This window comes from Vigna umbellata, chromosome 1 (assembly GCF_029865625.1).
Source record: "Vigna umbellata cultivar VRB3 chromosome 1, Vumbellata_1.0, whole genome shotgun sequence".
Lineage (NCBI taxonomy): Eukaryota > Viridiplantae > Streptophyta > Magnoliopsida > Fabales > Fabaceae > Vigna > Vigna umbellata.
Window position 1 is genome coordinate 29,834,198 of NC_142165.1, and position 144,179 is coordinate 29,978,376.

A 144,179-nucleotide genomic window follows, 5' to 3' on the forward strand; every position below is an offset into this window, starting at 1 on the left:
AATAGAGTCGATTATAGTCTGACAGTTATAACAATTAGTAGCACTCAAATGAACTTAATTGATTTCGCATTTAATACAATTGACTCACAATCAATGCTTAGTCAAAGATATAAAATATAGCCGTTAGACATCACAAACATTAACATAATTTCAAAACATAACTAACTAAGTCGAGTAGCTTGCGTATACAGTCGACTTTGTAACACTTCAATGCAGTTTTGAAAAACTTTCATTCCAAAAATACTCACAGCACACTTTGAAAAAGTTTGTGCAAAGCCACGAGTTTTAATTGACTTACTTCATAATGAAGTCGACTTAAAACTGTTGTTTTGCCACATTATAAGTTCAACAAAAGTGCATGTGGTTTTCCTTTTCTAAAACATATGTCATGCATTCACAGATAAAATCCCATGTAAAACACAATGAATTGCAGCAATGACAGAATCAGCACAAACATGTTCTCAAATAATCATAAACATGAAAGCTATGAACATGTAACACATTTAACAACACATAACAACACATGTTGTTATTAATTATGTTGTCATCATAAAAAACCAGAAGTTCTTTGAGATTGTAAGGTTTGGCTAAACTATTGCGCCCCTTATCAACAATCTCAACAAATATAACCAATAAAAGTATGAGCCGAACAGTCTTCACGATACCACTCATCTGCCTTGTCGGACGGTCTTGATGAACACGTCCAGCAAAAAGGCACACCACACAAGTCGAACGGTGATGACAATATCTGCCATCTACCTTGTCAGACTGACACAAGTCGAACGTTCAAGACGATATCTGTCATCTGCCTTGTCGGACGTCTTGGCGAACGTCCACCAAAAGAGCGTACCACAGAAGTCAAACGACAATGACGATACTAGTCATATGCCTCTTCGGACGGTCTTGATGAACGTCCAGCGAAAGGGCTCACCACAAAAGTCGACTGGTCAGGACGATATCCGTCATTTTCCTTGTCGGACATCTTGATGAACGTCCAACGAAAAAGCGTACCACAGAAGCCGAATGACAGTGACAATATCCGTCATCTACTTTGTCGGACGGTCTTGAAGAACGTCCAGCGAAAGGGCGTACCACATAAGTCGAATGGCCATGAAGTCATCCCGTCCTCAATTCTGGTCGGACGGACTTCACGAAGGATCGACGAAATTCTAATTAGATATCCCAATAAAGATTAAGTTAACTAACGATTAGAGACGTTGGGCTAGGATTGGGCCGTAATTAAGACTTCACTAATCCATAGCCTATAATGAAAACTATAAATACAGGTCAAAGGTAAGAGGTTGGGGGTTGGCATTTATTGCACATTCGTTACTGTTTGATTGAACTCACGAACGAATAATCGACTAACTTAAGTATCGGAGCACCTTTGGGAGGTACACCTCTGGGCAACGTGATGAGAAAGGAGAAGAGAGGCCGTGACCGAACGGTGTTCGGGAGGATTGGAGTGTGAGACCAGCAACGACGCCGAATGGTGTCGAGCATTCTCCCTATCGCTCGAGGGAGAGGGTTTAGAGTGGTTCAATTCACTGCCCCCCAATTCCATCGAGAATTTTGAAGGCATAAGCCAAATGTTCAACCGCCAGTTTACAAGCAACAGTACTCAAGACTTGACCATCTTCGAATTAGTGAACCTCAAGCAAGGAATAGAGGAACCACTGAAGGTGTTCATGGACTGCTATCAGAAGATCGTTCGATGGGTAAAAGGCCTTAATGTCGATCTCGCCCTTCAGTATGTCCTACCTGCCCTCAGACCAGGGCCCTTTAAGGAAAGTGTATGCTAGCGTGCCCCTAAGACCATGGAAGAGTTGCGTGAACTGGCAGCCGATGAAATACAGGTAGAAGAGATGACACAAAGCTACAAAAGGGAGAACCATGAGGCAAAGAGGGAGAAGTCGGACAGTAAAAGGCACGAAGGTCAATCCGGAAAATCTGGGGGGTTTAAGCTCAGAGACCCGCTCTGAGTGTTACCAATGAGGAGCATTGGTGTTTTGAAGTTAATAATTTTGATGATGCTACAAAGTGAAAAATATGAAGACTCTTAGTGCATCAAGTTTAAAAGCATATCTGCATAATGATCAGCAAAGAAAAAGAACAAGAGTAAGATTCAGAGCGAACGACAGATAAGTAGACGAAGACCGAACGGTCGCTATCAGTCAATGGGCGAACGCAGATGAAGACCGAACGACTACAATCAAATGAAGGGAAAAGACAGATAAAGGCAAAACATTGTTCATGGCCAAACACAACTAATAAGACCGAGCGGTAAGCACCGAACGGTAGACTTCATGACCAAGACCAAGCAGTCAGGACACAAGCGTTCTTGACCAAGAACATAGGACACGAGCGTTCCCAAGCAGTCAGGACACGAGCGTTCTTAACCATGAACATAGGACCGAGCAGTAAAATTATGACCAAGATCGAGAGTAGGTAAGACATGTCGAGAACAAACAGTTCGGACTGAGCAATGAAAAGCAGTGTAGAATCAAGTCGAACGTTGAAAAGCTGTAAGAAACCTAGACGAACGACAAAAGGTGATAAGGACTTGAGCCGAACGTATTTGAAGCCCGAACACAACTTGAAACACAGACCGAACGGTAAAAGGCCATGAGGGCTCAAACTGAACGCTGGAAAGTTGTGAGGAACCGAGTCAAACGACAGAGGGTCATAAGGGGTTGAACCGAATGGCATAAGGATGTGTCCAATCAAACCGAGCGACAGAGGGAGAAGAACTGGTGCCGAACGGTTGAAGAGTTAAATATCATAATTGTTCCAAGTCTTGTAGATAATCGATTATCACTTACAATAATCAATTATCACTGGCAGTTGTAATGCGTCTTTTCAGTTTCGGACCAGTAGGCTTTATATACCTTTGTCAAACACTTTAGAAGGAACTTTGCGTAACTGAGAATACAGTGCTATCTGAGAAAGTTCTCAAGTGCCAGTTCATTGCTTTGTCAAGTCTTGTGAACAAGAGAAGCTCGCGCTTTGTGTGTCAAAGGTCAGAGCGGTTCTCTTCAAGTTGGCAGAGTTGTTTCCTTCTGGTTCGTTCGTCGAAGGAAGGTGTTTTTGTTACTGTTATTTTCAATCACTATATTGTAATTGTAAAACTGTTTTTAGTGAAAAGGTTAATCACTATTCATAGTGATTAATGACTGGACGTAGAATCTTTTGATTTGAACCAGGATAAAAATCATTTGTGTGATTTTTCTACTTCCTACACTCTTTATATTTTCTGCTCATCAATTGTTCGATAAAAAGCTTTTAAGAAAATTAAAGGAACCATTTTTAAATTGACTAAATAAGCTCTTCGCTTTTAAACAATCTGTATCGTACTCTGTTTTGATATTTCCGCTGCGCAAAATCGGTACCGGTTGCTCCAACAATTGGTATCAGAGTTTTCTTTGATATTCTTTCAAATTTTTCGAAAATGGTCGGTCATCAAAATCAAGTATATGCCGAGGGTGCTTCCATCAACAGACCACCACTTTTTACTGGTGATAACTATGCCTTCTGGAAAGTCATAATGGAAATTTTTATGGGGTCTATTGACAGAGGCATCTGGGAAGCTGTACTAAATGGTCCTTATATTCCTAAAAGAACGGTTGACAGTGTAGAAGTAGAAAAACCATACTTTAACTGGACTCCTGAGGAAAATAGAAGAGCCCAATTTTATATTAAGGCTCGCAATATTATTTCATATGTTGTTGTACTTGTGAGTTTTATAGAATTTCAGTTTGTAAGACAACATAGGAGATGTGGGAGGTCCTCAAAGTCACACATGAGGGTACTGATGATGTGAAACGCGCAAGGAAGAACACGCTCATCTAGGAGTACAAGATGTTCAGAATATAACCTGGAGAATCTATTTCTGATGTCCAAAAGCGCTTCACTCATATTGTGAATCACTTAACTCGGTTATGCGACAAAGGTCTCAAGGTAACATTTGAAAGTGATAAATGTACTGTTTATTTTAAGAATTCTTCAGATGTTCCTCTGCAAGGTGTTAGGCATAATAATATTTATTTGATTGATATTGAAAGTGCATCTAGTCATAGTATAACATGTTTAGTCGCTAAAGAGGAAAATTCTTGGTTATGGCATAAAAGAGCTGCACACATTCATATGCAACATCTAAATAAATTGATTTCAAAACATCTTGCAATGGGATTGCCTAAGTTAAGTTTTGGAAAAGATAAATTATGTGCTGCATGTCAAAAGGGAAAACAAACAAAATCTTCTTTTTCATCCAAAAGCATGACCTCTACATTAAAACCTTTAGAACTTTTGCATATGGACTTGTTTGGTCCATCTAGAATTAAAAGTTTTGGTGCGAACTATTATGCACTTGTATATGTTGATGCTATACTAGATTTACTTGAAACATGTTCTTAACTTTGAAAAGTGGAGCTTTTAAAGCATTCAAAACTTTTGCAAAACGTGTTCAAAATGAAAAGGATTTGAAAATCAAAACTTTGAGAATTGATCACGGTGGTGAGTTTCAAAATGAATCCTTTGAAAACTTTTGTGATAATTATGGAATTACTCATAATTTTTCTGCTCCTAGAACTCCTCAACAGAATGGGGTTGTTGAAAGGGAAAATAGGTCATTAGAAGAATTGACTAGAACTCTTTTAAATGAATCTGATGTACTTAAATATTTATGGGCTGATGAAGTTAGTACTGCTTGTTATGTGCTAAACAGGATGCTTATTTGACCCATTCTTAAGTTAAATCCCTATGAATTGTTTAAAGGTAGAAAACCGAATGTGTCTCATTTAAGAATCTTTATATGCAAATGCTTTGTATTGAATAACAATAAAGATAATCTAGGAAAATTTGATGCTAAATCTGATGAAGCTATCTTCTTAGGTTATTCATTAACTAGCAAAGCATACAGAGTATTTAATAGAAGAACTTTAACAATTGAGGAGTCAATACATGTTGTCTTTGATGAAATTGTGGACCTTCAGGTAAACCCTCTTGAGTCGAACAAACCTATTGCAGGAGATGAAGACCGAACGGCTACAATCAGATGAAGGCCAAACACAGCTAAAGGCAGAACACTGTTCATGGCCGAACGCAACTAATAAGACCGAGCGGTAAGAACCGAACGGTAGAATTCATGACCAAGACCAAGTAGTCAAGACACTAGCGTTCCCAAGCAGTTAGGACACGAGTGTTCCCAAGTAGTCAGGACATTAGTGTTCCTGACCAAGAACATAGGACACGAGGTTCCCAATCAGTCAGGACACGAGCATTCTTAACCAAGAACACAGGATTGAGCGGTAAAATTATGATCAAGACCGAGCGGTGGAGGGCATGAACGAGAGCACGTAAGACATGTCGAGACCAAACAGTTCGGACCGAGCAATGAAAGGCAGTGAAGAATCAAGCCGAACGTTGAAAAGCTATAGGAACCTAGACAAACAGCAAAAGGTGATAAAGACTTGAGCATGACACATTTGAAGCCCGAACACAAGTTGAAACACAGACTGAACGGCAGAAGCCCATGAGGGCTCAAACCGAACGCTTTAAAGTTGTGAGGAACCGAGCGGAACGGCAGAGGGTGATAAGGGGTTGAATCGAACGACATGAGGATGTGTTGAATTAAACCGAGCGGCAGAGGAAGAAGAACTGGTGTCAAACGATCGAAGAGTTAAATATCTTAACTGTTCAAGTGTTGCAGATAATCGATTATCACTTACAATAATCGATTATCATTGGCAGTTCTAATGTGTCTTTTCAGTTTTGGACCAGTAGGCTTTATATACCTTTGCGAAACACTTTAGAAGGAACTTTGCATAACTGAGAATACAGTGCTATCTAAGGAATTCTCAAGTGCCAGTTCATATCTTTGTCAAGTCTTATGAACAGGAGAAGCTCGCGCTTTGTGTGTCAAAGGTCGGAGCGATGTGTGTGAGGACATGGGACACACGACTGAGGAGTGTGTGACCCTTAAAGACAAAATTGAAGAGTTGATCCAAGCAGGTCAACTTAAGAAGTACATAATGATCGCCCGCAGTCGGAACGCTGCAGAAGCCGAACACGCAGCACAAGCAATGACTGACCTTTGCGCGGTCACATTAACATGATCTCAGGCGGCTCCGATGGGGAGGATCCTCTACCTCCGCTAGGAAACGACACGTTAGAGCTCTTAGCTCGGTTTACACCGTTGACAGGCTGGGAGGGACCATGCCCCCCATCACATTCACTGACAAGGATTTTCACATACTCGATCCATAACAGGACGACCCTATGGTCATCACGACGGAAATAGTCAGGTACAGGGTTAGCAAAGTGCTCGTCGACCAAGGCAGTTCTATAAATATCCTATACTGGAAGACATTCCAGAAGATGGACATCTTAGAAGACTTGATTGTCCCATACAACGAGCAAATCCTCGGCTTAGCCGGGGAGCAAGTGGACACAAGAGGTTATGTGGACCTCCGCACATACCTAGGCACTGGTCGGGAGGGAGAGGAGAAGAGGGTGCGCTGTTTGCTGGTGGAGGCGAACACGTCATACAATGTGCTGCTTGGTCGGCCGTGTCTCAACACCTTCAGCGCCATTGTGTCAACCCCTCATCTCGCCATGAAGTTCACAAGGGATAAGGGGGTAGTATGCACCGTCCGAACGGATCAAAGAACGACGCGAGAATGCTACGCCGCAGCGATAAAGTTATACCCCCAATCGACCAGGAGGAAGACGTCTAGGTCAAAGGTGGCCATGGCTGATTTAGACCCCCGTTTGAACCTAGACGATCGGATGGAACCTCTTGGGGATTTGCAGTCGGTCAAGCTTGGAAGGGACGACTCCCAAGTCACCATGATGGCTAAGGGCTTGGAGAAATCGACCGAACGGGACTTAGAGGCGATCCTGTGGCAGAATCATGACCATTTTGCGTGGACGATCGCGGACTTGTCCGGGATCAACCCTTCTGTCATGTCTCATAAGTTATCACTCTTCAAGGAGGAGCGACTAGGCGCTCAAAAGAAGAGGCGGATGGGAGTGAGAAGAGCAAGGTCGCCGAGGAGGAAATAGCCAAACTGAAGGAGGTGGGTTTCGTTAGCGAAGTAACCTATACCACCTGGCTCGCCAACGTAGTAATGGTGAAAAAAACTAGTGGGAAATGGTGAATGTGTACTGATTACACGGACTTGAGCAAGGCATGTCCAAAAGACGCCCACCCTCTACCAAGCATTGACGGCTTGGTCGATGGAGCGTTCGGCCATAAAATGCTGAGCTTTCTGGATTCATACTCCGGCTATAATCAAATACCTATGTACACCCCTAACCGTACGAAAACCGCTTTAATTACAAATAAAGCCAACTACTGCTACGAGTTCATGTCGTTCGGCCTCAAGAACGTCGGGGCTACCTATCAGAGGCTAATGGACAAGATATTCGCGGATCAGATTGGAAGGTGCATGGATGTATATGTCGACGATATGGTAGTACGGTCCGAGTCTACCGCCCAACACATCACAGACCTTCAAGAAGTGTTTGATCGTGTCCGACGATTCGGAATGAGGTTAAACCCAACAAAGTGTACCTTCGGGGTGGGCGTTGGAAAGTTGTTAGGCTTCATGCTGACCTCTTGGGTTATCGAAGCCAACCCGGACAAATGTTCGTCCATATTAGAAATGAAGAGCCCGACATCTTTAAAGGAAATCCAGCGACTAGTAGGCAGGTTGAGCGTATCCGAACGGTCTTGAAAAGGATGAAGAAGGTGTCAATGGTTAAGTGGGATCCATATTGTGAGGAAGCACTACAGAGGATGAAGGAAGTGCAAACTAGTCCTCCGGTCATGAATCAGCCGATCGGAGGGGAGGATTTGCATATTTACTTGGGGGTATCGGACGAAGCTGTCAATGTCATCCTACTCCAAGAGAAACCAGCACCCAGGCTCATCTACTTCGTGAGCCGAACCCTCCATGATGTTGAAACCCGCTATGCCCAGGTGGAAAAGGTGGCGTTAGCACTGCTGCATGCAGCTAGAAGGTTACGGCCGTACTTCCAGGGCCACTAGATTGTGGTTCGGACAGACCACTCAATCTCAAAAATTTTGAGAAAACTCGACCTTGTCGGCCGAATGGTAAGCTGGGCAGTTGAGTTATCGGAGTTCGGTCTTCGATACGAACCAAGAGGGTCGGTGAAGGGCCAAAACTTAGCAGATTTCACGACAGAGTTACATTCAACAACCCCCAATTTTGAGTGGGCACTCTATGTTGACGGTGCATCCGGACGGTCCTGTAGTGGAGCTGGGGTAGTCTTGGAAGGACCGAACGAATTTCTAGTGGAACATTCGGTCACGCTCCAGTCAAGACGTTTAACAACCAGGAGGAATATGAAGCTCTAGTAGCGGGGCTTGAGTTGGCTAAAGATTTGGGGGCGCGTAGGCTCACGTGCCGAACGGACTCACAACTGGTAGTGGGACAAATGAACGGCGATTTCCAGGTAAAAGACGATCATTTGATGCGGTACTTCCACAAAGCATCCTCCCTAGCCAAGCACTTTGAAAAAATAGACATACTACACATCCCCCGTAAAGATAATGCACAGGCGGACAAGGTATCCAAATTGGTCAGCAAAAAAGAGAAGCGACAACTAACCACAATCATCAGGCTAGTGTTATCATAACCGTCCGTAGAATGCCTTACAGCAGCCACGGTCGAACTGGACGACTGGAGAATTGAGATTCGAAAACTCATTGATCGACAAGACAACGGGAGAATCGTTCGTCCGACGGACGCCAAGAAAATCGTTTGTTACCTTACAATAGGGGGAGATCTCTACCATAGGCAATTCACAAATCCCCTCCTCAAATGCTTGTCTGGACCCAAAGCCTAGTATGTGTTGGATGAGCTCCACAACGGGATATGCGGCTTCCACACCAATCGACGAACTCTTAAGAACTGAGCGGTAATGGTTGGCTATTACTGGCCTACCATGGAAGAGGACGCCAAGCGATTCGTCCAGAAGTGCCCAGCATTCTAAGCACAGGCCAACGACACCCATGCCCCACCAACCGCGTTGCATGTCATGGTTTCCCCTTGGTCATTCGCGCAATGGGGAATGGATATCGTTGGGCCGTTTCCCCGAACAAGCTTAGAAGAAATTCCTCTTGGTCGTGATTGACTACTTCACCAAGTGGGTAGAGGCGGAAGCGCTAGCGACAATAACCGCACAACAAGTGCAGAAGTTTGTCTAGAAGCTAGTCTGTCAATTCGGACTCCCCCGAACGATCGTCACTGATAATGGCAGGCAATTCATAGAAAGGAAACTAAGTGAATTTTATCAAGGACTGGGAATAAAACACATGACCAGCTCAGTGGAACATCCCTAGACAAACGGCCAAGTGGAAGCGGTGAACAACACGATCGTCGCAGAACTAAAAAGACGGTTAGGAGAGAAGAAGGGAGCTTGGGTTGACGAACTCTTAGAAGTCATGTGGGCATACAGATGCACTCCGCACGGAATGACTGGTGAAACGCCTTTCAACCTGACGTACGGTACTGATGCCATGTTGTCGGTTGAGTTGGGCGAACCTTCTTTGAGACAGCTCGAAGACATCCATCTGAACGAGGAGGAGCTAAGGGTGGAGCTGGACACCATAGACGAGAGAAGAGACCGGGCGGCTTTGAGGGCGGAAACGTGTAAGAGGATGGTGGAAAGAAGGTATAATACAATGGTACGGCCTCGAAGCTTCCAAGAAGGAGACCTGGTTTAGAGGAAAACAGGCGAGGCACGACGAACGCATTCACATGGCAAACTAGCAACCAAATGGGAAGGACCTTTGAAAATCGTAGAAGTGCTCGGCAATGGGGAATACCGCCTCAGTCATCAAGGCGAATGACCTATTCCAAACACATGGAACGCATCGCATTTGAAATTTTACTTCAGTTAAACACTTATCTGTTGTAACTCCCCTCTTTTGATTAATGTAACAAACAAAAAGTTCCATGCAATTTTCTAGCAAGATTTATAAATGGACCGCTAATGCGCTTTAAACAGCTAAAAGCCATAACCGAACTGACCGAACGGTGAACGGGGCGTTCCGATATGGAACCACTACCGTTCAGTTCAATTAAAAACCAAGTTGATGAACAGAGTGTTCCGTGAAGGAACCACTGTCAACTTGACCAAAAGGTGAATGGGGCATTCCGATAAGGAACCACTACCGTTCGGTTCAATTAAAAACCAAGTTGATGAACGGAGTGTTCCGTGAAGGAACCACTGTCAACTTGGCCGAACGGTGAACGGGGCGTTCCAATACGGAACCACTACCTTTCGGTTCAATTAAAAACCAAGTTGATGAACGAATTGTTCCGTGAAGGAACCACTGTCAACTAGGCCGAACGGTGAACAGGGCGTTCCGATTAGGAACCACTATCGTTCGGTTCAATTAAAAACCAAGTTGATGAACGGAGTGTTCCATGAAGGAACCACTGTCAACTTGGCCGAACGGTGAACGGGGCGTTCCAATACGAAACCACTACCTTTCGGTTCAATTGAAAACCAAGTTGATGAATGAATTGTTCCGTGAAGGAACCACTGTCAACTTGGCTGAACGGTGAACGGGACGTTCCGATACGAAACCACTATCGTTCGGTTCAATTAAAAACCAAGTTTATGAACGAAGTGTTCCGTGAAGGAACCACTATCAACTTGGCCGAACGGTGAACAGGGCGTTCCGATACGGAACCACTACCGTTCGGTTTGATTAAGAACCAAGTTGATGAACGAAGAGTTTCGGAAAGGAACCACTGTCAACTTGACCGAACGGTGAACAGGGCATTCCGATACGGAACCACTACCGTTCGGTTTATGTGAAGTAAAATTTACCTTGCGATAAAAACGATAAGCAAAAATGAGACAGCGTCATACATGAAAGTCAACACGATGGTATTCAAAAAACAAGTTCGGAGGTGTACAAAAGAATGTATCAATGGGCCGCCGAAGCACACACTGACGAACCTAAAGTGTTTGATGCCCAACCACACTAAGCAAAATATTAAAACAAAAGATCCCCCAACCTAACTAGCAAATCACCTAATCGGCACCATCACAGCCAAATTGGACTACTCGAGTGGGACTAACTCGCCCTCAATCACCTCATTCTCTACGCTAAAACCTCGGTTGTACGAGTCGTCCATCCCCAGCAAAAAGCATGCCTTGTTAAAGCCTTCTTCGTGCTCATACACAACTGAGGCGTTCAATTGACCGATCTTCTTGTCGGACTGTTCAAGCCTGCTCTGTAGGGCCTTGGTCTCCGCAATCAATTCTTTTTCCCGCGCGGTTTGCTCGGTTGCCGACACCTTCAACAGCCCACATTCTTCGATCAGGCGTGCCCCTTAATAACTCAGCAGCTTGATTCAGTTGCCGACATGCTTCATCAATCTCGAGTTGGAGGTCGGTCAACCTCCCCTTGTGCTCTTCTTGGACAACCCTTAGTGCTTCGACCTCAGCACGAAGGTCGGTAGAGATTTCCTTCTCAGCCACTAAATCTTCTGACACTTGCTTAGAGCCACGCTGGTCGGCTTGACCACGAAGATACCAAGAGAGCATGGACGCCCTCGTTGATAACTCTAGTATGGCGTCAATAACTTGGGCCTCGGAGAGCGATTCCACCACCGACCGATGAAGGGAGCTCATGTGAAAGTTAATCTTATGACTAGCATTGAACTCTAGGCTGAAGAGGCCCCCAAGAAGAGGACGACTGACACCCGCCTCCTTTCGGTTCCTCTTCGAAGACTTGTCCCCCTCTCTCTATGCCTTCCTTTTTCTTTCTAGAGGAACGGCCGAGGTAGTGACCCCCTCAGATGATTGCCCTAAAGCCATCGAAGCGAGAGGTTGAACTTGGGATCCAGTCCGATCCCCCTCGACGGCCTTCGTCCCATCAGTAACGGGCGATCGAATTCTTGAAGCCGCGGCCACCTTAATGAGGGGAACCGGGCTGGGAGCCTTGCTAGACGAAGGGGACCCGCCCACCTCCTTCCGCGAAGACATAAAGCTGGATTTGCGAGGAGCCGGGATCAACATAATTCCTGCAAAGACGACGAAAACTTAGCTAAGTTAACACAAAGGTACCAACTTAAACAACCAAACACAAATACCATACTAAACGCCAATTGGTCAAATCCTCATGGCTAAGTTATTCAACAAGGTCGGGCAGAGATGCGACGAGGCAAGTTATTAATAATCCTCACAGCCTCTAAGTCCGTCTGACTCAAAAGACCAACCGAGTAAGCTTTTATCTTTCGTGGCCTCCTCGTCCAATAAAAGGGGAAAAGAGGTTGGCCGAACTTGTCATGCAACTCAAATCGGCCTGCCTCCCTTATTATGACCTTAAAAAATTGGTCTTTAAAATTCCTGAACGAATCGCAAAAAGGCCTTAATAGACATCTACCCTTTACGGGCGTCAAAGACACCCAACCTCGCTTCGCAAAGGGGTAGACGTCAAAATAGTGTAGAAGGATAGGAACGGTAGGAGTTATCCCCAAGGCCGAACACATCGCTGCGAACGCTTGAACCAAGGCCCACGAGTTCGGATGCAATTGCGAAGGAGCAACATTTAGTTGACGGAGGACGTCCAACTGAAAAGGCGTGAAAGGCTCCCGAACGAAAAGCTGGTTAAACAAGTAAGTATACACATAAAAGAAGTCATCAGTACTTGACTCTTTTTCGTGGTAGACCCGCTCGTGCCTTTGACTAACACCAACACGCACCAAACGAGCATCCTCAACGTCCCTGGTGATCCACAAACGATACGCCCGCCATTTCAACTGTTTTTTCGTGCCATATTCAGATACATAGAGGGCTACATCTCCGGATGTCCAATCATACCCCTGAATGGGTGACAAACTATCGCCCGGCATTGGACCTACGTTGTCAATATCTACGCCCCCCCTTTTAACAGATGGATGGCCATCCCACTGATAACCCTTTCCACAGTAAATATGGGAGACTGAGGTTCCACTCCCTTTGCCCCAGTTTTCACAGGGGATAGAGGTCGTGAGCTCCCGTCCTTATCAGACCTCTCGAGATAAGAAGACGACACCGAGTCGGGGGAAGAAGACCAATCGCCACTACCCGATGCACCCCCACCGCCTCTGCCCGACGACTCCACCGGTGACTCAACATCAACGATTGCCATTTATTACCTTGAAGGAAAAAGAATGCTCTAAACCACAAACCAAAGAAACGAAAAAGGGGGTAAAGGTGACGACATCCCCACCCACCCTTTTTATAGCAAATCTATTTCTTGAAAAACGCTAACGCATCAAAGCCGTTAAAAACTAATAATTCAATGACTCAAATGCGAATGCGCTCCATCTGTCCGAAATTAAAATCACAGCACACGTGTTTTCTCGCTAAAATGCCACCCGCGACACCACTTCCCAAACTTGCTAAAGACCATTTCGACTTAAACCCTACATCAACTGCGTTGCCTAGGGCTTGAGGGGCTTTTGTATCGTATGAGCCGAACGGTCTTCACGATATTCGTCATCTGCCTTGTCAAACGGACACAAGTCAAACGGTCAGGACGATATCCGTCATGTGCCTTGTCGGACATCTTGGCGAACGTCCAACGAAAGGGCATACCATAGAAGTCGAACGGCAGTGACAATACCAGTCATCTGCCTTGTCGGACGGTCTTGATGAACGTCCAGCGAAAGAGCGTACCATAGAAGCCGAATGGCAGTGACGATATCCGTCATCTGGTTTGTCGGATGGTCTTGACGAACGTCTAGCGAAAGGGCGTACCACACAAGCCAAACGACTATGAAGTCATCATGTCCTCAATCTGGTCGGACGGACTTCACAAACGATTGGCGAAAGTCTAATTAGATATCCCAATAAAGATTAAGGTAAGTAACGATTAGAGACGTTGGGTTAGGATTGGGCCGTGATTAAGACTTCACTAATCCCAAGTCCATATTGAAAATTATAAATACAGGTCAAAGGTAAGAGGTTGGGGGTTGGCATTTATTGCACACTCATTACTGTTTCATTGAACTCATCAACGAACAATCGACTAACTTAAGCATCGGAGCACCTTTAGCGGGTACAACTCCAGGTGACGTGACGAGAAAGGAGAGGAGAGATCGTGATCGAACGGTGTTCAGGAGGTTAGGAGTGTGAGACCGAACGGTGTTCAGAAGGACCGACCAGTGTTTAAGAGGACCGAAGGAGAAAGCGTGAAGGGGTTAGGGTGACTCGACCTAGCAACCGAAACAAATGATTTTGTCATTTGAATCATAAATTCAGTTTCCATCATTATAACCTTCAATAACAATAGGAAATTTTGTATAATGAATTCCATAACTAATTTTCTTTTAAACATGTAAACACCTTCTCTATTGCAATCTAATGAGAATGAGAAAGATTATATTAAACAAAAAAAAAAGTCAAAAACAAAAACCTGCATTACAAATAATATTAGCACTAGAAGGTAAAATGAAAATAAAGATATTATAATCTGTTTAAGTCTGTATATCCCTTAAAAGAAAGATACTTTTCATAGTATTGTTAGAAATTTCACTTACGTCAAAATTAATAACAAAATAGTATCATGCAAAGAACAACCAATAAAAGCATAATTAATTGTTTTAATTCTTATTATTTTTTTATTAAGAGGTATATTAATTTTTACAAAACATCCCACGCTTTAAAATATTGGATTTACAAATTGAAGAAAGTAAACAATGATATATAATACTAAATATGAGTAAAATAAAATAATAAATATAATTAAAATAAAGTGAATGTAATAAAGTTAAAAAAAATAATCTTTATCATAAAAACCTGTCTCTAAAATCTGATGGCTGGTCTCGTCAATTGGTTACCATTATGATTAATATCATTGCCATTTAAAACACTCCACGCACACTTAGTAGCTCAATAATGTTTGGAAAAATAATTACTTTTGTTGAAAGTTGTTTAATTAACTGACTTAATTAAGGGGATTAGTCTTTTTGTTTATATATATATATATATATATATATATATATATATATATATAATATAATATGAAGTGTGAAGAACAAACAGTAAGTCCTGGAAGCTGATTGGGAGTTTCTGAATGCAAATTGCTATAATGTCCAAAGACTGAATTGGAAGTCGACTTTGATTCTGTCTGAAGCTCAACTAGTTGAATACCACTTTGAAAAGCGAAAGATCCTTTCACTTTCAAGCACATCATATATCAAAATGTTTACATCTAAAAGAATCCAAAAAATGCCTTCAACTTTGGGCCATTTAGAGGAATGTTAAGGGTCCCATTACTAAAACAAGTCCAATGACAATTCTTATACAATGCGACAAACCATAATTTGATGAGACTCTCCCTTCCAGCTGTTTCTTTTACGGCCTTTCTCTTACTTTCTACCTTTCTTATTTCAACTTATTCATAGATTAAATTCGATAAGACTTTTAACAACATCATATTCTAAATTATCATATGTTATTGGATCATTATACCAAATGCACATCATTCCATTTCTACCATAATTATTTACCTGTCCTAATTTTCTATTGGTCACATTAGATTTCAAAAATTATGACATTTTAAATTGACTAAATTTATGATTTGATTAAAATATATACTAATCATCTTGTATTATAAATAATCTAATATAAATAAATTTGTTTTACTTTTATTTGATCTGAAATCTCTGTCACATTTTCTTTACACTAAAACATCTAACTCTTAAATCTAAATTATATATAAAATAATATTTTCATCCGTTTTTATCTATTTATATACTATAAATTTATTTTATTTTTACGTCATGTGAAATCTCTTAGATAAAAGTAAAGTTTAGTTTTCATAATTATTTATTGATCCTTTTTATTATGATATCTTGTCTTTTACATAAGTGAATATTTAAAAAATCTTACATTATTTATTAACATAAACAAATTAAAATAGATATAGAAGATAATATGTACTCCGTAAATATCTAGATTAATTTGTGAGAATAGATTAGACTCCAATCTAAATTCAAATGGCCTCAATAACAAGACATTTGTTTGTATTAGTTTCCATAATACAAAACTCTTGTTTTCTTATACGGTGTGTGAAAAAAAAGGTAGGTCAGGAAAGATGAAAATAAAAAAAGATATTTGATCTTCGATAGTTAGAATGAAAATTTTTAAAAAGATGAAACCCACTTCTTTCTTTTTTTTTCTTCTCTCAGGCCTAGCTTCTTTTTTTTTTTTTTTTTTGTTAAACACTTCAAATTTTAACTTGGTAAAAAGGTAAGATATAGTCATGGTAATGAGTCGGGTTAAACATGGATATCAATCTAGAACAGACAAATTTCACTTGTTACTTGTTATATACTCGTTTAAAAGATATTATCGAGTATTTTAAAGCTTGAGATATCTGTGAATTTCCGCATATATTTAAATTACGTGTGTCGATATATGAAGAAAATTATCACATATTGTGAATGAAAGACAATTCCAACTAATGTAAGTTATCTTCATTGTCATAATTAATTTGTAGTTAAAATTTAATTAACTAATTTTATATTATTTTTTTTCTTACAATGTTTTTCTAATTGCATATGTCAACAATAACGTAAGAGTCAAATCATTGAAATAGAAAAAATTGGTGTTTACATGTAATTAGTACATGTTTGTAAGTTATGTGATGGTGATGTATATGCTTACAGGTACTAATATGTTATGGTTGTTATATTATCTTATAAAACAAACTTAACTATTATGTTTTGAAATATTATTGTACCAATAGTTTTTATTCATATTAGTGAACATTCTTTTTGAGACCTTTTTTTTTATCATATTTTTCTTAATATTTTATATTTTTTTTATATAATAAAACTAATAGATAACACAGATTTGTAATAATAGAATCAATATTCTATATTTTCTTTTGAAAAAATATTTTATATTTTTCAAAATATTTTATTAAAAATTATTTTTTTAAAATCATTTTTAAAAACAAAATCTACATCAATAGATAGCACTTTTTAAAATAAGCGTTATCTATTGTCAACCACCAATAGATAAAGCTTTTTTTAGAAACGTTATCTATTTTATGATAAAAAAACGTTATCTACACGCTTTTTTTTTTTGTAGTAGTGAAAAATATTTTATAAATTTTAAAACAAAATCTAAATAAAATAACAATATATATAGATATATAATATAAACTAAATTACATATAAATTAAAATTTAATTTTAATGAAATTTATCTAATTAATTTAAATTTTAAGTAAATTTAAAATATAATTTTAATTCTTGATACGTAATGGACACCTACAAATACAGATAGTATCCGATTTGTTTATCCACAATCTATATTGAATTTTATTTGTAATATATGTGCACATGAATAATTTTGTTATCCCTAACAAAAACACATTGTATTTATAGTAGTAAAAAATTCATGTCCAATCTTTTATCATTGGTGTTACTATGGGCTCATAGCCGACCGAACGGTAAAAGTACAGAAGAGTCAGCCCGATCGATGATACCTCTCAGGTCAATGAACCATCGGTAAAATCAGCCCGACTGATGATACCTCTCAAGTCAGTGAACCGATCGGTAAGCTCATTATAATTTATAAATATTTGTCTGACAAAGGGTACAGGTAACTTGAACTTGAATTGAAACTTAGAGCTCTGATAACTAAATCTTGATTACACGATTATTACGCAAAGTCACTGATTTGAGCGTCAGAGTGTCTTTTGTAGGCACCCTCCCCCGTGGCTTGGACAAGGAGAAGAGAGAAGACATCACAACTGGACATTGAAGCAGACAACTTTGAATGTTTTGGATTAGGGTTCTAAATCCTGCCGAAACAATTGGTAACTTGAAATATGTTTTGATAAATTTTTAACATTTATAGTAAAAAGAATGAAGAAAACAAAATTTAAATGAGTTTTCTTTTTCACAAACTAATATTACCGTAAATTATTATTTTTAATTTATATATAAGTTAATTTAAATTTATGAAAAAAATCATTTTTTTTTTCATTTTTGTCTTCTAATAAAATTATTACTTATTGAGAAGTTTCTGGGAAATAGACTTATAGGATAATCATGTTACTAAAACAAAATTAAAGACATTAGATTACTCTTTAGTTTTTACCATTCTACATGTACTCGTCTTTTTTGTTTGCATCTTCATTTTTCTCCAATACACCAAACTAAACATCAGTGGATTGATTCAGACATTATTTATCGGGTTATCTAATTCAACACACAGTGATTTGATTGGCAATTGGCGTGTGCTTCAGTTATTCACTAAGTAAATAAATGGAACAGTGACATTATTGAAGATGCTAATTTAGCAGTAGAAATTACATATAATGAAGACCGAATTCATATAATGTATTCTCATAAAGTCAACAAGGTCCAATAATTTTGCTGCAAAAGTTGAGTTGGAGGCCAATAGCCGACTTGATTCTTCACAAAATCAAAATTCATGTTATTTCCCTGTTTATACCTATAATTTGGGTGCAAAATTCACGAACCATAATTAAGAAAAAAAAACACGTTTCCGACCCAAGCAGGTGGTGAGAGCAAATTGCAGTAATAATTCCCACCAACAGTATTAAGTTTTTGTCTGATTCTTAAAGGCCACAAATATCACCTAATGTAATGCCATGTGGTGTGCTGAGAAGCATCCACTTAGCAAAACCACTAAATCAAATGTCATGGTCAATGGACATGTAAAACGAGTTTTGTTTCACACTTGTTGTACCTAGGACACGTTGCATTAGTACAGTTGTACACTGCTACTCCCTATACCATTTAGTTGAAAGGCTTTTTGTTTTAGGTAGGTTCGTAGAGAGTGCCTTTTTTTTTCCCAATGTGGGAATTTAAGGTTCTACTTCAAGGATCCTTCTATTTGAACCTTCCTAACCTCAAACTTCTTGCTTCCCCTCATTGCTCAAAAGGAAGGAAAAAGAGGAATATTGAAGGAATTCTATCTCTGCTTTTAAAATTCTGGATGAAATTCCCTGCAGCCTTCTTCCCGCGTTTACTTTACAACCCAACTTCATATTCCCCATCACTCCTTATCGAATTGCTTTGTGAGTGGAGAACGAAATTATATCTAATGTTAACTTCGATTAATAGGTCTTCCGAGTTCAACCATGTGTTAAAATTCAACTCTTATATCCAGTAAAAATGTGAAAATTGAATGATTTATGAAAAGGAAGATCAACAAACTCTAAAGTTTTAGGTTAGAGTTGTGTCAATCTTTTTGTATAATTTTTTTATAAAATTTTTATATAATGACAATATATCTAATATGAACTTATTTAAAGAAGTTGGCAATCTAAGTAGAATTTAAATCTGAATAAAGTTAGCACATAAAAAAATTCATAAATTTATTATTTGGATTAGATGTTATCCCTTATTGAATTGCTTTGAGTGGATAATAAAATTATGTTTAATATTAATCTTAATAAATACTATATCTAAGTTTTATATTAAATAAAAATTACAAAATTGAACACTTTATAAAAAAATCGATAAATTCATAAGACTTTAGATTAAAAATAATATTTTTTTTTGTAGATTGAGTTATTTTTTTATTAATGTTATCTGTTCTTGCTTACTTCTCTCTTAAAATATTCGTCAACTTCGAAAGTTTGTCATTATGATTAATTCAAATGATATAATATAAGACTTGGTAACAACTATACCTTTGATTAATTGGTTCATTTTGTCCCATAAGAAAATATAATATATAAGACTCCACTGGTATTTCTATGGTGAATGAGATTTAAATAGAGAAAAATATATTCGGGGGTTTGACATTCTGTAATTTGTTGTCACAAATTTTCGATTATTCCATTTCCATTACCAACTAAACACCCTTAAAAAGGTTTAATGGGAAGTCATCTAAGATTAAGTACTAGAACTTTAAGGTTTGACCCACGATAGTGAAGAAAAATACGATTTTCTTTTGGGACTTTTTTATTATTTTTCATTGACGTAACTAACATTTATTCTTTACCTTATGCTTTGAGCTTCAGAAAAGCATAGAAATTTAGGTTGTCACTTTATAAATTAATGTTTTGTAAACCCATTTAGCAAATGTGGAGAAATACGGCTCACCACATTGAATGGGAATTTGATTATCTCATCGCAATGGAACATAGAATCTCTCTCTCTCTTCATCTCATTTTACAGCTAATAATACCAAATTAATTGTCGTATGCTCTTATTACATTTTAGAAGAAAAGTTTGACTAGTGACCTAAATTACAAAATTCAACTATCCATGCTTTTATTTATTGGGAAGGTTTAGAATTCTATTTAAAAAACCAAGTCGATCTTCATTTAGCGTGATCTCTTTACATATAATATAATCAAGAGGATATTTTCAATGTAAAATTTAAGTAGAAACCATTACGCAAAATATAACATTATCGTCTTAAGGTGGTTGCTGTCCGAGATGGAAATACATGCTCTCTAGGTTCGGTTTTGTCTATGAAACCTATTGTGAAGCCTATTGTAGATTTTGTTATGTTGCTTATGGTGGAGTTTCCATTTTCTATGGTGGATCCTGTAGGGGAGGTGGAATCTATTGTGGTACCGTCTATTGCTCAATCACAGCCTACGTTAAATAATGATAATGTTTGTGCTGTGAATATATCTTCTATTGTTAAGAATCTAGATATTTCTACTAGTGGTGGTGTGCTAGTGGATTATGATTCCTTAGTTGATATGCCTTCTTTAGAGGAAGTCACTCCAATTGTCAATAATTTACAATGTTTACAACACTTAGATTCACCTCATTATAGTTTTGAGGCATTTCCTAATTTTTTGGTATCTAAGGAAGCTCATTTCGTGAAGGTATTAAAAATAACATCTAAATTGGACAATATGTTTGATAAAAGGGAAAATTCTATTTCTGAGGAGGAGGATGACTCAGTTCAAACTACAAGAAAGATTCAGTTTATTCCTTTTTCAAGGAAGATTCCTTAAAGAAGAACCTTAGAGAAGATGACTTATTTTTGTGACTTTTGAAAGAATAAGAGAGCTCTTAATAAAAATTCAAATTTCAGTTAATTTCAAAAGTGATTTGTACATGAAGCAAGAGGTTCTATATATAAACGACATAGCTCTCCTTAGAAGCTTAGCCGAAGGGGTGTGAGACTTAAATGACTTTGGCATAAATACAAGAGGAAAGGTAGTGTCTTATTTAGCCATAAAGATTAATTGTTTCAAGTGATGAGGGAATCCTTCTATGAGCCTTCTCTTCATGTGTTGGATGTCTTCCTTAAGTCTTCTTTTCGTGTGTTGAACACCTCATTCATGTTCCAAACGAAGGCCCAAAGTTAGTCCATATAGAAGCTCAATCATAGCTCCATAAAATCTTTAAAATTATAAATAAATATGTATACCATTACATCTTTTACAAGATTAAGAAGCGGAAGAAGAAGAAGAAAAAGAAGAAAAAGAAGAAAAAGAAGAAAAAGAAGAAAAAGAAGAAAAAGAAGAAAAAGAAGAAAGTTATAATATTCAGTTCTCCAAAGTAGTAAAGTATTCTTCTTTAAAGCTTCATCTTCTTTTGTCCATTTAGCCATGGATCTTGTGGCTAGATGGCTTTCATCATATCCTCCCTTTTGAGAAAGATCTATTCTCATATATGAATTATGCTTAGTGACAACAACCTCTATTGGTTAATGCTAAAGAAAAGTCCAACACCTATTACTCTATTTTAGTGATAGAAACAATAAAGCTTGCTTTGTTTGTAAGACATAAGTTTTGGTTCAATAATAGATCTTGTAAGATGCACATGTTTTGTTTTTCAGTTCATATAACACTATACAGTTTTGATTTTGCGTTTGATTAGCTATATGATGCTCAAACGATACACACACATATTCTTATGTTAACATTCATGAATATCTATATGTTTACTTTATACTTATTACCTAAGAAAAAACAACAAATAATATAATACTATATGAATTACAAATGATTATATAATAACATTCACACTCCAACTATAAACTTACTTTAAATACTATATGAATGATGCTTAGTGACAACACATTATTGCTTAAATTGCCTATTCTGCTCAATATTTTGCCCAATCTGCTCAACCAATTGCTTTTACAAATGTGCTAAAGATTTTCAATTATTGGTAAGTGCATCAACACATATAGGGAAAATTGTTGATCTTGAGAATTCTGCAAAGGTTAGTTCACGTATAATTAACTTATATCAAGTGTAATAGTAGGTGTGACTATTTGTTTCTAATAACCATTGAGTAGAAGCATCCCCAAAACAACCTTCATCATTTGGTATCAAGAGCTACGGTCACTATCTTGGATGTCTTCAATAGATAAATGTCTAAAAGTTCTTATCCATTTTTTTTACTCATTTTTGTTCTTATGATTTCCTTGTTGTTTCATCTTTTCCAACTTGTCTAATATGTTGTTTGAGCATGAGTATGTGTTGTATGTCTTGAAATATTGATTCAAGTTAATTGTTCTTCTTGAATCATCCATGTTGTGTGCCTAAGATTTCCAAGTTTTCTATTTGTATATGTGCAGATTTTATGGGTTTATGTCATGGGTTTGGGTCATCTTTTGAGTCATTTTATTTTATTTTATGATCCCAGTTTTTTAAATCTAGTACAAAGAGTTGTCTAAACGTCATTTTTTGAAAATTAACTACAACTAGACTAGAGGTCCAAATGCTACGTTCTTATAGTTAATGGAAAACTCTTTGAGTCTATTTTCCAACAAAAAAAATCATCTCATTTGGAGCTATGTGGAAAAGGTTATGGGTAAAACATTTAGTAAAGGTTAGTAGTTTTCTAGTTCCAGTTCCAGTTATGCAAGAATTATGATGTTTGTTGTGTTCTGGAAAATACGTTGATAAAATAGAAGACCCCTCAAAATCAAAAGAAAAGAATAAAAGAAGAAAAGAAAAAGGGCAAAAGAAGTGAAAAAAAGTTTCCAAAAGAAAAGGACACAACAACAACAAGAAACTCAATTTTGTTGAATTTTAAGTGTTGTTTGCATTTTTCCACCAAGGGTTTTTCCTTGGCTAATCTGATTGGACTTGTAATCTTAGTTTTATTTTGGTTTTAATAATCTATTCAAGCACCTCTCTTTAGGAATTCCATTTGAGTGCCTTACTATTTGACTTGCCTTAATTATTTTGCTTGTCATTCTTGGCTTTCCTTGAAGTATTGTCTCTTTTTACTCCCTTTGAGTTTAGCTTCCCAAATCATGATTTTATTGCTTTTATTTTTGGCCTCTTTGGTGCTGGAAAAGCATATTTGGTTGGTGGTTCCTTTTGGATATAGACTAACCTTGAAGGTAACATTTTTGAAGGTTAAAAAGAAGGGTAAAAGAAGCATTTTGCCTTGGACTTTGTAGGGAGATAACTACATGGTTTTGGGTGAATCAAGAGAGAACAAACACTTTAAGGAAGCATGGAATTAGGGGTTGATTTTATCATCTTTTATTGGCTATTTTTGTATCACAGAACCTTTGTGTTTTTGTAATTTTTTGTAGTTGGTTTCATTTGTTATTTGCTTGGTGCCTTAGGAAATGTCTTTACTACAATCCCATCTCCATTGCTAATAGTCTAATTTCCACCTTTATAAGTTAAGTGTGTGTCAAGTGGCTCTTAAGTGTCATTTGCACCTTCACATAGGGTTGTTAGCATTACCTATCTTACATAGCATTCAATTCCTTCTACTTTCCTCTATACATTGTCTTGTCTTTCTCTTAAGTCGTTGTGGTACTGAGGATGTTTGAAATGATTTTAGATACATCTTTCTTTGGTATTAGGAGGATTCTTTGCATTTGCACTTAAAAAGGTTTTGGAAGATTTTTTTAGGAATTGGTATCGTGCAGCAAAATGTTTAAAAGCGTGAAATCAAACACAAAACTAAGAAGGGAGGGGTGAATTGGTTCTATTAATATTTTTCGTTTTCCCTTTTAAAATTTTCTTCAAACAAATTAAAGTAAGGAGATTAAGGGATAGAGAAAATCACACAGATGATTTTTATAATGATTCGAATCAAAAGATTTTACGTCAAGTTATTAATCACTTTAAAATAAGTGATTAAATTTTTACTAGAAATAATTTGATGTTACAAGATGTATAAAGAACTAAACATAATAGAAAACACCTTCCTTTGACACACGATGGAATGAAGAACAACATGAACAACTTGGTAGAGAACCACTTTCAATTTAGACACACTACAACAAGCTTCTCCTTCTTCAAGAACTTGATCAAGCAATCACTTAAATACTAGAGCTTCCTCAAAGGAGTAAGTTACATGATATTTAAATGCTTACAATTGAAAGACAAGTCCTAATACAAATGATTCTACAACAAATGCTTTAACAATGTATGTAGATGTTCCTTCAAGTCTTCAAGTGAATCATCATCAAAATCTCTTCAAAGCATCAATGCTTCTTATTGGTAACAAGTTTTACTTTGAAGCTTAGGTAAGGGTAATCTAAGAGAACTTTGACTAGGAATGACTTGGATTTTAAGCTTGCCTGTTGTGACTCACCCTCCTTCCTAGGATCTACTTGGAACATTCTTACTCTTTTGTTTCTCTTTACAAATCATCCACCCAAAAAGAAAATTTTACTTGTGAAAATCTTTTCATTCATAGTTGTGAAGTTTGTTGAAAACCTTTGTGAACTCTTTTGAACTTCACAACATGAGTAAACAATATCATCATTCAAGTGTTCATGATAGTATAAGAGATAGCCAAGAGGACTTACATCTTAGGAATGAAATTTCACAAAAAATAAGTAAGCTAGAGAGTATGTTTTCTCAATTTGTAATGGACCAAAAAGAGGAAAAACAAAAATAAGAAACCTTACATAAGAGAAGAAGGTACACTAAAGAAATATCCACCTCTCCTAGTAAAAATGAGCTTCATAATAGTCACAACAATGAAAACTTCTACCATTCTAATTTGGGATCATGATCGTTTATATTATAGGTATAGTGAGAATGAGTTACATTTAAGAGTTGAGAATGACATTCCACATTTTGGTAGAGAAGTTGATCTGATGCCATACTTAGCTTGGGAAGAAAAGGTTGAAAAATTTATCCATTCATTATTAAGTGTAGTAAGTTTCACATAGTTTAGTTGTGTTCTTCTAGATTTGTAAGGCATACATATGATTGTGAGGGAAAATGATGTTAAAAGTGGTATCAAATCACCAATTAGAGATCGATATGATGTAAGAGCATGCATGAGAAGAAAATGTGTTCCACCTTCTTTCAAGAAAAATCAAGAGCTAAGAAAATGTGTTCCACCTCCCAAAAGAACATTGCTTTTAAAAGATCAACACATTAGAAGCTTGTAGATTTTCCTAAAGAGAATTTTTTCAAAAATAAAAGTTTTAGATTTTGTAGAAAAAACAAATTTTCCTAAAGAAAATATTTAAAAAAATAAAAGGCCTTATTTCTTTCTTCTTTTGCATATGCTTTTATCACTACAACAACTTTTTGAAATATAGGCCAACAATCTTCTTCATAAAACCTTTTCCAAAAACAAAAGGCCTTCTTTCTTTGTTCTTTTATTTAGGTCTATTCGTTTAATAATACTCCTATTTGCTATTTGTTGTACGTATATTTTTTATCACGGAGGAGATCATTAAGCCAAAGTGGTGCTTCCTCAAATATCTTTCCGATCTGGGGACAAATCAATTTTAAGAGGGACGGTATGATGAAATTCGTTTTGGGAGCTAAATGGAGATCCATGAAGGGAGCATCAACTTAAGCTAAGGCTAAGAGATTAGAAGAAGAAGAAGAAGAAGAATGACTTTCAAGTTTGTTCTTACTTTTCCTTAAGCCTTATAAAACATTGGATCTCTCAAAAAGAGCCATGGTCAAAGAAGATGGAGCTTCGAGGATTCTACTCTTGTGGAAGATCACAATTTAGTCTTCTTCTTTATCTTAAACACTTTTGTAAATATGTAATATATTCATTTTTAGGCCTTGCATTTGGCTAAGACAGTTTGTTTAGCTTTGTTTAGAAGGCTTGATGGCCTTAAGAGAGAGCTAACACACCATTGGGTCCTTAATTAGAAGGTAGCACCTAAAAATGAGTTTCAAAATGGTTTTGGAAGGAGTTAGTTGCAAGGAGCCTTTGCGTTTAATGCTTTGACTAAGTTAGTTACAAAGCATAAGGCTCCTCACATTTAATGTTTAGGTTCCTCATTCAATGCTTGGGCTCATCATTTAATGATGAGGCTCCTCATTATATGATGGAAAGCCTCTTAAATATTCAATGTACTCTAGCCTTCTCCTTTACCAATAAAAAGACAAACACCCTTTTGTAATCCTTAGAACTTGATGGAATGTAAAATTACTTTGCTAAAATTGCAAGACTTCTCTTCTTAAGTTCTCACCTTAAGACATGTCTTCTTTTAGACCTCTTCATGTTTTCTCCTTCGTGGTTGGCCTAACTAAAGTACCTGAAAAACACTAGAAGGGGCGGGTGGTTGAATAGTGTTAATGGAAAACGTTTTTACAACCCTTCTAATATAGCATGCTATCGAGCTCTTGAAATATTCTTTTGAAAGCTTAAACACTCGACTTGAGATGTATGTATAAACGTTGATGTGTTATTCATAATATATCTACTATAGCGTTTTGTAAGAACTTCCCTAAGGAAAATAATCATTTAACTTGGAAGTTCCTGTATTTGAAATATAAAGCTCAATTGTAGGTTTTACAAGAGGATCGTTTAGTTAAGAGAAGAGAAAATAACATAAGAGATTTTATACTGGTTCGCTCCAACTGACCTACGTCAAGCTCCTCCGCAGAGGGTTCCACTATAATCTTCACATGATAACAAATGAGTATTATCACCACTCCTGGTACTCAGAAACCTCACCGAGATTTCCTCTAAGTATTAGTATCACTCCTATAACTCATCACCCTACCGAGATTTCCTTTGAATATTCGCACCACTTGTGGTACTCAACAACCTATCGAGATTTCCTTTGAGTATTTGAACCACTCCTGGTACTAGACTACAACGCCTAGATTTCTCAACTCAAACAAAGTTCAGTTGTAAGTGTTTTAATTCTCTTTTGCAATCAATGATTGCTTACAAGTACTTCATACTATATCTCTCAACTAGAGGATTTGATTACAATAAAATGCAGTTTAAATAGTCGCATGTGTTTCTCTCTTCTTTCTTACAGTAGTAAGCAATTTGACAATGAAGCTCGAGAGTATATTTTTCTCTTTTTCTCTTCTCTTCTCTTTTCTTCAGCTTAGATGTATTCTTTTTCTTGAGCTCTTTCTCTTTTTCTCTTTAGAATGGATATGTCACTGTAAGATCTTCTCTCTTAAGATTTTCTCTTAAGCTATTTGTTGACAGGGGGAGCCATATCTACCCTAAATACCTATGTTTTTTTATGATGAACAAGAAAATGCTTTATGGTTTATTACACAACAAAAGACATAACAATTACTTTATCATTACTATGTTTGTGCTTGAGATGCTTGACATACGTATTCACTGTGTGTAAATGAATCATAAGTTTAAAAAAATTGCACATTACATTTCTGGTGGAAACAATTGATTAGACAATGTATATAATCTGTTAGAGTTCTTCAGATATCATGATTTGCTTAAGAGAGGCAAACAATTATGTAGTAAGAAATTACATAAGTTGTATAATCGATTAAAACACGTTGCTATGCCAATATGTGTTTCATAAGTGCATTGATCTGTTTGGAATCGAATTTGATTTGAAAATTTGCTTAAGTGTTTGAACGTAACCGATTACATAAGTTTCCTAATCAGTTAAATATGTTTCATATGTGAAAATCATTTTCATTTAAAAACAGTTATGTGAATTTATTGTTGGCTTGTATGAACTTCATAATCGATTGTGTGTGTTGTATAATCTGTGAAATTTTCAACAGATGTAAAACTTCTAAAGCAGAAAGAAAAGCTTAACAGATTACATTACTTGCGTAATCGATTAAAGTGTGTCAGGATTCAAAAATCCTATAAATAACTATCTTGCGCACTGTTTTAAAACAATCTTTTGAACATTCAATTTTATAACTAACATTTTTATTGAGTATTGATTGCAGGAGCGTCTAAGAACAGTCTTGAAGAATCAAAGATGAAATTTGGGTTTATTCATCATGATTCTTTCAAGAAATCTAAGCTGAAGCATTCTGATCAATTCTACACTACTGGTGTACTGTTATGAAAATCAATTTCAACATTTTCAATTTGAGGATTGTGTTCTTGTGCACGTTTGCCAAGGGAAGGGAACCGTGGTGTTCTTCTTCAGAGTTGGGATTGCTCTCAAGGTGTTTGGAGAGTTGGTATTGTTCTCTATTTTTGTTCTCTATTTTTGTTATCTATTTTTGTAAGATTGTGAGGGTGTTCACATGTTGTTACTATAAGTGATTTTGAGTGGGGTGAGAAATACATTGAGAGGGTATATCTCAATATTCTTGTAACTCAGTCATTATAGTGGAATCCCTTCAACTAAGGTTATTGAAGGAAGACTGGTTGTAGGCTTGGTCGAACCAATATATATTGTTGTGTTGATCTTTCTCTCCTCTCTCTTTTATTGTTGATTCATCATACTTGTTTTATTGATTTCAAGAAACAAAAAGAACTCATCAAGTTTTTGAAATGATCATTTTTATAAAGGACTAATCAATTCACCTCCCCCCCCCCCCCCTCTTGGTTGAGATATAAGGCATCACTTTTCTAACAATTGGCACCAGAGCTAGGAATTCGAGAATTACTCAAATTTTAATCGGTTAAGTTTTTTGTGAAATTGATTAAAAAGTTCCTCATGGCCAGTATATCTCAGACTATGAGTAAAGGTGTAAGTGATGAGGAGAAGAATGGTTTCTTGAATTTAATAGGCATTGATGTATGAGATTTTGTGATTAACAGTTCTCATGACCCTATCAAGACAAGAATATCAAAGATATCAAATCAAATGGAGAAAAGATTCATCAACATCCTGAAACATGTAAAAAGTCCAAAGAATGTAGAAATAGATCTGATGGCAGAAAGGTTATCAAAGTTCTTTGCATGCAAAAGGTAAACTGACTTGAATCTTGTAGAATATCAAGAGCACTCTAGAGAGCAAGATTTGCAACAAGAAAATGAAGGCAGGGAAGATGTAAGCAAGCACCCTTAACAACAAACAGACTTAAGCATGATGGCTAGATCTGCACAGACTGGAAACAGTGAAGAAAAATATGAAAAAGAGGCTATATGGTATCTTAACAGCGGATGTTCCAAACACATGACTAAAGATCCTACAAGGTTCAACAACCTATCTTACAAAACAAGTGGTCATGTCACATATGGAGACAACAATAAGGGTGAAATTATTGGTATTGGTAAAATACAAACACCCTCCTCATATATATTGAAAATGTCTTACTTGTTGATATAGACTGAAACATAACCTGCTTAGTATTAGCCAATTATGTGATAAGAGATTAAAAGTTACTTTTGAACCAAATCACTATTTAATTTGTCATGCTTCTTGAAATGAACTTGTGTTAATTGGTAAGAGATACAATAATATATATATATATATATATATATATATATATATATATATATGGTTTATTTTAAGAAGACTTCTTTTAAATTTGTGATATGCTTGTTGTCTAAGGAAGATGAACCTTGATTGTGGCACAAAAGACTTGCACACATTCACATGCCTCATTTAAATAAACTTGCATTTAGAGGTCTTGTACTAGGGCTACCAAACATAAAGTTTGAATCTGATAGACTTTGTGATGCTTTGTCAAAAAGGGAAACAAACTAGATCATCTTTTAAATCCAAAAGAATGATATCTACTTCTAGACCACTTGAATGTTTACACATGGATCTGTTTGGCCCTTCAAGAATCAAAAGTCTAGGAGGAAATCTTTATGATCTAGTCATAGTATATGATTATTCTAGGTTCACTTGGACTTTCTTTCTTGCATCTAAGAGTGATACCTTTAGAACTTTTAAGAGATTTGCCTTTATCATTCAAAATGAAAAAGATCTTAGGATAAAGGCTATTAGAAGTGATCATGGGAAAGAATTTCAGAATGAAAACTTTGAGAACTTTTGTGATGAACAAGGCATATCACACAATTTCTCAGCACCTAGAACACCACAACAAAATGGTATAGTTGAAAGAAAAAATAGAGCTTTAGAAGAACTTGCTAGGACTATGATAAATGAGAGATCTTTGCTAAAACATTTCTCGGCTGATGTTGTCAGCACAACTTGCTATGTGCTAAATAGGACCATCATTAGACCCATGCTTACCCAGAGTTGTTCAAAGGTAGAAAACGCAACATCACTCACCTAAGGGTCTTTGGTTGCAAATGGTAAAAGCAACCTTGGTAAGTTTAATTCTAAAGCTGATGAGGCAATCTTTATAGAATACTCATTAACTAGCAAGGCATATAGAGTGTACAACAAGAGAACTTTAGTTGTTGAAGAGTTTGTACATGTTGCATTTGATGAAACTTTCGATTATATTACTAACACAATGCAGCCGAGAGAGAGCATAAATGTAGGTGAATCTGATGCAGGTGAAGAATTAGATGTTGAAGAGACTCAAGAAGCTTCAAACCCTACAGTCATAGAAACAGAACCCAATATTGATTACCTCAAAGAACGGAAAGCTCCTAAGAATGTATCAAAGAGCAACATCATAGGTGATATTACAACAGGGGAGAAGTAACTAGAAAAACAATTTCTGGTTGTGCATCATAACAAAAGGGGGAGATTGTTGATAGGGGGAGCTATGTGAAAGCTAAACCCAAACCCTTGTGTGTTTTTGATCATGACAACAACGAAAATTTTTTAATAGTTTCTCGCACACATAATGCAAAGTTGTGTTTATATGTTTGTTTGTGCTTGAACTATTTGTTTTGCATACTTACTGTGGTTATACTTGAGTTTATATTTGTGGTATGCATATTTGGTTTTGAATGATAAAACTCTTTGCACAATGCGTATCTGTATAAATTAATCGATTATAGTGTTTATGTAATCAGTTGGATTCATCATATATTAGTAAATGTTTAATTGTGGCAAACTACAAGTTTTAATCGATTACATTATATATATAATCGATTAAAACTCGTGCCTTTGCTAATACTTGTTTGCTGAGTGTAGTTATGAGTTTTCAAGTCAAAAAGTTTTCAAATTTGCTTAAGTGTTATACTTAACCGATTACATTGTTTTCTTAATCGGTTTAATCCGCGTACTTTGAAAACTTGTTTTCCTGATAAGTCTTAACAACCATAACGGTCATATTTTCAATTGTTTTAACTTACATTAATTGTGCAATCAATTACATTAAATGTGTAATTTGTTAAATATGTTTTAATGTAATTATGTTATAGCAGTGTTAATTGCTTAACCGATTACATTAATAGTGTAATTGATTAAGATGCGTCAAACTGGAGAAAACGATATATTGACGCATAACTCTCTACATTAAGAAGAACTTTTGGAATATTATCTTTTATATCTAAAAAAGTTAGTTGAGATCTTAAATTGAAGGAGTGTTCATTCTCCAAGAATCAAGAAGCATTTCGTTTGGAAGACTCAAAGGATTCTTGAAGGAATTGTTGTGCGTTTACATTTGTTGATCACCATCTGTACTCTTAGCTGTTCTAAACCAGATCAGTGTTGATTTTGAAATCTGTGGATTTGTGGTTTCCCTGTTGCTGGTGGCTAAGAAGAGAATGTGGAGTTCTGGTTTCTTTGAGAGGTGTCTCAAAGGGTTTCTACAGAAAGAGGATTGTTCTTTCAGTATTGTTTTGTCTATATTAGATTTGGAGTTGGAGAGGAGATTTCATTGAGAGAGTGTCTATGTAATTCTTGTTGTATAACTCAATCTATATAGTGAAGTGGCTTTCAATCTCAGGTTGATTGAAAGTGGACTGGATGAAGGCATTGAGGCCGAACCAGTATAAAAACTTGGTGTTTGTCTTTCTATCCCTTATCTCTTTCATTTCATTACATTCTTTATTTGCTTTTATTTCAAGAAAGTGTTAAATATTTTTAAAGGTTTTAAAAAGAATAAATTTTTTAATACTGAACCAATTCTCCCCCTCTTGGTTGGAAAATAAGGCCTATCTTTTTCAACAGGATTCATCATTGGTTATCTAAAGATTATTGTTCAATTAATTATTATCTTAGATTTTTAAATTAATCAATGTAAATTCTCAATTAATTTGTGGCGTTCACACTTTTAACCAATGTACATTCTCAATTAAAAGCAAGAACTTTGTAGATTAATCATAGTAAATTTAACCAAAGTACATTCTCAATTAAATATTATTATTCCTAATCATGTATAGTCTTTTACTTGTTATATAAATTTGAAAGCTAATTAACTAAAGTACATTCTTGATTAATTCTTGTTAAAGTTTTTACTACTAATGAAAGTACATTCTCAATTATTGGCAAAAAACTCATTCAATCACATGAAAGTTTCTAAATTTAATTAAAGTAAATTCTCAATTAAAACTAAAAACTCTTATACTCATATAATTAATATGTTATCTAGATTTAACACCATGCTTACTTGCTATAATGTAAAAATCATTACTTTTACTTGATCAAGAGGAAGAAAACATAAATAAAAATAAATCACTAGAAGAATCAAAAGAATAAACAAATGTATTCATCTAACATCAGAATCCAATTAAGAAATTACAACAAAATCAACCCTAGAGATTAGCAACCTTGGAATGTGGAAGTAAGATGAAACTATAATAAGAGAGGGTGGAGAACATGAGTGAAGAGAGAGGACGAAATTTGAATCCCCAAAGGGTTTCTAATGCTCCCTTAATGTGTTTCCCTAAGTCTCTTTATATAGAAATTGGACTGGGCTTTGTTTCATGCTTATCGGTTGTTGTAATCTTCTTTATGATAATGTAATCTCCTCCAATTATCTTCTAAATAATCCAATATTTTTAAGATATATTTGATTATTGTGGAGATGTAAAAATATTTTCCAAATTATCTTTAAGCATAAACATTTATCAATTATCAAAGCCTTTTAGTAGAAAAAATAGAGAAAACCGTAAGATTTAATTTTTGTTGCATGTTCCATCTTCTTGGCTTAGCCAAATTTCACTTTTTTCATGCTATGCTTGGATTGACTTTTTGTGATTTTGATTATTTGGTATTCTTGGATTTATCTTTAAGGTGTCATGAAACTTTAACCAATTTATTTTCATATCTCAACGAGCTCAACTTAGCTGCAACTGCATTAACACACATCAAAATATCCAAAGAATATTTATGCAACTAAAAACCTATTTTTAATATGTTTTTGTATTTTATGCTAAATAAACCTAATTGTAATAAGTCTTAATTATAATATTATATTAAAGTACAAAAACTAATTAAAAATTTAATATTAAAGACTAAATAAGGGTATAAATATGCACTCATCAATGTCTGTATCTTCTTCCACCATCAACACTCTTATCTTCTTCAACATCGAGGTTTCCTTTTTTGTCTACCTCCATCAAAGTCATTTCCTCCACCTTCTTCGAAGCTCTCACTCATCTTTTTCTTCCTCTATGGCCTTCTTCTCCATTGTTCAAGTTCTTCTCCTTTATTTTGTATTTTGAACAAATGAATGTCTTATTTTGCATTTCATGTTACACAATCCAAAATATATTTTTTATTTATAGTTTAATATGAAATATAAATTTGTTTTATGGATTTTGGAATTCATATTTTATTTATTATTTCACACTTTTATAATTCAGAATATAAATTTTATATTTTAGATTATATATTCTGAAATCGAAAATAATAAAAAAAAGGTAAAATTAAAATTTTAAAGTTAATGGAGGTGCAGACAGAAATTATGAATGTGCAGGAAGAAACGCGGTTGCACTAGCTACCATGCTAGAAGCGATCAATGTAGAGTGGTGACTAGTGAGTAAGTGATGGTCACTGTTCATTTCTAAGTCCCAACCCCACCAACAAATTGTCTACTGTCCACGCCTCCTCCTATTGGCTCGGTGCAATTCACCTGTGTCCTGTGCTACAATTTGCAAATATAATATTACAAAATATTTTATCCTTTATTAAAATACTATATTTGTTTTTTCTTTAATGAGCATGACAAGCGACATGGGGTCACTGCATTATAAAAATGATGTTGTCCTTTTCCCACTTTTGTCTTTATTTTAGTATTTTCTTACGTCACCTTTCCCAAGTTTTATATAATATAAATTCTCCTTCTTGCTACTCTTAAAATCATTCAAGACGAACCCCTCCTTGACAAATCTTTCTCTCTAGCATTTTTCTTCTCCTTGTTCCACTGCATTTTCTGCTTGTCTTCTTCTGCTCTAACTGTGTTTCCTTTGGTGAAGTGTTCTCTGTTTCTCATTGAAGTTTGGTTTTTCAACAAAGTGTCTTTCTTCTGGGCTGGAAAAATGTTCGCTGAGACAGAACTTCTCTTCCCATATTTTCGAAATTTCTCTCAAGAGTTTCAACAACTTGAGGAGTACTGCATGACCCAAAAGTCCTGTTCTTCAATGGTACTCTTTTCTCTCCTTTTATTATTTCCACTTTTTCATATTACCCTGTTTAAGTTTTTCTTATGTGTGTTCAGCTTCCTTCCCTCTCTGCTTAGTTGATCTGCATTTTCTTGATGGGTTTTTCCTTATGCTGAGTAAATTTGAAGTTTTCTTTTCTTTCCTGTGTTGTGCTCCTTCTTCTATGCATCCAGAATAATGAACACTTTGGAGCAAATGAGGCTGAACAAAATTGAAAGTTTCGCTTCCTTGAATTGTGTCCATATTTCCATTTATTTGGAAAGAATGTTATTTTAGTATGTGCGTATATGTTTGATTAATTACATGATAAATAATATCAAAGTGGAAAAGGAAAACTAATGACCAAATTATGTTGTCATTTAATATGTATTTATCTATTCTTCATTTTTGCTACCATCCATTCAGAATGTTTTCTCATAGTGATCCTCATAGCACAAGTGGAAACAGCTCGACATGGCTTTATGTGCTGGATCTGCAAAAGTGTTACAAAAGGAAATAAAAGTTGTATAGATGGAAAGTCTTTTTGTTGTGATACTTCCGTGTTCTGTAATATTTCTTCCCTTTCTTTATTAATTTCTGGCGTGAAGTGTGAACTCTCAGTGGGGCTTGTCTTTTTGTGCCGCACTGAGGGAGGTTGATTGGAGAGGAAAAAGTCATTTTATTCTCTTTTTCTTTGTAGTAAGGAAAAGGTTAGAGGAAAAGGACTGGTTAATGCTTAACTTAATAGTTTCTTCAAGGTTTTTGCGTGGCACTAAAATATAGTTGGAAAGTCGTGCGCTTTTGACTCTATTTCTGTTCTCTAACAAAACAAATGATGTATTGATGAGTTAATTTCTTATGGTTTTGCTGGTCTTATGTTCATTGGAAGTTTAAACAATTCCGGGGTTTGAGCCCGAGATTTTGATACTTGGTCACTTTTATCATTGAGAATGGCTTTAACTGGGGCTCAATGTTGTACAAAAGTTTAATTATTTTTGTTTTATACATGAACGAAAATCGTGATCCATGTTCTTCAGCTGGGTGATTAAATTCATTATGGACTAAATGAGGCCAATTTCAATGTTTCAGCCATCTACTCGTGGACTCTTTCAAAGTCAGCTTTTGGATGAAGCATGGGCTTTGAATTTGCAACCATGAACCTAATACAATATCAAATAACTTGACACTTGGCAGTTCTTCCTTTCAATATGCAGTTCAGCTGAATATGTATCGCCACCTTTCATTTATGCAAAGCTTATGCTTTGTTGTACCAATATGGTGTTGTGCTATTGTATATGGTATTTGCTTTCTTGCTGAACAGAAAGCTTGTCTTGTCTATCTTATCATTGGACAAATAATTTATGTCTCACGATAATAACAACTGATTCCATCTACCAACTGGAGATTTTGTGTTCTTCATTAGTTGTACTTGAAACTTCGAAGCCTAAAGTCTTTTCTGACAAATAGCTTTTGCATCACCCCAGTACTAACTCGGTTTGTTTTCTGTATCTTCATTCTAAAAGCGGTTGAGAAACAATCGCTATTGGTCTAAATCTATTCCATAAACCATTGTTTGGTAGGATGATGATGAGTTGTATAACTATTACCTCATTCTAATAAATAAATGGCGTTAAGGAATCTTGCAAATTTTATCTTGAAAACTTTTGGCTTCTTTTGACTCAAGTATCGTGTGCTAGAGCAACTTCTTAGCATTAGTAAATAAACAGGTGTTGAATCCTCATTTGGTTATTCGATAATATATAACTGAACATTAAAGGTATTCTTTTTAATGTAATTAAACATCTGTTTTACTTTGCAAGACTAACTCATGTTAAGTCACACTGAATCTGGAACTAACCGTGGCTGTTGTTACCACTATTGTTGTGTACAGAATACTAGTGTTTTACTCGTGTTATCATTGTCTATTATCTTAAACTATTCAACGTCTAATGTATGTTTATTGTTCTAAAGCTAAAATGCTGTTTTTACTGATTAATTTGTTGTTCTTTGCATGTCTTCTTTCAGAATGACCTCGTTCAAACTTCTGCAATCTCAGAATATGATTTGTTAATAGAGGGAGATCTGTTCAAAGCACCTGAACCTATTCTTGAAGAACCAGCAATAGACCTCGATCCTGTGCAAGCAGCCATCTCAATGATATCTTGCGGGGAGGATGTCCCCTCACAGGGTCTAAAATCATCAGATATTAATATACTTCAAAATGAACAGCTTCTGAGTGAGGTATTCTACGAGTGCAAAAAAGATCTCTTAGAAAAGACAGTGATAGAGTCACCACTCAATGATATTATGGAAATCAAGGTTCCACCACTGAACATTGAGGATAATTCAATTGAAGTAAACAAATCACTTCTTCACACTACTCTACCAAAGAGCATCAGTTCAGGAAGTCTGAGTTCAATGGACTGGATGCATGGAGCTGCAATGAAGCCAACTTTTCTGGATTTTCCAGGATTAGATTTCAATGCAGTTTATGGCATGCGGAGAGCATTTAGCGAAGGAGATATAAAGGTCAAAATCAAACCTATTCATATATTATGTGTTTGCTTATAAGTTAAATCGCTTATGTTTTGCCAAAGAAGAAAACTTCATCTGTATCAATTGATCTTAATTGATCTGCTCTTTACGCATGATTCATGCAGTAACACAGATAAGGAAAATGGCAAAGACATGACTAAATGTGATTGCTTTCTTTTCTATATGGTCTGTAAATTCTAACAGTTTCTTCTATATACAAAAGATAGGCTAATGATTATCTCTGCTTTTATGACAGACTCTTAATACTGACAACACGAGCTTATGCCAATCTCCACAGGAGAGACCTTTGTTTCTTGGCAACTGCACTAGTGAAGAACGTCAAGAAAAGCTCTCCAGATACAGAAACAAGAAGACAAAGAGAAATTTTGGGAGGAAAATTAAGGTAACTACAGGTTTTCTATCCTTGGATGCTAATTGGGATTTTAACAATAGAATAGCCTTAAAAAAGTTCTACGGAATACACATCTGCTGGGATTTACCATGTTCACTTCTTGGTTAATGTATCTAACTTGGTTTTCTCATGTTACAACATTTCGAGTATGAAATTTTCAGTCTTTCACCGGAACCTGAACTCAACTAATGACATGCTTTGGTTTCTAGTATGCTTGCAGGAAGGCACTTGCTGACAGTCAACCAAGAATCCGTGGAAGATTTGCAAAGACAGAAGAGTTAGATGTGAAGAGGTAATGAGTGCTAACTGACCCAGTTGGAATTGAAAGAAAGCAGGGAATGAAGTGTTGTATTGTATCTTATGAAGATGTTTGGAAGGGCTATCCGCGTGAAAACTATAGACTTGGTGGAGTTTCTATAGCTTGAACAAACAAGTTTTGCTCAATGAATGAATAAATGAGGGAGAGACCTCAAACTCCTTAGGGTAGTTTGGGCCTTATCAGCTGTAGTAGCCTTCTTTGTAGAATGACCTTCCACGTATGTAAATATGGTTTGTTGAATAAAAGAATGGAAGAGAAGTTAAGGTTGTATAATGTTCATATTATATATACTCCAATATGCAATGTTTATTTTTGTTAGTTACATATTTTCAAATCTTCTCATTTTTCTGTCTCCTCTCCCCATTCAGTACATTTTCAGTTTAGAGGTTTAGATTATATAGATGATTAACGAGTTGTAACATAATTTGTGGTATTGACTGACTTTTTATAATGTTATGACTTCGAAACCTTCTTGATATGAGTATTCATCTCCTTTGTATCCAACGTGAGAAGTTCTAGATGAAGGGTGACAAAATTTCCAACAGTGCGTACATGTGTTGTATTGTATTTGGATTAGTTTATATCTATTTAATGAAATGAACTTAAAAAGTAGATTGAGTATTATACACAGAAGTTGGTTTTTTTGGACTCTCTTGACAACTTTGACTCTGATGTGTTCGATGGGATCATTTTAGTTATGTACTAAAGGAATTAGCTGTTTTCAGAAAGTGTAGTAATACAAAGACTCCATTTTTCCTTGACATTCAATACCAATAAAATAATACTTTTGTTTTTATCGAGATCTGGAGTGTGGATCTTCAAACATGTGGCAAGATTTGAGTGAACTAAAGAATCTTGATGAATGCTTACGAGGACAAGAATCCAGAGAAAGATCCATCTATTAAAAACTCACTGACGCTCAAGTTAGTAACACAATTTACGTCTTTTGAGTAAAGAGAGTAAGTATGAGAGACTGTGTATTTACTAGTGAAATACTATGTGTATTTATAGGGTTTCTAGACCCTACGACTCGTGATAAAAATAGATAATATCAAGGTGATATAAAATATTATTGATAAAATAAGTTACCGTATAAATGATAATTAACATAATAGTGACAATAATATGATATCTTACCTGATATACTAAATATTTTGTAAATATATGATATTAAACAATATTTAACGTAATCAAACTATCGATATTTGGTCATTTATAATATTAATATATGAATATTTGCATTAACAAATATATCTCGAAATATCTTCCAACAACTTTTGGTCACTAAAGATTAATATGCCTTGTTGGGTCACATCACTCAGCATAAAATCATATATAAAAACGTGTGTCATGCATTCATGTATAAAATCACATATATAACACAGTGAAATGCAATGAACAACACAACAAAAACACAATCATGTTCTCATATACGCATATAACATGCAAGCATAGAACATGTAACACATATTACACATGTGTTATTAATTATGCGTTGTCATCATCAAAAACTCAGATATTACTGAGATTGTGGGTTTAGCTAAACTAGTGCTCCCCCTATCAACAATCTTTCCCTTTTTTGATGATGCATAACCACGATTAATAATAAACCATGTTGCACAACTCAATACAGATTATCAATCATTTACCAATCAACATAATTCTCCCCCTTTGGGCATTAGCAAAAAAGGTAAGCACAATGGTATTGATATACAGATAATCAAGCATGCAGAGATGCATCAGATAATCATCAAGAAACAAATAATGATACTCCCCCTATAAAGATATTCACATGAAATTAAGATTTTCTCCCCTTTAAATGAAGACATATGTGAAATATATCAATGATATGCAATGCTCCTGCTATCATTTTGCATATTTCAATCTCAAAACACAGTGTAAAAATGCAGTAATCAGAATATGTTAGAGCATTTATCAGCATGTATTAACATTGTATCATATCATATATATCACAACAATAACATAGCAATACTGATTCAATCAAGCAACACATTTTAATCTCTTATTATCTCAGATATTTTATTCAGCAGATAAGCATAGAGATATAAGAAAAAATAAACAATCAACAACAGATAAAACAAGATGTAAAGATATCAGATATTCCACTTTTGGAATCTTTAAACCCCTGTTGATGTTTAATCGATTTGATCTCAGTCAGAGTCGATTTCTTGTTGTAGCATGTTTCAGATTATCAAATTCCATCCAGTCAACAAATGATATTCCTGCAAAACCTTTCAAAGTCGTTCCAGATCAAGCATTTTATAATCAATGTTATACAAGAATTAATGTGTGAGTATGCAAATGTATGAAAGTAACATTAATCAATAATTCATTCGCATACAAGCACAATGTAATCAATTTAATGAAATCAGTTTTGTTCAATTCATTGATATACTCTTTGAATCACATATTTGATTAACACTGATTTCATTAATATCAAACTTGAAGTACAATCAGATAAAGTCAAAACACAGTGGCCTATAAAGCCAACAATACAACCAAAACAAAAAAACAGCCAAACAAACCAACTAAATCAGAAACTACAGATTCATTAATTTTTTCTTTTCAAATCTTTTTCTTATTTTACTTTAGATATGTCTTGAGAAGCATGTCATTGTTACTCTCTTCCCCAACATTGTCATTCTTATTTTACTTCAGATGTGTCTTGAGATATGTCTTGAGAAGCATGTCATTGTTTCTTCTTCCATATTCTCTCTTGCACTCCCTGCAGGTGTACTACCTTCCTCACCAGAACTTTCTTCAGATTCAAGCTCCTCATTATGATCATCCAAGTTCAAATGTTCTTTTATAACCAGTACATCTTGCCTTATTCCTTGGCAAACAATCTTTAAGGATCTTATTTCCTTTAGTAGAACTTTTTCAAATTCAGACCGAGGTCTATAGGAAATGGAAGATGATTCTGCAGCATCATTATCTTCTTCAGCAAATTCATTTTTAAATTGCCAACCATCAGGAGTATGTTGTAGCATCATGTGGTGTATAATGACAGTCAGCCTATCATCCTTCTTCATTCCTCTAGTTTTATAATGATAATAATCTCTTATTTCATCTGGACTCCTTAGACTTTCCTGATACATTGAGAACTTGTGAAATCCTTCAATGCCTAGATGGCATTTCTCTCCTCCCAACTTGAAACCAGCAATATCCGTCCACACTGCATCAGTCAGTTTGATATCTACACCCTTAACTCTGGAACAGAGTGTTCCATCACTTATTTTGAGATTAGAGTAAAAGACCCTTACAAGTTCAGGGTACCACGGGTTAACCATCTCAACGAACTTCTTTAGGCCCTAACGGCTCAACCAACTTTCCTCTTTCGTAAATAAACTCAATTTCAGATATTTGTGAGTTATCAGCCTCCTCACTTTCCAACAGTCTAAAAACTTTAACTACGCACTATCATCATTGATCCATCCATCCAAAGTTGATCCTCTACTCATATTCTTGCGACCTAGTGTCTTCACTCTCTTTCTTTGAGATGAAGAAGATGCCATTTGATATAGGATGTGAAAGATAAATTTCGGAATACCAAAGAGGAAAGGATTTCAATGTTTGCGGAGAAAGTGTGAGTGAAAAACTTCTTCATTGGAGTTAATAAACCAGTAAAACCAATTTGGAGGGAACCCTAAAATTCATTTTCGCACCAAAAATAGAACTTAATCGAATTTTTCAAATTTCAAATTTTCAAATCATAAGAAAGCTCAAAACGGAGATTATTAATTGGTTTCATTAAAAACAAAGTCGACTTAATGTTTAATAGAGTGTTTTCAAAAATAGAGAAACACATTCACAGATTATAATCGACTCAGTTCATAACATAATCGATTAAAATTCGAACAAATATATCTTCACAGAAAACAATCAATCAAACAGCACACAACAAACATGCATATAATAGTCAATTATATAAATGCTTATGATGCATGAAAGAGTTTTGTTACAGTTACCATAATCAGTGACTCAAGAATTTTTTATTTCATCATGATAGTTCATCCTTGAGTTGAATACTGCTTCAGCACCTACTACTCCTTTCCTACACAACAATTAAAAGGTTTTGACGCTGGTACCCATTTGAACTTGGGTCCTGTCTTATTAGTACTAGGAGGTTGTTCCTTGGGAACCAATTTGTATTTTCCTTTTGGAACACCAACATTTATGAAATAGCGGTTTCTAACATTTTGACCAAGTGTGTTGCAGTAAAAGCATGCATTAGTAGTAGGTTTACTTATATCAATAAATTTCCTTGAGTTTATCCTATTACTTTTAGCCTTATAACCAATACCTTGTCTATAGATAGCTCTTCCAAATGATCTTAACACAGCATCAAGATTTTCTTTGCCTTGTGTAAATTTAGCCAATGTGCTGGTTAAGTAATCAATTTTCTCAAGGTGTACTGGACAATTATCACATCTTTCTCAACAATTTGTATCTTGGTCTTGATTGTCTTTGCAGATTTCAAAGCATTTTCAAGATCTTTTTAAAGCTTTTCATTATCCTCTACTAGATTATCAATTTTGTATTCATAGTCTCTTCTCTTAGAGGATAATCGATTCACTTTATACTGGAGTAGCATGGCTTCTGCATGTATCTCCTGAAATGCATCCAACAGCATGTAGTACTTGACCTTTATTGGTTCATTCTCAAATTCACTATCATTATCATCATCAAAGTGTGTAGAGCCTGCCATGAAACACAAATTTGACTCTTCAACGCTACAATCATCATCACTTGAAGAGTCTTCATCACTGTTTTCCCAGGCAATATATGCTTTCCTTTGCTTCCTGTTCTTGTCTTGAGGATACTTGGTGAATTCTTTTTGTTTTTTCTTCAAGTCTGGACAGTCAGGCTTGATATGACCATCATTTCCACATTCATAACATTGTACAATGTTGCTTATTGAGCTCTTCTTTCCTTCTCTTGAAAAGCTAGCATTGTTAGCTGTAGAATTTTTATTTTTCATGAATCTGCTAAATTTTCTCACCATCATATTCATGATTTCTTTTTCTGGTACTTCTGCATCTGATTCAGCTTCAAGTTCAAGATTCTTTGTAGCTTTCTTGCTCATGGCCTTTAGAGCAATTGATTTCTTTTCTTCAATTTCTTCTTCCTCCTTTAGCCTTCCAAACTCCAATTCATGTTCTCTTAGTTTTCCAAATAAGGTGGCCATGTTCATGCTGGTCAAATCTCTTGATTCAGATATTGTAGTGACTTTTGGCTGTCAGCTTCTGTTGAGGATTTTCAGGATCTTTATGTTGATTTCTTCTTTATCAAACACTTTCCCGAGAGTCATGAGGTGATTGACTATGTGTGTGAATCGTTTCTGTACTTCATAGATAGTCTCCTCCGCTTTCATTCTGAACAACTCATACTCCTATATGAGAGAATTCTTTCTGGCCCTTTTCACTTCATTCGTTCCTTTATGTGTGACTTCAAGAACCTCCCACATTTCCTTAGCAGTTTTACATTGGGGAATCCTGAAAAATTCATCCATGGTTAATGCAGAAGCAATAACATTTATAGCCTTAATATCATACTAAGCTCTACGGTTTTCATCTTGAGTCCACTCTGAAAAAATCTTCAAAACAACTTTTCCATTTAAAACATGAGTGGGCTCATATGGACCGTTTAGAGTTGCATCCCAAACTCCTTTATCCATCAATTCAAGAAAGATTTGCATCCTTATTTTCCAAAAAGCATAATTTTCTCCAGCAAATAGTGGTGGTTTATTTGTCGAAGCACCTTCACCAAAGGTTTGAGAATTGAAAGCCATTTTCTAGGATCAGTCGATTTAACTAAAATAGTAATCGACTAGTTTTTCAAATATTTTATGAAAATCAGCTCTGGTGCAAATTGTTAAAATATAATGACTCAATTTCTCACACCAAGAGGGGGGGAGGGGTGAATTGGTGAAGTATAAAAAATAAAACTTTCAAAAACTTTTTCACCAAAAGAGATGTCTTTAACCTTTTCTTGAAACACAATTTAAAAGATTTTCAATGCAGCGGAAATTTAGTCGAATGTGTATAAAGTATAATCGATTGAATGTAAAAGAGTAGGGATTAGAAAGATCAAATGCTGAGTTTTTATACTGGTTTGGCCAAGCCTACATCCAGTGTCCTTCCAACCACAGGAAGTCAATGCACTATAATGATCAAGGTTTTTACAACAAGGTTTTTATAGAGACCTCACGTCAAAATATAAAACACCTCTCTAACCCTCTAATCAAAATATAGGCAGTATATAAACAGACTAACAACAAGAATCCCCTCTCCTGCAATCCAACCCCTTTGAGGCACCCTTAAAGTCAAGAACGCAACACGTCATTCTTCCTGTAATCACAACAAGGAACTCAACCCAATCTTCAACAGATTGTAGAACCTGATCTTGCAATAGACACCCAAATTAGCAGATAGATTAGACTTTGAAACTCAACAATCTTACTCTTCAAGAAATTCCAAGTAGTTGATCACCACGGTCAAACTTTTTTCTTGGACTTTTTCCTCTTTCTGTAAGAATCAAACTTTCTGCAAAAGAATATGAAAATGTTAGAATCACAAAAGTTCTTTACAGAAATCAAATTTGCGTCAATTTATAGTATAACACATCTCTGACGCATTTTAATCAACTTTGCTACTAATGTAGTCTAATACACCAATTTAGTTATAACAGTTAGTAGTAGTCAAAGCAATTAATTGAATTCACAATTAATGCAGTCGAATAACATTTAATGATTGGTCAACACATTTAAAAATATAGTCGTTGTGATAGTTATATCAAGTATTAACAAATTTCAAAATAGTAACAATCTTAATCGAATACATATCGCATGCAATCGATTATGCAACAATGTTAAGCAAAGTTTTGAAAACTTTTGTCTTTGAAAAATCTCACAGCACACTTTGAAAAAGGTTTGTGCAAAGACATGAGTTTTAATCGATTCAACCAATAATGTAATCGACTTAAAACTGTTGTTTTGCCACACAATTAAAATTCAACATTAGTGCTTGTGGTTTTTCTCATCCAAAAACATGTGTCATGCATTCATGTATAAAATCATATATATAACACAATGAAATGCAATGAACAACACAACAACAACACAATCATGTTCTCGTATACACATAACAACACGTATACACATATAATATGTAAGCATAAAACATGTAACACATAATACATATGTGTTATTAATTATGCATTGTCATTATCAAAAACTCAGATATTACTGACATTGTGGGTTCAGTTAAACTAATGTTGCCCTTATCAACAATCTCAACAAACCCATTAGATGTCGGCTAGGTGAGGGCCCGACTTCTAAAGTCATTTAGACGTCGGCTAGGAGAGGGCCCGACTTCTAAACGTCTACTATTACCAAAATCGTGAACGCGAGACTGTAGTTACGCGCACTTAGTGTTCATCATCTTCCTCGCGTTTTCTCTCCACGGCCAAAGCTTTTGAAGTTCGTTTTCTCTCGTTTACACCATTTAAAATTAGTTTTACTCTGATTACATTACTATTTGATGAATTATCTTCCATTTGAACCAATTATAATGCATTTTCATTGCGTTTTGGTGCAGTTTTGCACATGTCCTTAGCCGGTGATTTTGAGCGTTTTTGGCTAGCGATTCTTGCGTTTTTGAACGGTGCACTCCTCCATTTCCCTCCACTGTGTTTTTGAACGGTGAACATGCAGATGTCTAATTGATTATAGAGCCAAGATTCATCCAGGACATTACACGTCGGCCTCCCACAATCAAATGTCTATATAGACGTCTGACCTGTACTATCCGACGTCTATATAGACGTCTGACCTTTACTATCCGACATCTACATTGACGTCTCCCAATAAGACGTTGGTGCGGGATCAGACGTTAAAAGCCCTAAATAATAGACGTCAAAAGCCTTTTCTGCACTAGTGGTTCTAACCTTCAACTTGTTTATTTTCTTTGTGATTGTAACAGTTTGTTGGTTTGTGCTAGTGAAGCGTTAATTCTCGGTTGAGATTAAAAACTAGATGTAAGATCTTTGTGATTTAAACCAGTATAAAAATTACCTGTGCAATTTTCTCTCTTTTTTACTCTTTTAATTTGTTTAAATTGTTTTAAGGAATTTATATTTACGTGAGAAAATTATTAAAAGACAGATTTGCGATAAGAAACCAATTCACCACCCTCTTGGTTTGTTGAACACGTTAACCATTCCGCTGCACCGCTCTAACAATTGGTATCAGAGCTTGCTTTGATAGTAATTCAAAATGACGGGGCAATAACGAACCTTTGCTGAGGGTGCCTCTGTCAATAGACCTCCACTGTTTATTGGAGAAAACTATGCTTTCTGAAAAGTGAGAATGCAAATTTTCATGGAAGGGGGTAGAAAGAGATGGATGTCTCAGCCATAGGGTTTCGACTCATGTTGAGTTTCGAGTTGGTGTAAGTATCTTGCGGAGTAGGGGAGATAGGGCCAAAGCTACGGCGGAGGACCACTTGAATTGTCATGTTTAGGTAAATAGGAAAGGTGAAGTGAAGTTAGGAAGTTGACATACATTTATAATGGTGGTTTTATAGGCACGAGTTGCCTTAAATTGATAGATGGTGTAGAGCTAATGGGTCGAACATGATTTTGTTTAAGGGAATGTATGTGTGGTTATCGCATTGGTTGTTATAGTCTTATTATGAATTAATGATGTTGGTGTGATGGAATTGAAATAAGGACTTAACTACTATAATATAAATGTTAAATTGGTGAGTTGGTGTTTATTCTGATATTATTTGAATGCCAGATCAATTTTGGATGATGTTGTAAGGGGAGCTAAATCTCTATGGTTGTGATTGTAGATGTTGTGTATTTCCTAAATCATGTTATTTGGTTTAGACGGTCGAGTTTTTGATGGCGTAACTCATGCATGAGGGGTAGAGTTCTCTACCGATGTAGGTGTGGTTCTTAGGGTGCGCTGCTTTATACTCATGGATGGTTTAGGTAGTAACGATTTAGAACTGTAGCTAGGGTTGCATAAGGAGAACACCTATGAATATAGGGTTTGCAAGGGGTGTTTTCTTTCAGGTTCATTATTCTTATAGAGTAACTTCATTCAGTTTAGTTGGGTAGGCACCCGAGGGATATTCATGTGAAGCTAGTAGTATATGATGTATGGTTTTGATCATTAATGTGTGTGGGTGCATTAGTTTGGGTACTAGTATGAAGCTTTCATATTATAAATCGTGTTTGTTGTGATGTGAGGACAATAATTGGTGTTTTACAAAATGTTAGGATTTATGTTTGGTTGTTGTGTTATTTTACAAAAAATACATATGGATATGCGTCATTGATGGTGTGTTCCAAGATTCTGGGTTATTGTATGGTTTTTTGTGATGTTCCGAGGTAGTGAAAATGGCTTTAACCAAATGATGTGGTGGTAATTGTATGTTTTTTCTCTGATGCACTTTATGTTGTAAATAATTTTAATTGGATTAGTTTCTTTGCTACATATTAATAAATGACTACAAGGTATTTGAATAGTGTGCTCTCAGTGAAATTAGAATAATTTGGATGAAGGATTGTGTTAATGTGTTCGAGTATGATCAGTTGATATTAATTGTTGTACTAGATTCACTATGCATTATAGGTGATTCATGCTAGTATGAGTTATGGTAGTTGAGAATGATGTATTTTTCCTGTTAAATATGATTGTAACATATTGAAGTATATGAGTGTAGGCTTTGATTGTACAATGTTTAAGTCAAAGATTGTTTTAATCAAATTGGAGGATGATGGTGTGCCTTGGATTACAAATGGTTGTTTGAAATATTGTTTGGATGAATAATGTAAGCATGATCAATTTGTAATTGGGTGCTAAAACTTGTACATGATGCCACGTCAATGAATGTTTTTTATGAATTATAGGTGGTTGTTAAGTGGGCATGTTTATGGTTTGGGGATCTATGTGTAAATTGTTCTAGAATTAATTTAGTTTATTGTGAATTTTTGTAGCTTGTTGTTTGCATGATGAAAATATATATAGTCTTTCTTGCTATCTATAGTTGTGAATAGATTGTGGTTTTTGTTTTGTATGATACATTGAGCAGTTTGTTGTGATGTTCTTTTGATGTGTATAGAAATTGTTGTTGTTATGGTATCATGAAAATTCATGTGTTTAAAGTTTAAGTAAATTTGTGAAAAGTTACAAAGTTTTGCATGGTGTTTGTTTCTTGGTGACTGCAATTTTTGGGGACGAAATTTTTTTTGAGAAAAGGTGAATGTAAGACCTGGAAAAATAGGGGTCTTAGAAATAAAGTAGTTGAAAATAGGAGATATAATTTTGGTGGGTTTAGATATTTAAAAAAAGATATTATTATTATTATTATTAGATATCATAGATATTTTAAATGATATATTTAGATATTGTTATATATAATTAGATATTATGACTAGATAATAATATTATATATTATTGTTAGACTCATTATAATAAATTAGAATAAAAAGTATTATTATAAGTAAGAAAATATTAGAGATAGAATTGGGTGGATTCATAAATATTAAGATATAAAGAAAATGGTTCCAGACATATGGTTCTTCATTCCGACCGTTCGGATCGTCAATCGGAGGTTAAGTTTTGGAGAAAATAGCCTTGCATCACAAGCTTTGTTTTGGAGCATTTCATAAAACCTACATTAGTGTTTTTTTTTTGCTGTGAAGTCATTCATCATTGGATCGGGCCGCGATTTGGACAGTATATTCCAGAAGTATGGTTTTTTTTTTCTGACCGTTCAGATCGTCAATCGGAGGTCTGATATGGGAGATCGCATCAACAACTTTGTTTTGGACAATTTTCATCTTCTTGGTTCTCATTTGTAAGCATTGTGCTTAGTTAGTTTAGATGATTGAAAACCCTATTTGGTATTTTTATCGAAGACTATTTTTGCATCGTATTATTGGGAGTATAACATGTCAATGATTGGATCTGGAGGATTCAAGTGATGTATTATATGTGTTTGTGTTTGTTTCCATGGGTGTGGGATGCTTGAATGCATGTATAATGTGTTAACTATGTTTCAACGTGATTTAGAGTTGATGTATGTATGTTTGAATGCTTGAATCATGTACAGAATGTGTTTCGCTTTGACAATAATAGATTATCATTAGTTACAATTGATTATATGCGCATTGGTTTTGAGTGTAGTTTCGAAAATAATCGATTATCTAGGATGATAATCGATTATCTGAGATGATAATCGATTATCTGGGATGATAATCGATTATCTGGGATGATAATCGATTATCTAGGATGATAATCAATTATCTGGGATGATAATCGATTATCCCTTCCTATGTGATGTTTCTAGGTAAATTGCTCTAAGATAATCAATTGTCTTAAGTGATAATCGATTATCACAGTGCATTTTGGTGAAAAATGACAAAGTTGATGAAAAATGGACGCGAACCAAGCCTAAGGATCTGTGGAACATGATGATAATCATAGATTGAGGTTAGTGGTTATGTTTAGGGTCAATTTCATTTGAGGTTGAGAGTGAAACATGAGTGAGTGTCTGAATGTACCTGAGTATGTGATTGATGAGCATTAGAGTGGAGGATAAGTCTACTTGTTGTACCTCGTAAATCCTAGTTCTATCTGCGGATAAATATTTCCTTTTACTTTGTGTTCATTATAAGGAGATGATTTATAGGGGAGGCTACAGATGTCCTATAGGTGAGGCTATAGGTGGGTTGTAGGAGCGGTTACAGACGGTGAGGTAAGGTACAAGAAAGGGATGGACTCTTTTCACTATGGTATTATGGTACGGTGATGATCATGGTGTTATTCATGACTAGGATAGTTATGATGGTGGTTGAGATGTTCTATGTTATGTTATGTTGATAGTGGTGTTACTATAATGGTTATAATAAGTAGTTAACATGGGTGTTAATTAGTGGATAGACCAAAGGTTCTATGTGTGAGATGTTAGTGATGATATTAATGGTTAGAGATCAAATATCAATGATCAAAGTTCAAGGATTGGGGATCGAGAATCGAGTAATTTAGTATGATTGAATTGTTTATGTTAGAGTATTAGGAATCTTATTGTTATTACTACAATGTATGGGGTGTTTGATTATGATTAATATAATCAAAAGGTATGTATCTTGTTATGTGTTTGATTATGATTGGTATAATAAAAACGGTATGTATCTTGTTATATGTTTGATTATGGTTGATATAATTAGTATGTATGAATCTTGTTGTTATGATTGTTTTATCGGTAGCTTACCCCATACATGTTTGTGTTTGTGTTTTTGTGAATGAAATTGTTGGCGATGATCGTATAATGTCTTATACGTGAGCCGATAATGTTACAAAAGTTTCAGAGGCTTGATTGACTTGAGAGAGGATGGGGAATAACCTTGGGATTCATTTAAAGTTATTTTGTTTTACAAGTTAAGACAATATAATTTGAGTATTTCCTTCGTTATTTTATTAATCAAAAAAATGTAATTGGATAAAGTTTTCTTTAAGTACGTTTCCGCGCTATGATAAATTTGAATTTTATCGATTTTTATTAACCTGTGACATCTTATAAATCCGAGTGTTACACTACACCCCCCTATTTCTCCTAGATCTTACATTCACCCCTCCTCAAAAGAATTTTCATCCCCGGAAGTTGCACTCATAAGGAAGCATACACCATGCAGAACTTCAAATGTTTTCCCAAAACTTACATAAATTTTCAAAATGCAATAATAATAACATTTTTTTAACCGATCAAAAGAACACCATAACAAACTCAATGTATTATAAATCATAAAAAAACAAAAACCACAATCTATTCACAACTATAAATAACAAGAAAGACTCTACAGATATTCTCATGATGCAAACAAACTATAAAGATTTAAACTGATAACTAAATCAAATCTAAAATATTTTACTCATTGATTACCAAACCATATAGAAATGGAAAATTGGGACTCTTTCATAAGAGTCTCAATAACAACAACACACCATCATCATCACAAACCAATTATCTATCCCACATACCCTACCATACCCCCTGTTCATCAGAACCACCAAATTTGAGTCATCTTGTCATTCATCACCGAACCTATCCTTTTTCCGCATCCATGGCCAAAGACAATCTCTTTCCCGCATCACACGACTAAAACAGACATCAGTAATCGAAGCATCCTATTCCCGTATCACACAACCAAAGAGAACCTCTTTCCCGCATCGCACGGTAAAAAAGGATTTACTAGGTACGGCGAGATGACCCCATACCAACCTATCATATCTGCACACGCATACATCCAAACGACAACACACATATACACAATTCACACATGAAAACACATCGAGAATGTAAAACCAAGAATAACAAAAGTCAATAATGTAAGCTCTCCCTACCTGGTTTTCCCGCTAAGACTTTTTCCTAGAATAAACAATGCCATTCAATAACACCCTTAAGCTCTCATAGATCTTCACTCGATCAAACTCTATTTATAATAAAAGCCCATAAGGAGTAATAGTAACCAACTAAAATAAAAGATATAAAATAAGATTAAATAAATTTCTCTTTAACTTAATTAATTCTGATAAGTCTATCAATAATATATATATTATTATTATCTAACCATAATATCAAATTATAAATAATAATATCTCAATATATATTTTAAATAACCATATAACTGTTAGAATATTTAACCTTTTTATAAAGTATTCTTCTATCAGTTTATTCTTATAAACAGTTTTATGGGGTTGAGTTAGACTTAAAGTCTATTTCTTAACAATAATAATATTCAGGAATATCTTTTGGAATATCTAACAATATCTAATAATATTATTTTCTAATAGTAATATCTCTTTTAATCTCAAGATTATATCTCATATTTTCTTTCAACAACGTTTTAAAATAACAACAATTAAATCTTCAAAAAGATTTATATAATACCTTTTTATTAAATTTCCACATTATTTAATTTGCATATTTTTCCTTTCTACACCCCAATTTTTCCCGGATCTTACATTCACCCCTCTTCAAAAGAATTTTTGTCTCCGAAAATCGCACTTATAAGGAAGCATACCATGGAGAACTTCAAATGCTTTCCAAAAAATTTCATAATACAATAATAATAACATTTTTTTAACAAATCAAAAGAACACCATAACAAACTCAATGTATTCTAAATCATGAAAAAGAAACAAAAACCTCAATCTTACACGTTAGATGACTCTATTATTATCTTATTAAATGAGTTATACACTATATAAACAAGTTTATCCATATATTGATTAAACAAGTTTAATAATACATATTAGAATAATATGTTGATATATAGATTAGACGAGTCTAAGAACACATTAAACAAGTTTGTCCATGCACTAAGTCTATTGTTACACATTAAACCAATTTCTTCATATACTAATTTGTAGTTTTAAAGAGTCTATTTTACATGTTTCTACGTATCATTTATATTTTTATAAAATCTACTCTTGCACCTTTTATTTTTACAAAACCTACTATTTATACTTTTATAATATATTGACTTTTCAAACCTAAAAATATTTTTCAGCTTCCCAATATTTAAAACTTAAATATAAACTTTAAAAAATTATTATTTCCTTCATCAACCTCTAAATCTATTTTAATAGATATAAAAACAAAACACCCAGAACGAGTTTACAACTAATTTTATATTAAAACATTACTTAATTATTAAAATCATTTTAAAAAATAATTTTAAACCCAATAGTTAATTTTTTTCATTAGATTTCACCGTTATTACAAAATTAAATTCAGATGATGAATTCATAGAGATTATTTTTATTCAAAGCAACACGTTTTACAGAATCTATTTTGCAGTTTGCATTTGACTTTGACACCTCTCTATCCGCGTCCAGGCAAGTCAAACCGTCTATCTGACGTGGCATTGACGGCTTCTTATCCGCCACGTGTTCCCGCCAAAGTCCTATAATAACTCCCAATAAAACAACATTCATTTTCTAATCCCCATCCTCTCCTCCACATAACGATGCCGTATTGCGACGTCGGAACGCTGCCATCCTCCCCCGTCGCCGACTCGCAGCTCAACAATGACATCAAAATATTCTACAGAACTTACGGTGGCGGTCCGACCAAAGTGCTCCTCATCATAGGTCCTTCATCATCGCTCCGTTTTGATTTTTTGATTTTTATATTTCAACTGCTTTATAAATTTGTTCTGATTTTATGGACATTGAACGAACGGTCAGGGTTGGCTGCGACGCACGACGCGTGGGGCCCACAGATCAAAGCACTGACAGGAACCACCGTCCCGAACGACGACGACGACGTCGTTTGGAACGGTGAAGAAGGCAATGGCGGCATCCATGTATGCGCGTTTGACAATCGCGGGGTGGGTCGCAGCTCCGTGCCTGTGGAAAAATCTGAATACTCGTGAGTTGTTATATTGAAGCAACGCTGCGGTTTGCGATATTCTGCTTCTTCTTTCGGAAATTTTAATAAGATTGTTATCGGTGAGTTTTATTAACTCGTGGTGTGGTGGTTGTTGGGTGCAGAACCAAGATCATGGCGAAGGATGCAATTGCTTTGTTAGATCATCTGGGTTGGAAAAAAGCCCATATTTTTGGGCACTCCATGGGTGCGTGCCTAGTCTTTTCTTTTATACCTGACTTCTTAAACAAGAGCTTGAAGGGAAAATAAACAAGAAAATAAAATGAATTGAGGTGTTTTAAGTTATGCATATTTGTCAGATTAAACTTTTAGAGAATTTGGACTGCAGAGCTTTTATAAAAGTTAAAACTTCGCAAGTTAGATTTTAATGTATGAGAAAAACTTAGTTCATTTTATCTTTTTCTTTTCTCCTTTAAGGACTTATCCAGAAGTTATTCAAACTTGGCCTCTAGGTAGGTTTGTGTAATTTAACTACCTTTCATTTCATAATCAGGAGCTATGATAGCTAATAAAGTAGCAGCTATGTTTCCTGATAGAGTAGTTTCCTTGGCGTTGCTCAATGTGACAGGAGGAGGTTTTCAATGCTTTCCAAAGGTATTTAATTTTTCTTATGATCTTTCCGAAACCTCCAATTAGTGGCGGAAGAAACTCTTCCTTTACTGTTTCCATAGATGGGATTGAATTTCAGAGAACATTGAACTGTTATATCAGAAAATTAAGTTGGTTGGTTGGTAAACATCCCCTGATCTCTCATCGTCATCTTGCATTGATTGATGACTGTATCTTCAATATCTGGTATTTATCTTTTGTCTTCTTTAACAATTGAAACGAAAGAGATGTTGAAATAGATAATAAATTTCCATGGGGTTGACTCTGGTTAAAGGAAAAAGGGAAAAGGAAACAATATATACTTTGACTATAAGAAAAGGAAATGGTAATTCTCATACTTCAGATGCAGCTATTTGAAATTGACCATCAAGATATTTCACATACCTTAAATACAGGAAAGATATATGTATGTGCAGTGACACATACCATTGTTTTGGCCGGTTTAGATTTTAGGCACCATACCTCAATCCCTACGAGGTGGCTTACTCATTTAATGTTTTGCAGTTGGACCGACAAACGTTCTCTGTTGCTTATCGTTTCGTGAAAGCTAAGACTCCTGAACAAAGGGCTGCTGTTGACTTGGACACCCATTATTCACAAGTAAGAACCTTTTCTTGCTTTTGTTCATTATTTTTGTTAATGAATAACAAGTTGTCTTCCTAACCTTTGTGCCCACTTTTTAATTCCTTTGATTCCACAAAGTGCATTGAGCCATAACTATAACAGAACTAAGTGTGGATAAAAAAGTTGAACCCCTAAATATGTAATCATATCAAAGAGTCTTGCTGTTATCATGAATATTAACATTGAGACGAAGGTTGTGTATTTGTTGTCTTGAAACAACTCTGATCTACAGTTACTGATATCTTAAGAGAGTTTATTAATTTTTTTTCCTTGGGGTCTTAAAGAATAATTTATGTTTGTCTCGCAGGAGTATCTTGAGGAATATGTTGGAACAGATAAGAGGAGAGCCATCTTATATCAGGTACAGTATACCAAGTAAGCTTATCTTAATTAAGTAGACGTTAAGTCTACTTGAAGTTTATTACTTTGTGTTGTAGCTGTGTGTTAGTTAAACAGAAGCACACAATACACATTTACTAAGATGAGTGAAAGATACAGAGGTGGTGATAGGTTTAGTGGCAAGGTTTATGTTAGAAGAAATATAGGAGGTAGGTAGTTATAACTTCCTGGCAGGTTATAACTTCCCGCAATTGTGTTGTGTAATTATCTATTATATTTTGTTTATGTTGGGTTGATTTTAGGAGGTTTTTCTTTTTGGCTAGGAAGGGGTGGACAAAAAAGGAAATCTGGAGAGTAGGGTCCTTTAGAAAGACCTGGTGGATTGTATGTTGATGTTTTTCTATTTTTAACATTTCGGTAGAACATTATGTTCATTTCTAATTAAGTCATCTGTGTTAATCTATCTATCAATAATCTAGTGATTTCTGAATACCTATCAATTTGGTATTCAGAGCCACTTTCTTGGTCTTGCCGGGGTGTGGAGTATGGTGAATACACGAATGGAATCCAGACTGGATGTAGTGGAAATGATGTTGCAGGAATTTTTGCAAGATAAGGCCCACCAGGAAAATCAGACTCATGAGTGCTTCAAGCGATTGGAGGACATGATTCGAGGCTTAACCGGGGTGGTCGAAACATGGTCTTGTAGCCCTACCAAGGGTGAACCTCCTTCAGTGTCACATATTGGTCATGGGTCACGTTGGGAGCAAGAGACAAGTCTCAATTTGTCTTCTTCCAAATGGAGGAATTGGACATTCTAGTATTTGTAGGGGCAGAGGCATATGGATGGACTCATCATCTTGAACGTTATTTTCGGTTGAAGGAAGTAAGTGCGGAGGAGTGAATGCAGGCTGTCATTGTTGCTTTGGAAAGAAAGGCCTTAAATTGGTTTCAGTGGTGGGAATCCTATAATCCAAATCCCACACGGGAAGCCTTCAAGGTGGTCGTTGTCCACCGGTTTCAACCAACGATGCTTCAAAATCCTTTTGAAATTCTGATTGGTTTGTGTCAATCGGGTTTAGTGGAAGATTATATTGAGCAATTTGAACAATATGTTGGGTTTCTAAAGGGGATTCATTATAATTATTTGGTTGACATTTTTTTGAATGGGTTGAAGGAGGAAATCAAGGTTGAGGTTAAGTTGTATGAACCTATCACTCTTCTTGAGTTAATGATGAAGCCCCAAATGGTGGAAGAAAATAGTAGAGTAATCTCCAAAGATGGTTTTTTCCATGTTCAATGCACTACTCCTGCCTCCAAACCTATTTTCGTGACTTTGCAGTTTTTCAAAGGATGGGGGAAACTTGGCTGGCTTTATTATTCCAGCACTGGTCGAGGGGAAAGCAGTGCTTCTGCAAGCACTTTTCGTAGTGTTCCTACAGTGCATCAGCCAGGCCACACGCCTTTTAGAAAATTGTCACAAGAGGAATTACAAGATAAAATTAAGAAGGGCCTCTATTACAGGTGTGATGAGACGTTTGGTCCTAATCATGTTTCTAGAAATAAACAATTACATATGCTGCTTTTGTTGGAGGAAGAATTGTTAGGTTCCTTTATGCAGGGAACCGTAACAGGTGACTCCCCTCTCTCACAACACTCAAACAGTAGAAAAGAGATGAATGTATACGTATTTCATTAATTTTGTAAAGTATGGAAAAACAGAATTACAGTAAGTGTCCCAAGGAAGCCTCCCTTCCTCCACTGGAAAATGTCCAGTCTATTCCAAAAGTAAAATATCTGATTCCCCTCAACCCTATTTTGTTTGTTATTTATACTCCCTCTCTCTCTTCTAACAACTAACCACCTTTCCCACTACTTATTTCCTCCCTTTTTATTCTTTCGCCGCATGTACACCTTTAATGACCTAACACGAGTTCTCTTGGCTAGATACCTTTCCCACTCCTAATGATGCTCACAGGGAAGGGGTACAAAGCTAAGTACGACATTAGAACTATCTCAATATACTATGGCAGGACTTACAACTAGGAAGTCTTGGAAACTTTGGGGTGCAATTGGTCAGGAGCAAGTCGATGTTTTGTTGGACTGTGGAGCGTCCCAAAATTTTATTTCCTAGAATCTGATTGCCAAATGTGGTTTACATCTAGAACCCACTCTTCCATATGTCATAGAGGTGGGGGATGGACATAAGGTGCAGTGTCAAGGTTTTATTCTGGATGTGCAGGGTTTGAAAATTCAACAATTTTTTGTTTTCACATTGGAAGATGTGGATGTTATTTTGGGATTGGATTGGTTGGCTTCACTTGGGAGGTAAGGGCTGATTTTGGTAGTTTAGATTAACAATTGGTAAGGGGCCTAAGGAGCATATCCTTTTGGTTGATCCCACTTTGTCCAAATCCGAATCTTCTATAAAATGGTTTGTGCTTGAATTCAAGTTAGAAGGCTCCTGTTATGTGATTAAATGTGAACAACGACGAACGCTAGGTTCTTGTTCAGCTTTTGCCAATTTTGGAGATGCTTGATGAAAATTTTAGGATCCAATTAGCCTCCCACCCAGCTATACATCGTGAGGAAGGCACTTCTATTCCTAATCTTCGGCCCTACTAATACTCTCATCATCAAAAGAATGAGATTGAATGCTTAATCAAAGAAATGTTGCATGCGAGAATTATCATACCTAGCATAATTCCTTATTCTAGTCTTATTCTAGTCCAATCGTATTGGTCAAGAGGAAAGATGGCGGGTGGCGGGTGGCGGTTTGGTGTGGATTATCGGGCTCTCAACAAAATAATTGTCCCAAACAAATTTCCTATTCCAGTTATAAAGGAATTGTTGGATTAATTGACCGGGGCAACCACATTTTCCAAGTTAGATTTAAAATTTGTTTATCATCAAATTCTTATGAGGGAGGGGGAGGTTGAGAAGACTAGCTTTTCGAACTCATGAAGGCCATCATGAACTCATCTTCTTAAGTAAATAGTCCAAAGACATATACCACCAATTTTGGTAGAACATTATGTTCATTTATAATTAAGTCAGCCGTGTTAATCTATGTATCAATAACGTAGTGCTTTCTGAATACCTATCAGGTGGTTTCTCATCTTCGTAAGTAAATAATCCAAAGACATGTACCACGAAGACTAAAAAAGGCATATACCAGTATCAAAGCTTTACATTTCAAACCAGTTATTTATTGTTTTCTAAATTTCATTGAGAATCCCTAACTTGAACTGTAGGACTAGACATGTCTCAGGATTCTTGTTGCAAAGTGTAATATAAGGGTATACGTGCTGGGATTGAGAATAAGATAAGGGAGGTTTTGATACAATTACCAAAAATTAAAAGAATTTGCACCACAATGCATAGAGGTAGAGGTAAAAGAGAGAGAATAGAAAGACAAAGTGAGCTGTGAATTTGTATTGATTATTGAGAATTTGAGAGTGTCAACATTCCCCAAAATGAGTTTCCAAACACCTCCTGCCACAAATATTCCTAGAAACAAATAGAGTTCGATAAGCCTAAGGATGATCTTCACAATGAGTTTGATAAGCCTAAGGATGATCTTCACAATGAGTTTGATAAGCCTAAGGATGACCGCCACAAGAAAAAGTGAATTTTTAATAAGATCAAAGACATAAGGAAAAACTAGTAGATAAATACTCTCACTTTTGTCAAATATCTTGCTTTTTTTCTGATTTCAAAATGTTTTAGTACAACTTTAGTTTCAGAGTTTTGCCTCATTTATAAGTAATAAAAGAAAAGGAAAAATGAAATCCTTAATCACAAATAAAGTTAATTTTGCCAACTTAACTAAATACATTTTAAACTTGTGGTTCCAAGTTCAAATCCTAACTTTAATCAATATTTTGAACAATTTGATATTATCCCTCCAAGCATGTTATACATGTAATCAATCTAGTGTCCTAAAATTGTTGGGCCTTCCACAATTTAGCCTACATTAGATGAGCTACCTTATGCTGTAATGCCTTGTCTTTTCTGTGCCTTCTATAGTCATGGATCCACCTAAATCTTGAACTTGGTCTTGGTCTTAATCATTCTAATCATGTCCGTTAGCTTCGATGTCCATGTCATTCCCTTGTTACCTCTTGAGAAAGATTTGTTGTCAAACCCAAATCTTTATCCTCTGCAATAAAAGGAGATAAATCAAAAACATTAAAAGTGCTACTCACATTATACTCACATGGAAAATCAATCTTATAGGCATTGTGATTGATCATTTTTAGCATTGAGAATGACTATTTCCTCTAGGTTGGATCTTGGATTTTCTTTATTAAGGGAATCATCTTCCTCATGTATATTGATATGGAACAACATGCCTAGATAGAAAAGAAAACTAAGAACTAAACAAGAATAATTAGAAATAGAATTAAAAGACTAAAAATGAAAGAGAGAAAGGAAAGGAAACTTAGGAGAATGAAGTCACGCCACTTGGAAGGATCCAAGATAAGTGCCAAGGAGGATCGCCACTAGTCCTTTCCTATCTTGGACTGAGGCAAACCTAGAACAAAATTCATAGAAATCTCAATCTAAAGATGTTCAGGAACTGGTAATGCATCTCAAACTTAGAAGGAATATTATTTCTTTCTTATTCTCATTATGAGGTTATTAACCTCTATAAATATACATGGGTTAGCTGCATATTTTAGGAAATGCAGACGGTTAATTCTAAGAAACAGATCCCTATGATTACGGGATCAATCATACATAAATAAACCTAATAAATGCAGCACATAACTGTTGCGTAAATACAGCCCATCAAATATAAAAACATCCTAAAATATATCACGACAATTACTACCACGTCAATCATGGTTTTTGACACTCCTCCTCAAGCTGGTGAATAGGTGTTTTCCATTCCCAGCTTGGATATAATCCCTTCAAATTTACTGCAGTTCAGGCCCTTGGTGAGGATGTTCGCAAGTTGGTTCTGAGTGGACACATATGGTGTGCAAATCATGCCACTGTCAAGTTTTTCCTTGATAAAGTGTCTATCGACTTCAATATGTTTAGTCCTATCATGTTGAACCGGATTGTGAGCTATGCTAATTGCAGATTTATTGTCACAATATAACCTCATAGGTTCGTCCCACTTTATCTTCAAGTCTTCCAATATAATCTTCAGCCATAGAAGTTCACATATTCCGTGGGCCATTGCACGAAATTCTGCTTCAGCACTTGATCTAGCCACTACACTCTGTTTTTTACTCTTCCAAGTGACTAAGTTTCCACCGAGGAAGGTGCAGTATCCCGTGGTTGACCTTCTATCTACAACTGACCTTGCATAGTCCGCATCTGTATATGCTTCAAGACTTACACTCTTGTTCCGCGTGAACAAAATTCCTCTTCCGAAGGTTCTTTTTAAGTACTGAACAATCCTAAGGGCAGCTTGTAGATGAGCTTCCTTTGGTTGGTACATAAATTGGCTGACTAGACTTACAGCAAAAGCAATGTCTGGTCTAGTATGAGATAAGTAAATAAGTCTGCCCACAAGTCTTTGATACATTTCCTTGTCCACCGCAATATCCTCCTCCATACTTCCCAATTTTATATTTGGATCAACTGGAGTACTTGCTGGTCTGCAGCCTGTTTTCCCTGTTTCTTTGAGCAGATCAGTAATATACTTTTGTTGAGATATGAAGATCCCTTTCTTGAAATGAGCCACTTCAATTCCCAAAAAATATTTAAGCCTCCCTAGCGTCTTGATCTCAAATTCAGTGGCAAGACACTCACTTAACACTTGTTGTTCCTGCTTGTCTTCCCCACTTACTATAATATCATCTACATACACTAATAAAAGTGTTACTCCCCCTGAAACTGAATGTTTGATAAATAATGTGTGATCTCCTTGGCTCTGTTTGTAGCCCAGACCTGTCATGACCTTGGTAAATCTTCCAAACCATGCTCTTGGAGATTGTTTTAGCCCATATAGAGCCTTTCTTAGTTTGCAAACAGTTCCAGCAACAACCCGATCATTGTAACCAGGGGGCAATTCCATGTATATTTCTTCTTCAAGATCTCCATGCAATAAAGCATTCTTCACATCAAATTGCTGCAGATCCCAATCATTATTAGCTGCCAATGACAATATTACTCTGACCGTGTTCATCTTAGCAACTGGGGCAAATGTCTCCAAGTAATCAACTCCATAGGTTTGAGTGAAGCCTTTAGCTACCAACCTTGCCTTGTGACGTTCAATGGTTCCATCGGCCCTATACTTTATTGTATATACCCACTTACATCCAACTGGTTTTTTTCCAGGAGGTAGAGTGACAAGTTCCCAGGTTATATTTTTGTTTAACGCATCCATTTCCACATCCATGGCATGTTTCCATTTCCTGTCAGACAATGCTTCAGATACAGAGGAAGGTGTGTGTGCGTAGTTGAGGTTAGTGAGAAAAGTTTTATGGGTAGGAGAGAATTTTTCAAAGGATAAAAAATTTGACAATGGGTAAAGTGGTTGTTGGGTGCATGTTCTAGTTCCCTTTCTAAGGGCAGTGGGCAGGTCCAGAGTTTGGTCCACCTGTGCTTCTAGATTTTCAGACAAATGCTCATTAGAATCACTTAAATTTATAGGATTTGAAGGTGTTACCTCATGTAGTGACGGTGGGTTGGATTCTTGGACATTGCCGGATCCTGGAATGGCCTTTTCTTTCCTTGAATATACCAGATTTTTCCCAAACTTTCCGCCTCCATCAGGTGCAGGTGCAGGCTGTTTTGCTGGTTCAGGTGCAGGAGTTGCAGGTGCAAGCTGTTTTGCTGGTTCAGGTGCAGGAGTTGCAGGTGCAGGCTGTTTTGCTGGTTTAGGTGCAGGAGTTGCAGGTGCAAGCTGTTTTGCTGGTTCAGGTGCAGAGTAGTTTCAGGGTCAATTTCTGGGCCAATTTTAGGTCCAAACGTCATATTTGGGGACATGAGAGTCTCATCTTCCTGTCTTACATTCTCCACCTGAAGATGAGGCTGTTTAAAGTAGCTTTCTTGTTCGTTGAAGGTGACATCTCTTGACACATAGAATCTTTTTGAGAGGGGTTGAAAACATTTGTACCCTTTTTGTGTGGTAGAGTACCCTAAGAAGACACACTTGACAGCCCTAGGATCCAACTTTCCCCTTTCATTACTATGAATATGCACAAAGGATACACACCCAAATATTCTAGGTTGAAGGTTATTTGTAGGATCTAAGTGTGGGTAGAACGAGGATAGAACTTCCATGGGACTTTTAGAGTTTAAAACCTTAGTGGGTAACCTATTAATTAGATAGGTGGCAGTAAGAAGGGCTTCCCCCCAAAATCTCTTAGGAACATGGTTTTGAAAAAGTAGAGCTCTAGTTTGATCTAATAGGTGCCCATTTTTCCTTTCTGCAATCCCATTTTGTTGAGGTGTGTTTACACATGAGGACTCATGGATTATCCCTTCCCTTTGGCAAAAAGAGTTTAGTACAAGGTTAAAGTAGTCCTTGGCATTGTCAGACCTAATTCTTTTGATACTGACCCTAAATTGATTTTTAATCATTGAGACAAATTGGATAAACATAGAGCTAACTTCAGATTTTTGTTTCAATAAAAGCACCCAAGTAACCCGAGTACAATCATCAATGAATGTTAAAAACCATTTAGCACCTGAGATATTAGGAACATGGGCAGGACCCCATACATCAGTGTGAACAAGAGAAAACGGGAGAGAACTCATCTTATTGCTAATGGGAAAAGGTACACGCTTGTGTTTTGCAAACTCACACACCTCACAATGGAGACTCTCCACATTTAAATTTTTAAACAGGGAAGGAAACAACACTTTTATAACACGGAATGATGGATGTCCTAGCCGGTAATGATGAAGTTGAGCTTTCTCTTTATTGGTCATGATGGATGTAGATATAAGACTCTTGGTAGGCAGATTAGGGTTCTCCATGTAGTATAGGCCATTCCATTCTCTAGCATGTCCAATCGTCCTCCCCGAGTTCTTGTCCTGCAAGATACAAGCGTTGTTGTAAAAGACAACATTACATGAAAGATCTTTGGTAAGTTTTTGTATGGAAATCAAGTTGGTGGATAGTTTATGGACATGAAGGACATTTTTTAAGGTCATGGATGGGCTTAGTTGGACCTCTCCTTGTCCGGCTGCGGTTATAAGGGTTCCATCTGCGGTAGAAATTTTCTTGTTGCTAGGACATGGGGAATACGTGGAAAAGTATTTGGGTAAGGGGGTCATATGGTCAGTGGCTCCAGAGTCTAATATCCAGTAATGTGTAAATGGTGTATCTGAAACATTAAGCCCAAACAGAAATGGAAACTTACCAGAGTATGTCAATGTACACGTACCTGTACTGGTGGGCTTCTCCAATTTACTAAGAAAGGCTCTTACCCGTTCTATCTCTTCATGATTCAACTGTACAGATTCTTCACTTTGACCATTAGCAATGTATGGTTGCCCTTGCCCTCCTTTTTTGTATACGCCTCCTTTTTGCCCCCACTCTCGGCTTGGGTTTTTGGCCCCCATTCTCGGCTTGAGATCTTTCCATCTTTCAGCCCCATTCTCGGCTTGGGGGTTTTCCGTGTAATTTCCAACACTTTTCCCTTGTGTGGCGTGGCTTATTACAATGAGTACACCAAACCTCCTCATGTTTTTTCTCCATATTGGGAACCCAGTTTTTTTTCTGGTTGGCAATCATGATTGTTCCTCCTTCAGCTATCATTGCAAAATTTTCGGTGGTTAAGGTTTCCAGCATCAGCCCTCTCCTGCTTTCTTCACTCCGGATAATGGCCACCACTTCATTAAGCCTTGGAACCTTTTCTTTTCCCAGGATTTGGATTCGAACTTGGTCATATTCAGGGTTTAGGCCTACCAAAAAATCATAGACCCTATCTTGTTCAATATACTCCTTTAGAATTGCTGAGTCTTCTGAGCATTTTGCTTTTATAACTCGATAGTGATCCAGTTCCATCCATAGAGACTTGAGTTGATTGGCATATTCTGTGACTGATTTATTTCCCTATTTGGCAGCCACAATCTTCACTCTTACATCATAAATTTAAGCAGCATCCTTGGCCTTAGAGTAAGTTTGTTCAGTTGCCTCCCAAATTTCTTTTGCTGATTTCAGAAACATACAGGTATCACTGATTTCTGGGACCATTGAATTCCATAGTCATGCCATGATCATGGAGTCTTCTTCATCCCATGATTTGAATTTGGGATCAGTCTCATCTGGTGCATTACCAGTCAGGTGACTGATCTTCCCTTTACCTTTCAAGATGGTCTTAATGATTTGAGACCATTTGAGATAGTTCTTCCCATTTAACCTATAAGTGGGATGAATATTCTGCATTTCTCCAGTGGTTTGGGGACTGTCCCCCGTTTCCAGATTCACTTATTTCAGCCATAACAAGGAGTAATCAAGGTGGAAGGAGTTACGCTGCAATGAAGGCTAGCTCCGAGGCACAACAATAAAGGCTGCAATTTTAGGTTACAGATCGTGCAACAATGAAGGCTGCGGCTGCAGTTTGGTGGCACGGTCAGAGACTCCCAGGGATCGGGAGCTCTGATACCATCTCAAATTTAGAAGGAATATTATTTCTTTCTTATTCTCATTATGAGGTTATTAACCTCTATAAATATACATGGGTTAGCTGCATATTTTAGGAAATGTAGACGGTTAATTCTAAGAAACAGATCCCTATGATTACGGGATCAATCATACATAAATAAACCTAATAACTGCAGCACATAACTGTTGCATAAATACAGCCCATCAAATATAAAAACATCCTAAAATATATCACGACAATTACTACCACGTCAATCATGGTTTTTGACATGGCATAACTCTCAATATAGCCTTCTTGCATACAAGACATTTATCAGTACACTTATGCATGTTATGCTTCATGTGTGCCTCTCTAATAAGCAAGTCCCTAACTGAACCATTAGGTACACAAAGTCTCTTACCCCATAACAACTACCTACCATGGTATAAACTGCCCATAAGATGGAGTATTAGAACATGTTTGATATTCATAAGAAAAGTCAGTATCATGCTCGCACAATTCATTAGTGCACTCAAAACCAAGAAACTTAGTTTCAAGGTTAGACAATAATGCATGGCTGCAAGAGACTACATAAAAAATTACATTATTCTTACCTTTCTTATGTCTAATAACATATGGAAATTCTTCAAGAAATTCCACCCACTTGCCTCTGGTTCAAGTGTCCTTTTCCTTTCAAATATTTCAAAAATCACCATGAATAACAAGTTCTTTGGACAAGAGATAATAATGTGAAGTTCGCAAAACTCTACTTAAAGCATACAATTCCTTATTGTATACAAAATAGTTAATAAGACCTCCATTCAATTTATCACAAAAATAATCAATGAAATGCCCCTCTTGAATCAACACAACCTTGTGCCTACTTGAGATGGATCACATTCAAACTCAAAGGATTTAACAAAATTAGTTAAAGCAAGAACAAGAGCATTAGTAAACTTTTCTTTCAAAGCAGTTAAAGCCTTCTCTTGTTGATCACTCAAAAACACCATTTTTCTTTATAATTTCATTGATGGGCTAATGCATCAATAACAAATTTAGGCATGGTCACAGAAGAAATAGACAAAAGGAAGGTATAAACAGGTGAAGACAGTCCATGATAACTGTGTTGGAAGTCCAACATCGACTAAAGATAAAGTCAATTCACAGTATATAAGTGGGTGCAAACCTTATTTATAAGTCGGTTTTGTGGGGTTGAGTAAGGCTTAAAGTCCACTTCTTAGCATGGTATCAGAGTTAGGTTAGAGCCTATCCTAGCAATATTTGTTGTTTGTTGGACATATTGTTCCACCCGCTATCGGACCACCCATTAATGTCTAGTCCCACGCTCGAGATGTATATACCTCGGCGTGAGGGGGGGTGTTGGAAGTCCCACATCGACTAGAGCTAAGTGAGGTGCAAACCTCACCTTACAAGCCGGTTTTGTGGGGTTGAGTTAGGCTTAAAGTTCACTTCTTAACAATAACTTAAAGTAATATAATGTGGAGAGAGATTACTTGTAGAACATATACCTTTTTGGAGGGAAATTGAGAGGGTAGACTCAGTTATCAGAGCCAAAGGAGACAAGGTAGTTGACACTTGAATTTAGTTGGAAGGATAGACCCATGTGCTTGGTACTTATCACAACCCCTCTTGCAAGGTCTATCTCACCCTTCAATGTTCTTGACACAATTTAAAAATGCAGAAAAGAGTAAATGAAGACTCAAGTGGAATATATTTGATTCTTTAATATTGCTAAACAAGAAATCAGAAGGATACAACTATCCCACTCCCCAGAGCAAAGCTCCTAAGAGAAACTGAAAATGGCTCCCTCTCCAACTAAGCATCAAAATAAATGCCTCCCAAATGATTCTTTTAAACAACCAATACCCCTTTCTCTCTCTTCTAACCAACCTATTCCTCCCTAGTGTGCCACGTCACCCTTCCTAGTCTTTTTCCTCTAATATACTCTGCCCCACCTATTCTTACCCTTCTCTTCTTGGATCAAGAGCTCAGCCCAATAGTTTTAGGGTTTGTATCAATATCCCCTTCTTCAAATAGAGCCTTGTCCTCAAGGCTAAATTCTGGAAACTGGCTTCGAGTTATCACTTCACCCTCCCAAGTAGCTTCATCAACATTTTGCCCCATCCAATGCACCAGCACTTGCTTCTTTATTTCCCCCTCTTTGTGTTGTTCTGAGTAGCCAAGATCCCCTTAGGAATTAGTAATTCCAACTTGTCATCCTCCAACCCAGTAGGAAGATCCTCCTCAACCTTGTATTTTCCCATGACTCTCTCTTTAATAATGACACATGAAAAACAGAATGAATCTTTGAATTTGGTTGCAATTTCAGCCACTATGTCACTTCCCCAATTTTCTCCACAATCTCAAAAGGGCCATAATATCTAGCACTCAATTTCGGACTGACCCTGTTCATGACAGATTGTTGCCTATTCAGTTTCAATTTTAAAAACACAAGATCACCCACAGCAACATGTCTTTCCTTTCGATGCTTATTGGCTTGAGTCCTCATCCTGTCCTAAGCTCGAAGCAAATGGTATTTTAGCTGTCTTAACACCTCATTTCTCTCCAAAAGATCCTTCTAGACAGCTTCAACTCTCACTTCTCCTTGTACCACTTGCACAATCTGTCCACACGCACATTTTTTATTAGGCTCGTGATTTTGTTCTTGTTCATGATTCACATTCGCATTGTGTTCTTGTGGGTGCTACTGTTGCTAGAGTTGCAGTTGTTGTTCTCACTTGCGATTTCTATGTGCACTTGCAGTTCTGATTTGTGCTCTTTCAAAACTGCTCAACAAATGAGATTATTTGCAGTGGATTAACAACCAGGAGCATATAATCAAGTGTTTTCAGTTGGAGTAGATCATCACCCTATGTGTGAAGCTTATGAAGACTGTTATATCAATCCCTCACATCAATACTCAAATTCAGGTTGCAGATATTCCTACCAAGGCTTTCCTTGCCTACACCATTTGTTTCCTGTTAGCAAATGAATGCTCCTTGACCAGTCACATCAATTGAGCATCAACTTGAGGGGAGGTGGGAATCAGGAATGATTTGTCTCCTTAACTATATTAATTCTTTTTCCTAAGAATAGCCTAGACAAATCATGAATTGATTTTGTTCTCCCAAATTATATATAATAATATTCCTAAAATAGGCTAGACAAATCAAGCAATAGGATATTTGTATTTATGAATAGTAATTATCTGTAAATTCTCCTATCATTATTTATAGAACAAATAAAAATGTACAAAGGCATCAAGCCATTTTCACTGACACCTCTAGTACGTGTCTTGTCACTAATCCTTTCAGCACCCAAAAATCAAACTCTTTTAATAATTAATGTGAAATAAAGTTTTGCAGTTCTCCACAATCTATTAGCATTATTACCCTTGTTGCAGTCACTACTCCCCATAGTTTAAGCGACCTTCTTGATGTGAATCAACCAATACTATGTAATGATAGTTGAAATTCCTTGTCTTCTCATGGACCATCACAATCTTCCGCACCCACTTCTTCTTTTTCCTCATGTAATACCATGACTCTAACTGCTTGTTTTTGCACATATGATCTTGACTAAACTTCACGTTGCATCTAAAACATTCTCCTTTATTCATCTTCACTAGCAGTTATGCATTTGACCACCTTATATATTCTCCTTGTTGCGAACATTGCTCCAAACCCTTCATTATTTACAGCTATGGCTCCGTATGCAATACATGCACTTCCTTCATATGTGTCCCCTTGCCTGGTAAAACATTTGTTCGTGTTGCCAACACTATTTCTTTGTGTCCCTCCAAAGCTCCTATAAGAATTGGCTACCCTTGTCCCACTATTTCCCATCACTTTTATCACTGCCCTGTTCTTTTCTTCTATAATAATTGCTTTAGTTATTGATCGAGCTAATCTTGGCTCATATAATTGAACTTCTGCACTAACATCTTCCTTGAGGACAATAATCTTGTTCAATACCATGTATAATCCCAGCACACTTTACAAACTAGTCTACGAAATCAGCTGTCGTATCATCCTGTTTCAGCCCCAACAGCACTGCAAGAGGGGACTTTGCAACAGCTGGTTGAAACTTGTCTACAGTGGCATTATTGAAAACCTCCTAAATTGATCTTTTGGTTTTGTTAGGATATTTATCCTATTTTATCATCATTATAGTGTGTCAAGGGTTACCCTATTTATCATCATTATATTGTGTCTAGGATTACCCTATTTATCATGATTATATTGTGTCTAGGGTTACCCTATTTATCATGTATTTGTGTATCAATTTATTCATATAAATAGAAGATTGTGAGAGGGGTCAATTAAGCCCTCAAGAATTATTTCTTTTCTGTCCGGCGCCATAGTTCTTCGTCGCCCGCCGCTGCCCGCCGCTGCCCGCCGCCGGCCACCGTCAACCGCCGGCCACCGTCGCCGCCGCCGGCCACCGTCCGGCCACCGTCAACCGCCGGTCACCGTCGCCGCCGCCGGCCACCGTCGCCGCCGGCCACCGTCGTCCGTCGCCGGCCGCCGTTCACCGCCCGCCGTTGCCGGCCACCGTCGTCCATCACTGTCACAGTTTCCTTCGTCTAAACCTTTAGGGTTGTCTTGTTCCTCGCTAGTACTATTTGTCTTCTTCAGAGATGGCGTCTGGCAGTACTCTTTCCTTCTCTGGAAGTCCATCAATTACCTCCGAGAAGCTAAATGGAAAAAATTATCTATCATGGTCTGCTGCTGTTGAAATGTGGTTCCTTGGCCAAGGGCATTATGACCACCTTGAGCGAGATGGAAGCCATGTGCCTACTGAAAAAGCTGATCAGTGGAAACAAGCAGATTTCCAGTTGTGTACCCTGTTATGGCAATCAGTGGAACCCAAACTTCTTGTATCTTTGAGGGCTTTCAAAACTTGTCACTCCTTTTGGAAGAAAGCCCAAAGCATTTATGCCAACGATATTCAACGTCTCTATGACACTACGAACAAGCTTGCATCTCTTAAAATGGCAGACCATGATATGGTGTCCTTCATGGCTGAAGCCCAATCTGCTATCGAAGAACTTAGGATGTTTTTGGAAGTAGATCCATTAGAGGATATCAAAAAGAAACTAGACAAATTTTACATGGTGTTGATCCTTCGTGCCCTACATCCCGATTTTAATCATCTCAGAGATCAACTTCTAACTAGTCATGAGGTTCCCTCTATGGAAACATTGACCACTCGCCTTCTGCGTGTCCCGGTATCTCAAACTCAAGAAGCGCATGAACTAGTGGAACCATCTGTCATGGTTGCCACACGAGGAAGAGGAGGACGTGGCACTGGAAGAGGAGGACGAGGAGGTCGGGGACGTACTCAATGCACATATTGTAAAAGGATGGGTCATACTCAAGAGAATTGCTACTCCTTACATGGTTTCCCTTCCAAAACCGCCAATATTTCGAAGACTGAAACTTCCACTTCGAAAACTGAAACCTCCACTCCTATGTTTTCTGAGGATGAATATCAAGAGTATTTAAGGTTAAAGTCTAACAGCTTAGCACAACCATCTCAATCTCCCAATACATCAACCGCCTGCGTTTCTCAATCTATGGAATGTCAAAATTCATGGGTAATTGACTCAGGTGCTTCTGATCACATTTCTGGTAATACCTCTTTGTTCTCATCTATTTCCTTTCGAGAAAAACCTCATTTCATAACCCTTGCAAATGGATCTAAAACTTCTTCCAAAGGAGTCGGTCATGTTTCTTTGTCTCCCTCCCTCAATCTCAACTCAGTCCTTTTTGTCCCTAATTGTCCTTTTAATTTAATTTCCTTAAGCCAGTTGACTAAAATGTTAAATTGTTCAATAACCTTTGATCATAAATCTTTTGTTATACAGGAGCGTGGTTCGGGGAGACAGATTGGAGAAGGATATGAAGCTGGCGGATTATACCATTTTGGATCTCGTCCAAGGGTGTCTTGTGTTGCTGCTCCTAATCCTAAAGTGCTACATGATCGACTTGGCCATCCTCATTTGTCCAAATTAAAAAAGATGTGTCCTGAACTTAGTGGTCTCCAAACTTTAGAATGTGAGTCATGTCAATTAGGAAAACAGGTTAGATCTTCCTTTCCTAAAAGGTCTCAATCAATATGTAATTCTAGTTTTTCCATCATCCATTCTGATATATGGGGACCTAGTCGTATCTCCTCCTTTGGTTTTAGATATTTTGTTACCTTTATTGATGAATATTCAAGATGTACTTGGGTTTATCTTATGAAAAATCGTTCTGAATTGTTAGTTATCTTTACATCCTTTTTGAATGAAATCAAGAATCAATTTGGTCAAGTAATCAAAATATTAAGAACTGATAATGCAAAAGAGTATTTCTCATCCTCCTTTTCTGCCATCTTGGGTTCCCATGGTATCTTACATCAGTCTACTTGTTCTCATACACCACAACAAAATGGTATAGCAGAACGAAAAAATAGACACTTGGTTGAAACTGCTCGTACCCTTTTGCTTGGTGCCCATATTCCTGTCCATCACTGGGGGGATGCCATCTTAACTTCATGTTATCTTATTAATAGGATGCCCTCCTCCTCTCTTGATAATAAAGTCCCTTTCTCCATTTTATTTCCTAATGATCCTCTCTTTCATACATCTCCCCGAGTGTTTGGCTGTGTATGTTTTGTTCATGACATGTCTCCAGGTCTAGACAAACTCTCCGCTCGCGCTCTCAAATGTGTCTCAGGCTATTCTCGACTTCAAAAAGGATATCGGTGTTACTCTCCTGAAACTAAGAAGTATTACATGTCTGCCAATGTCACATTCTTTGAACAGACTCCTTACTTCTCTCCATCTGTTCAGGATGTTTCTATCCTCCAGCAAGTCCTTCCTATTCCAATGGTTGAGTCAAATAGCTCCACTGTCTCTGTCATTCCAAGTCTTGATCACAATCCTTCTACACCTGTTTCTCCACATACTGAGATCATCCCACACAGGGCCTCAATGGATAGTCCACCTCCCCAAGACAATGGTGAATCTCCTACTTCAGATTCTTCTCCCTCGTCACCTCCTCCCACGCCTCCTGGTGCAAATGATTCAGCATGGCCTATTGCCCTCAGAAAAGGTACTCGTTCCACTCGGAACCCTCATCCCATTTATAATTTTCTAAGCTATCATCGATTGTCGCCCTCCTATTTTTCTCTTTTATCCTCAGTGTCCTCTGTTGTTATACCTAAGAATGTGAAAGAAGCACTTGATCATCCTGGATGGCGACAAGCTATGATTGCAGAAATGCAGGCTCTTGAGCACAGTAATACTTGGGAGCTGGTGCCCCTTCCCCCAGGAAAAAAGGCGGTTGGTTGTCGATGGGTGTATGCAGTTAAAGTTGGCCCTGATGGTGAAATTGATCGGCTCAAAGCTCGGCTTGTTGCCAAAGGTTACACTCAGGTTTATGGTCTTGATTATTGTGACACTTTCTCTCCTATAGCCAAGATGACTACTATTCGTCTCTTCTTTGCCATGGCAGCCATTCGTCACTGGCCACTTCATCAATTGGATATCAAGAATGCCTTCCTACATGGTGATCTTGAGGAAGAAGTTTATATGGAGCAACCTCCTGGGTTTGTTGCTCAGGGGGAGTCTGGTATGGTATGCAAATTGCATCGATCTCTATATGGCCTTAAGCAATCCCCACGTGCTTGGTTTGGAAAGTTTAGCTCCATTGTTCAAAAATTTGGGCTAAAACGCAGTGAAGCAGACCATTCAGTTTTTTATTGTCATTCTTCTCTCGGGAAATGTGTTTACTTAATAGTATATGTTGATGATATTGTCATTACAGGAAATGATGCTGTTGGAATATCTCAACTAAAAGAGTACTTGTGTAGACATTTTCAAACCAAGGATCTTGGAAGTCTCAAATACTTTTTAGGCATTGAAGTAGCGCAATCAAAAGATGGAGTTGTAATCTCCCAAAGGAAGTATGCTCTTGATATATTACAAGAAACAGGCATGATTGATTGTAGACCGGTAGACAGTCCCATGGACTCAAACCAGAAATTAAGGACAGAAGAAGGTGAATTATTCTCCGATCCAGAGAGGTATAGGAGGCTGGTTGGCAAACTGATTTATCTCACTATTACAAGGCCAGATCTATCCTTTGCAGTTGGAGTGGTTAGTCAGTTCATGCAGGCTCCATGTGTTGACCATTGGAATGCTCTCATTCGCATTCTAAGGTATGTAAAGAAGGCTCCCGGGCAAGGATTGTTATATGAAGATAAAGGAAGCATTCATGTCTCTGGGTATTGTGATGCAGATTGGGCAGGTTCACCTATTGATAGACGGTCTACAACAGGATATTGTGTTTTTCTGGGAGGAAACATTATTTCATGGAAAAGTAAGAAACAGAATGTAGTAGCTCGATCAACCGCGGAAGCCGAGTATAGGGCAATGGCATCATTAACATGTGAACTTATATGGGTGAAACAATTCCTTCAAGAGCTTAAATTTTGTGACATCCATACTATGAAGATGTATTGCGACAATCAAGCTGCTCTCCACATTGCATCAAATCCAGTGTTTCACGAGAGGACTAAACATATAGAAATTGATTGTCATTTTGTTCGTGAAAAGTTGTTGACCAAAGAAATATGTACTGAGTTTATTGGGTCAAACGATCAACTCGCAGATGTATTGACTAAGTCATTAAGGGGTCCTCGGATTGAGTTTATTTGTTCCAAGCTTGGTACATACAATTTGTATGCTCCAGCTTGAGGGGGAGTGTTAGGATATTTATCCTATTTTATCATCATTATAGTGTGTCAAGGGTTACCCTATTTATCATGATTATATTGTGTCTAGGATTACCCTATTTATCATGATTATATTGTGTCTAGGGTTACCCTATTTATCATGTATTTGTGTATCAATTTATTCATATAAATAGAAGATTGTGAGAGGGGTCAATTAAGCCCTCAAGAATTATTTCTTTTCAATCTTAAGTGGTTTCTAGGCATCCACGAATGGAACCAACTTGGTGCCTTACCTTCCAAAGAAAACAATTCTTCTTCATGCTCCTCTAATTTGGAAGTATCTCTCCAATATGTGGGCCCAACCATACATATCTTTCTGCCCGCTAAATGAAGGTACCTAAAATCTTTTCCAATGATCTTTGAACTCCAGGCTAACCTACTCTGCTTCTGACTTTGCTTTGTCAGCTCTGATCTCTGAGTTGTTGTTCTTCAAGCCTCCTAATCCTTTTGATATCTGCTTTTCTTACTTATACCAGTTGATACAACTAGTACCAAGAATCAAAAGAATTTGCACCACAACACATAGAGTGGAGGTTAAGAGTGGGAATAGAAAGAAACAGTGAATTGTGAATTTGAATTGATTATTGAGAATTTGAGAGTCTCGGAACTATCCCCAAAATGAGTTACCAAAACCCTATACTATAATAATAACATTGCTATCTGTATACTGTAACAGTCTAACTGACTGACTTGGGGGTTAGTTGGCTTTGTTTTCCCTTGTTCTCATTTGTTCTAAAGTAATAGGCCCCATGTTCCTCATAAGATTACTAGAAGACTTATAGAAGGAAGAGAAACGAGTAACGAGGGATTTTCATTTAACCATTCTTAATTGTTTGGCATTCACTTTCCAATTATTCTCAATTTGCGAATTTTTGGAGGAGAAATTAATAATTTCAAACATTTTGATATCCATGTGAATCTATATCTTTCGGTAAATTGGCTGAAGTTGAATATATATAACTTTAAGTTCTTTAATTATTCAATCTATAAAAATTGACCCGACTTTAGTACACATTTTACCTAGTTAACGTTTCAACATATGTACATTTATCATTATCCACATACATTGTGTTTTATTAAGGAATTCATCAATCCGTAACTCTCTACATCACTCAGCTGAAATCTTGTTTTCATTCTTCCCCTTTCTTTCTAAATGATATTCGAGTAGAATTTTAATACTGTAATGTGTAGTTCATTTTTCAAGGTTAACTTTACAAGTACACATTATAATGACTTATGGGCTTTCATTAGTGAACCCTTCATTTCATTTACCTTTCATTATTTTGAACCTTATAAGGGTAAGAAAGTGACATTTTAGTTATTCCCTTGTCTTACATTTCCCTCTCAACCCAGAAACACATGATACCTAATCATTATTCTGTTCTTCGTAAATATTTGAAATATTTTCCTAATTCACGACCACCGTCTCTTTCAGCAATATGTTAAAGGTATATCTGCAACTGGGATGCAATCTAACTATGGTTTTGATGGTCAACTCAATGCATGTTGGACACATAAAATGACTGATGATGAGATTGAGGTGATCAAATCTGCCAGTTTTCTTGTTTCAATCATCCATGGCAGGTTTGTACTGTTTTAGTAAACATTTATGTAATTCTGCTTCATAGGAATGTCAGTTTCATAATATAAATGAGAATTGACCCCAGGCATACATAAACAGATTATCAGACACAGAAATTGTGCTTGAAATTTGAAACACTGTACAGTTACTCAACTTCTGATTTTTGTAGTTTTATCCAATCATGGAAATATTTTCTTCACGTTCAGGCATGACATAATTGCTCAGATATATTATGCAAAAAGACTTGCTCAGAGGCTTTATCCAGTGGCTAGAATGGTAGATCTTCATGGAGGTCATCTAGTAAGTCATGAGCGGCCTGAAGAGGTATATTTCCTTCTAATATGATATATTATATTCTTCATGATTTCAGTTAATAACATACTGGCAATTTGCACTGTACTATGCCTCTAAAGTTGCATTGGAAATGGACTAAAGCTTTTCTAATTCAGGTTAATCAAGCACTATTTGACTTGATCAAAGCATCAGAAGTGAATATGAACCCACATGATTGGACTAATTTGCCAAAGAAACAGTCTTGTAAGTATTCTAGGTTATAGATTATGTTGCACTTGGTAATTTAGTATGAGCTCTCACTATCATGCCATGACTGTTTTCTGTAGCTTGGTGGGTTGTCGGTGTGAGGTAATAATGTCTAAGCTCCAAGCAGAGACAGACCCACGTTCGTGGGTAAGGGGAGTGTTCCCACTCAAAATTTACCACTATCATACATGATTTTCCATTTTTGATCCCAGAACCTTAGAAGGTTGGCCCTAAAACAAGATCCCTAGGTAAAAATCTAACTTTACAAGCCACATCTTAGTTTCCTGTTTTGGACTTCACCCTACTTCTCCATTCTCACTAGCAACTACCGAAACCCAATTTCATTTGCAAGTGTTAACTGATATTTGGTTTCGTATATGGTTAGATAATTTAATTATTATCCAACGGCCCCAGGTCTTCATAAAGAACAGAGACATGTTTCATCAGTGCATACCCAGTCGTAGTTGTGTTTACAGGTGAGTTTCTTAGAGATGAGCTAGCTGTCATTCACAGCAAAAGAAAAATGGTGTTGCTTTCTGTGAAAAAACTAAGGAGTATCATTATTTGAAAATGCAAAAAGATTTACTGGGCATGTTGACCGAAAGGTTTCCTCCCACTAGGCCAAAGGCTTTTCAGGTCTGTCACTGGCTCCCAATTAGTAAAGACGTGGTGTGCTATCATATGCTTCGTTATTTGAAGTACAATACATATATTACACTAACTGCATTGCAGACCTGTGATTAAGAAAGTGTATATTAGAAGGGGTTGGTATGGGTAGCAGTTGGTTGGCCCAGTTAAGGGTAGCCTTTCTGTTAAATGTAAGTCACCAACTCGCTATGAAACGGGAAAAACTGTATAATCTTTAAACCTGGGACTTGGGAGAATTTGAAAATTGTGAGGAGTGAATCAAGACCTCTCAAACCTCTGGAGCAATGTATCATTTTCATTGGGAGATTTTCCCTATTATTCATTCAATAAAATTTCAATTTCCTCACTTTTTTTTTATGTTGGTTCTGTCACAATATATTTTTATAAATTTAAGCTTACGGCGCTCAAGTTGCAATAATCTATATGTATGATATTGGAGAAGATGTGTCGCTCAAGACAATCTTTAGGTGCACACTTTTTTTTTCCTAATAAGATATACTTTATACTGATCTTGTACAGGGTGGAAAGAGAAAAGGGTGTTGATTATAACAAACAATCAGGCTGGAAGGAATGACTCCCTTAAATGCCACGTGTTAGAAAAACTGCATATCTTCCTATTGTACTTCTTTGGTCTCCTTATGTTAGCATTTGAATATGGAAGAAAGCTTCTAAGACGATTAAAACCAGTTCGAGTTGGAGGTTCCACCTTATATACTGAAAGTCAATGACTCTTGTTATTGGGTACCTGACTATGACTATTTTCTTTTCTGCATTATGGTAATTGATTTGATTACTTATAAAGATTTGAAGCTCGAATCCTTATCTCCTACTCGTTGCAGGTGTGATTTGTATAATTTGATATATCCTGAAGCCAGAGAGATCACAGCAAACTGAGTCTCATGCTTTCAGCAAACTGAATTTCAAAGAGCCAGAAAGCACAAACGAGAATCATGGAATTCTGCAATTTGAGGCATGGCACTAAAATATCCCTTTATTAGCAAGATGAATTCCATGTGCTTCCCAGAGCCAATAAAGGGGATGGACATCCACTTTCCTTTTTGTACACTCTAGTGTAATATAATTGATCGAATCTAACCCCGCAAATTCTGCTCCGTATCAGTTTTTGCTTAATATATTAAAATAAAACCTATAGAAACCAAATCACACGAAAAAGTAGTAAGATGATATGCATTCTTTTACCACATGATTTAAACGAATCACGGGATTGTCTAACTCTTGGGCCTCTTAGCAAACCTCAATTGATTTTCATAGTTGTTCACAACATCCATGTCCTTTATTTTTGCTTTTTATAGAATGTTTGGTTGAATTCAGGATAGAGAAAATCTGTAGGATAATTTTAATTGGTACGTTTGGTGGTACAGTGATTAACAGGGAAGGAGAATTAAAAACTAGGTGGATTTTATTAATATTTTTTTCTTATTCATTTCTATTTTGCTTTCTCTGTCTCTTCTAATTCCTTTTTTTTTCTTTCAAACTAACACCCTTAACTTTGATCTTGTTTCCCTCTAGCAACATTGATAATGCTTGTAAACATTCTAGCAACAAATTATATTTTAGTAAGAAAAATTATTTGATTCAACCAAGTGTGATTGATGTTGTCAGTTGTTTTCCATCTTTAGAATAGTGATTTATGTGCACTCAAGTTAATTAATTGTGTACAGTGGCACTTCCATTTCTTGATATTGTGATAATAATAGGATTAAAACCTATTGGGTTATGTTGTACTATTGGAAGTTTCATAGAGATAAGATAAGATTAGTTTAGAGATATATAAGTGTAAATTTCGTCTTAAAAATTAGTTTTATGAAATTGAGTTAGGTTTAAATTTATTTTATAATATTGTATTACACTTATAATATAGAGTGTATTTTAGTAAGATTTGTGTTAATTGAATGTATTATTTTACTTGTTATTTGACAATCAATTAATATTTAGTTTTAAGTGTGTTTTATAATTTAAGTTAGATTTAAATTTCACTTTTTAACAAATTCATTCGAAGCTAATTCAATCTTAAAAAGATTGATTGGAGTTAACAAGCTTATAACCATTTTATGTTAAATAATAATAGCAATGATCCCAATAATGTTGTCTCTTTACTGAACATGTCGCCTTTTATAACTTTTTGGTTGGTATCTCAATTTTTTGTTTTTGTTTAAAATCTATTCAGATAACTTCGGGTTTCTACCATTTGACTTGATCACTCTATTCAAGCAAGTCTATAATTTATTTAGCTAATTACTACTTGTTTATGTGTATTTTATCTTCACCGAAACGCACTAGATGTTACAATCATCAAAATCTAACACTAATATTTCTAGACTACTGTGGCTCATTCAATTGTAGTTGAATTATATAAAGAAGTACAAAGCTTTAAAAGAGACCTAATTCTTCCAGCAGTATTTAATAACACATGACTGACAAAAGATGACTAGGATTGATTAAATTAAGAGACCAAAACTAATAAAGAAAATCAAAAGACCAAGAGTAAATTTTTGAAAAAGCAAGGAACTAAAAGCATGGTTCATTACAAAAGTTACATGAAATTAATAATTCATGTAACAAAAATCTACACAATGTCACGTCAACATTTAAGGTAACGACAAGGAAAAATATAAAAATGATAACCCAAAAACTAGAGTAGGTATTATAAAAAGAAGTTATGTTTATAAGTTTTATACATATTTTGATTGCTTTAATTTTAGGTGATGATGACCAGTTCATCCGGCAGGTAAATTTTTTAAATTGTTTTATAAGTAGAAGAATAATTCTCAAATTTCTAATAAAAACAGGCTTAGTATAATTTTTCTGTTTTTCAAAAACTATTTTATTTAATTCTATTCCAACATATAATTTGGAATTCCAAAGCAGACCACTTTTTTTCTTTACTAGCGGATCTCTAAATTTTGTATACTAAGAGAATGGAACATGGATTACCAATAAATTTATTTTCACAGTATAAATTACACTCAATAAATCGTCCTCACAACAAGTGAAGATAAGGTGTTTAACAACAATACCTACATCATAACTTTCCTAATACCTATAATTGTTAAAGATGGAAAATAACCTTCTATCAACAGCGAAGCAAGTTTTCCCATTCATGAAAAAATGTTCAACTTTCTATAACTTCTAGTCCACGGTGAAATCAACTTCCCCATCCATGGAGAAGATTGAGCCTGAATTAAAATATTTCACATCCTTTAGTTTTCCTAAACTAACATACGTGTTGAATAATAGATGATAAAAAGAAAATAAACGGTAATACGGCCTCTGCATTTCAAATACAAAAACTGGAAAAGAAAAAACATTTATTCCTCGTATCGTATGAATAGAAATTTGCATTATAATGAATGTAACTTGTGTCCAACATCAAGAATGGTGAAGAAATCGTACCTGGTAGCTGGGTTGGTTTTTCTGAGACGTGGATGAGGAGTTTGAATAGAGAAGAAAGGGGAAAGATAAATGACAAAGAGAATATGTTTGATACCAAATAATATACCTCACTCGCTAGCAAAAAAAAGAAGCTCTGAGCAAATATTCCGCAGGAATATGCCCAGTCCCATGAAATTCTAATTCTGTTCGAAGGGTCCCAACAACTAACCAATTACGTTAGGAAAAACCAACTTAATACGTCTTTCAACTTTTATTAATAAAACACAAGTTACACACGAAGGGCATGCATGGAAGTTTAGGTACGTTTGAACGAAACTTAGAATAATCAATTTTACAAGAGAAAAAAATATTTTTGATAAGGTAAAGTTAGTGTTATATATAAGAATTTAGAAAATACATATATGAAAGAACTTTATTTATTTATTTATTTCTTCTAAATTTCTTTACAAAAAACTTATTTATATATATCCCTGAATAGATGCTTTATCTTAAATTAGAATATCTTATAAATTACATATATATAGACTTAAAGTCTTGTATATAAAAAATAATTTCAATACAAAGATATTAATATAAGTATTTTATTAATTTCATGAGTTCTACAAATTTATATATCTCTTACATGCAATATTAACATTTTAAAACATATGACAATTTCATTTCATTTAATAAATTTAATTTTCTACATGAAAATCTTGCAAATTTAAAGTTTGTGTATAGTATGATATATATGGTTAAGATTAGCGCTTCACGTGTGACTGAAAGCATAGCGGCTATATTACATTCCAAGATCATCTCGAACGTTTGATATCATTTCATCCTATTATGATTGAAATCATCACCTTTAAGAAGGTTTAGAGTTAAGACATGTTATTAAGATAATTATACAGATTAATTATGGTAATTATTTAGTTCATATAAACAACTATTAAATATAATCTTTTTTAAAAAGTGATAGTTACAAAATTATGTAGTGTTTACATGAAAGACAAACATGTCAAATAATCTTTTAAAACTAAAAATATTGTTTCAACAAAAAGACCTATAGAGCTGCTTCATATAGATTTATTTGGACCTACAAGAACTGTGTCCATGAGTGGTAAACACTATGAACTAATAGTAGTGGACGATTTCTCTAGGTAGACATGGGTCCTATTTCTGACTCACAAGGATGAAGCGTATGATGCCTTTGACAAACTCTTTAAAAGGATAGAAATCGAAAATAATTTTAAAATCATGTATATTCGAAGTGATCATGGAGAAGAATTTGAAGAAGTGTATATCAAAAGTGTATGAAGAAGTGTTCTCCAGATATATATTTTACATGCAGAAAAACCCCTTTATATAGGGTTGGAGAACGAAAAGAGAAAGGGGAAAAAGAAAATAGGAGAGGGGAACCTTGTTGTGACGCTTCGAGCTCTCTGATCAGACGGCTAGCCTTCATTTCGCTCCACAGCCCTCCGATCACCTTCTTCGGTCAGGTCCGGTCAGAGTCGCAAGCTTCTTCTTCTACCCTAGCTCGAAGGTTCTACTCTCTTCTAAATGAATGTTCTTGAGAGAATGTTATTTTCTCAAATGAGCTGCTCTGCAATGACCCCCAAAAGCTGCCTCCATTGAAACTCACTGTTTCACTTAAGCCCATACCAGCATTGGCAGCCCAATTATCCAATCAGCAGCAGTCTTCCAATTGTAGCACCATTGTAGCAGGTCAGCACTGCCGTCAATTTCACTTGCAGCAGCTTAATGTTAAATCAGTGGCCCAAAATAGCAGCCCAAATTTAATCCAGCAGCTCATTCCCAAAATGCAGCAGCCAAATTCTTAATGTATCAGTAACAGCGGCCCACCAGAGTTGCAATCAGAGGTCCAATGTTGACATCAGCCTAATTAAATCTGTCCAATTTCAACAGCCCAATGTAGTGGCAGCAACCCACTCTTTTTCATATTTGCATCAAAGGAAAAAAAATTAATACCAAATTAAAGAAAAGAAAAAAAATCTAACAATTAAAAAGAAAGATTTTTATTAAAGATTTTCTAAAAAATTATTATTTTCCTACTAATTAACAAAATCTAAAAATTACATCTAAAAACCTATTTTTAACTAGAATTTTATAAAACTAAAGAATTAAGAGAAAAACATAAAACTAGCCTAATTCTAAGAAATTAAAAACTAAAGAAATCTAAGAAATAATTTTTAACAAGGAAAAATATGTAAATCTAGAGTGTTATCATTAGTGTAACGGTTAACTAGGTAGAAAGCAAAATTTTACTAAAGTAACTTAAGCACAAAATTTGAGTGATTTTCAACTCTACTCAAAATGCGATATGAATTCCTCTAAGCATAGACATCTAATTAAAAATTCAAACGATCAAGATGAATCAATATGCCTTATGAACTACATATCAAATGTTAAGGTCAATCTAATGGTAAATGAAGTGAAAATTAAAGTTTTTACCAAGGTAACTTAAGAATATATAAAAATACAATGTTCATCAGGTTTCCCAAAATTGCGAAATTAATTACTTTAAACATAGTTTTTCAAATTAAAAATCTGATCGGTCAAAGTGTAGTAATATATCATAGGAATCATATATCCAAATTTAAGGTTGATCTAACAATAAAATAGGTGAGAATTTAGGTTTTACTAAGAGAACTCAGTAGTAGAAATAAAGTGGTATTTAATTTATTCAAACATGCATGATTTATTTCTCTAAGTACAAACCTCTAACTAATTATCTCAATGATCAAACTGAAGCAATAGGTCTTAGGACTCATATATCAAAGTTTTAGCTAAATCTAACGGTAAACAAAAGTGAAAAGAGAGGTTTTACCAAAGTAGCTCGAAAATAAATAAATCATAGACAAGAAAGCTAAAATTTACACAAGTGGATACATAACTACCGTTAGAAAAAAAATCAACATATTCACAACTTATATTCATGCATATAATGTACAATTATCATGTATAAAAGGATTAGTTCCCCATACCTAGATTCCTTGGTTCTCCTTTACGAGAAATTAGCAGTTCCAACTCTTCTACATGATCTAAGGTAATTCTAGATCTACAGAGTTTGTCCAACCTTTTTGCTTACTTCTTCCTATCTCAGATCAATTCTCTCTCTTTTGTTTTTCCTTATTATTTCATTTTTGGTTTTCTCTCTATTAAGGTAAAGAACCAACATTTTTATTCTTGAAAATCAGCAGCCTTAGTGTTGAAAGGTTTCTAAAACAAAGAGACAAGCCTACCTTAATCTAAGTTTAATGTTTTCCGCAGTTCCACTTGAAATTCCTATGAAATTTTTATTTCATTTGTGTTTACATAAGGAAAGTCTTGATATGAATAAAAAAAGTCAAGATATGAAAGACAATACACTATATGTGTGGGGAAAAGGAGGAAATAATGCAATGGTGTAGAAAAAAGGACAAAACACTTTAAAGATGAAGAAATAAAAGAAGCTACAATGGACAAGAGAAAATGACTATATATGTGGGGAAGAGGATGAAAATTTCACATCATGTAGGAGAGAAAGGATAAGTTTCGATTTTCATTAACCAAAACCAAAAATAAAAATATTTCTACTCTATAAATCATAGGTTGTATTGGATGGGTATTTTCGAGTGTATAAAAAAATTTAGATACCATGGTAATTTAATAAAATAATAGAATCACATCTTAAACACATTAGTACACTACTAGAGAAAGAAGAAAATATATTTATCGTAAATATTTCTGGATCTCACAAACAACACTACTTATTGTCAAATGATAGGTTTACTTTTGTATATCACCGTGTCTTGATCTGACATAATGTTCAGTGTCAAGTACTTGAAAAACACTAAAGGCGGGGGGTGTTGAATAATGTTAATAGAAAAGCTTTTCGCAATCGTTCTTATATAGCACTTTCGTCGAGCACAAGATTTTTCAAGTAGTTGTTTAACGGGCAACTCTGTAAATGATTTTAATCAATGAATTATTTTCTTTGTGCTATATAGGATATTCACTACAGTGTTTGTAAGAGCTTTCTTTTTAATGAATAATCATTTAGTATGGAAAGCCCTTGTATTTAAAACTAAAATGCTGCATGTTTAATAAGAGAAGCGTTTAGACAAAATTAAACAATAAATGCACATATACTTTTATACTGGTTCACTCAAACAAAGGTAATTTCAGTCTCCTCTATCCAAAGAGGGTTCGACTATAATGTTTGATAAGACTATAACTAAGTATTCTCACCTCTCCTGGTATCCCTAGACACTCCTAGTATCTCCTGATATGCTACCTAGTTGAGTTTGACCCGCTCTTGGTTGTGCATAATTCTTCATGACTCCTGGTATTCCTAGTCAACGAATAACTTTCCGTTACCCTAGACTAGTTGTTCAAACCACTCCTGGTAATAGACAATCCTAGTATCCTCTGATACGCTGCCTAGATTTCTTTAACTCGTTAAAGTTTCACAACAAGTATTTTAATTCTCTTTAGAATTGCAATCACTTGATTGCTTACAAGTCGTTTAGATAATTACTCTCGCAATGAGGATACGTGTTCGATACAATACAATCTATACACTCAGTGGGTGTTTCTCTCTTTTATCTTTTCTTAAAAAAGTAAGCAAAATATTACAATGAAGCTTGAGAGAATTGTTTGACTTTTCTCTTTTTCTCTTCTCAGATATTCTCTTTTTGCTTGAGCATCTATATGCTTCTCTTCTAAATACTTTTCGTAGGATTGATATTTTTGTTGTAAGCTATCCTTTTGATTCTTCCTTTGAATGATCTTCTATTTAAAGGCTTTTTCAAAAGGTATCCGTTAGTTTGAACTCTTAGCCTTGATTCTTGTGTCTTCTCTCTCTTGTGTGTGAAGTAATCATTGGTTAAAGTCAATTTGTCAGAGCATATTTTGTTTTTCAGTACTTTGCTCGAAGTAGGTTGTACTATCTTTCAAACACTTCTTCTTATGAAGAGAACATTCCGTGAATGTCTTCTTTGTCTCTAACACCCACTTTTGATATATTTCAAATAAAGCATGTGGATGTGTGTAGTAGGTTATCTACATATAATAGAATAGATTGTGCATGTACCAAATATGTCTTATCTCTTATTACTTTTATTGTTTTTGAACATTAAGCATTTAATGACATTTAATGCTTATTTTATACAAAAAAAATGCCTTTTACATTTCCTATCGTTGAGGTAACATTTATCATTTAAGCGTTTCCTTAATATATCATTCGTTGAGTAAGAACTTTATCGTTAGACGAAGTAAAGATTTTAGCTCATGGTATCATCTAGTTTGTTGTAAATGCTTATTGGAATATTGACTTTTTAGAGCTTGAGTGTTTAGCATGTTTCTTCTTTTATAAGTTTTCGATCTTTGTTTAAGGCTTTTAGAGGGTTTGGTCAAAGGCATTGTCTTGACACCTTTTTTCTTCTTGAGAGTTCAGCTGATTACCATTGGGTACAAGATTACTTACGCATTTAGCATAACTCTCTTAGAAGCTTTAACGTATAAGTTGTTTAGCGTTGAGTTTGGAAGCTTTAACCTAATTGTTTTCCTAAGTATTTTTCTAAGGTTTTTCTATGTTGATGAATGATTTGGGCATCTTGTTTCTAGCATTTATGTTTCTACCTATCCTATTCTTCTGGTTTAGGTATTTTCATATTCTTGTCTAGTTTAATGTTATTTGATTAAACTTCAAAACATGATAGTGTTTAGACATATGAGTCTTGTAGACGATTTTGTCTTAACAATCTTCCCCTTTTTGACGTTTAACAAATACACATCTAAATGATATGCTTTTTCTTAGTTCAACACAAATTTACTATTTTATATGTTTAGTGTTTTGCAAGTTTTATTACATCTATTATTTTATCTTTTGCATGCGGGTTAATGGTCACAATCGAAGTATATAGAAACATATTAAAGGACTGAATCAAAATACACAAAGACAAAAATTGGTAATTAAAAGACTTGTATTTAAGCACATAAACATATTACATTAATGCAAAGATGAACTCGTAAAATGAACTTCTAAGAATCTGGAGACTCTCCTTAATTATGTGTTATCCTATTTTATCTTATCTTCTGGTGTAATTCCCCTTAGTACATGCTCCTAGATGTTGACACATGTAATATTTGTTTCTCGCCCTTGTTTGATAAACATCAAAAGGGAAGGAGAGAAAGGACATCAGCGCCCGACATAGGACGAGTTAGCTCCTTAGTCCACATCAGATCATATTAGAACAATGGAACAATATGATGATGGGAGTGAAGGAGGAGGAGATGGAACGATGAGGAGGAAGAGAAGGTGGGGAAGGGAAGGAACATGTAGAGAGAGGTGTGAAAAAAGAAGTGGACGAGAAACAGAAAGACTATGTGTCGAGACAAGACAAGCTCGTCTATAGAACCCTCAGTTTTTATGTTTAATCAAACAATATGAAACGAAGTAGTGTTAGTTTTGAAGTTGAAACAAAGCAACAACATGAAACAACCGTTTTGGTTATGACAGTAGAATGAACCAAACACTAAACGCTAAGACAGGAACCCTGAGTTTGAAAGAACAAGTGTCCAAACAACATGTCTAACATAATCAATCCACTAGGAATAAAAGTCTGTAGATGACCTCCTAAGAAGTTTGACACAAACAAAATATTAGAATTATCCCCAACAATTTAAAAGCCTTAGGAAAACACTTAGGATTATAGAAAATAGAAAAACACCTAAGTCAAAACACTCAAACGCAATGATAAATGACCAGTAAGTAAAAAACGTTTGAAAAAGAGTTACGCTAAACGCAAAAGCTATATTGTACCCAAGGGGTATTCAGGTGAACTCTCGAGAAAACAGAAAAAGTGTCAAGACTATGTATATGACAAAAACACCCCAAAAAGATTAAACCAAAAACATGAATTAAACAAGACTATGTCAAGACTTGTTAAACGCTCTTGCTTTAAAATAAACAATATCTCAAAAAATGTTTACATCATAAATTATCTAATTAAACATTTATAAATTAATAAAAATTCATACAAAATTAAAAAAATTATAAACTAATACAATAATTAAAAAACTAATATAATGAAAGATTTTACAAAAACATTTAAACATAAATCAGATATAGACATCTAAAAATTACAACATCGAATGTCGACATCTGATTCTTCCTACATTGAATGTCGGCATCTAATGTTGTAATTTTCAAATTTCCATATCCGATTCGTATTTTAAATGTTTTATATCTTGTATCATGCACCTGGAAACATATTATAGCAGCAACAACCACCACTAGCTATGTCAACCATGAACAACACTACCACTACCTATGCCAACCAGTAACACCAACACCACGACCTATGTAACACCCAAATAATTTAAAGGGTATTACTGATAGTAGAGACTAAATTAATTTGATACCTCATATAAACAATCAAACTTTATTTCAATTACTCCAAAGTACAATACCAAACTTACAAACTTTAAACAATATAGTCTTCACCGTTGACATTTCAACTTTTAAATTTTACACAACATAATCTTCTCAATACAAATTTATTCTTTTTACAAAAATCCCTGAAAGGTTTTCCCCGCATCTCTCTCATCTCTAAGCTTTTTCAACCACATCTGCAACATTATCTAATCACATATAACATGAGTTATATGATCATAGCACAAACAAATAAGGGTAAGCCAACCATATCAAATCAATCATTAAACTTGTAATAAGAATAGTTCAATCATTTATTTCTACAATTACTCAAATATCATTACCCCGATGTCATTAATTCATCATTATCAAAATCATCTTCCTCAATTTCATAAACCTTACAATTTATATTATGCTTACTCACGAAGCCTTATGGTCAGACCGCTCTCTGCCTGCTTCCTTAAGCCTCACCTGTATACTATGTCTTACTCTCTGAAGCCTTATGGTCAGACCGCTCTCTGCCTGCTTCTATAAAACTTATGAACCACATATTTATGTCAAAGCCTTATGGTCAGACCACTTGCTGCCTGCTTTCATTAACCTCAGGTGTTACTTTGCTCATACCAAGCTCTCATGGTATAACCGAACATATTACTTTCCGTAGGAAACATCATTTCATAAGCAATAATTTCTTATATCCACTCCAACATTTCATCAAATCAACAATTCATAACCTCTTCTCCACATAACTCAATCATGTTCATTCTCTAATCATAATTTGACAATAACTTATTTTGGTGTCAATAAATTAAACATATCGCCAGCTATCATAATTCATATTATAAACTCATTTTTGACCATAACGAGTATAACTCAACATATTTTCACCAATCAAAGATTCATAGATCATCCAAAACATTTCATCATATCTTAGCCACTACGTATTAAAGTCTGAGCTCAATGTAACGATAAATAAAATATATATGAAGTTTTTACCATGATAACTTTATACATCTCCAATTAACTTATTTTATTTTAATTTCATCCTATTAGAGATCTTTCTTTACCCCAATTGGTCACCGGAGAGGACCCAGATGTCTGAACGCATCAAACTCACCTTCGACGCCAACACATATGACTAGTCACAACTGACTGGACCAGGCCAGGGCTGCTCTATGATCAGGGATGTGCCAACTCAGGTTTTTAAGGTTCCTCTATCCTACCAACAAAGGGAGGCCTTCAATAATTAACAATTTATTTACTTAAATTATCTACCTTGTTCTCTTATGCTCTAAATCTAAAATGCCTAATTTTAATATTTTTACTTCCTCTTACAACAACCTCAAATAGTATCACTACATCTATTTAATACTCATTTCCAAGTTATTACAGAATCCTTACTCCAGACCTTCCAACAAGATCAATTTCAGCCAAGAAACTCATTCATGATAGAATTCATACAAGATAATTATAAACAACTAACCATAATAAGATATTATTATAAATGGTCATAGAAGAATACAATATTTGACAATCATAAGAATAATCTTAATATAAAAATTCATGGGAAACAAGAAGTTGAATCTGGCAGAGCCGGTTAGACAACTTCTAATCCATCCAAAAATACAATATAATTAAGTAACAAGAGCAACACATGTCTGGGGAAATAAGAAGTTGAATCTGGCAGAGCCGGTTAGACAACTTCTAATCCTTCCAAAAATGCAATAAAATAAATAAGTAAAGCAATAAATAGTTTGGGGAAACAAGAAGCTGAATCTGGCAGAGCCGGTTAGACAACTTCTAATCCTTCCAAAAGTGCAATAAAATAAATAACTGAAGCAATAGAAAGTTTGGGGAAACAAGAAATTGAATCTGGCAGAGTCGGTTAGACAATTTCTAATCCTTCCAAAATACAATAAAAATAAATAAGGAAAACAATAGAATGTTTGGGGAAACAAGAAATTGAATCTGGCAGAGCCGGTTAGACAATTTCTAATCCTTCCAAAATACAATAAAAATAAATAAGGAAAACAATAGAATGTTTGGGGAAACAAGAAATTGAATCTGGCAGAGCCGGTTAGACAATTTCTAATCCTTCCAAAATACAAAATAAACAACTAATAACATACAAGTGGTATAACATAATCAACATTACATTTTACAACTATCACACTTGGATATCAACACAAAAGCATACTCTCATTTAAAATTTAAGATCATACAGAAACAAAATACTCCATATTCAAGATATAAGATCAGAAAAAGCAAAATATAGCATATTCAAGACTCAAGATAATACAAAAGGAAATACTCAAAGTTAGCTCCCCTTACCTCTATTACAGACTTAATTTCCTCGCCCTCTGAAAACTTCCAGAATATCCCCTTTTGCAAAATTTGAAATTCTTTCAACTCTTTTCTCTCAAAAATTTTCTAAGTTCTTTGGTGTAAATTTTCAGCCTCCCCCCTTGGCTATTTATAGCAAAAAAGTTTACTATTCATTTTTACTATTCATTTTAACTATTCATTTTTTTATTCATTTTACTATTACAAAAATAATTTTTTATTTGCAATTTGATAAATTCTGATCTCAAAGCTACGTGGAACACTTATCCTTTCCAAAAATATTTTTTTTTTTTTTTTTTTACTATTCACGTTTTACTATTCACTTTTTACTATTCACTTTTTACTATTCATTTTTTTTTTATCTAGTATTTTAACTTACAAATATTTTCAAGGATCTTACAATCTCCCCAACAACAATTATTTTCGCCCTCGAAAATTATTTATTTAAACAAAGACTATCTAACAAAAGATTACTTACAAAAGAGATATGGATATTCCTTTATCATAAATTCTTCCAATTCCCAAGTCATTTCCTGTGTGTCTTCATTCCAAAGTACTTTTACTGTGCGAATATCTTTCCCTCTTAGCTTTTTCATTTGAACATCTAGTATACGCACTGGTCCAACTTCCATTGTTAAATTTTCCTTGACCTGAATTTCATCAACTTCTAACACATGCTTTGGATCTGGAATATACTTCCTCAGTTGGGATACATGAAAAACGTTATGCAAATTTGCCAATCCAGGTGGTAATGCTACCTCATAAGCCACTGGCCCAATCTTTTTGAGAATTTGATACGGTCCGAGAAATTTTGGTGTCAGTTTCCTCATCTTGATAGCTCTCCCGACTCCTGTAGTTGGTGTTACTCGTAAGAATACATGATCTCCTTCTTCAAATTCTAACGGTCTTCTTCTTTTGTCGGCATATGACTTTTGTCTACTTTGAGTTGCTTTCATCCGATCTTGGATTAATTTTATTTTTTCTGTGGTTCGCTGTAATAGCTCGGGTCCCACTGTTAGTGCTTCCCCATCTTGAAACCAACACAACGGGGTTCTACATCTTCTTCCATATAAAGCTTCATATGGTGGCATACCAATACTGGAATGATAACTGTTGTTGTAAGTAAATTCTACTAATGGTAGTATCTCATTCCAACTTCCAAGATGATCTAATACACAAGTCCTTAGCAAATCCTCCAAAGACTGAATAGTCCTTTCTGTTTGACCATCAGTCTGAGGGTGATAAGCCGAACTCATCCTCAACTGCGTTCCCAGAGCCTTCTGTAGCGTCTGCCAAAACCTTGAAGTAAACCTTGGATCTCTGTCTGACACAATGCTTGTAGGTATTCCATGCAACCTCACTACTTCCCTGATGTATAACTCCGTCAGCTTTTCTAGAGACATACGTTGATTAATGGGCAAAAAGTGAGCGCTCTTGGTTAGTCTATCAACGATAACCCAGATAGAATCGTGACCTTTTGATGATTTTGGTAAATGTGTTACAAAGTCCATCGAGATACTGTCCCACTTCCATTGAGGAATGTCTAACTGCCGTAACATCCCTCCCGGTTTTTGATGCTCCACTTTTGCCTTCTGACACACCAAGCAGGCTGCTACAAACTCGGCCACATCCCTCTTCATTCCATTCCACCAAAATGACTCTTTCAGGTCCTTATACATCTTAGTCATACCTGGATGTATGCTAAGACGACTTTTATGGCCTTCGTCTAAAATTAAATGTTTTAATTCACTCTTTGCAGGTATACACACTCTGTTCTTAAATCGAAGGATGCCATCTTTACTTAGAACGAAGTCCTTAGTTTGATCGGTGTCCAACAACCTGATCTTTTGCTGCAACTCTTGATCCATCGACTGCTCAACCTTCACTTGTTCTAAGAAGTCACTAGTGATTACTAAATGACCACACCATATATGATCTGGGGTTAACTGCAACCCCAAGTTCATATCACGTAACTTTTCTAACAGTTCTAATTCCTTCACCATCATTGTTGTTATTTGAGCTTGTCTCCTACTCAATGCATCTGCCACCACATTGGCTTTTCCTGGGTGATATAAAAGCTCGAAATCATAGTCCTTCATATATTCCATCCATCTTCTTTGTCGCATGTTCAGCTCCTTTTGATCGAACAAATACTTTAGACTCTTATGGTCACTAAAAACTTGGAAACTTGCCCCATAGAGGTAGTGTCTCCATGTCTTTAATGCAAATACTACTGCTGCAAGTTCTATGTCATGCGTTGGGTAGTTCTTCTCATGCGCCTTTAGCTGCCTAGATGCATAAGCTACAGGTCTCCTTCCTTGCATTAGGACGCACCCCAATCCTTGATATGACGCATCGCAGTACACCTCAAAAGATTTGCTAGAGTCTGGAATGATTAATACTGGTGCTGACGTTAGTCGTTGCTTCATATCCTCAAAACTGGCTTCGCACTTGTCAGTCCACAGAAATGGTTGATCTTTACGAGTTAACTGAGTTAGAGGACCTACAATCTTGGAAAACCCTTCAACAAAACGTCGGTAATAACTGGCTAATCCTACAAAACTTCGTACTTCAGTTACAGTTTTCGGCCGCTCCCACTTTAGCACAGCTTCCACCTTTGCTGGATCCACTGAGATTCCTTGAGCAGAAATCACATGACCCAAAAATTGTACTTTCTCTATCCAGAACTCACACTTTGACAGTTTCCCATACAGTTGATGTTTTCTTAAAATTTCCAACGCCACCCTCAAGTGTTCTGCATGCTTTTCCTTATTCTCTGAATAGATAAGAATATCGTCTATAAATACTACCACGAACTTATCTAAACATGACCGAAATATTCTGTTCATGTAGTCCATAAAAATCGCAGGAGCATTCGTCACGCCAAACGGCATTACCACGTACTCAAAGTGTCCGTAGCGAGATCTGAAAGCCGTCTTTTGCACATCTTCCGTCTTGACCAGAATCTGATGGTACCCAGATCTGAGATCAATTTTTGAAAACACCTCTGCTCCTCTCAACTGATCTAATAGATCATCGATTCTTGGCAAAGGATATTTGTTCTTTATTGTAACCTTGTTCAGCTGTCGATAATCCACGCACAACCTTGAACTTCCATCCTTCTTCTTCACCAGCAATACAGGAGCTCCCCATGGAGACACACTTGGACGGATAAACTTCTTCTCCAGCAGGTCTTTGATTTGCTTTTTCAACTCTACTAGTTCGGCAGGAGCCATTCTGTATGGAGCCATAGAAACTGGGCCAGCTCCGGGCATTAGATCTATTGTGAAATCGATCTCTTGACTAGGTGGTAAACCTGGTACTTGTTATGGAAAAACATCAACATATTCTTCTACCACAGGTATTCCGATGATTTGTTCTTCAGTATTCTCTCTTTTCTCCTGAGCTAACACCACATAGCAGGTAGCTCCATCTTTGATATCCTTCGCAACTACTCGAGTTGAGGTTAGTTCTAAATCGTTCAAATTTAGAAACTCTATCTTTTGTTTCCCACAATCAATAAGAACGTGATTGGCAGTCAACCAATCCATTCCCAAAATAATGTCTAGATTTTGAAGGGGTAAGCAGATCAAGTTCACTTTGAACTTGCGTCCTGCAATTTGGATCGGGTATCCGACACAGATTGAACTGGTCGTAACTGGTCCCGATGCTGGTGTAGAAACTACTAATTCACACCCTAGATCAAGCATCGGTAATCCGAGTCTTTCTAAACATGCTAGGGATATAAAGGAGTGTGTGGCTCCAGAGTCAAACAAAACATATACGCATTCTCCTAACAACATACAGGTGTGTAAGATTAATGTACCTGGCTTAGTAGCCTCTTCTGCAGACATTGCGAATACTCTTCCTGTTGCCCGGGGCTTTACTTCAGCAGAATCTTGTTGTTGTGGTTCTCCCACCTTCTTTTTCTTTGGACAAACATTAGCAAAGTGTCCCGGATCATTGCAGATGAAACATCTCTTCCCTTCAACTTTTTCCCCAATAAGTTTAGGGCAGTCACGTCTGAAATGTGCCCCTCCACACTCAAAACACTTCACTGTTCCTCGATATGATAATTGTGGTTTTTCATAAGGTTTTTTGTTGAATTTCATTGAAGATTCTCCCTTGGCAAGTCTGGAAACTCTACTTGGATCAAACTCCAATAATTCTATCATTCTGGCTTTTTCTACCAATGCTGGAAACTCTTGTATTTCCAATGGCATAAGTACCTTCTTCAGTTCATGCCTTAGTCCTCCCTCGAATTTTCGACATCTCCATTCTTCTGTGATATTCTGAGTATAAAACCTCGAGAGATAATTAAATTTTACTACGTACTCTTGTACTGATAACCTCCTTTGTTGTAAGGTCAGAAACTCCGCCTCCCTTGCAAATTTTGCACTGTTTGGAAAATATTTTTCCAAGAACCTTATCTTAAAGTTCTCCCAATTCACAGCCTCACCACGAACCGTCATCAACTGTTGCATACTTTCCCACCAATATTCAGCCTCCCCGACCAAAAGAAATGATGCATAAGTTAATTTTTGTTCTTCTGAGCAAGTTATTACCCGAAAAATCTTCTCGTTCTGCCTTAGCCAAGAGTCAGCCTCATCAGGAGTAGCCTCCCCATTAAATTTAGTTGGATCATGCCTTAAGAAGTCATTCAAGCTAGAATGATTTTGAGGTACTTGATCAACTTGTTGTTGCTGCATCTTTGTCGAGTTTAAATGATTTCTTCAAAAAGATAACAATACAATTTAGCATATGATATCAATTTCCTCCAATAGTCATTTTCATCATAACAATTAATAGTTTTACTAAGAATAATAATTTCACTCCCCATAGTCCCAAAATACTTTCGAAAACCATTGCTCTGATACCATAATGTAACACCCAAATAATTTAAAGGGTATTACTGATAGTAGAGACTAAATTAATTTGATACCTCATATAAACAATCAAACTTTATTTCAATTACTCCAAAGTACAATACCAAACTTACAAACTTTAAACAATATAGTCTTCACCGTTGACATTTCAACTTTTAAATTTTACACAACATAATCTTCTCAATACAAATTTATTCTTTTTACAAAAATCCCTGAAAGGTTTTCCCCGCATCTCTCTCATCTCTAAGCTTTTTCAACCACATCTGCAACATTATCTAATCACATATAACATGAGTTATATGATCATAGCACAAACAAATAAGGGTAAGCCAACCATATCAAATCAATCATTAAACTTGTAATAAGAATAGTTCAATCATTTATTTCTACAATTACTCAAATATCATTACCCCGATGTCATTAATTCATCATTATCAAAATCATCTTCCTCAATTTCATAAACCTTACAATTTATATTATGCTTACTCACGAAGCCTTATGGTCAGACCGCTCTCTGCCTGCTTCCTTAAGCCTCACCTGTATACTATGTCTTACTCTCTGAAGCCTTATGGTCAGACCGCTCTCTGCCTGCTTCTATAAAACTTATGAACCACATATTTATGTCAAAGCCTTATGGTCAGACCACTTGCTGCCTGCTTTCATTAACCTCAGGTGTTACTTTGCTCATACCAAGCTCTCATGGTATAACCGAACATATTACTTCCCGTAGGAAACATCATTTCATAAGCAATAATTTCTTATATCCACTCCAACATTTCATCAAATCAACAATTCATAACCTCTTCTCCACATAACTCAATCATGTTCATTCTCTAATCATAATTTGACAATAACTTATTTTGGTGTCAATAAATTAAACATATCGCCAGCTATCATAATTCATATTATAAACTCATTTTTGACCATAACGAGTATAACTCAACATATTTTCACCAATCAAAGATTCATAGATCATCCAAAACATTTCATCATATCTTAGCCACTACGTATTAAAGTCTGAGCTCAATGTAACGATAAATAAAATATATATGAAGTTTTTACCATGATAACTTTATACATCTCCAATTAACTTATTTTATTTTAATTTCATCCTATTAGAGATCTTTCTTTACCCCAATTGGTCACCGGAGAGGACCCAGATGTCTGAACGCATCAAACTCACCTTCGACGCCAACACATATGACTAGTCACAACTGACTGGACCAGGCCAGGGCTGCTCTATGATCAGGGATGTGCCAACTCAGGTTTTTAAGGTTCCTCTATCCTACCAACAAAGGGAGGCCTTCAATAATTAACAATTTATTTACTTAAATTATCTACCTTGTTCTCTTATGCTCTAAATCTAAAATGCCTAATTTTAATATTTTTACTTCCTCTTACAACAACCTCAAATAGTATCACTACATCTATTTAATACTCATTTCCAAGTTATTACAGAATCCTTACTCCAGACCTTCCAACAAGATCAATTTCAGCCAAGAAACTCATTCATGATAGAATTCATACAAGATAATTATAAACAACTAACCATAATAAGATATTATTATAAATGGTCATAGAAGAATACAATATTTGACAATCATAAGAATAATCTTAATATAAAAATTCATGGGAAACAAGAAGTTGAATCTGGCAGAGCCGGTTAGACAACTTCTAATCCATCCAAAAATACAATATAATTAAGTAACAAGAGCAACACATGTCTGGGGAAATAAGAAGTTGAATCTGGCAGAGCCGGTTAGACAACTTCTAATCCTTCCAAAAATGCAATAAAATAAATAAGTAAAGCAATAAATAGTTTGGGGAAACAAGAAGCTGAATCTGGCAGAGCCGGTTAGACAACTTCTAATCCTTCCAAAAGTGCAATAAAATAAATAACTGAAGCAATAGAAAGTTTGGGGAAACAAGAAATTGAATCTGGCAGAGTCGGTTAGACAATTTCTAATCCTTCCAAAATACAATAAAAATAAATAAGGAAAACAATAGAATGTTTGGGGAAACAAGAAATTGAATCTGGCAGAGCCGGTTAGACAATTTCTAATCCTTCCAAAATACAATAAAAATAAATAAGGAAAACAATAGAATGTTTGGGGAAACAAGAAATTGAATCTGGCAGAGCCGGTTAGACAATTTCTAATCCTTCCAAAATACAAAATAAACAACTAATAACATACAAGTGGTATAACATAATCAACATTACATTTTACAACTATCACACTTGGATATCAACACAAAAGCATACTCTCATTTAAAATTTAAGATCATACAGAAACAAAATACTCCATATTCAAGATATAAGATCAGAAAAAGCAAAATATAGCATATTCAAGACTCAAGATAATACAAAAGGAAATACTCAAAGTTAGCTCCCCTTACCTCTATTACAGACTTAATTTCCTCGCCCTCTGAAAACTTCCAGAATATCCCCTTTTGCAAAATTTGAAATTCTTTCAACTCTTTTCTCTCAAAAATTTTCTAAGTTCTTTGGTGTAAATTTTCAGCCTCCCCCCTTGGCTATTTATAGCAAAAAAATTTACTATTCATTTTTACTATTCATTTTAACTATTCATTTTTTTATTCATTTTACTATTACAAAAATAATTTTTTATTTGCAATTTGATAAATTCTGATCTCAAAGCTACGTGGAACACTTATCCTTTCCAAAAATATTTTTTTTTTTTTTTTTTTTTACTATTCACGTTTTACTATTCACTTTTTACTATTCACTTTTTACTATTCACAATTTACTATTCATTTTTTTTTTATCTAGTATTTTAACTTACAAATATTTTCAAGGATCTTACAACCTACCTGGAAGCATCACCTCCAAGCTCAACTGGCTAGAAGCACCACCTAACACCCTAAGTTGCCTCAACAAAAATCCCTCTCAAATCTCTCTTAACTCTAAAGACCACACTTAGGAGGAGAACAAATAATATGGAGTAGAGAGAAACACACTCATTCGATTGAAACAAATGAAATGGAATGAAGAGAAACACTTAAGGAAAGAGAAGAGATGAACAAATTCAAAAGGGGTAAAAATGGGGTGAGGGTCTTTTAATAGATAAAATCAAATGAGGTGCATGTTTCGTAATAAGGGAAATGAGGTGTAGGGTTTCAATGCTTCATTCAATGCACAAAATTCCTTAATGACACAATTAATTAATGATAACCACATCATTAATTAAAGGGTAATTGAAGGTGCAAAATGAAAAGGTTGGAGGTGCAGGGTGAAACACCCTCTCATTATCCCGTTCTTGGGTTGGTGGGCCACGACATTAGCCTTGTGGAAGGTGAGTATGAGTGCAAAATTACCATAACCCTCTTAGTTTTCATTAAGGGACGAGTAGGTGCCCTGTTGTGCTTGTCTTATGATTTAACGTGATAAAATGAATGGGACGCGTATTAGTAGCGTTTATAATGATATATGTTTAGAGTGTTTTGATGAATGTTGGCGGATTAAGCAGTGTGTACTAAAAGCCTTTTTGTAATGGAAGTTGGTATTCAATTTTGATTTAATAATAATAAGAGTAAAAGTAATGAGGTTTGAGCTTGATGGAGGTTTGTTCAATGAATATTATTGAGAATGTGTATGCTATTATCGCATGAACATAAACTATTTTCTTTCCTTGATTTGTTGTCGGCTGTGTGAGCTTTTCGTACTATGCTACGTTAAGGATATTGGGTCTCAAGTAGACATAAAGATTTGTGTGTCACCCTTCCTCCTGCATGAGAACTTGAAAGGGTTGGATGTCTCGCCCAAAGGCTTCAGCTTGTGAGACCTGTAGAAAAAAATATTTTCTATTTTAATTTTTATATTTTGTAGTTTATTTGTTATACTTTGTGGTATTGAATAATTAATCATGGTGCATATTTTCTTTTTGATATTTGTGAGTACTAAAAGATATGTTTTATTATCTTATTAAATGATGAGGTATGTATGTATATAATATTAAATCCAAAAATACACTCTAAAATATACTCATAATACAACCTCTATTTTAACTATATAAATTATTGTAAATGTGACCTTTTATTTTGAATGCATAGAGTTTATATCCTTTATCATTTTTTTCCACCGTGGGGTATCTTAAAAATTTGGTGGCACATAGCTTTTCTTATATTATTAAGTGAAACAAAACATTATTCTATATCTTAAACGTAAATTCTCTCCACCCATCCACATAACATACACCTTTTCTTTTCATTCAACCATGGGACCTTCTCTTTGTGGTAGCACATTAAGTTTTAGTAAGCAAAGATACAATACCCAATAAAATCAAGGAGACATCCATAAATCATGCATATCAATTTTGGGTATGTGGCCCTTTCCTTTTATTATACATATAAAGCTAGGAATGATTATAAAACCTTATCAATGGGAGAGAGGGGGAAGTGGGGAGAGTTGTTTTCTGGAAGTGTAAAAGAATGATGGTAAGCAAAGGAGGAAGCTTGAGATTTAAAGCACCAAGAGTTGGAAATTTTGACTGCAAAAGAGGTAGGGAACTAAACCTTTCTTATATATATATATATATATATATATATATATATATATATATATATATATATATATATATATATATATATATATATATTTTATGATCATGAATATGAGCTATGAACTATTAAAATTTTGGTAATGGTAGCTATCTATTCACTTGTGTAAATTTAGTGTTCATGATTATGATTTTATTATTTTCGAGTTATCGTGGTAAAACCTTCCTTTTAACTTTGTTTACCGTTGGATTTAGCTACAATTTTAATATATGAGTTCTAATACCTCTTTCTTCCCTTTGACTGTTCAGATCATTAATTAAAAGTCTTTACATGGAGAAATAAATCCTACATGTTGGAGTAAATAAATTATCACTATAATTATGTTACTAAGTGCTCTCAGTAAAATATAGATTCTAACCTATTTGACTGTTAGATCAACTTGAAAGTTGGATATGTGATTTCTAATATATATTACTACACTTTGATCGATCGGATTTGTAATTGGTAGTCTATGTTATGAGAAATTAATTTCGCCATTTTGAGAAATCTGATGAACACTATATTTTTGTTCTTAAGTTATCTTGGTAAAAACTTCAAATTTTATTTCATTTACTGTTAGATTGACTCTAAATTTTAATATGTTGTTCAAAAGACATATTAAGTCATCTTGACCGTTCAGATTTATAATTAGATGTTTGTGCTTAGAGGAATTCATTCCACATTTTGAGTAGAGTCGAAAACCACTTAAATTTCTATTCTTAAGTTACCTCGATAAAACTTCAATATCTACCTAGTTAACCGTTATATTAACCTGAAATTTTAATATGTTGTTCCTAACACATAGTTATTTACTTTAACGGTTTAGATTTTTAGTCGGAGGTATAGATTTGGAGATATTAGGTTCGTATCTTCTCAAGGATCTCAATATTGCTTAATTTCTATTTTTGGATCATTTATACAAAAGTTAAGGATTCCGCCTTATTAACTGTTGGATCGGACTGAAAATTTTACCATAGGTTTTAAACATGTTGTTAATTAGTTTGATTACTTCAGATATTTAATTAATGATTTATGTAAAGAGTAGTATTTCCACGCAATAGTAAATATATTTGTATTGGGTGGCATCTTGAGTAATTATATTCTTGAATTGTATGTGTAGTTGTATTTTAAGAATTGGAAGATGAGTTATATGAGATATTCTATATTAGAAATTAAATTATATTGAAGATGACTAAGTTGTAATCATTATTTGAGTTAAATCATGGATTGTAAATCTGTTGATGGTAAGTCAGTGTAGTATAGGCATTCTTGCAATAATTATAAATCCAAATTTTATTTATTTATTTTCCTACAACTTTGGTAAGTCAGGAAGGGGAGAGGTTCAGGGTTGGACACTACTTTGGTGAGTAGGTGGGAGGATGAGATGTTAGTTTGACATAAACTGCACTGCTTTGGTAAGTAGGTGGAGTGTCCCATGCTATGGTACTTTGGTAAGTAGATAATATCTCTTTGTTGTGCTACTTTGCTAGTAGAAAATATCACCTTGTTGTGCTACTTTGGTAAGTAAACAATATCACCTTTGTTGTGCTACTTTGGTAAGTAGACAATATCACCCTTTTGTACTACTTTGGCAAGCAGACATAAGGATCATTAACTATTCTAATTTGATAAGTAGACAGGATGATAATACATTGTAATGTTTCTAGTAAGTGGAATGATGATTTGGACTTGAGAAGTATTGTTTGATATCAATGCAATGACTTGTTCTTGAGTATGTTTAAGATGTATGAGTTGGACTGATTGTTACACTTGTGATATTAGTAAAACTGTGGATGATGTATCCTTCTTGTTTCGGTTAGCTTACCCTATTGTTGTGTTTATGCTTATGAATGCAATGATCGTATAATGTGTGATATTATACGAGAGCAGATGTTATTACAAATGAAGATGAAACGATATAAAGAGAGGATTTATGGTGGGGAAACTTTATTTGGGGTTTTAAATGTATTTGGAGAACTTTATTGTTCGTTTGATTTGTAATTTTAATTAAATTTTCTCAGTTGTATGAAGTTTCATATTTTTTTATGGTATCAGACGTTTTGTTAATATATATATATATATATATATATATATATATATAAAAGTAATTTCAAAAATTTTGTGAAAAGTTTTAAATTGCATGTGATACTCTGAGATGGGGTGTTACACGACTCGTGTTGAGTATAGTGCACCGATGCACGTAGTATCAGTATTTTTACTCGTTAGTCCTTAAGAAATTGAGGAGATAGCTCTAAAGTTGTGATGGAAGACAACTCAAATCATCTGCTATTAAGAGCAGGTTAAGATGATGCAATGCAAGGAACGACATTGGTTTGTGGATGATTTGACTATGATGTTAAGGCTCTAATGAAATATGTTTTTATGATTTATCATATTTTTGTGTTTAATATGAATATATTTTGTTATATGTTATAATATTTCTGCTTTGTCACCCTTGCATGTTTGTGGTGATGGTTTTCATATGTGATGATCGTACTTGTACGAAATAGATGGTGTTTCATATAAGACCAGTTTGAAGTAGCTGATGAGAGTTGGGACGGTTAAGTTTGGGGTTGATTATTTATTTTTCATTGTTTTAAAATTTTTAGACTTGGTACTTTTATGTAAAACTGACATTTCGATATTTTCACTTTGTATGAGCGACATTTATAGTTATGGTTTTGCTTCCGCATTATAATCGAATAAAGTTTTTTATTATCTAAAATGAATGTTTTATGGAAATGTTTTGAGAAAAATTATATACTAGTGACATTCTGTTACGGGTGTTACACCTAGTCTATGTGCCAGTTTTGGACATAGGTGTAAACGGGCTAACTTTGTGGGTGACATGATGTATGTATTGGTAATGTCTCTATAAAAAGCAGTGTAGGTTTCCACAAGTGTACAACCTTATGTGATTTCGCATGAACCTTTCATCTAGATGATCAAGTCTAGAATGATGCGATGATTGAGTCTAGTATGATTATTGCATAATAATATGATTATTGATATGCGTAGTAACATATTTATGCATATTTTATGAATGATATGTTGCATGTTAGCTCACCCCTACTTGGTTGTATTGTGTTGGTATTTATGTTTGTATGATAATCGTATAACATGTGTGTTATATGAGAGTACATGAGGAAACAACGACTGATCCAATGCCAATAAAGAGAGAAGCGGGGGAATAGAAGAAGTATTTCTAGTCATTGCATGAGTGTTTTATTAAAAATATGTATTCCATGTGAACCCCTTTATATTTACCTATTGGACAAGTGTAATAATGTTACAACATGTTAATCATGAAGTATTAAGTGTGAGATAATTGAGATGTTAAAAAAAACATAAAATGCTTATTATTATTTTTTTCTTAATATCTAATTCACTTTCAATAACTCACCAACAAACATCAACTGTGAATAGACATGTTTGAAACTAGTTAAATATTAAAACCTAAAAAAGTTTAAAAGTTGAATTCACCCTTCTTGAACTTAGTTCCTTTTTTCAAAAGTTTTTCTTCGTGAAAATTTGAATTACAAGTTTATTCAATACATTCAAGAAAATAAAACATAATTTGTAGATTTTTTTTTTTATGTTAATCATCATAAAGGTTTTCCATTTGAGTGTATGAAAAGTATGCCAAGTGACTTAGATTTATAACAGGCAAACAATTTCTATAAAACAAAAATAAAAGATGATGAGAAAAAGACATTTACGTTCATGTTAGTTAAATCTTGGTTTTCTAACTGAACATAAAGATAAAACTTAAATATAATTTTGGGATAAGAGGATTAAACACACGAAATTAAGATGAAATTGGAATTAAAAGCACTACTTATAAAAAAGTATCTTACTTTGTAATTAAGTGGGAAGTGCAAATGATAGTTGATGAGAACTCAATAAATAATAAGTAAAACCATAGATACCACTATTTTGCAAAACACAAATCATGCAAAACAATATAAGTAAGGAGGAGTATATTACCAAGGAATTATACAAAAGTTAGACCAAGCGAAACAAAGATGTGGTGAACAAAAACAAATACTCTTTTAATTGGTGGTCATATTTATGTTCGATGTATCAGAAATTCGGCACACTACCTTAACAAAAAATTATGAATTCCTACTATTTTATACTATTATTCTTCTAACAGTTAGATTATTAGACTTTACTAATTGAAGAACTTCTCTTTTATACTTTCATAATTTATCAAAAATAAAAGTCTTACCCTCTTTTTTTTTTTTTGTATAATTCATTCTATTATCTCTGTATTTCTACATTTACATAATTTAAGAAGCAAACTTTTAACTATATCAATTTTAACTAGTCTAGTAGCAATAGCATTTTTAAAAATCTAACTTCATTCATTATCCACATTGTTACTACTCTCTTCTATTTTTTCACCCACCGTAGGGCAATGGCATGATAGAAGAGTCTAACGTTGCATTGGTCAAAGATCAAATGCTGTCAAATTTGGGCATCCATTTTCCCTGCTTTTCTTTCCTGCGCTTCCAGGGTACCACTTGCTTAAATGTTTCACAAATGCTTACCTGCAGTAAGAAAAATGGTTCATAATAAGATTTTAACATCACAACCAAACCAAATCTCCTTCTAGTCAATGTGAAACTATTTTAGTTGTTTTTAGTGAAAGAAAAATGGAAAATGTTGCTATATCTGAAGTGCAACTTTTCGTACCTAAAAGAAGGGACAGATATTTCAATCCATTAAAATATGTTAGTGTCTTTGTTTGCTTTTATATTAAAATATGTATGTTAGTGTCTTTGTTTGCTTTTATAGTAAAATATGATGCCTTTTCCGTCCACTTTCCTCTGTTAAGATTATAATCATTTGTTTGTATGACGAAAATAACAAAGAAACTGAATAGGAGAAACCAATTTTTTTTATAATTTAAAAAAAAACAAAATTAAACTTTTAAAATCACTGGAGGCTTTGGTAGAACTAAAAGAGGTGTGTTCTGTAAATGAAGGTTATGAATTTAATTTCATTAAAAATACATTATTTACTATACCACTCTATATCAAATTAAACCAAAATTGTGTCGGTTCAAATTAAATAATATTAAAGTTTTGTGGTATGATTTTAATTGAAATGAAAAGAAAAAATAATTAAAATTATGTTGGATCTATACTACTTCTCATTTTACTCAGAAATTATGTTAGATCAATGTAATTTCACTTTAAAATCGTGTCATGTATATAAACACGGCTATCATTTTAAATTAACTATGCTTATCATTTTGTAGAAAGTTGATTTCACTTTTACTTTCTTCTTATAATTCCATTAAATCAATTTCTCGTCCAATATAATTTTAAAAAATTGTTTCCAAACAGAGTCACCGAAAAGATATATTTTCATCTTCTTTTTACACTTCTAAAAGTAAATTTCCCTTAAGATCATCACTTTCCCTAATTAGCAGAACGCATCTCAAAGAACACGATGAAATGGAAAAGAAACGAAGCTTACATACCCACACGTGTGAACTTCGGTGGGAAAGACTCGAAAAGCTTCCTTTTCTTCTAACCCTTGTGATCTTCACCTTGCCAGTTCCCTCCACAGTTGAACTAGAAAAGCCAAAACTACCCTCCTCTGGCTCGTTTTTCTTCAACGCGCTCCACCTGTTAGACGCGAAATTGGCATTCCACGTGTCCTTCGAGGGCCTACACGACGTCGTAAAAGACATGGCGCGTCCAACATAAGGTCCGTCCAGCACGGTTGTCGGCGACGAACCCTTGCCCTCCAACAAAACCAACCTCGGAGGCAGTTCCAAGGTTCTAGCCACGTCATCATTACCCTTGGGCCTGGATCCGCTGTGGCAGGGCCTAGGCCTCCCCGGCGCCTCCTCCCACTCGAACGGAACAGACACCGCCGTCCGTGGTGGCGGAGTAGGCAAATCCGGCAGCATGCTCCCCCGAGAAATTGTTAGTAGAGAGAGCTTGGGCGGTGTTTTTGGTTCGTCTTGGCGGAGCTTCTTTTTCTCTGAGCCCATTATTGTGAAGGTAAATGAGTGAAGTGTGGGTAGCGTGAGCGTGTAGTTTTTATAGAGCGAGTCAACAAGTGTTTGTTAGATTTGGATAGAGTGACCACAAGTGAGTTATGTGTGATTCTGACCAAGTTTTAGTAGGCTCCTATGGCGCTTCTTCACGGGAAGATACGCATTTTTATTTTTCTATATTATTATTATCGTTGGAGGTGGATCCCGCCTTGACTATTTCTAAATGCTGGAAAACCACAATCAACGGTCACTAACACGTTTAAGTCTTCGGAGTAATGGATGGGAGAAATCCTCATTGGTGAAATCCATGACTTTAAATGTTAGTTACGACATTTAAATATAATAATAAATCATGTGAGATATATTTAATATAATATTGTGTTGAACAGTTTTTATCCTAATCTTTATTAACTGTTTCAAGACCTAGAGCCGCGGTATTAAATATATTAAAAATTGAGCATGATATAGTATTTTATAATGGTTTTGACATTTAAGTTAATTTCTGATAAAAAAACGTGGATTTCTTTTTAATTTGTAAAGGTTTTTCAAAACTCTATAGCTAGAATTATCACAATCGTGTGAGTGTTTGAGAAAAGAGAAAACAAGAACTATAGAGCATAATTGTGAATGAATATCAATATAAGTGTATTAGATACAGCAGAAGCAAAGAATATATACAAAGAGAAAGAGAGAAAAAGAAAACAAAATTAACAAAATTATTCTATCACATTGTAACCGAACGATTTTCGAATTTTCACCATACGGTAATCTTCAGCCGTTCGGTAGTCTTCAACCGTTCTGTTATTTAGTCGTTCAGTAGTCTTCAGTCGGTTTAGTAGTCTTCAACTCTCTACATTCGTTCAGCAAGATCCTGTTATCCACCGTTCGGTAACAACAAAAGAAGAGATCTGTGAAGATCTCTATCATCCTCCCTCAAGATAAACATGGATATTATGCATGTTTAGCTTGGAAGTAATAGTATTAAAAGGAGAAGGATAAAGAGACTTGGTGAAAACGTCCGCAACTTGATTGGTAGAAGAAACATGAAGAAGCTTGATGAGACCATCTTGAAGCTTTGGTCTAGCAATGTGGCAGTCTATATCTATATGCTTCGTTCTTTCATGAAAGGTGGGATTCTTGGCAATGTGGATAGCAGAATTGTTGTCACAATAGACCGAGTAAGGAGTCGGGCACGGTATATGCAGATCTTTTAAAAGACATTGCAGCCATTGCAGTTCATAAGTTAGAGAAGCTAAGGACCTGTATTCGGCTTCAGAAGAAGATTTGGAAACGGTGGTTTGTTTCTTTGACTTGCAAGAAATAAGAGCAGTTCCAAGAAAAACACGGAAACCAGAGATGGATCTTCTAGTGGTAGCACAAGTAGCCCAATCAGAATCAAAGCATGCATGAACGCGGAAGGAATTATCAGCAGCATATAACAGACTAGAACTAGGAGCATTCTTTAAATATCTAATGATCCTCATGGCTTGTTGCATATGAGGTTAACGAGGAGTAGAAACAAACTTGCTAAGTTGTTGGACGGAAAAAGCAATGTCGGGCCGCGTATTAGTGAGATAGAGTAATCGTCCAATAAGACGCCAGTAAGAAGAAGGATCTCTAAGAGGGATACCTTCATTAGCATGAAGTTTAACAAAAGGATCGGCAGGTGTTGGAGCAGGTTTACATCCTAGCATACCAACTTCAGAAATCAATTCAAGATAGTATTTTCTCTGATTGATATATAATCCAGCTTGAGATCTAGCAATTTCGAATCCCAAAAAATATTTGAGATCTCCAAGATTTTTCATGTGAAACTTGTTGTGGAGGTGATCTTTGACAGTAGTGATTTTAGACAAGTTATTTCCAGATAGAAGGATATCATCAACATATACCACAATAATGGTGATAATAGAGGGAGTATGTTTGATAAATAAAGAGTGGTCGGGTGAACTTTGTGTATACCCAATAGAAAGTAATTCTGATGTGAGTTTGTGATTCCAATTTCTGCTGGCTTGCTTTAAACCATAAAGAGACTTTTGAAGCTTGCAAACAAGATCGGGAGTAGATGGACAAAGACCAGGGGGAGGCTTCATGTATATATCTTTAGTTAAATCACCATGGAGAAAGGCATTGTCAACATCTAACTGATGAAGAAACCATTGGTTGATAGCCACAAGAGCAAGCACAAGACGAACAGTGGTGATTTTAACACAGAGAAAAAGTTTCATAATAATCCAAGCCTTCAATTTGAGTGAAACCTCTTTCCACTAAACGAGCTTTATATATGTCAATAGAGCCATTCGGTTTACGCTTGATACGATAAACCCAACGACAACTGATGGGTTTCTTACTAGTAGGGAGATTCACCAAAGTCCATGTTTGGTTTCTTTCAAGAGCACAAAGTTCAGAATTCATAGCCTGCTGCCAACATTCAAATTTGCTGGCCTCTTTAAAGGAAGATGGTTTAACTTGTGCAGAAATATTATGACAAAAAGAAGCATGATTAGAAGAGCAATTATCGTAAGAAAGGAACAAATGCATAGGATACGGGGTAGTATGGGATGAGGGAATGCATAATGATCTAAATATTTAGGTCTACTTTTGTTTCTAAGAGAAACTCTTTGTCCAACAGTAGGAATAATAACACTATCAAAAGTATGATTAGAAGTGTTACTAGTTGGATAATTTGGGGCAGTGGAAACAGGTTCCATATGTGGAAAATAAAAAAGAATAACATCAGAAATATCATCATGTGTAGGAGACGAAGGTGAAGTTAAAGAAGTTTGATATGGAAAAATATGTTAATGAAAAATGACATTTTGTGAAACAATAGTAGAGTGTGAATGCAAATCATACAACACAAACTCTTTGGTTACAGATTTGTATCCAAGAAAAATGCATTTGTTGCTTATGGAATCAAGTTTTGTGCGACCTACAGTAACAGAGTTGGAGTATGATAACCATCCAAAAACTTTTAGATTTGAAAAATCAGGTTTGGTGGAATAAACTAGTTCATAAGGAGATTTATTTTGTAGAAAAGGGGTTGGCAGTCTATTAATAATATGAATGGCAAGCTTTATAGCATAAGACCAAAAAATGTTTGGAACTTTGAATTGAAATAGAAGAGATCGACAAACATTGAGAATGTGTTGATGCTTGCTTTCAACAATGCCATTTTTGTTGAGGAGTAGCAACACAAGTAGTTTCATGAAAAATGTCTTTGGTAGAATAAAAATCATTAAGAAGAAATTATTTTCCATTGTCATATCTTATAATTTTAAGTTTAGAAGAAAACTGGTTTTCAGTTAAAAGAATGAAGTTTGGAAGTAAAGATTTGACGTCATATTTGTGTTTCAAAAGAAGAAGCCATGTGAAACGACTATAGTCATCAACAATGGTAAAAAAATATTTATATCAATCAATGGAAGTAATAGAAATGGGGCCCCAAATATCAACATGAATGAGATGAAAGAAACATGGAGATTTAGTTTTGCTAACAGAAAATTGAAGACGTTTTTGTTTAGCAAAAGCACAAGCATCACAAGCATCAATAGATTGAAAAGGAATATCAGAATATTGGAAAGCTAATGTCTGGAAAATTTTATTTGAAGGATGACCAAGTTTCATGTGCCACAAATTACCAAAATCACTAGAACTATTATGAAAAACAGAATGAAAGACATTTAATTCTGAAGTACTAATGATATTATTACTAAGGAGATAAAAGAGTCTGTGGTAGTTTTTAGCTACTCCAATCGTCTGGTAAGTATCCATCTACACAATGAGACAACTATTTTAATGAAAGATAATGAAACAATTATTTGAATGTAACAGTTTAGATATAGAAATAAGATGAACAGAGAAATTGGGAACAAATAGACTATTGTGGAAAACCAAATTTCCTAAAATAATAGTCCCTAATAATTTAGCAGTAACGAAACTGTGATTTGGTAAACGTATAGAAATAGGAGTGATAGGATGTAAAGAATTAAAAAGAAATTTTGAAGAACATATATGATCAGTAGCTCCACTATCTATAATCCAAGAAGAAAAACTAGGCGTAAAAGGAGAACCTGATGACTGTGGAGTGCACTGATTGACGATGGCCATCCTAGGAGTAGAACGTTGAGACTATTTCAACAATCCAAGAATAGCATCATATTGTTCCTTAGAAAAAAGACATTGAACTTGAGTTGTATCAACAGAGGAGTCATTGAAGGTGTGTGAAACAACATCAGTAAGATTGATAGAGGGATTGGAGGGAGCAGAATTTTGTTTGATGGTTGGTTTATAACCTTGAGGAAGGCCATATTTGATCCAACAATTGTCAAAGGTGTGATTTGTTCTTTTACAATGATCACAATATTTAGCACGACCACCAAATTTACTGGTACGTCCTCGTCCACGAGAGGGATTAAAAGTCTTGTTCTGAGGGTACTGGAAATTGAAATTAGCCATGGAATGTTGTGGAATTTGTGAGGAGGAATTATGAAATTCCCATTCTTGTTGAAGGACCAAAGAAAAAGTTTTAGGGAGAGTCGGCATAGGTCCCATTAGCATAATCTGAGAACGGACTTGGGAAAATTCATCGTTTAATCCATGAAGAAACTTGTTGACAGAATCATCGTTGCACTCTTGTTGAATATTGGCCAATAAGCCACAATTACAAGGAGAAGTGCAGGTGCAGACAAGAAGTGTCTTATACAAAGAAAGTTCTTTCCAAATTATTTGAAGACGAGTATAATACTGAGAGACAGTAGAACCACCTTGTTTACAAGAGTGAAGTTCTTCTTGGAGATCAGCGATGCGAAACTTATCACCATGAGAAAAATGTTGGAGAAGATCGTTCCAAATCTCGTACATAGAATCCATCCACATAACAGATTGTTTGATAGGTAGAGTCATGGAACGCATCAGCCATGAGATCACCATTTTGTTGCATCTCTTCTAGGCTTCATGAAGAACATCATCAGGAGGAGGACAAGAAAGAGTACCAAGAATGAATTTGTGTTTGTTCTTGGTTTCAAGAGCGACAAACATATCATGCCTTCATTGTGATAATTGGTGTCGGAGAGAGGAGGATTAACAAGAACGAGGGCTGAGTTCTTACCAGGATGAAGAAAAAGAGGGTCGGCAGGGTTAGAAAGATGATCGATGGTAGAAATTGAGGTTGCCATGAGAAAAGATCTGGAGATGAAGAAAGGGGCAAAGAAAGAACCATAATTATTGTCTTTCTTCTGATACCATGTGAGTGTTTGAGAAAAGAAAAAACAAGAACTCTAGACAGAGCATAATTGTGAATAAATATCAGTAGAAGTGTATTAGATACAATGGAAGCAAAGAATATATACAAAAAGGAAGAGGGAAAAAGAAAACAGAATTAACAAAACTATTATATAACACTATAACCGAACGCCTTCCAAGTTTCCACCGTACGACAGTCTTCAATCGTTCGGTAGTCTTCAGTCGTTCGGTTATTTAGTCGTTCGGTAGTCTTTAGCTCTCTGCAGCCGCTCGGCAAGATCCTGTTACCCACCGTTTGGTAACAACAGAAGAAGAGATCTGTGAAGATATCTATTAATTTATGAAGGTTTTTCGGAACTCCTAGAAATGAAATAGGGTCAACGAATCTAATAATAAGAACAATAATATAAAAATCCAGCAATCATAATTTCAAATTAATCTAATAAGCTTCAGAATTATCCTTATTGACATAGTAAGCTCTAATACATACTTGTCAAGCTCTAGGACCATGCAACTAAGCTCTAGGACCATGCAACTAAGCTCTAGGACCAATTGGCCAAGCTTGTTGAGCTCCATGGAAGAGTTGTAGAGCTCCCACCGCTCAATGAGAACCATGGCGCTTAACGCCATACATTCTAACTGCCTCTACCAAGTGGTTTGCAACCTTGCACTTAGCGGAAGCCATCATGCGCTCAACGCTAACTGTAACGCACTAAATTTTAGGGTGTCATGGATTATTAAAAACCGATAATATTAACTTTCTATCGTAGTGTGGAAATGAATTTTTTTTCAAAAACCTTAACATTTAAGCATGCATAATTTATTCAAAGCATATGAGTTCCAAAAGACTGTTCCAATTTCATTATTCAAAATAATGACATTAATGAAAGAAATAAAATAACTCCAATTACATTCTCTTTAAATTTAAACAAAATAACTTTTAGTAAAAATCCCAAGTCTGTTCTTTGTCATCACTCGAAGCTATCATGCCTCAACAAGATATGCAACATCATCTATTCACTTATAACACATTATAGGATTATCGTCGATAATTTCATTCACAAACACACAAACACAAACAGGTATGGGGTAAGCTACGATAAAACAATCATAATCATAATAATAAGATATAAGCACACTCATTATACCCCCATAAACAATAGTAATAAAAATGGGGTTCCTAATCCGTTAACATAACAACTCAATCATAATAAATTACTCGATTCTCGATCCACGATCCACGATCATCTATATTCGATCCTCGATCCTTGACTCTAAGCCTAAACTATTGATTTATCCATTCATTAGCACCTATGTTAACTGCACAACTAAAGTACCTAAAAAGCACAATGATATTAACGGCGATGATCATTTAATGTATTATACGTGAGCAAATGATGTGCAGATGGTGCCGAGGCTTGATAGGTTCAAGAGATAACGGGAAACAAATTTGGGATTTTAATGAAAGCTAGTTTTGTTAACTTTAAGACAATGTAGTTGTAGTTGTTTCATTACATTCATTATTTTCATTATTTTGAATAATGTAATTGGACAAGTCGTTTGGAACTCATATTCTTTGAATAAATTATGCATGTTTAAATTATGTTTTTGTGCTGTAAGGAAGTTTTAAAATTATCGATTTTTAATAACCCGTGACACCATCAAATTTGGGGCGTTACATTTGACGTATAGTCAACTTAGTTATATCAGTTACAATAATAGGCGTGACAACTTGTTATTGATAATCATATGAATCATATGGTTGTTGAGGATAGTAATCATATTTTTTATTACTTTAATATGAAAAAATATTTTTCATTTTTCAAAGAGGTTTTGTGAAAAGACATAAGTTGAAAGCTTGTTGGGTAGACTTCAAGGAAAGATAGGTATGTTTCAATGGACAACTTCCTTATCTTTCCATAGCCAAAGTATTCCCCAACTAGTTTTACAAATTTTCCAACAAAATTCCTCAAACAGAAATTATGAATTTTTTTACTAAATTAAAATAACTAAAGAAAGTAAAATAAAATAAATAATAGAAAAAAATAGAGCAAAAGAAAATGTTAGTGATAAATAAAAATAAAATTAAAATAACAAAAATAAAATAAGAACTAAAATGATAGAAATTCTAACTGCGCCAAATTGGATAACATTGTCGACGCACAATCAAATTAATACTATTAAACTATAGCAACTTCAGTATTGCAAAGATAGTAACCAAAAAAAATATATTATTGTTAAAAATAGGATTTATCATTGGTTATCTAAAGATTATTATTCAAATAATTATCTTAGATTTTCAAATTAACCAAAGTACATTCTCATTTAAAACAACAACTTTGTAGATTAACCATAGTAAATTTAACCAAAGTACATTCCCAAGTAAATATTACTTTGTCTAATCATGTCTATTCTTTTACCTCTTATATCAAATAAAAAGCTAATTAACCAAAGTAAATTCTTGATTAATTCTTGTTAAAGTTTTCACCTTTAATCAAAGTACATTCTCAATTATTGGCAAAGTCTCATTCAATCATATGAAAGTTTCTAACTTTAATCAAAGTAAATTTTCAATTAAAAGTAAAACTCTTGGGCTCATATGATTGATAAGTTATGTAGATTTAACATCATGCTAAATTGCTATAATGTAAAAGTCATTACTTTTACTTGATTAAAAAGCAAAAGACAGATAAAAATAAATTACAACAAGAATCAAAAGAAAAAACAAATTTATTCATATAACCTCATAATCCAGTTAAGAAATTACAAAAGAATCAACCTAGAGGCTTAACACTCCATGGTATGTAGAAATAACATGAAAATAGAAGAAGAGAAGGTGGAGAACATGAGACAAGCGAGAGAGGAGGCGAAAATTGAACCCCCAAAGAGTTCCTAAGCTCCCCTAATGTGTTTCCTTAAGTCTCTTTATATAGAAATTGGATTGGATTTTATTTGAGGTTTTTCTGTTGTTCTAATCTTCTTTATGATAATGTAATCTCCTTCAATTATCTTCTAAATGATCCAATATCTTCAAGATATCTTTCATTGTAGTGGAGATCTAAAAATATCTGAGAAGATATTTTCTAGATTAAAAAACATTAAGAAAATATTATATTTTGATATTTATTGATATAGCTAAATAAGGTAATTATTTAACAATATCTAATAAAATATCTTAAGATATATTTCCCGAAATTATCATTAATCATAAATGTTTATCAATTATCAAAACTCTTTTAGTAGAAAAATAGAAAAAATCGCAAGATCCATATTTTGTTGCCTATTTCCTCTTCTTGACTTAGCCAAATTTCTTTACTTTGTCATGTTATTCTTGGATTGACTGCTTGTGGTCTTGATTATTTGCTATTCTTGGATTTATCTTTAAGGTGTAATAAAATTTTAACCAATCTATTTCCACACCTCAATGAACTCAACTTAGTTGCAACTACACTAACACACCTCAAAATATCCAAAGAACATTTATGCAACTAACAAGTTATTTTTAACATGTTTTTGTATCTCATGCTAAATAAACCCAATTATAACAAATTCTAATTAAAATATTCTATTAAAGTACAAAATCCAATTAAAAATTCAATATTAAAGGCCAAATCAGGGCATAAATATGCATTCATGACACCCCTACTCTTATCCCTTTGCACTCTTGGGCAAAACTTAGTAATTTCAAAAATTTATTCTAGATCAATATTCATATCAACATTAAACCAAAGGAAAGAAAGTCACTGGAAACTAATCAACTTTCTAAATCTAGCTGTCATGAATAATGTGAATGGGAAAATTCTATTTTAAACACATGAGTTAATCTCTTGAATTTACCAGGAAATGAAGTATGAAAGAGATCCCTCAATTTAAAATGTATATTCACTCACCAATTCTCTCTTAAGTGTTTATGCTTGTGTTTGCACTTAAAATACTCATGTATGTAAATACTACTATAACTTAGCAAGATTCTAATATTTGCATACTTTTGGAAAACATCCATTCAAAGATCATGAGGACTTTTCAAAGGTTGTAAAGTGGCCAAGGCAAAGGTAGGAAAAATTTAGGATATCGAAACTTAAAAAATTTGGAAAGAAATAATTAAATCCAGTCAGCGGTACAATACCCGACATTGTAGGTGCAAGTGTTGATTTACTTGTCCGCAGCCCTTTAGTTGTTAAGCGAAAAGGACGACCGCGCACCAATAGGTTAAAGTCAACTGTTGAGAAAAGAACCAAAAAAGGGAAAACTGCTTCAGTAAAAAATACTTCAACACCATTCGTAGAAGAAGCTGTGAGTAATTAAATTGGTTGTTTATTCCATTTATGACGTAATTTTGTTACATGTATTCTAAATGTAATTGTGTTGATTCAGGAGACAAGAATACTTGATATTATACAAAGTCATGAGGTCGTTCAATTTGGACCCCAATCTTACCAACTATTACAACAATCTGAAGTGCCTCCTTCTAGATTTATGTCTTTGTTGTCAGTTGTACATAACAATTTCAATAACAACATTCTTTGATGTATATAAGTTCCTTCTTCTTCTTCTATGTATATTATATGTATATTAAATTGACATTGTTGTGTAAATATTGTCTAAATGAATACATGAATTTTATGATAATCCATTCCTTGATGACCACTGTGAAAAACCCCTTTGATGTACTGTTATTGAAAATGTTTGCTTTACATTAATTACAACGGGTACTATTTTAAATTGAATGTTTGGGCCAAAACCCCTTTTGGTAATCGATTACCAATAATCTATAAACGATTACTACTCATGGTGCATCCATATAACTACCCACTCTTCAAGTTTTTCTCCTCACGTCCCCCAGTTTAGATTTCGTGTACTTAACTACCCACTCTTCAAGTTCTTCAAGTACCCTTCAAACATTATTCTCCCTCTCAAAACCCTAAGAATCCTGCAATGGTTGATCGCGCAAGCAAGAAACCAAGGGCATCTTCTTCCCGTGGTAGACGTCGTCACCGCTGCAGTCCAACATCATCCCCACCATCATGCCCACCACCAGCAAACAATGAACTTTTCTTGTCGGATGAACAATATGAGAACTTTGCTAACCATTTTTTGAATCGTGAAATCTTGGAAAGCAAATATCTCGAGGACGGTTACTTTGAAGGAATGAATTTTCAATTCTACGGCATATTGGTCGACGTTGGGCTCACGAAATTTGTGTCTTTAAGAAGACATTTCTACCCAGAATTAATTAGGGTCTTATGCAGCAACATGCCCATTTCGAATACCGGTGTTATTCGAAGCAAAGTAAAAGGGGTCAAAATCAGAATAAGCCCTAATCTTTTTCATCAGCTCACTTCCCTCCCATCTGCTGGTGTTCGTTATGAAGGAGGTCTTGCCGATGAGTGGAAAGAGCATTACGATTCTGTAAGTGCTAGGCAACTCGTGTGTAGAGATGATGCTGACATACATAGCAGAATATTGGCAGGGAAAATGAAGGTTCAACGTAGGATACTTCATTACGTTCTTACTCGAGTATTAATTCCTCGTGCAACCAATATTGGTCAAGTATCCGAAGAGGATATTATGCTGTTGTGGGCCCTTTTCAATTCCATGGAGATTAACTAGGGACATCTAATCAGATATAGGATGAAAAGGGCATTAAAGGACAATGCCAAGCTGCCATATCCTCATTTGATTATCATCTTCATGGAACACTTTCGAGTCCCTATTGAGAGTGATCCTATTACAGAAATTAAGTTGAAACAAAGGATGGGATATGAAGTTATAGCCTCATTTGGTTGTGCAAAATCATGAGGAAGTGCGGGTTCCCAAAGAGAACGCCCCCAATAAACAACGTGAAGGCGGACAAGACGAGGATAATCAACAAGTTAGTTCTTCTACAACACTAAATGATGTCATCAACCGCATCGAACAAGTGCAGACCTTCGTTGGTACAAGATTTGACGCCTTCAAAACGCGATTTGGAAACATGGACATGGCCATGGGGACAAGATGTGATGCGCTAGAATCGCGAGTTGGGAACATTGAGGAACAACTACAACACTTGTGCAACAGCTTTGATAACGAACCTCGTAGTTAGAATTGGTTGTTTAGAGTTAATTATTTTCATTACGAACATTCATGGATTACTGTGTTGCTACTTCAATATTGTAATGTTTTTAATACTCAAGTGCTTTATGGATATTTAAAGTTTTCATCATCAATGTTTACATGAAGCTTTTGCGAATTATTTATGATAAATACTTAAATGAATATACCAAGTTAGATAACCTCGTGTGTAATGGACTTCTTAACAATAAAATCGAGTGAAAACCATTGGATTTATGTCAAAAAATTTAAAATTTTGACCATGGTGCCCCAAGTTACCACAACTGGCTCCTACAGTATAAGTTTCTGTACAAAAGCTAGATTTTGTTCGTGTAATCGTTTACCACACAATTGTAAACGATTATCAAGGTGTTTTTCCCTGCACAAGTTTCAGGACTTCACCTAAGTTGCTCATCTCATAAACATTGTTCCTTTTTTCCATCATGGAGTGCCCAAACATGACTTCTCAACCTCTGCTCATAATTAAACACCAAAATCAAGTGAACACCACTAGACTCATGTAGAAAAGTTACAAATTTTGACAATGGTCACCTAGGTTACCACAGTTGGCTCCTGCAGTTGAAGTTTTTGTGCAAAACCAAGATTTTGTTCGTGTAATCGTTTATCAACCAGTTGTAAATGATTACAAGTGTGTTTCTTGGTGCCCAAGTTTCAGGACTTCACCAAAGTTGGTAGTATCACAAACAATGTTCCTTTCCTCTATCATGGGGTGCCCAAACATGACTTCCCACACTCAATGCACACTTAAACACCAAAATCAAGTGAAAACCACTCGACTTATGTAAGAAAGTTACAAATTTTGATCATGGTCACCCAGGTTAACACAACTGGCAATTGCAGTTGAAGTTTCTGTATAAAACCAAGATTTTGTTCGTGTAATCGTTTACCAGCCAGTTGTAAACTATTACCAGGATGTTTTTGCCTGCACAAGTTTGAGGACTTAACCTAAGTTGCTCATCTCATAAACATTGTTCATTTCGTCCATCATAGGGTGCCGAAACATGACTAACCACACTCAACTCACACTTAAACACCAAAATCAAGTGAAAACCACTGGACTTATGTAAGAAAGTTATAAATTTTGACAATGGTCCCCCAGGTTACCACAGCTGGCTCCTGCAGTTGTTGAAGGTTTTGTGCAAAACCCAAATTTTAGTTGTGTAATCGTTTACGAGCCAGTTGTAAACGATTACTAGGGTGTTTTCCCTACACAAGTTTGACAACTTAACCTAAGTTGTTCATCTCATAAACATTGTTCCTTTCCTCCATCATGGGGTGCCCAAACATCACTTCCCAGCCTCTACTCACACTTAAACAACAAAATCAAGTGAACACCACTAGGCTTATGTAAGAAAGTTACAAATTTTGACCATGGTCACCCACGTTACCACAGTTGGCTCCTGGAGTTGAAGTTTCTGTACAAAACCAAGATTTTGTTCGTGTAATCGTTTACGAGCCAGTTGTAAACAATTACCAGGGTGTTTTTCCCTTTACAAGTTTGAGGACTTCACCTAAGTTTCTCATCTCACAAACATTGTTCCTTTCCTCTATCATGGGGTGACAAAATATGACTTCTCGGCCTCCACTCACACTTAAACAACAAAATCAAGTGAAAACCACTGGACTTATGTAAGAAACTTACAAATTTTGACCATGGTCACCCAGGTTACCACAAGTGGCTCCTACAGTTGAAGTGTGTGTACAAAAGCCAAATTTTACTCATGTAATCATTTACCAGCCTTTTGTAATCGATTACCTGTGTGTTTTTTCCTCCACAAGTTTCAGGAGTTCACTTAACTTGCTAAACCATTGGATTAATTTAAAAGACTTCTTAATATTGCGCGTTCCTTTGTCATCAAAACACACACAATGTAAATAAAATGACATTGCACATAAAGTAATCATGAAAGTTATCATCTTATTGCAATAACAATCTGAATATATATATCATTGTTTATTACAATCTGTACATATATATCATTGTTTGTTACAATCTGTACTTATAACAATCTTATTGGAAAAAATCCATCTTCCTCTAAATACAAACAAAATTTCTACAAATGGAAACAATCCTACAACATTTCGTATTTCGCTAGCGTTTCCATTCTTCTAATGTTCTCATTGTCAAGGATCCACTCCCACACATATTTCTTTCTAATTCCAAGCAACTCCTCCTGAAACCAACATTTTGCACTTTCGAAATTAACACAATCATCAACTATTTCTAACAATCATAATGATACTTATCATTCGTATATTGATGTTTTTCCCATTGTATTTGTCCTCTCCATCCCAAATTTTCATTGCTTTTAACATTATAACTCCACAATCATGTTTGAAACATATAGCAGTTCTCACAACCTACATTAATGACAACACCAAATATTTAAAGACAATGGTTATAACAACTTACAAGTTTGGTTGGGATGGGATATTTGCTTGTTCAACAAACAAAGGTCCAATACTCCCTTCCAGTCTATTGTACAAGATGCAAAAAAATCGTTGAAGATTTTCAGCCTACCAAATAAGAAGTACAATAACAAGTTAAACAATACAACGTTAAATGACAATAAGCAATTTATTCTTAAACAAAAATTGTGCAATCATACAACAACTTTGTCAATCCTTTTCCGGTCTCGGATACCCCTCCCCAATGAGTCAATCACAAATATCTATAATGTGCTGAGTTTCACTGAATAGCACCACTAATGATCATCATGGACAAATGGCATAAACAACTACAAATAAAGAAAACCAAATGTCAATACATGAACAAATAAAATTGGGCAAACATTGTCATTACAAATTAAACCTAACTCACAAAGTCAGCTGTGGCAATGTCTCCAAGTCGAAAATGATCAGAACGCAAATAGGTGTTGTAATTATGAAGAGTAAACACATGACGATTCTATGGACGTCTCCTATAATCAATAAGAATATGGTTCTACGGACAATTTCAAATTCATCAATCCACAATGCCTTACACATAATTTGTGCCAACAAATATATCATATCATAAAAAATTTTATTTACTGCGTATAATGGACTGAAATGAATCCTCTTAACAACACCGGACAACCTTTTCTCAAAGTACATAAAATTGTAGTAGCAAATAACACCACCTACGCAATAAAAATTGTACAAATTATTAACATAACCACCAACATTAAACATAAAGCCATGTCACATAATAGTTACCATGTTATCAACGTATTTGGTTGGCACTAAAGTGTAACATGAAGTTATGCTCAAGGTCTGCCCAATTATTTCACATACAACCCTAAAATAATAAATATTACTCAATCAGAAACAATCACCTTTCACCAATGACAAATAAAATTCTCATCAATTACCTTTGTCCACTATCTCTTACGCTGACTACATAGTACAATTGGTCAACATCGACAGTAGTGGTTGGATCACCAACAAAACTGCGCAAAAGGGGGATCGCCAATGGTACCTCCCCTTCATCGTCATCACCATCATCATCAATTTCAATACAAACACTTGGATGGTGAGATGCTGAAACTTTTTCATCTTCATGCGCAGGTTCGTCATCCCTTGGTTGTTCATTAAATGCACCTGCAGGGTCTTCAGCAGCTCCACTAGTAGCTTCTTCATCAAATCCACCATCACCTTCTTCATCACCTCCACCTGCAGGTGCTTCATGACCTCCACCATCACCTTCTTCATCATTACCAAATGCATCTTCTTCAGTAAAGATTAGAGTTTGACAAATTTCAATTAACTCCCTCATAAGAACTTCAATGTTATGGTATTTTGATTGTTTTCGTTATTCTCTCCTCAGCAACTTCTTCCCAAGTGTTGTCATCGGAGCTTTCATCATCTGCTTCCTCAACCCTTGATCGTTCAGGCAACGATCCTTCACCTATCCCTCCGTGATCCATGTGGAATGCAGCACGAATTGCAGGCAATTGACGATCTTACTTACTTACATACCACTCGAGATTTAACTATACCAAACACAAACAACAAAATTAGTGAAATAAGACCATCAATAATTAAAAAAAAACATATGACAAAGGTTGAAAGACTTACATCTCTGGTTTGAAACATATGTTCAATTTTTTTTTGTCCTTGAGTTATACGGGAACCATCGCAATATGCGCGAGAACCTCCTGTGAGAAGCATGACCATGCAAAGAAAGTCTTTCAACCGCCCAAGCCTACAATATCAAAATAAATAGTGACCCATATTTTACAATGTTGTTCATTCCATTGAGTTAAACAATTATAAATCATGTTACCTACAACACGGCCACATTGCCACTAAGACTCAGTGACTAGACGATAGCTCCCGACATTATTTTCTTCATACATTTATTTAAATTATGTACAATATGTTTATGTACATCGGTGCCCCAGTCGTATAGACACAAACTGTCTAAGTCATCTAACACTGCACAAGGCATGTTAGAAACATAGACAAACTTCCTAGGAAAATAAAATGCAACCAAACACACTAATATATATAACCCACATACTACATCAACCTCAATGTTTTGATCCTAGAAAATCACATTAAACATGTCAATTCGCTCCTTCAAAGTAGTGGTTTTTGGATTAAACATTTGACCAACCAATCCAACTACTGATTCATCAAAAAGGGTGTCTAAACCACCTATTTATAAACCTGTGCTCATGAACACATCAAAAATAATAAATGAGACCAATTATTGACTAACTCTAAAATTAACATCCTGCCTAGCCCAATGACAGACCATCACCTTCAATAATTTCAAATTGACCTCCAAAGGGCTCAGAATATGCAAACACCACCTAAATGGAGTCATCCTAATGCGCTATACATGAGTGTTTCCTAGTAAGCGATTCATTTGAACAATGGTGGATGAATCCATCGAGATACGAAGGCGCCACTACACAAAATTAACAAAACATTATTATTAACTAAAATTCAAGGGATAACACATAATCTATAAAAAAAATTACATTTCATCTTACATTTCCTTTTTGGGCTACCATTGGACCTGTAGTTATAAGATAAACAAAACAACAATGGTCGAGAAGATGGTTAGGGTTCGCGCAGTTCTACTTACCAAAAAACACCACGACAACGAAAAGGCGCGATACCAATGCTGGACAGGTACGTCGAAGATGACTTCAATGTTGCACAAGACGGACGTCCAAAATAGCGAGAAGGCATAATACCAACGGTCCAGTAGAAGGTGAGGCTGTAGGGTTTGAACACGAGAGATGAGAGAAGGAGAGAGATGAGAGAATGCGAGAGATGAGAGAGCGTAACTGCAAATGAAAGAAGAATAGGGAAAGCGCGAAACAAAATTTCGTATTTTTCCCTTCCGATAATACCCTCGCCTGATCAATTGTATATCCATTTTTTTTCAAATTCAGCCAATCGACAACCGCCACGTGGCGTTGTCAAATCGTTGGCAAATAAACGTTGTTAAAGAAATCTTTTCATTCTACAGTAGTCATGTTAAAGAAATCACATGTTCAGCTTTTGTTTTGGTATCATTATAGTGCAGAGGTACAATATGTAAGAATATTTCATCAAGCACTATTAATGAACTTCTAATGTTCATTAAGCTCTATTAGTATATAGTATTGATTTTGTTAAGTCACAAGCGATGCAAAAGATGGTGAGAAATTGCGGGAATTGCAAGACGCGACCAAAACCAAGCTTCCTATGACAGTCGTATTGAAGAATGAAACTAAAGAGAGGTTTATATTAAGAATATATAGATGAGCAGTTAATTTAAGTGGAGGGTAGATTGTATAGTGGAGAAAGGCACGTTTGATTCCCCATTCCCCAGTAATAGTATGAAGCCATATTTTAGCATCGACAAAATATGCTCTGTTGTTTCATCAAATTACAAATATGATACTTACTCCTTTAAGAGAGAGATGGAAAAAAGGATAACGAAAGAGTGAAATTCTTCGTGTTTTTCTACCATACACGTTTATTTTGCTGAAACAAATTGTTAATACCTACAAATATTATACGTTCGTTACATTGTGAGAATGTTAGCCTCATTTTATACATTGACAATACCCCTACACGGATGCATACATAAGAAATCAAAGGTTCTAAAATTAAAATTTCAACCAATACAATATAAAAGGTAATAAACATACCATTTATGTCTATTTCTGGTTTGATGATACTTCACACTGTCAGTGCATAAACCATCAACTCTAATTTCTAAATTTTGTTGATTTTCTTTGTTTTCAATAAATTGAGGAGGCATGCTTTTATTGAGATGTGTCGTGGCAATGTCTAATACTTTAGTAATTATTGAAGGTACAAGATCAAGATGCAAAAAAATCAGTTCGAAAGCGAAGAAAAAGGAGAGAACGGGTTCTTGAATCCAAGGAAACATCAAAACTTCAGGTAATGTTACTTTTCTTAACAATTGAGCCGTATTTAAGTTCCATTTGTCTTTTTCTTTGCTGACCCACTTGAGAATCATTAATGAGTGCATATTTATGCCCACATTTATGTTTGAAAATTAAAATTTTGATGGGATAATTGTGTTTAAATGGTTGATTTTAAGTGAATTTGTGATGATTAAAATTATTGGGTTTGGGAAATAAAGAGAGGTAAAAAGTAAGTTTTAGCGCATAAATTATTCTTGGATGTTTTAATGTTTATTTGTGCAGCTGAGAATATAAGTTTTATTGGTCCAAATGGCAATTCAAGGCCCAAAATCAGGTTTTATTTGGAAAATAATGTACAGATGGGCTAAACAGGCAACTTTTACCCTTGCACCTCCCAATTTCCTTACATACACCCCTCTTCTCTTAAACAGGCCCAATACTAAGCCAAACAGTAACCCTATTCTAAATACACCTCCTAAATTTCCCTACCTATACCCATCCTAAGCTAGAGTCCACCAGATCATGCCACGTCAGCCCTAACCCATGAGCATCATCTTCCACCTTCTCCACAGAAACCCTAGCCGCCAGTGCCGTCAGCCGCCACTCCCGCCAATGCCGCAAGTCGCCGCCACGGCCAGAACATCATCTCCTTCCTTTCTCGTCGGCGCATCAACAGACCACCACGGTGCCTCTCCATCCGCGCCGCCACCACGCCGCAAGACCGCCGCCACCTTCCTTCTCCTTCGCGCAAGGGTTCGAAGCCGCCGCGCCGTTGCCGCGACCACCACTCCCGCCATCACAGCGCCTCTCCTCCTCTGAAATTATCACCATCACGCCGCTGCCATGACCGGACAATCTTCAGGCCACCATCTTCCTCGTCGCGCCGCCAGCACCAAAGCGCGACATCCATGGCCGCCGCAACGCCACGCTTCTCGCGCACCATTGACGCAACCATCAACAGTTGCCGTCACTGCCATGCCACCACCACGCTGTGAACCTTTCCTCCATCACCACATCTCGCACCTGCAAAGAGACAAACTCAAGAAACCAGACGCACAGGGCAAGCTCGAACAAATTCGAAACGGAGAAGAGAAACACCATTCTTCTCCAACAGCAAGCGGCAGCGGCAAGCCTTTGCCTAAATCTGAACCCTAATTTGGGAGAAAGGGGAATGACACGTGGCAAGCTCTCATTGGCCGCGCCCTTCCTCAGTCAAAGCTGGTCAACACTGCTTAAGTCTGGTCAAAGCTGGTCAACAGAGGTTCTGGTGCAATTTTGGAGAATTCAGTTGGGGCTAAAGCGCAGATAGAGAAAGTTTCAGGGCATTTGTGTAATTTTGGGAAGTCAGAAAAGATAAAAAAATAAAATTCAGTTGTTGAATTAATTTAATTTGGGAATATCAACAGAAAATATCTTCCAAATAATGTTATAATTATCTAAATCTTTTAGTTATTTGGAAGATATAAGATAAAAGATTCTATCAACTGAATACTCAGAATCCAAGCCCAATCAAGTCCTATTTAAAGAGACCCAGGGGACTTCACTTCATTCATTCTCTCATACTCCTCTCACTTTTCTTTCATCTTGTATTCAACTCCATTCATGGAGAGCTAAGCATCTAGGGCTATTCTGCTGTAATTCCATGACGGATTCTGAGGTTACGTTCAGTTAATGCAATTGTTTACTTTGATTATTGATTTAAGTTGTTCTCTCTATGTCTTTCATCTCTCTATCTTGTTAAAAGCAAAGATTTTTGCATCATAATGTGTTTGAATCTACATGCATATTGATTATATGAGTTTTAGGGTTTCTAGGTTTAAATTGAGAATCTACTTTGATTTAATTTAGGAACTTTCATATGATTAAATGGTTTTTACTATCAATTGAGAATGTACTTTGATTGATTAGTAATAATTTCAACAATAATCAATTGAGAATTTACTTTGATTGATTAGCTTTTAATTTGGTTAGGAGATTTAAGAATAGACATGATTAAACACAATAGAATTTGATTGAGAATGTACTTTGGTTGAATTTATTGTGAATAATCTAGAAAGGTTTTGCATTTGATTGAGAATTTACTTTGGTTAAATGCATGATCGGCCTCAAATTAATTAAGAATGTACTTTAATTAATTTGAAACTTAAACAATAATCAATTGAACAATTATCCGTGAATAACCGATGATGAATCTATCTTGGAAAAGCAGTGGAATTAGCCTATTTCATCGTAACTGTTTTTAAGTTTCTTATTCTTTAAACACTCTTCAACCATTACTTTTATTCATAAGCATTGCATAGCATTCGTAAGAGTCACAGATATTCAAAAGCAATTCCGTGTTCGTTGGGAGACGACTCAGGGTTACTTCAACCCTGTCTACTTTCTTGAATACTACTTGGCAATACTGAAGTTGCCTTGAAAAGTAGTATTAATTTGATAGCTTCAACGACAGCTTATCAATCATTGAACAGAAAATAATTTCTGGAGCGAAGCGGTTTCTTGTGTTTGTCTTTATATTGATCATTCTTGTTACTTCTACATATTATTGGTACAAGGGACTTTTACGGCTCTATGATTGGATGAATGAAGTGGATGAACAAAGACAAAGATATTCTCGAATCAAATGATTATCAGTTTGATTACTCCTTTTTGTTAGTCTGGTTACATTATTTTTCTTCCATTTCAATGTGGATATGTCTGATGTAAGTTTAATGTGCTTTTTATGGTTCCATGCATTCTTTAATCCTATAATAGGAAGAATATATAGACATCCTGAGCGTTTCTCCACCATACACTTGACTCCAAACTAACTATCTCAAGATTGGATAGGAATCATAATTTACATCAGCTCCATTACGGTGTCTCTACCAGTACGAAATAACAAAATAATTATTAACATCCACAAAACATATAGTTCCTCCACCGGTTTTGCCCGTACTCGTTGCCGAGAATCTTCAACCAGTTTGGCACGTTCACCGGCAGCAATCCCAAAGTATCGAGGAGCGTACAGATTTATAGAATTTTGAAGAGTTAGCGTTTATGATAACGGTTGAAATACCGTTATTTTTATACTTAATTTTGATATTAAAAACACCCTTTATGACTTAGAAACTAGCTTGAAATCATGCTTTTCCTTAAGTTGTGAGAATAAGAGAGTTGAAGGTGGTATTATTGGTTTTATGTCTGGTTTTCCTTGTTTTGACAGGAATTAAGATGAATTGGATGAAGAATTTGAAGTAGCAAGGAGTTGGAGTCAGGAAAGGCTGGAAAAGTAGCACATACAAGAATCGTAGATAGCGTTGAGCGTCATTTTGGGGCGCTGAGCGCCAAGTTCTACTGTCTCACGCCTGAGCGCCACCGCTGAGCGTCAGTTTAGTGCTGCAACCACTGTCTCACGCCTGAGCGCCACCGTTGAGCGTCAGTTTAGTGCCGCAACCACCGCTGGGCGCCCTTTTGGGGCGCTGAGCGCCGACGACGTGGGCTTGGACCTGTTTTATGAACTATTTAAGGTTTTGGACGACCTAGGGTTCACATCTTTTGACAAAAAGAGGCGCAGAAACACTCCTTTCATCTCTCGGAGGCGGAGTTTGGATGTGGAAGCTCTGATCTTCAACTTTTAGGGTTTTATCTTTCATTCTTTTCCATATTTCCATCTAGTTTCACCATGTCTATGGTGAACTAAACCTCCATTGTTGTTGGGGAAACGATGTAATCCTTTTAAACTCTCATGTATTGAATTGATTTATATTATAAATGTTTTACTTCATTAATTGTTAGGGTTTTTCCTCTACGCTCTATGGATGCTTTGTTTAACTCATTCAATTGCATGATTACTGATGTTGTCGATATGGAAACATATGGGGAAATCTAGAACTGGGGAAATTTTCCCAAAAGCAATATTACCTAGACATAGGGATAGGAGGGTTGGTTGCCTTTAAGCTTCTGTGCGAATGTAATGCATAATTAATTGTTGGGGATACAAGACATTGTGATCTAGTAATTAAGAGTAGGCTATCTTCACCTGGACATCGGGTTTCAGGTAAATTAGAAAGTGGCATTAACAATAATGAAGAAGATGAATTCATAAATACATGAGAGTGGATAGGATAAGTCGAAAACCCCAACAACATAATCATTCCATATTTTATACACCAATCACCTGTACATTCTTCAAGTCAATTGATCAACACTTGCATTCATATTTATTTTTTGCATTATAAACACCATGATATTGTTTACAAGTCTTAATTAATCAAGAACCCACATGAATGTCTAGGTCATGAGTCTCTTGGGAACTGATACTTGGTCTTACCATTTATTATTACTTGATATGATTCAATACACTTGTCGGAGTGTTAATAGTTTACAGAGTTCTAGAGATCAGATTCATCGAAGTCAAAGGTGGAATCAGATTCTTCCAAGTGCTTTTATAAAGGTTAGCTTGCTTTTGGAAAAAAAAAAGGAAAAAGAAAATTGTTGAGTTTTGTTTGCTTGCGTAAGCATCGTGGATAAGGCAGGAGAGGAGGTGTGCGGTTGTAACGTCAACAGGGGTTTGGATGAACAAAAAGAGTGGAAGAAGGAAGGAGAGAAGCTAGTGAAGATTCAAGGAAGGAGACAGAGGAAGAGGAAGGGAGAGAAGCAGTGAAAGATTGACTCAGTGTCAGAAAAAGAAAAAATGATGTGGCACATCGTTAGCTAGCTCAGCCTAATTTTAAAGAGTCTGTTTTGGAGGATGAAAAGTTATAGTTTCCTTAAGGATAAAGATCAAAATATATCAAAGTTTGAAAAATGGACTAAAACTAAAATCGCTTGATAGTTGAGGGACTAAAAGCATATTTAACCCTAAAAAAAATATCTATTATATCAACCAAATCACTCAAACTTTCATAAACTTTACTTCTAAATTTATTAACTTTTATCTGTAAATCCCTTAAAAAAATACTTTACTTCTATATCCATTAACTTTTATCTCTAAATCCCTTAAAAAAATATTTTATCACAAAATTCACTTAAATTCATTCATTCAGTCACGAGAGTTACTCCCTTGACCACCACACACAGCTCCCTGCACATTCTCATTCCTTTTTTACCCTTCTGTAATATTTAATTTCTGGTTTTATTTTTTTACCAACAACCAACCACTTCACTAATTTATATGAATGTACCTCCACAACAGTCCACCACTTCCGCTTCCGCTTGAATGAAATTCTTCTCAATCTTCTTCTCCCTTATTGTTATTTTTGTTTGTTGAAAGTGTGGTGGTGTAGTGTGGGGTTATTGTGGTGTGTTTGGTTGGAGATAACAAAGTTTCGTTTCATAGTAGTGCAAGAAGGTGCTCCATTACTATTGATTAGAGGAAGCTTGGTGCAAGAAGGTACAATGGTGGGAGATATGTGCAAAGTTTGAATATATAAGAACACCGTAACATATGTGAATATGTGTTGTATTCTTAAACGGATGTCAACATCCGTAGACAGATATTGATATCCGTTAAAGGACAAAGCACCACCACCGCACCACCACCGCAACACCACCGCAACACCACCGCAACACCACCGCAACACCAACACAACCAAAGAGACCAAAATGAAGAAGAAAAAAGTAATGAATTCCACACGGATATAGAGAATGCAGGGGAATAAACGGATATGGAGATGGAGAGAAAGAAAGAGAGTGAGAGTGGGGGATGGGGATGGGGCTGGGTGGCTGTGAGGAAAAATAAGAGGTAGTGAATTAGGGTTCTCATATGAAAATAAAAAGATAAATGGTTAAACTAAAAAAGGTAATTTTATAATTAAAAAAATTTTGAAGAGCTGTAGGTAGCAGTTAGGGTGGTGGAGGAAACTTATCTCTCTCAAATTTATCTCTCAAATAACAAATAACACAGCCCAAAAGTGCATCCCAAAAATGTACGAAACTTATCGAGTGTTACTCCCTCCACCGCCACATTTTCTCCCTCCACCTCCCCAATTCTATTACATATTTTTTGAATTACAAAACTAACATTTTATAATTACACAAATAACCTTTTTATTTTTTTAATCCTAATTATTTACTTTAACCCTAAAATCTATCTTTCTATCCCTTCTCACCCACCTCCCAACCCTTCAGATTCTCACCTAAACTCCATCAGATTTGTTTCTCATCTTCCATTTTTCCTCACAGTGTGGTGGTGCTTCAAGGTGCTGGTTCAGAGGCGTGAGAGGTTCAGAGACGTAAAAGTGCGTAACAAAACCCTAAAATATAAATCGTATAATCTTTAAACGGATGTGAGCATCTGTCAACGGATGTCAACATCCGTTTAAGGGAAAACGGATGTCAACATCCGTCGACGGATATCGACATCCGTTTCAGATCCAAACGGATACCCGACATCCGTTTTTGGCCTGGTTATCTTCTTCCTTTCTCCCAACACACGCACACAGCAAAAAAACGCATAGCACAACACAACACAGATATATATATGCATTGCATTTAAAAAAAAATTAAAAATATTAGCACTAACCTTGTGAGGAAAAATGGAAGATGAGAAACAAATCTGATGGAGTTTAGGTGAGAATCTGAGGGGTTGGGAGGTGGGTGAGAAGGGGTAGAAAGATAGATTTTAGGGTTAAAGTAAATAATTAGAATTAAAAAATAAAAAAGTTATTTGTGTAATTATAAAAGGTTAGTTTTGTAATTTAAAAAATATGTAATAGAATTGGGGAGGTGGAGGGAGAAAATGTGGTGGTGGAGTGAGTAACACCCAAACTTATCAGATTGGAGCAGCCCAGCCCAAAGACAAGAAAAAACCTAAAACCAGTAGATACTTGAAATCACATGAAAAAATCTCACCTATGTTTTGTTTAACTACTTACATATTATAATTTAAAGAACTTTTGAATTATAATAACCTATCTAAAAGTTCTATAACACCAAGAATTTACAGATTAATTCAACTTTGTTAAACATCAAAGCTGATCTTACAAAATGAAATATATTTGAACTATAATAGACCCTCCGTCCAACTTTTCTTAGCAGTCTTTTAAGAAAAACACATTCCATAACATACATCCGAGCTTTTAAAACTAAGTAAAGAGCTTATTAGTTAACTCGCAAAATAATTATAGAACGTACTGCATCTACGTTTTCTTTAAATACAAGTTTGAGTATTTAGTCTTGTTCAATCAACCAAAAAGTAACTATGTTTTATAACTAAGCTAATTCTTTTAATCTCTTCAAATAGCATTAATTCTTAATTAAGAATTAGATTTTTAAGCACATTATAGAGCTTGTTTGATTGGTAGTACAAGTTCTAAAAGTATAATCAATATTAGGATTTTTCTTTTTTTAAAGTCACGTTCCAATCACATTCAAGATTTAAAATAAAATATTGAGACAGTATCGCCCTATTTGCTTTTGGGCAAAGAAACATAAGCAGTATATTGTTTGTTACTGAATATCTCAAATGTTTTTGATTTACAGAAGAAATAGAAAAATATGACAGTAATCTTTATGTGTAGAAACAATTAAATGATTTGGGACTTGGTGAGAATGAGAGCAGCCTAACCTACAAATATATTATTATTTACGGTTACGGTTCAGGGCATCCCAACCTTTGTATAACTTGACTTTATACAAGCATGATACACCACAATTTCTATCCTGCTCCCTGTACAGAGTCAGTCTCCCTAAAACTAACGCTAGTCCTACCACTTGTATCTAACTTCCTATTCCTATGCTCTATTGTCAGGATCAAAAAGGGCAAACACCTCCACCATTCCTTTAACTATCTACCAAGCCTGTTCCTGTACAAAACACCATCTATCTCCACCTTTGAACTTGGGGGAGGTGGTTGGAACCCAGTTGAATGCAGCAAAACTGAATCATGTGGGTCAAATATCACAAGAGGGAAAATATCTAGAGTGGGGAGAAGACGACAATGAAGGGGAAATCTTTGAGTCTGAATTTCTAAACGTGCCGCCTGAGCCGCGTCCCAAATCACCAAAAATATAATCAGCAAAGTCATCCGTACTGGTTGAATCACTCGTGCTATCTGTACTGCAAGAACCTTCGTCAGAATTGCTGCTTATAAGGGATGAATTATCACTTGATGAATCTTCTTCCAAAATCCTTCTCTGGCGGAGAAACTTTGAATAGATAGCATCAAAGGAAGGTGAACCATCTACAGAAGTCAAATTAACTCCAGCACCGGAAACAGTAGATAGTCGTCCCTTCACTACGGCAGTTTTTCCATTGAGTTTCCATTTTAAATCTGAAGATACTATACTGTTCCTGATTAATCTAGGGGCCCTAGGTGAGCACCTACCAGAAAGTTCAGAGAGTCAGGGAAGCATGAAATATGATATAATTAAAAGAAATCTAAGACGGTGACCAATAAGATATCAACCAAAAAATAAATCCATAATCAGAAGGGTTACCTTGCATAGAAAAGCATGTATGCTCCTTTTGCCAAGACGCTTTCCAATTCAACAGATGTCACCTACAAGACAAGTATGATTTGATGATTAAATGAGTTCTAAGCTACATCAGTGGAAAATAGATCAAAAATAGACTCTGTATCTTAATCCACAAACACAATGCAAGTACAAGATTAGTTTTCAATATAAGCAATACAATTGTATTTTTGACACAAATTTGTTTTCAATATAAATAATAGAATCACAGATAATGAGTTGTTTTTAAACAGATCATATAAATACACTAAGATTATGTACTTCAAACTTTATTCAAATATTGCTTATAACAAACTACAGATGGCAATTTCAGCTTATGATAACCAATGGGTAAGGGAAAGCATAAATCCACAATATATATAAGAACCATACAAGTATGCTCTCAGAAATTCAAATAAATGGAAACTTGACATACCACGCTATCATCGACCTTGAACCACCTGCTTTGAAAATTCTTCACATAGCATACATAGTGACCCGAAAAAGTAGTATTCATAGTATCCAGGTGAACAACTACCCCATATAGCCTGTATATAGCCAAATCACTAGTCCCACTTATAAAAGGTGCCAAGTCAAGTATTTCAGGAAACTGGATAGGTTTATTGAGCTTCCCAAATTTTCCTGACTGCAAAACAGCAAATATAATCTTCATACAAGACAGGTGGCAAAACCTTAACTTAAATTTAACACAAAAATACCTTAAATCTCTTTAATGCAATTGTAAGAACATTAGGTGCCTCCAAAACTGTCATCCTCTTCTTGGCCTTCTCGTAAGACTTACACCTGTTTAACATAGAAAAGGAAACTATTTTAGTTACAAAAGCTTAGAAAGGAAAAGATATAAAACTCAAACAATAATGTACTACAAACAGTGTGACAAAGATGACCTCACTTAACACATGAAGTTTTAAAAAAAAACAACAGAACAAACAGCGTGACAATTTTTGGCCAACAGAACACTAGAGGGAAAAGAAGATAAACAAGAAAGCAATGCTCTTTTGGGCAATGAATCCTGAACATGGTGGTGACCATAAAATAAAACAAGATTTTCATTTCATTAGACAGGTAGACTGAAAAAAGCAGAGTTGTTTCATTCTGTGAGCGTATGCAGTCATGTGAGGTTTGAGTACATTACCAAACCTCGAGGAGCTCGGCCTGGAGGAAGAGCACGGCCTTGATGGAGAGCTCAACCTTGAAGGAAAGCTCGGCCTTTATGAAGAGCTCGGCCTTGATGGAGAGCTCAGCCTTCATGGAGAGCTCGGCCTGGATATCTCAGCCTCAAGAGCTCGGCTAGAGGAGCTCAACCTGGATAGCTAGGCTTGGAGGAATTTGGCCTAGGTGAGCTTAGCCTAGGTGAGCTCAACCTAGGGGATCTTGGCTTGGAGGAGCTCAGCCTTGGGGAGCTCGACCTAGGAGAGCTCGGCTTGGAGGAACTCGGCCTGAAGAGCTCGGTTAGAAGGGAGCCCAGCCTAGAAAGCTCGGCCTAGAGAAACTCAGCCTAGGAGAGCTCGATAGGTGGAGCTCGGCCTGGATTGGTGAGCTCAGCATGGAAGAGCTCGACCGGGAGAGCTTGGCATGGAAAAGCTCAGTCTAGAGAGCTCGGCCTAGAGGAACGAGTCCAAACGGACATATGATACAGTTACTTTAATAATAACAATTACAACAATACAACCTAATTTTTATAATATCTCATTAGATAATAATTTCACTACTTTATTATTTTTATATACAAAATGAAAACAATTATTAAAAAATAAAAGAAAAACTGTGAGTAAGTACGGGTCATTCAATTACTTAATCAAATAAATGACAAAATGAAAACACAGGCAATTGGTTGAATTTCTAATTTAATTGTTTAGCATTATTCAAATTTCCCAACAAAGACCAGGCATACCCTTCTAAAGCTCATAAAGTTTAGCATAACACATACCACGTAATGAAAATGTTGAAGCCCTTAATAGAGATACTACATTTCTCAAAAACTAATACGAGGTTATACAAATCAATTTCACTTATTCTCATAAAAAAATTATGTTCTCTTTCATATTTCATTAGCTTCCATGTAATTTATAAAAGGTAGTACAAAGTCAGGAACTCATCCAAAAGAGTTAAAATATTGAGAAAAGTATGAGTTTAATTTTCAGGTGTTACCCTCCTCTTATAACTAGTAAACAAGGGATGTCTTCAAACCTCTATTGTAGCTCCCTGCTCAGGGTTACAGATTCTAAGTATGAAATATTATCTCCTTCAATTTAATATATAAATTGCAAGATCCAATTCAAAGTCATGCTCACACATTTACTGGAGAGATATTTAGAAGTTTGTTCTTAAAACCCCAGATTAATATTAATGCAAACCAACCCTAAAATCCCTCAATATCTAAACTCTTTCGCAGATAATGTTCATAGTTTTCACACAATGAGTAGTTACAAAAAACCCTCAATATGTTGCTATTATCAGTAAAAAAAAAAATTCAAATTACACTACCTCTAATTTTCTTGAATGGATAATACACTATGAGTGCTTACAACACACCTTATACAACAATTGCCTTGCTATTATCAGTACAAACAAAAAACAAAAACTTCAAGTTCCACTACCTCTATTTTTCTCGAATGGAAATATTAAGCTAAAAGAGAGGCAAATATCACCTAACTTCAAAACGGTATGCACTAACATACTCTTCGAGCTTGTTTAGTTATATAATATTGTAAGCATTCCACTACCTCTATTTTTCTTGAATGAAAATAATAAACTAAAAGAGGCAAATATCATCTAACTTCAATATGGTATCCACCACCAACATATTCTTTGGGCCTGTTGAGTTATATAATATTGAAAGCAACAGCAAGCAATGATAATATTTGAAACCAACCTGACACAGTTGTACTTGTTTTCCCCATCCAGAGTCTCAGCAGTTGTAAACTGTCGAAGGGCATCCTCCAGGGTTGCTATCTCCCCATCTATCTCAACAGTCAGATCCATCATCCTTTCTTGACGCTCAGATTTCCCTCCACACTTCATGCATTTTACCTGCCAATAGATTGTCAGCTTTACATCATTGCGCATCTTACTTCCATCAGCAAATGATGGCAAGAATAATAGCTCTAAGTATTTAAAAAACAACCCAACACTGTATTATACCCATAATTGGGGAAGTTATAAAAACAACTACAGATAATCGCAATTTTTTCAGATAGAAAAAAGATTTACCTTTGATTGAAGATATCCTCCAAAAGTTAGGCCCATTAAATTGGTTTCCTCTTTTAATGAGTCTGATGTTTTATCCCCAGAATCCATAAGGCAAACAGATTGCATTGTCTCAACAGCAAGCCTTTTAAATGTTACGCGACTTATTAAATTGAAGTGAAATGTATTACAAGAATTATAAAATATCAAATTACACTGATTCAATATAATACCTTAGAAACTCATGCGCATCTTCTTCTCTTCCATTACCAAGTTGACTCCCAATATTCTGTAGTTGAGAGAGTAAGCCCACAGGTGAGATGGGAGATTTTGTGTCTTTTGACTTCAAAATCAAACTTTCAAACTCACAGGTGAAACACCACTTTTTATTTGCACCTGGAATTAAATTAAATATTAACCCCAGGAACATTAACACAGTATTCAAGTGCATGATGATTCCAATATGAAACTAAGATTGCATACATACATGATTTAGAATGAAGTCCTTGAAGTAAATAAGCAGTCAGGGGTGGTGTAAAAGCCAAGCACTGGAGTACAGCATTAGCATAACAGCTGCAAAATGACAGTACATTTAGGAAAAAGAAGTAAATCCACTTCTACAGGTGGTAAGTGGTCGATTCTATAAGAAATTCTATAAGAAAATACAAGAAACTAACAATTTAGATCAATCAATTACCAACATGGAAAGGAACAGCATAACGCACCCACACTATTAAATTATTTAATAAAAATATCATAAATAGTGCACACAAATAATTTCAAATTACCTGTTTCCACAGTTTACAAGACCAAATGGTTGCAACAGCACTCTGTTCAAGTTAAAAAGTTTGACAAACAAATCATATGGAAAATGACCCTGCAACAAATTAGAGGAGAATGTCAGATACTAGCTCCTATTGGCACAGAAGAAAGTAAAAAGACTTCTTCAGTAGTAACCTTGTCACTATATTTTCCAGTGATATTACTCCCAAATGCTAATGGGAAAGGTTTAGATGATTTTGATCCTCTAAACTGATCAGAAGCTTTCAGGACAGATGTTTCTAGGTCATTCTTAGACTTTGGAGAGCCAACAACCCTAGATGAAGTACCAGTTCCAGACTGGATGCCTTTATTCCCACATTTTGTATCAGCGAATGCACATGATTGACGTCTACTTTCAGCTAACTCCAAGGTGCTACTAGGGTTGATAACATGATTTGATACCCTAGAACCAAGTGTTTGAAAATTATGGACGCTCACAGCATCGGCACAACCTGAAGAATCAACTACATTTTTCTCTGAAGATGATGATCCTGGCATATTGTTCTCAACTGACTTTGGAGAAGAATCACCCTGGGATGGAAGATGGTCACTATTAGAGTCATCTTTTAACCTTGTTGAATCAAGTGTTTCATTCCAGAATCCAGAAGACACTGTGGAAGGCTCAATTGTTGATTTTTTCCGCATACGCAAACCAGAACTGCCATCTGATGATGTGAGCTTACTCTCTTCTTTTCCCGAACCAGGTGTAACTTGATATAATTTATGCATTTCTGGATAATCATCTACTGAATCGACCAAACTAACAAACTTAGGTGATAATGGAATGGATTCATCATTGTTGCTATGACTTGAAGTGGTATCAGAAGTGTCATGGGCGTGATTCAAAAACATATGTCCCTCAGATCTCTCGTGTTCATTTGAGATGACACTCTCACAGACAGAAGAATCATCAGATGATTCACTGGCACCAGTGGACGCTGAGAATCCAGAAAATGAATTACTGGATAATTCAGAATTAGAGCCTGTAACATTTCCCTCTTGAAGAGAGTCATCTCTTGCACTATCATCATTTGCTCGTGAAATATTAGAACGGCTCTTTTCAGACAACAAGGGATTCTCAAATGCTGTTGCATACTTTGTGCTTTCAGTCTGAGAACTCTGTTCATGGATTCTGCGAGCATCAGGATCTGCCACGTTCTTTCCAAGATCACTAACCAAGTCATCAGTCTCGCAAGTTGCGATGGCAGGATGGCATTCTTCTTTGTGACCTTGACGCCAATGAACAATTTGGCACTTTCCAGAACTAAAACACATGAAAAATAAAAGTCAGCAATATTGACCAAATAATTTTCTTTAAAAGTAAGAAGACAGAAATATGCAGAGGAGAAACAACGAATCAGAAAACTTTGTAACGTTGATTGGACTCTGTCATGTCAGTTAAATCACTCAAAAAACTGTGCAAGAACACAAAAATCCAAGAACCTAAAGAAGGTCTTTAAAACGTGAATGTATAACTTCCGGCTATAAAATTTCATTCCCTAAACTTTCAGAAAAACATTTAATATAACACATGTTTGGTTCAGATTTACTACAGACTTGCAATTTTCCTATTAATTCTAAAAGCTACAAAGAGTAGCTGCTCCTTTATATGACGATGAGACATGCAATATGTATATTTCAGATTGGACACCAAACACGCAATTTAGTTTCCACAAGGAAAGAGTGTTCAAGTTCGGTTTTATGTTCATACCCAAACTTACACGATTCTTTATTTTCACAGACAACAAACCTTCATTTTGTAGAAAGCTACAAACAATTGATCTCGTGATCGTTTAACATGTTCAAGGACGAAGCAACAGAATTTGCATGTCTTTCCTTTGCGGCTTACAAGCAAACTAAGCATATCATAGGCCACACGCCCAACACGGAACCCACTCCACAAAAACAACCCTAAAGGACCACGAAATCAATAGCGAACCCCGTGCAAGTAACGAATTACGGCAAAAAAAAAATAATTCAAAAAATAATTATCCATATTCAACACAAAGCACAGCAGTCACAGTATTTAAAAGCAGAAAGAGACACGAGTTCGGTTTTTTTCTTCTATTTCCAATTTGCAGAATATGAGCACCTAAATTTGGATCTATCCCCTCATAATCCTAACGGCTAATTAGCTACATATACACCTACAGAAAGAGAAAAATTATGCAACTCAGCACAGCAAAAATGGCCAGCAAAGAGAAAAATTAAAAAATAAATAAGTATAATTAACCGTATAGAAGAAATTAAAATCGAGAGCGTACCAGTAGTGAACCGCTTTGCACCTAGCGCAACGTGTAGTGGTGGGAGAGAAACACACGGCGCATACTTTGTTCTTCGGGAGCGAAACGACACCGTACCGGTAATACGAAGCCTCGGTCTCGGCCCTAACGGTCTCCTCCTCGGCGAGAACAAGCAGCCGCTTGATCTCCTCCGCCCTGGACTCCGCGCGCCGCAACCTGCGACGGAGCACGAAGCTGATCGCCGGCAAGAAGAGGCAGACCACCACGACGAGGACCAGGCTCCGAAACCCTAGATCGATAGTGACACGCATTTATCCAGCGAATGCGAGGGAACGCGCGCGGGGGCGCATGGACGGTGTGAGAGCGAGCGATCGCGGTAGGGATCTCTCTCTGGCTGGGCGGTGAGGGCGACGCGGGTGAGGTTAGCGGGAAAAAACGAGTATGGGAGTGGGAGAGGAGGCATAAGTAGCTGGAAGCAGCAGAGTGAAGGTCGGTGACGTGTCACGCGTGAGTGTGTGGAATTGGAATTTTAACGGAAGAGGAAGAAGACGATGAAAGTGCTTTGCAAATTTCGATTTGGGGAAGGGAGAAGAAACAAAGGGGATTGTTTCTGCTGTAGAAGAAGAATGAAGGAAATGGAATTTTACCTTATTTGGAATTAGGAGGAAGAGAGATAAACGAGGCTGGTAAATAAAATAATATATAATTAATATTTAATTGTTGCCGTTGAGATAGGTTGTTACGGAATTTAAGAAATTGATGGTCGAGGAAAGGAATTTAGCAACACTGAATTGACTGAATTTTATATTCCCTCGTCAAAATATTCCTACACTCCTTATAATAAATTCTTAACAAAATTTAGAGTTTGATGTAAAAACAAATTCTTTAATTTGTCTTTAATTATAAGTTTTTTTAACCATTTTTACAGTCCACTTTCAACAAATTTATTAGACTAAAACTAATTAAGCAATTTAATGTATGAAAATCTCCTTTTAGTTTGAAATTTCATTTGGCTTTGTTTTAACATACTAAAATGACTTTTATTTGGTTAAAACTATATTCTTTGTAAAGTTATAATTCTTTTTTTTTCTTAAATGTGGAACAATTCAAATTTAATTAACAAGAATACTTGTAATTTTGAAAAACATTTGAATAAAAGTTTTATATTATTGAAAACATCTTTGTAGAGTTATTCATCTAAAATCATTATATTAAGATTGATAATCTTACATTAAAGTCGTCATTCTTTCTTTTATTCTTAATTTAATTTGGATTCAATTTTTTCACAAATGATGTTGTATATCTTATAAGATATAAGATTTTAGATTGTATTGTGTGCTTTCTTGTTTTTCTTAAGGGCTTGTAAAACTTGAAATTTTTTGTGGATTAACATAATTAGATAATTAAAAAACTGATTTATCTCTTTTTGTGAAGATAAATTAATATATTTTTTTATATTTTTTTTCTTGTCCTTATCTAATACTGTTATTAATTGCATCGATTTTACATTATATGGTAGCATGGTTAATTATAGTTGCAATATTAAGTAAAAGAACATTTTAAATTTTAAAGAAAATAAAAAATATCAAATAAAAAAAAATTCAAGAGAGTTATTACATTATACATTCGTTTAACCATTTAAGTCTGCATTCAATCTTTATTTAGAAAGGAAGAGTTCTTCATGAAATTTCAAATGAGTTTCTCATTAATTCTGTATTGTCAAACATTTAATAAATATAGAATTTATTATATAACTATTCATATTTTATAAATAACTATAAAACTCCTGATATTTCAAAAGTCTATATTTTAATTAAGTTTATATTAAAAATTTCAAATTTAAATAAGTGTATATTATATATTAAAAAAATATAAGTGTAAAGAAATCATATAAATAGTAAACATAATTTCTAATGAATGAGTTGGTAGTCTGTATTAAGATAATAAAACATTATCAAATCTTTCTAAAAGTTGTTGATTGAAAATTTATAGATAATTAAAATAATTAAGAAATTTTTTATGATTAAAAAATATACTACAATTATATATATATATATATATATATATATATATATATATTACAATATACCGTACCTTTAATATGACTTAGCATATTTTCTTTATTCCCACTTACAATCATCATTCTTACAGAAAATGTAGCAATAAACACAAATAAATATAAAAAGATTTTGCAAATCTTCTAAAATATGGATATTCCAGATTTCCAAATAAATTCTTCTTAAAGCATAACTACATTTATATATTAAAAAAAATTAAGAATATGACAAAAATAACAATATAATATAATTTCAGACCATAATATTTTATGTGATCACGTTAAGATAAAAAAATATAACTAATCTTACGTATCAATACAATCATATTTTATTATCTCCATCATTTAATTATTATTTTATATTATTACAAATGAAATATTTAAGTTTTTATTATATATAAATATTGTTTATAAATGTCTTAAATAATTATAATAATTGATTAACTTGAAATAAGATTTATTATAATTTTTTTATTTCTTAAACTATTCAACTGTATTTCTTCCTAAAAGTAATATTTTTTTTAATTTTCTTTTCTTTTAAAAACATTTTATCATAATAACACTTCTATTTTCTAAAAAATAATAATACTATAATATTTTCTATTGAAATTATTATGCATTATAAAAAATAATTTAATTCCAATTCAACTATATAATTTTAAAAAATAATCATAAACTCAAACTAAAATATTAAAAATTAAAATATAAATAAATTAAATTCAGATTTATTAAAAGAACGCACTTGTTTATATTCAAATAATCACACCTCGTGAGTATATTCCTAATTTTAATTTGCGAGGTTATTTTAGTTATCCTACCGTATGCATATAATATAGTTCTTAGCAGTAAACAAAAGAAATTATATTTATCAAATATTCATTAAAATCTATGCGAGTATTACTTAATATTTTATGTTATCATGTAACAAACTCTTATACGAAAAGTATAAAATTTCAGCATCAATTATTCAAAATAAACTTTAATGTAACCCACCTAACAATAGGAAGAAAAATCAAAATAGTTGGTCTGGTATGAAATTGGTGAGTGGGTGTGATATGAAATACGTTTTTCTATTCACTCTTCAAAAGTCCAAATCTCGTGGAGAAAACCATTTATTGACAATAACAATCACTATCACACGAGCTATTGACTTTCTAATTAATTTCTTTTAAATATATTCTTTAAAGAGAATGGATGTATTACTTTTCATATCATAATATTATTTTTTTGCCATACAAATTAGAATATGTTATTTTAAATATTATTTAAGAAAATCCGAGTTATAATGAGATTCTTATGTTTAAGTTAGATTTTATAAAATAAAAAATGCATCGCAAGTTTCTTATATAAAAGATCTTAAATTTAAGACTGTATTTTTACTATTAAACAAAATAATATCAATAAAATATAATAATACTAATACTATTATATTTTAGATGATCTTATAATTAATTATTTTTAGATTTTTCCAAATTTTGTCAAATAATGATTGTATATATGTATATTCAATATTTTGTTACTATCTATTTTTCTATTGTAATGTTTAAATATATATTTAAAATTATGTGTAGTTACTTCATATTTGTTTATGTTAAGTATTCTTTCAATTTTTGGAAATGGAAGAATTATATCTTATTTGGAACAATATTTTTAATTTCTTTCTCGCATATCTTTCAATCTTGTTCTTGAATTTTTATGATTAGACAAATCTTAGCATTGTTTTCATCCACTAGAGTTATTATTAGAATCAATATTTTCAAATAAGTGATTTATTTCTTTGACTTTTCTTGGATTTAATCCATTTGTAGTTTGAGATGATGAGATAATCAGACTTTGGTGTATCTAAATGTCTCTAACATTTGTAACATATTCCTTTTTTCCTTTTATTTTCTTTCATCAAATCTTGTGTACTTAGTCTTTGTTCTTGATAAGATACCTGCATTTTCTTTTTAGGATTCTCTTACTTTTCATAGATTATGTAGGATTTTTATGTTGTGCTCAATTTTGCAATATTCCACAACAAAATTTTGAAATCTATTAAGGATTTCAGTAATGTGAATAACATCTTCTTAAGAGATGTGTACCTATGATGTATGATGGTTGTTATATTCATATTTAGACAAAGTATTAATTAATAATATACCGAGTTTTGGTATTTAGTTGAAAAATATTGGAAGGACTTTGTGACAGGAAGAAATAATGCGAGGCATCAATGAAAATAAGAAATTTCATGAAGTAAAAACGAAAAAAGAGGGCAAACATGTTTCTTTTTATGTTCTTAATATTTTAATTTGGGATAAATATTTGTGTGTCCAATTTAAACTGATTTTCTCGGTTTCGAATTTAAAAAAAAAAAGTTACTTTTTTTAATTTTTTAATCAAATATTATTAAAACATTTTATAGACATGATTAATGTATAATATAATCATATATATATATATATATATATATATATATATATATATATATATATATATATATATATATATAATGAATCTTTTGGTATATATATTTTTAAAACCACCTTCACTCTTATTATTTTTAGAGGTGATGTTGAAAGTATACAAATGGTTAAAAGGATAAAGTTTATTCCAAGAGTTCTACAAACTGTTTTTTTATTTATTTGAGAGAGTAATGTAAGCTTCATCTCCATGCCTTTACTAAGTCTAGCATTGCTTGAGAAGTAATGTGGACCATGTTGTTGATGTAATCTTCCAACAATCTTCCTCTATTGTTTCTTGTAGTCATTTGAATAGAATAATGAGTGTCCAAATCAATGTGTAAAGTTGCAACCTTTATTTGTGGCTGCAATTCTTACTTCAAAAGCTTCTTTAACCTTTTGCTTTTGCTGTTGAGTTTTCTTGTTGTGCGTTCAATATTAAGATCGAATAACATAACATCTTTTTGTCTCTTTTTTTTCATACACAACAACACAAACATTGGTAAGCAACACAAATGCTACAAAAAATTTATGCAGAAAGTTGTGCAAAATATCAATGTAACAGTCAAAATTAAAATCTGTCAAACTAACTACAACTAATTACAATTTATACATTGTCCAATATGGTTTGAAACAAATATTTTCTTGACACAAATCTCCGAAAATGGTGCCAAAAACTTGTTGGGAGCCCACGCAACAACCAAATATACCAAAAAGTATACCAGGTAGCGTAACGCCCCAAATTTCAGGGTGTCACGGCTTATTCAAAAATAGGTAAAATTCAAAACATTATCATAACACGAAAACGTATTCTTAAAAACTTGACATTTAAACATGCATAATTTATTCAAAACATAATAGTTCCAAAACATTCATCTAATAAAAATAAGGAAGAAAATAAAACAACTACAATTACATTATCTTAAAGTTCAAATGTAATAACTTTAAATAAAAATCTCAAGTATGTTCTCCGTCATCTCTCAAATCTATCATGTTTTAGCATCACCTACAACATCATCTGCTCACGTATAACACATTATACGATCATCATCGATAATATCATTCACAACACACAAACACAAACATGTATAAGGTAAGCTACCGATAAAACAATCATAATAATAAAATATAAACATATTGATTATATCAACAATAATCAAACACCCCATACATAATAGTAATAACAATAAGATTCATAATCCTCTAACATAACAATTCAAACACAATGAATTAGTCGATTCTCGATCCTTGATCTTTAACCATTGATGTTATCACTAACATCTCACACAGAGACCCTTGGTCTATCTACTCATTAGTGTTTATGCTAACTACTTACTATAACCATTATAGTAACACAAATATCAACATAGCATCACCTAAAGTATCTCAAATACCATGATCATCATCATTGATACACCACCATTATGACTATCCCAGTCATGAACAACACCATGAGCATCACCGTACCATAACACCATAGTGGAAAGAATCAGTCACACTCTTGTACCCTACCTCACCGACTATAGCCGCTCCTACAGCTCTATCTGTAGATTTCCCATACAGATACAATCGAGTAGTCCTGCATTCTAGCTAAGGAACATGTAATCCTGCCACACAAGGACAAGAAAGACACCTTCACCTCCACACAAGGAAGGCACAATACCTGCATAACCCTTCCATGCACACAAGGCAAAAGGAAGCACTTATCTGTTAAGACAAAATTGTCTATGTGCCTAAAATGCTCTCATGTTTTTAACTTTAATCAAATAACATTAAAATGGGATAATAATTTGAAAACAACTTAACGTGAAAACACAAGACCTATAACTAGAATCCCCAAACATAGAAAACTTACAGAAAGACTTAGAACTAGAATCCACAACGTAGAAAAGCTTAGGAAAGAACTTAGGATTTTAGGTAATAGAAAAACATCTAGGCTAAAACACCCAAACTCATGGCTAAATGCTATGGTGCCTAAAGCGTCTAAGAGAATTGAAGTAAAACGCTTGATGTTTATCATACTTGAAAGAGGTATTCAACATAGCTCTCGGAAACAAAACAGTTGAGACAATGTCTCTAACAAAACACGTTAAAAGACCTTAATTATTAAAATAAAAAAAGAAAAGCTTTTATAAACTAAATGTTATTTGTTTAAAAAAATACAAAACCAAAAGAAGCGTTTACTTGACTAAACGATACCATGAGCTTAAACAATACTTTGTCCAATGATGAAGTCTCTATACAAAGCTTGATATCTTTAGAAAAGAGCTTAATTGAAAAAAACTAACTAACAGTAGGAAATCAAAAAGCACTTTGTTGTTCTGAGCAAGCAATAAATGACATTAATTGCTCAATGTTCAGAAACAACAAAAGTGATAAGAAAAGACATATCTACTGCATGCAAAATTTACTCTACTCTTTGCAGATAAGTTATTCTACACGCATCCACAGAGCTACAAATCAAATATAAAAAATGGACGTTAGAGACAAATGAGATATTCACAGAATTTTTTTCACTTGAGGGCATATCTAAGAGGAACGTACATCCTACT

General features: G+C 35.0%; 5 protein-coding genes, 1 long non-coding RNA gene and 1 pseudogene across 12 annotated transcripts; 2 read left to right on the forward strand and 5 right to left on the reverse strand.

Annotated features, from left to right (window-relative positions):
- Positions 1 to 34,309: 34,309 nt before the first annotated feature.
- Positions 34,310 to 38,181, forward strand: LOC124821905 (uncharacterized). 2 transcript variants are annotated; one of them, XM_088102788.1, is made up of 4 exons: positions 34,310 to 34,594; positions 36,617 to 37,120; positions 37,383 to 37,529; positions 37,748 to 38,181. In XM_088102788.1, exons 1-4 carry the CDS (start codon positions 34,490 to 34,492, stop codon positions 37,832 to 37,834), a joined length of 843 nt encoding a protein of 280 aa, XP_087958914.1. In that variant the 5' UTR covers positions 34,310 to 34,489; the 3' UTR covers positions 37,835 to 38,181. The 2 variants fall into 2 exon arrangements, with proteins under 2 accessions (XP_087958914.1, XP_087958909.1); XM_088102783.1 differs by having other exon boundaries at positions 34,355 to 34,594; positions 37,425 to 37,529.
- A 14,706-nt stretch (positions 38,182 to 52,887) lies between these two features.
- Positions 52,888 to 77,509, forward strand: LOC124829757 (alpha/beta-Hydrolases superfamily protein). Of its 4 annotated transcripts, none has more exons than XR_015783173.1 (12): positions 52,888 to 53,047; positions 53,144 to 53,327; positions 53,450 to 53,532; positions 53,839 to 53,939; positions 54,459 to 54,554; positions 54,886 to 54,939; positions 70,365 to 70,580; positions 74,715 to 74,863; positions 75,068 to 75,185; positions 75,311 to 75,398; positions 75,482 to 75,649; positions 75,787 to 76,395. XR_015783173.1 is itself a non-coding variant. In XM_088102797.1 (12 exons), exons 1-11 carry the CDS (start codon positions 52,924 to 52,926, stop codon positions 76,775 to 76,777), a joined length of 1,422 nt encoding a protein of 473 aa, XP_087958923.1. In that variant the 5' UTR covers positions 52,888 to 52,923; the 3' UTR covers positions 76,778 to 76,790; positions 76,889 to 77,509. The 4 variants fall into 4 exon arrangements, 3 of the variants coding, with proteins under 3 accessions (XP_087958923.1, XP_087958935.1, XP_087958929.1); XM_088102797.1 differs by lacking the exons at positions 75,482 to 75,649; positions 75,787 to 76,395 and adding exons at positions 76,569 to 76,790; positions 76,889 to 77,509; XM_088102809.1 differs by lacking the exons at positions 70,365 to 70,580; positions 75,482 to 75,649; positions 75,787 to 76,395 and adding exons at positions 76,569 to 76,790; positions 76,889 to 77,509.
- Positions 58,693 to 79,578, reverse strand: LOC124836786 (uncharacterized). Of its 2 annotated transcripts, XR_015783177.1 has the most exons (4): positions 79,464 to 79,578; positions 79,138 to 79,246; positions 65,089 to 65,164; positions 58,693 to 59,454 (listed from the first exon to the last, which is right to left on the reverse strand). It is a non-coding gene; the product is annotated as an uncharacterized LOC124836786 (long non-coding RNA). The 2 variants fall into 2 exon arrangements; XR_015783182.1 differs by lacking the exon at positions 79,138 to 79,246 and having other exon boundaries at positions 79,464 to 79,574.
- On the reverse strand, positions 65,173 to 68,472 carry LOC148205108 (uncharacterized; annotated as a pseudogene).
- Positions 79,579 to 102,714: 23,136 nt separating the features above from the next.
- Positions 102,715 to 104,798, reverse strand: LOC124836788 (uncharacterized protein At4g00950-like). Of its 2 annotated transcripts, none has more exons than XM_047311989.2 (2): positions 104,157 to 104,798; positions 102,715 to 103,222 (listed from the first exon to the last, which is right to left on the reverse strand). In XM_047311989.2, exons 1-2 carry the CDS (start codon positions 104,677 to 104,679, stop codon positions 103,209 to 103,211), a joined length of 537 nt encoding a protein of 178 aa, XP_047167945.2. In that variant the 5' UTR covers positions 104,680 to 104,798; the 3' UTR covers positions 102,715 to 103,208. The 2 variants fall into 2 exon arrangements, with proteins under 2 accessions (XP_047167945.2, XP_087958948.1); XM_088102822.1 differs by having other exon boundaries at positions 104,161 to 104,790.
- Positions 104,799 to 108,816: 4,018 nt separating this feature from the next.
- LOC124836785 (uncharacterized) lies at positions 108,817 to 109,590 on the reverse strand. Its single transcript, XM_088102962.1, has one exon. It carries the CDS (start codon positions 109,588 to 109,590, stop codon positions 108,817 to 108,819), a length of 774 nt encoding a protein of 257 aa, XP_087959088.1.
- Positions 109,591 to 129,828: 20,238 nt separating this feature from the next.
- On the reverse strand, positions 129,829 to 137,794 carry LOC124841606 (ubiquitin carboxyl-terminal hydrolase 16-like). The gene is made up of 11 exons (XM_047317906.2): positions 137,152 to 137,794; positions 135,023 to 136,151; positions 134,854 to 134,942; positions 134,553 to 134,638; positions 134,299 to 134,461; positions 134,090 to 134,210; positions 133,752 to 133,909; positions 131,575 to 131,659; positions 131,292 to 131,501; positions 130,841 to 130,902; positions 129,829 to 130,724 (listed from the first exon to the last, which is right to left on the reverse strand). Exons 1-11 carry the CDS (start codon positions 137,439 to 137,441, stop codon positions 130,295 to 130,297), a joined length of 2,823 nt encoding a protein of 940 aa, XP_047173862.1. The 5' UTR covers positions 137,442 to 137,794; the 3' UTR covers positions 129,829 to 130,294.
- Positions 137,795 to 144,179: the final 6,385 nt, after the last annotated feature.

Excerpts from the sequence above, each read along its gene's own strand:
- LOC124829757 (XM_088102797.1), top strand. The coding sequence starts at position 52,924 with ATGCCGTATTGCGACGTCGGAACGCTGCCATCCTCCCCCGTCGCCGAC. Across the intron at positions 53,048-53,143 it reads CAAAGTGCTCCTCATCATAG|GGTTGGCTGCGACGCACGAC; the intron begins GTCCTTCATCAT and ends ACGAACGGTCAG. Across the intron at positions 53,328-53,449 it reads GTGGAAAAATCTGAATACTC|AACCAAGATCATGGCGAAGG; the intron begins GTGAGTTGTTAT and ends TGTTGGGTGCAG.
- LOC124821905 (XM_088102788.1), top strand. The coding sequence starts at position 34,490 with ATGTTCGCTGAGACAGAACTTCTCTTCCCATATTTTCGAAATTTCTCT. Across the intron at positions 34,595-36,616 it reads AAAAGTCCTGTTCTTCAATG|AATGACCTCGTTCAAACTTC; the intron begins GTACTCTTTTCT and ends GTCTTCTTTCAG. Across the intron at positions 37,530-37,747 it reads ATTTTGGGAGGAAAATTAAG|TATGCTTGCAGGAAGGCACT; the intron begins GTAACTACAGGT and ends TTTGGTTTCTAG.
- LOC124836785 (XM_088102962.1), bottom strand. The coding sequence starts at position 109,590 with ATGACTCTACCTATCAAACAATCTGTTATGTGGATGGATTCTATGTAC.
- LOC124841606 (XM_047317906.2), bottom strand. The coding sequence starts at position 137,441 with ATGCGTGTCACTATCGATCTAGGGTTTCGGAGCCTGGTCCTCGTCGTG. Across the intron at positions 134,639-134,853 it reads CTTGTAAACTGTGGAAACAG|CTGTTATGCTAATGCTGTAC; the intron begins GTAATTTGAAAT and ends GTCATTTTGCAG. Across the intron at positions 130,903-131,291 it reads TCAAGGTCGATGATAGCGTG|GTGACATCTGTTGAATTGGA; the intron begins GTATGTCAAGTT and ends CTTGTCTTGTAG.
- LOC124836788 (XM_088102822.1), bottom strand. The coding sequence starts at position 104,679 with ATGGGCTCAGAGAAAAAGAAGCTCCGCCAAGACGAACCAAAAACACCG. Across the intron at positions 103,223-104,160 it reads ACCGAAGTTCACACGTGTGG|GTAAGCATTTGTGAAACATT; the intron begins GTATGTAAGCTT and ends TTCTTACTGCAG.